Source organism: Elephas maximus, chromosome 2, assembly GCF_024166365.1.
Source record: "Elephas maximus indicus isolate mEleMax1 chromosome 2, mEleMax1 primary haplotype, whole genome shotgun sequence".
Lineage (NCBI taxonomy): Eukaryota > Metazoa > Chordata > Mammalia > Proboscidea > Elephantidae > Elephas > Elephas maximus.
In genome coordinates, this window is record NC_064820.1 from 12,232,376 (window position 1) to 12,376,554 (window position 144,179).

General features: G+C 46.5%; 2 protein-coding genes and 1 pseudogene across 2 annotated transcripts in view; all 3 read left to right on the forward strand.

Annotated features, from left to right (window-relative positions):
- The first annotated feature begins 7,082 nt into the window (after window positions 1–7,082).
- Window positions 7,083–66,808, forward strand: SLC6A3 (solute carrier family 6 member 3). Its single transcript, XM_049861034.1, has 15 exons — window positions 7,083–7,221; window positions 9,015–9,345; window positions 10,959–11,090; window positions 18,813–19,044; window positions 36,289–36,427; window positions 37,839–37,973; window positions 40,289–40,392; window positions 43,955–44,079; window positions 49,561–49,673; window positions 51,084–51,212; window positions 51,847–51,946; window positions 54,947–55,047; window positions 59,580–59,747; window positions 61,682–61,753; window positions 65,366–66,808. The coding sequence occupies exons 2-15, from the start codon at window positions 9,060–9,062 to the stop codon at window positions 65,387–65,389; spliced, it is 1,860 nt and encodes a 619-aa protein (XP_049716991.1). The 5' UTR covers window positions 7,083–7,221; window positions 9,015–9,059; the 3' UTR covers window positions 65,390–66,808.
- Window positions 66,809–133,041: 66,233 nt separating this feature from the next.
- Window positions 133,042–144,179, forward strand: part of CLPTM1L (CLPTM1 like) — a 26,236-nt gene continuing 15,098 nt past the window's right edge. Inside the window, exons 1-8 of the mRNA XM_049861069.1 lie at window positions 133,042–133,272; window positions 134,204–134,304; window positions 136,300–136,489; window positions 137,599–137,744; window positions 139,178–139,256; window positions 141,325–141,442; window positions 141,888–141,982; window positions 143,026–143,110. Coding sequence (XP_049717026.1) covers window positions 133,111–133,272; window positions 134,204–134,304; window positions 136,300–136,489; window positions 137,599–137,744; window positions 139,178–139,256; window positions 141,325–141,442; window positions 141,888–141,982; window positions 143,026–143,110 — 976 coding nt within the window. The 5' untranslated portion in view covers window positions 133,042–133,110. The remainder of the gene's footprint in view (window positions 133,273–134,203; window positions 134,305–136,299; window positions 136,490–137,598; window positions 137,745–139,177; window positions 139,257–141,324; window positions 141,443–141,887; window positions 141,983–143,025; window positions 143,111–144,179) is intronic.
- On the forward strand, window positions 139,996–140,114 carry LOC126070727 (uncharacterized; annotated as a pseudogene).

Below are 144,179 nucleotides of genomic sequence, written 5' to 3' on the forward strand. Positions count from 1 at the left end.
TGCATGCTGAACAGGTTTCAGTGGCGCTTCCAGACTAAGACAGACTAGGAAGAAAGGCCTGGCAGTCTACTTCTGAAAACTAGCCAATAGAAACCATATGGATCACAACAGCCCAAAATGCAACCGACCGTGAGGATGGCACAGAACCAGGCAGTGTTTTGTTCCTTGTATGTGCGGTCACCAAGGTTGGGAACCGACTCGATGGTAGCTAACAACAACTCTTAAATTAGGATCTGCTTGCTCCCCTCTCTCTATGCAACCCTAACCCTGAGGTGGCTTTCCGGAGCTCAGACAGAATTCTGTGTTTATCCAACTACTGTGTCAGCCTGGAAGGAATCCTGCAACCACAGCCCTTACCCCCAGTGCACTGTCTCTGCCCTCCACAGATTGGGCAGCAGGAAGAAGCATCCGTACGGCCTTCCACATCAGGGATGGGGCGTGCTGCTGCCATAGGGCGCCAGCAGCATCCAGCGCTGAGGGCCTTCCAGAGGGCATCAACCCGCAGGGCAGGTTGGTTGCTTGGGAGGCAGGAATCAGCAGCCGGGCCGCTGGCTTTCCCTTGGGCTGTGCAGCTTTGGCTGGTCCACAGCAGGCCGGGGGGATGGCACTGGCTGTCAGCAGGAAGTGATGTATGCTCCGTGGCTCCACCAAGGTCCCCAAGTCTGTGAGCCAACAGTAGCAGCCCTAGCAGCAAACATGATGAAGTTAACTTGGCATTTAGGGCAAAGTTCCAAGCATGCAAAGGTCAGCTGTTTAATCAGATTTAATCAGCTCCTAACGGCACTGGCGCTACCTGTGCGAGTCCAGAGAGCATTCCCTCTGCCAGGAAGAAGGAAGCATGCAGGAGCTGAGGCTCTTTGCTTTCTCCGTCATCTGAGAGCCCAGCCAAGGGCCCAGCTTCCCCGTGGCGATTCTGCCCTGAAAATCTCTCCAAAGTTCCTTTCTCCTCATCCACCAAGGTGGGGGTGGAGACTGGCAGGATGCTCCTGGGAGCTAGAATACTCTCTTTTTTGACCTGCATGTGCTGGTTACATGAGGGTGATCGCTTTGTGGTGATTCTTTCGCCTGCGCACTAATGATTTGTGTACCGCTGAGTGTGTGTGTGATGCTTCAGTAAAAGAGCTTGTCCCCTTCCACCGTGTGTGTGTGTTTTTTAGTCACTGCTCATTCCTTCCTTATACTCTGTTAGGCTCCTGTCACTGTTCTGCAGCCCTACAAGATTTCCATCTTTTCCCAGATGTTTTTTGCTCATTGTGCTGCTGTCAAGTCGATTCTGACTCATAGCAACTCTAGAGTACAGAGTAGAACTGCCCTATAGGTTTCCAAGGAGCAGCTGGTGGATTCGAACTGCTGACCTTTTGGTTAGCAGCCATAGCTCTTAACCACTGTGCCCCAGGGCTCCTTATGTATATATGGAGCCTTCTGGCACCATGCTTAAGCACTTGGCTGGTAACCAAAGGGTCAGTGGTTTGAACTCACCAGCCTATCCTCAGAAGACCTGCTCCCATAAAGATTACAGCCTTGGAAACCCTGTGGTACAGTTCTACTCCACCCCATAGGGTCCCTATAAGTCAGAATCGACTTGACGGTGACAAGGGTATATGTAGCTCCACCACCTGTTCGTCAGTTTGTTGTGCTGTGGTGGCTTACATGTTGCTATAGTGCTGGAAGCTATGCCACTAGTACTTAAGTACCAGCAGGGTCACCCATGGTGAACAGGTTTCAGCAGAGCTTCCAGAATAAGACAAACTAGGAAGAAAGGCCTGGCAACCTACTTCCAGAAATCAGTTGATGAAAACCTTATGGATCACAACAGAAGATTGTCCAACATATTGCTGGAAGATGTGCCCCCTAGGCTGGAAGCCACTCAAAATACACAGTGGCCACAACAATGGACCCAACAAGCCAACAATTGTGAAGATGGTACAGGACCATGCACTATTTCATTCATTGTACATGGGGTCACCATGAGTTGGAGCCAACGGGACAGCAACTAACAACAACTATAGGTGCTGTCAATCTGTTCCCACTCATAGCGACCCTGTGGACAACAGAGCGAAACACTGCCTGATCCTGCACCATCTTCACAATCATTGCTATGTCACTGTCGCAGCCACTGTGTCAATTCATCTCGTTGGGATCTTCCTCTTTTTTGCTGAGCCTCTATTTTATCAAGCATGATGTCCTTCTTCAGGGACTGGTCCCTCCCGATAACATGTCCAAAGTACGGGGGACGAAGTCTCACCATCCTCTCTTCAGTTAGTCAAAATCTTCCATTTCTTTGTCTTTGGCATTAGTGGTTGGTGTGTAAATTTGAATAACAGTGATATTAACTGGTCTTTCTTGTAGGTGTATGGATATTACCCTATCACTGACAGCATTGTACTTTAGGATAGATCTTGAAATATTTACATATATATGTGTGTACATGTATATACCTGAACTCATCCTTCCAGCCTGCACTCATTTATTTAAATGGCCCCTCCCCTTACTTACTTGTGGAATCCTTTCATTGGATAGTCATTGGTTTTCCCGAGTCTGTTAATAAGGGCTGCATCATCTAGTTACATTTTTTTTTTTTTTTTTTTTAAATCTGCTTTGTTGAGACATGTTTGGAAAAAAAGGCCTTGTGTGATGGTGCTTGGCACATCAGATCCTAGGGGGCTCCCTGAGGTCCCCAACACCTTCCTGGTCACCATTCCTCTCCCCTGATCCTAATGAAGCTTAGAAGAACTGTTCCTGAGAGCTTTCTCAGTGGTTTCTCAGACTTCGCTTTGTACCAGTCCAGTCCTCAGGAGCGGTGGGGATGGGCAGAATGAGGAGATTAGCCTCTAGGTCCGAGCCGGAGGGGCCCCACGGTGGAGGAAATGGGAATGTGGGGAGCCAGGGCTCTGAGGTCCTGTGTACCAAGGGGAGGGAACACTGCTGAGCAGGGGCATGTGTGGCCAAGACAGGCGTAGTGAGCCTAGGACTCGGGTGGGCACCCCATTACAGGCATATCTCAGAGAGATCGTGGATTTGGTTCCAGACCAGTGCAATAAAGTGAATATCGCAATAAAGCAAGTCATACAATTTTTTTTTTTTTTGGTTTCTCAGGGTATTTAAAAGTTTGGTTTATACTACAGTCTATTAAGTGTGCAATAGTATCGTGTCTAAAAAACAACACACATACCTTAATTAAAAAACACTTTCTTGCTAAAAAATACTAACCATCATCTGAGCCTTCAGCAAGTCATAATCTTTTCGCTGGTGGAGGATCTTGCCTCCATGTTGATGGCTGCTGACTGATCAGGGTGCTGGTTGCTGAAGGTTGGGGTGGCTATGACAATTTCTTAAAATTAGACAACAACGTTTGCTGCATCAATTGACTCTTCGTTTCATGAAAGATTTCTCTGTAGCATGTGATGCTGTTCGATAGCATTTTACCCACAGTAGAACTTCTCTCAAAATTGAAGTCAATCCTCTCAAATCCCACCATTGCTTTACAACTAAGTGTATTTAATATTCTAAACCCTTTGTTGTTGTTTCAACGATGTTCACATCATCTTCACCATGAGTAGATTCCATCCCAAGAAGCCATTTTCTTTGCTTATCCATAAGAAGCCCATTGTTGTCGAGTCAATTCCAACTCATAGTGACCCTACAGGACAGAGAAGAACTGCCCCATAGAGTTGCCTGATTGATTCGAACTACTGACCTTTTGGTAGCAGCTGTAGCTCTTAACCACTACACCACTAGGGTTTCCTATCCACAAGAAGGAACTCTTGATCCGTTAAAGTTTTATCATGAGTTTCCAGCAATTCAGTCACACCTTCAGGCTCTACTTCTAATTCCAGTTTTCTTGCTATTTCCACCACATCTGCAGTTATTTCCTTCATGGAAGTCTTGAACCCCTCAAAGCCATCCATGAAGGTTGGAATCAACTTCTTCCAAACTCCTGTTAATGTTCATATTTTGACCTCCTCCCATGAATCACGAATGTTCTTAATGGCATTTAGAGTGGTGTCATGGATTGAATTGTGTCCCCCAAAAATATCTGTCAACTTGGCTAGGTCATGATTCCCAGTACTGTATGATTGTCTACTATTTTGTCATTTGATGAAATTTCCCTAAGTGTTGTAAATCTTACCCTACGATGTAACGGGATGGATTAGTGGCAGTTATATTGATGAGATTAGGTAGTGTCTTAAGGCAATCTCTTTTGAGATATAAAGGAGAGAAGCAAGCAGAGAGACAGGGAAACCTCATACCACCAAGAAAGCAGTGCCAGGAGCAGAGCCACATCCTTTGGACCTGAAGTTCCTGCGCTGAGATGCTCCCAGACCAAGGGAAGACTGATGCATCACAGGGACCTTCCTCTGGAGCCAACAGAGAGAGGAAGCTTTCCCCTGGAGCTGGTGCCCTGAATTTGGACTCGTAGCCTACTAGGCTGTGTCAAAATAAACTTCTCTTTGTTAAAGCCATCCACCTGTAGTATTTCTGTTATAGCAGCACTAGATGACTAAGACAAATGGTGAATCCTTTCCAGAAGGTTTTCAACTTACTTTGCCCAGATCCATCAGAGGAATCACTATCTACAGCAGCAATAGCCTTAGGAAATGTAGTTCCTAAATAATAAGACTTGAAAGTCAAAATTACTGCTTCATCCGTGGGCTGTGGAACGGATGTGTTAGCAGTGATGAAAACAACATTAATCTTCTTACACATCTCCATCAAAGCTCTTGGGTGACCAGGTGCATTTTCAATCAGCATTAATATTTTGAAAGGAATCTTTTTTTTTTTTTTCTGAGCAGTTGATCTCAACAGTGGGCTTAAAATATTCAGTAAGCCATGTTGTAAACAGATGTGCTGTCTTCAAGGTTTTGTTGTTCCATTTATGGAGCACAAGCGGAATAGATTTAGCGTAATTCTTAAGGGCCCTAGGATTTTCAGAACAGTAATCGAGCATTGGCTTCTACATTAGTCCCTAACTAGAGAGTCAGCCTGTCCCTTGAAGCTCTGAAGCCAGGCATGGACTCCTCTGCAGCTCTGGAAGTCCAGGATGGCGTTTCCCTCCAGTATAAGGCTGTTTCGCCCGCCTTGAAGTCTGTGGTTCAGTGTAGCCAGCTCACCGATCATCTCAGCTGGCTCTTCTGAATAACTTGCTGCAGCTCCTACATCAGCATCTGCTGCTTCACTGTGTACTTTCATGTCATAGAGGCAGCTTCTTTCCTTAAACCTCATGAACCAACCTCTGCTAGCCTCAGACTTTTCTTCTGCAGCTACCTCACCTCTCTCAGCCTTCATAGATTGAGGAGAGTTAGGGCCTTGCCCTGGATTAGGCTTTGGTTTAAGGGAATGTTGTGGCTGGTCCCATCTTCTATCCAGACCTAAAACTTTCTCCATATCAGCAATAAGGCTGTTTTGCTTTCTTATCATTCGTGTGTCCACTGGAGTGGCACTTTTAATTTCCTTCAAGAACTTTTCCTTTGCTTTCCCGAAATGCTTAACTGGTGCAAGAGGCCTAGCTTTTGGCCTGTCTCAACTTTCAACATCCCTTCCTCACCAAGCATAATCATTTCTAGCTTTTGGTTTTAAGTGGTAGACATGCAATTCTTCCCTTCACTTGCACACTTAGAGGCCACTGTAGGGTTATTAATTGGCCTAATTTCAATATTGTCATGTCTCAGGGAGTAGGGAGGCCCGAGGAGAGGGGGAGAGGTGGGGAAAAGCCAATCAGTGGAGTAGTCAGAAACACACAACACTTATCCATTAAGTTTGCTGTCTTATATGGGTGCAGTTTGTGGTACCCCAAAACAATGACAATAGTAACATCAAAGATGACTGATCAAAGATCACCGTAACAGATATAATAATAATGAAATTTTTGAAATACTTCACAAACTACCAAAACGTGACACAGAGATGTGAAGTGAGCACACGCTGTTGCAAAATGGCACTGATAGACTTGCTTAACACAAGGTTGCCACAAACCTTCAATTTGTAAAAAGCACATTATCTTCAAAGTGCAATGAAACGAGGTATGCCTGTATAGTGTGCCCAGCAAAGAGACGATCTGGAGCAAGGCTGATGCAGGGGTTTGGGTTATCCTGGACAGGATGTGCACAGCCAGGTCGGGGCTGCTCACCAACGTGCCTTCTCTGCACCTGGGCTCCTGGACCTCCCTTAATGGACCCAGGGCTCCAGTCCCCCAAGTAAAAAAAAAATAAAAAATCCCAAGTACTGAGTGTCAAATCTTGCCTGGGAACATTTTTGAGAAGGAGACTTTGGGTCCACGTAGATCAGAGCCACGGATCGACCGCCTGCGGCTTTCAGAGCACACCAGGCCCGCGCATCTGGGAAAATCGTTTTCCAATGCGTGATAACTGGAGCCACTTGCTTCCAATCGATGAGCGCTGGATGCTGGCAAAGGGCAGGTCAGCACCACTCAGCGGAGACTTCAGCTCCCTTGCCCCGACGACGCCGCCGAGGAACCGGACTCCGAGCAAGGCCCGCGCTGGGGGCCACAGAAGGATTCGCGACTGGGTAGCTCAAGCCTGGGCGGCTCCAGGGCGGGCAAGGGGACAACTGGCCATCTGGGCGCGCAGCCCGAGGAGGGAAGGAGGAGACCCCGGCTAAGGTGCTGACGAGCTCAGCTCCGGTCCGGCCTGGGGAAGCGAGGTGGATACCCTCCGCGGACCAGGGAGCCCCGCCCCGCGGTCGCCCACTGCTCGGTGCTGGGACTCCGCGAGAGGGGTCGGGAGAGGTGGCCGCGGAGGTCTCCGGGGTCTGGGGGAGTGTTCGGTGAGATCTGGGGCTCCGCGCACCCTCCCGCCAGCTCCTTCCCCGCAGGTGCCTGCTCCTCCGGCGTCGCTGAGGCCAAGTGGCGGTCTCCAGGAGCCCCAAGAGCAGCAAGAGGCCACCGGGCAGCTGCGGGAGGTGTGGCCGGGGTGGGAGTTGACCCAGGCTGTTCCCGCTGGGAACCCGGCCGAGCTCGGCCCCGCAACACCCCGGCCCGAGGTGACGCGCACGACCTCGGGCCGAGAGCCGCGGCACCGCCTCCTGGGGCGCGGGGGGCGCGGGGCGGGGCGGGCAGAGGCGAGGCTGGCAGGCGGGGCGCCCAGCGCCACATAAGAGCCGGCCGCGGTGCCCAGCGCTGAACCAGAGCCGAGCCTGCGTGGACGCTGCGGCCGGGACCTGCGCACAGTCAGGCGGGCCGACGAGGAGCCGTCGGGCGGGCAGGTAAGGACCGGGCCGAGGGCGCGCCGGGCGCCCTCAGTGCGATGGCGACCTGGAGACGGTCGGTGGCCCCGGGGTGGCCCCGGCCCCCCCCTCCCCCGCGAAGCGCCTGGCCCGGGCGCCGCGGGCAGGGCGGAAGCACTGGGATCTCTGTGCGCTTCCCTCGCGCCAGTCCTGTGGCGGAAACTCGGGGCGCGCGGGTGTTTGTGGCTGCGGCTTCGTATCCCTATTCCCCCTTTACCGAAATAGACAACGTGAAGGTGAGCTGATCTGGGTCCTTTCTTCTAAACACATAACGCGGCCCCTGAGATCCGATCCGGGAGCATTGGAAGGAGGTGTTTTTGTCTTTGATTTTCAAGACCTCAAGCGGAGAGTTGCAGGGCTGTGCGGGTCGCTGGTGCAGGGAAGGACGGGGGCGAATGACCATTTCTCAGCAAGCGGCTTCTTGTCTTGGGGGCCGTGAGGAAAGACGCTTTATAAGAGACCCACCTTTTGCTTCCTATACCCCAAACATCGTCTCTGAGGCCGAGGGCTCAGGAGTGGGCTCTGGTTTTCTCTAACTGTTGAGCGTGGGGTGGGGTTCTGAGACGTGGGGAGGGGGTCCAGGATCTGATCACCTGGGTCTTGCACTCTGAATAGCTTCCCACTCTGTCCCAAGGTAAAACCCATTGCGGTCCACGCCCCAAAGCCTAGGCACCCTCCTCCACGCGTTTTTTCCAAGTCTGAGGAATGGACTGTTAGGTTTGTCACTGGGAAGTGAAGAGGCCACTGAAGACTGGAGAATAAAATAACTTAGGTCGTGAGTGTTTGCACAGACTTGGATGCAGAGAAAAATGGTGGCACTCCAGCTTCTGCGATGCTGTTCTCTGCCTACATATGCGGGCACTGGACAGTGTGGGTGTGTGCAACTGAAACACTGCTGTTGGATCCAAATACTGTCTCCCCCACCCCAAGAAAAACCCTCTCTGAAGTTGCTCTCGGGCTGTGAGGGGCCACCTCGCCCTTGGCTGTGGCAGTGTATGTGTAAATTCCCCTAGTCCTCTTTGCTTCATTACTCAAAACTTTTATGAAAGCAGTTTGAAAAGGACTTCCCTGGTAAAGTGGATAAGTAGACCAGTTTGTCCCGTTTCTCATGTAAAATTTAATGTGCTCTGTTCATCTCTGCAACTTTCTTGGGCGGAATCCATGAAGTCTCCCAGGGCCACAGGTGAACGTGGATGGTACAGGCATTCCTTAAACTGTTCTCATAGTTATTTTTTAAACGTCAATTACTGTGGCTGCTTTCCATGATACACAGTTTACTCTTAATTTTATTACTGAATGTAAAGAATACATATGCAGACTGTTTTTAAGATTTGCTCTTGAATGGTATTTGAAGATTGTAAAATCACTTCCTGGAAATGTGCGGGAGCCCGAGGTGGGGGTAACATCTTCATGTTATTATTGGACTGCATAATTAGAGATTACATAAACATGGCACTTTGATAAGGAAGAAGAGAGGTGCATGGGGAAAGAGGGAGCAAAGCCAAGCTGTCCTGAGCTCCCTACCGGCTTTCCCTCCCCTAACCCCACCAACAGAACCTCCTTACCTCGGCTCCCTAGGCCTTCTCTTTGATCCAGCCTCTGACCATTCTGAACCTGGGCTGTGCTTAGGTTCTGGGAACACACCTGTTCCACCCCTAAGACGATGAACGGCAATGCATACGATCTCTCCTCTTGAAAGGAGGCACATACATAGTCTTGATCTGTTGAATAATTGCATTCCTGTGTGTGTTCATTTTTTATGTGGGCTGAAGACCAAGAGGGAAGAATCGTAGAATTTCCAGATTCCAAGTCTGCCCATGAGTAAAACCAAATGCTCAATTGGACTGATGTCTTCCATGGTGGCTCCAGCTAAGGAGCCCAATGCCATGGGCCCGAAGGAGATGGAGCTTATTCTGGTCAAGGAGCAAAATGGAGTGCAGCTCACAAACTCCACCCTCATCAACCCAGCCCAAACCCCTGTAGAGCCCCAAGAGCGGGAGACCTGGGGCAAGAAAATCGACTTTCTCCTCTCTGTGATTGGCTTCGCAGTGGACTTGGCCAACGTCTGGCGGTTTCCCTACCTTTGCTACAAAAATGGTGGTGGTAAGTCCCATCTCAGCCCTGCCGTATGCTGCTGCTATACTGGAGGGCCCAAGGGGCAGCTAGAGGCAGTATGGGTAAGCACTGATAAGAAAATAGTGTCCTCTTGGGCGGTGATGAGTACTGGCTTAGTATCCCAGATGGATTTTGCAAAATTATAGAATACGAGCTCAAAGCAATCTGGCTCCATCTCTGAGTTTTGCATTTGAGGAACTCAAGGCCAGGAAAGAAGGAACTTGGAGGAAGTAGCTAGAGGCACCTGGGCCCTGCTTCCTAGGTCCAGCAGTTGTTTTCACTTTGGGAAGAGAATTCTCAAAGGCCCAAAGATTGGTATTGTTGGTTGCATACATGTATTTGCAAAGCATTTGGAGGCCCTTGAACTTGGATCAGGAGGTAGAAGTGTTTTCTCTCCCACTCTCTAACCCAGTCATCATCTGGGCTTTGGGTAGACAGAGAGAGGAAGACAATGAGGAAGAAGCAAGCAAAGAGACTGGGTAGAAGACAAAGGGTGAGGGGTTCAAAGCAACAGGAGATGCCCCTGGAAATGTGCCCATTTCCACTCCTTTCCCCCATCATTTCCTGAACTCAACTAGCCACACAATCATGTCTGTTTCTGGACTTGAATCAGAAAATTAAAATAACGGCAGGGCCACCCAAAACCTTCAAGCTGAGAAGCCAATTAAATTGGTGGTCATTTCCACAAGTCTTTATTGGCCCTTCCGCACCTCCACAATGTACTGACTACTTTGTGCTATGCAATGAGGGGTTTCAGAAGAGTTTCCTGGAGAAGGCTTCACAGCACGCCTATGAGTAAGTGGGCATTATTACGCTCACCTTAAAGACCAAAAGACCGAGGCATAAGCAGGTACAGTAAGTTGCTCAGACAGAGCTGTAGGCTCTCCAAGCCTTCCCCTCCCACCCTTGGAGGAAAGCCATAGCGGAGGCCTCCCTGACTCAGGATGGCTTAGATAAGAGCAACTGGGGTTCAGAAGGCTGAGCCCGTGGGACGCTGGGCTTTGTGCCCAGGTCTGGGCATGCAGGCATATGAGGAACTGGACACTACCTGGGAGAGGCTAACAGCCTCTGGGGCAGGCCCTGCCAGATAGAACCGCAGTTTTAAGCCCTGATAGTGGCAGGGAAGCCAGGCATAGGGTGATGGAGCTCACTGAGGATTAGGGCAAGAGCTGGGATCCCAGAGGATTTATGACTCAGGAAGTCAATAGGATTAAGACGGAGAGATGAGAGACATTTCCCCGGAGGAGTTACTGGGCAGAGGAGAAGGAGAGCCCCAGGAGAAGACCTGAGAAGTGGATGGGACTTCATCTGCTTCACTAAAGGGCTCTGGGTTGGGGACAACTAAGAGTTTCAGCAGGGCATATGGGGCAACGATGACAGTGAGGGACAGGCTGGGAGGTGAGATGCTTACCCATCCCAACCTGGGACTTCTGGTTGGAGAGTGGCTCTCCAGGGAGCCTCCTACCTGAAACAGAGACAGGAGCCTCAGGTGAAAGCAGGTGCACCCAAGTCTCAAGTGGCCCAATGCTGAGCCATGGCTCTGATGATGATAAGTGGCCCTTTGTGCAGGCCCCGCTCAGTGTGCTGTCTTGTCCCCACAGGTGCCTTCCTGGTCCCCTACCTGTTCTTCATGGTCATTGCTGGGATGCCACTCTTTTACATGGAGCTGGCCCTCGGGCAGTTCAACAGGGAAGGGGCTGCCGGAGTCTGGAAAATCTGCCCGATTTTGAAAGGTACTTGCAGGAACGCCTCCTTCCTCACTCGTGTCGTGCATAGACATACGGGAATGTACCATTTTAGTTTTAGTTCTACTTTAAAAATCTGTAATGACCAAGTCTTCAAGGGTGTGTTCCTTTAGCCCCAGGTAAAGTGGCCGTGAATTCATTAGCAGTGTTATCTTGTCAAGGTGTTTGAATAGTGCATGAGATAAAACATCTAGCCAGCAAGCCAGCCAGCCAGCCATGCATCCATCCATCCATGCATCCATCCATGCATCCATGCATCCATCCATCCATCCATCCATCCATCCATCCATCCATCCATCCATCCATCCATCCATCCATCCATCCATCCATCCATCCATCCATCCATCCATCCATCCATCCATCCATCCATCCATCCATCCATCCATCATCTATCTATCATCTATCTTCTATTAATCATCTAACTATCCATTCATCCATTATCATCTATCTTCTATCTATCTACCTATCTATCTGTCTACCTCCCTACTTATTCATTGAACTCTGAAGACTTCCAGAGCAACCCCACAGTACAGTGAAATGAAAATACCTCCTGTTGAGCCTAGGAAACTTGCTCAGCAGCCCACCCTTTCCAGGTGTCCCCTTACCCATCCTCATGAGCACCCTGTGGTGGAATTCCCTGCTGTCGTTCCCTTTTTAGAGATGCAGGCACCAAGGATTGCAGGTCTTGAGTAACTTGCCCTTGATCAACTGGTCAATGACAGAGTGGGATTTGATCCCAGCCTGTGCAGTGCCCGGGTCCAGCCTGTGGGTCACGCCTGCCCATCGGGGGGACACCTCCTATTAGGAGCAGGTGGTCAGGGAGGACCCAGGAGTGTTTCCTCAGAGACATGAGGGGTGCACCCACTTTAGACAGTTGACGCTCACGAAGAGGATGGCTATAAAAGAACCGCTGGGGGATTTTCTCTGAAGTTCTTGAAAAGCTGATCTTTTGGAAGACCACAGAAGCCCAGTAGGTATCCCAGGAAGCACTTTGAATGGCTCAGTGGGTTTATAATCAGAGTCCAGTCTTAGCAGTGAAAATAAAGGGGCTTTCACAGCTGCTGAGATCTCTGCAAGGAGAAAATAGCACTGTTGCAGCTGTGGAAACACTGAGACTGGCCAGGCGTGAGGCTTTTCCAGGGCATTTAGTTATTATTCATCCTTAATGGCCGACCTGGGGACTCTTACCACTTTAGCAGATTTTTCTTAGACTAAATTATTCATGGACCCACCCTAAAACAAACTACATAAAGGGATACCTCCCCCTCCCCCTCCATCTTTAGCATGAAAGAGAGCAGACAACTCTTAAACAAATTCCAGGCACTGGGTGCCCCTTTGCAGGATTTGAATGTAGAAGGCAAAGCTTAAAAGAAAAACAAAACCAGTTGCAGTTGCGTCAACACCAGCTCATGGCGACCCCATCTGTGTCAGAGTAGAAAGGTACTCACTCCATAGGGTTTTCAGAGGCTGATTTTTTTCAAAGTAGACTAACAGGACTTTCTTTTGAGATGCCTCTGGGTGAACTCAAACTGCTAACCTTTTGGTTAACCATTTGCACTACCCAGGGAATCCAAAGCTTTAAAGAACTTCCTGAAACCCGTTTCTGTCCTCAGTTTCAGCTCCCTCCACAAACAAATATAATCACTAAGGAAAAACACCAGGCTTCTCTTTAGAGACAGATGAGGGTGTCAAATTGGACATTTATTTGTGTATTTACTGGCCCAGTATTGACGTGGTCAAGGTCAGTGAACCAGAAGTGACAACTCAAGATACAAATGAGTTAGTAGCATCCTCTTTTTTCCCAGGCTCTGTCTCCTAGCACTGGCCCCATATAGGGACGAAGATGTCCATTCTGAGTCTGTGATCATGAGCTGTGAAGAGCGTAGGCATATTCATGTAATGCCTTTGTGTTCATATAGCACCTGCCTGTTCAGGTGCTTTAAAGAGCAGAGATTAGGCTTGCATATCTTCAGGTGAACATAGTGGTGGAAAGGTTGTGAGACAACCAGCCCTTCACCATACAATGATTATGGTAAGGCCAAATTTTGCATGGTTGGACTTTCAAGAATCACCCCATTGGGGTCTAGAGTGTCATAAGTGTCTTATATGACACAACCCTGTGCCACCACCCACCACTAGGGAACCTAATGTCGAATCAAATTAAATTCCCTTCCTAAGTGCAGGGCAGGGGCTAGTGACTGTGGGAGCGGGAGAGGACGGTGATTCAGGTGCCAGGAGCTGTGGGCCAGCCGATGAAAGCTATTTTCCATGAGCATGTCACACCACAAAGAGAGTGCTTTCTCTAACAAAGCTCCAAAGGGAACTTTAATATTGCAGTTTATAAAATGTCAATAAGCGATTTACAAGAATTTGAAAGAACTAAATCCTAAGTAACTTAACTTGGGTTGATACAGAAAATAATAATTAAATCGGCATGACTATCACCACCCCTGGAGCCCTGGTGACATAGTGATTAAGAGTTATGGCTGCTAACCAAAAGGTCAGCAGTTCAAATCTGCTAGCCACTCCCTTGGAAACTCTGTGGGCAGCTCTACTGTGTCCTACAGGGTCACTATGAGTTGGAATTGACTCAATGGCAGTAAGTTTGGTTTGGTTTTCGTCATCACCCCATTATAGAGACTCTAAGAAAGCAGAGGTGGGCATTTCCTCAGGTTCCTGGTAATATGGGGTCAGAACCATCGCTAATTTAATATTACTCCATGTCGCAGCCCTGTATTCACACTCTTTGATCGTGTGTTGGCTTCTGTTTGGGTCTGAAAACTAGCATCTATCTCCAGGGCTGTGCCAGCATTGGACTGTGGGCAGAGGAGACCCTAGTGAGCCTTCCTGGGATCTGGGATCGAGTCCTGGTACCAGGTCCATTCACACCCATCTCATCGCAGGTTATTAAGGAGAAACGCAAACCCCCAGAGGTGACCTATTCAGCTTTGGTATCTTTTTGTAATCAGTATGGTGCTATGTTCATTGAAGAGAGAAATGAATCAGTGCCAGAAAACTAGACTTTTTTAAAGAGGAGACACCTTGAATATTTCAATATCAATAAAACTGCAATTTCTAACAGGTAATTTTCTATTTGTTTAGGTTATAGTTTATCCATAGGATGGCAATTTGATAGGAGATTGTGATTGCTCCATAAGTTAAACCAAACCAAACGCGTTGCTGTCAAGTCGATTCTGACTCGCAGCAGCCCATGCGTATCAGAATAGAAATGGGCCTCATACATAGGGTTTTCTTGGCTGTCATCTTCATGGAAGCAGACCGCCAGGCCCTTCTTCCATGGTGCCATTGAGTGGGTTTAAACCACTAACCTTTAAGTTAGTAGTCAAGTGCAAAGCATTTGTGCCACCCAGCTGTTGTTGCTAGGTGCCATCGAGTCGGTTCCAACTCATAACAACCCTATGTACGACAGAGCAAAATGCTGCCTGGTCCTGTGCCATCCTCACAATCATTGCTATGGTTGAGGCCATTGTTGCAGCCATTGTGTCAATCCATCTCATTGAGGGTCTTTCTCTTTTTCACTGACCGTCTACTTTGACAAGTATGACGCCCTTCTTGAAGGACCGGTCCCTCCTGATAACATGTCCAAAGTATGTGAGATGAAGTCTCGCCATCTTTGCTTCTAAAGAGCATTATAGCTATACTTCCTCCAACACAGATTTGTTCGTTCTTCTGGAAGTCCATAGTATATTCCATATTCTTCACCAACACCATAATTCAAAGGTGTCAATTCTTCTTCCATCTTCCTTATTCATTGTCCAGCTTAAGTTAGATGAGGTCAAAGCCAGGCTTCCCTGGGTACCCTAATGCATGCATCATCTCTTTTCTTGTTTGTCTGTTTTTTTCCCCCCCACTTTAGTTAATATAATTGTGCATATGTCCATGTCTCATTAAGAAGGAGTACCACATGGCTAAATGAAGACATCAGTTAAAATGCTCAGAATAATTATTATGGAGTTAAAGCTCACATGCCCTTTCTGGGTGACCTGTGTGGCATGCGTCTGTGAGGGCTTCTTCCTTCCCTGCGAGGATTCTCCAGAAACAGGGAGCCCATTTGCCGCTCCTCTCTGTGGGCCCAGGACACACTCCTAACTCTCAGCCTAAGAAAGCCAGATAGTCAAGCCAATGGTAGCTGTGGCAGTGGTGGTGAGGCGCTACTTCGAAGAGGCCATAACTCATTCCAGATCACCAGGTACAATCTTCTCCGAAAACCCTCAGGGTGAATCACAGGGGCTAAGGTATTCTCTAAATGGCCTTCGTGAAGTACCACGGTGTTTCTATCACTCAGTTCCTGAGAAAACATTCTCTCACCAACACATGTGCACACACACTCACAGAGAGTAAGCAGTGATACTAAAGGTACCCAGACTGACAGAGGAGAAATTCTCTCCTCCCTTTCTTCCCGTGATTCATGCAAGGAGTGGAAGGGCTGCCCCACCAGTGGGCGTGATTCAGCAATTCACCATCAATTTGTTTCACCAGCTGGTATTCTTGGAATTTCATCTGTGACACTGTCTCTGGAAGCCAGCTTCCGTGGATGCCCCAGAGCAAGTACTGCCGTCTGTGGATGGTGGAGAGGAGCTGAGTACCCATTTTTAGCAGGATACTGCTTTTTAGGTTGTCTGTCAATGACAAAATTCATTTTATGTATGTTATGGGTTTTATGGGAACACCACCATATGAAGAATGGTAATTTATAATATTTTGTATCCAATATTTCAGTGTGATTTATCAAACTTTCCTCTTTTTAAAAAGAATTTAAGATAAATTAAAATAAAACAAAATACTAGGTTAATATAAAAAATCATTAATAAGAAAATAAAAATTCAGGAAAATTGACATGAGCAGTGCTTGAGATTGCTGAGTGTCAGACAAAGAGAATCATGTCAAATTTTCATTAGAGAATATTAGAAAGGAGTGAGCCTACACTCTCCTGGGGGGAGGAAGCTCCCATGGCCTAAACGATAAGAGATATACATCAGAGGCGTTCTGTTTCAAAGACGTAGTGAGTCATGAACAATGGTCTCAAGAACATCGTTATAGCAAACAAAATGGCGGGTTTTGTATGTCTGGGAAATTGAGGAGCAACTTGCTGAAGGCAAGGTCACTGAGGGGCTACATTTCAGTGATCCAGGCCCCTGGTTTCCCAGAAGGACAGAACTCAGAGTGAACTGAACAAAGAGTTGAACTTGCAACCTCCCTCCTAGGGACCTGTTTCTATCACCCGGGCACCCAAGGCCACTGAGAGTGCCCAGAATGGAGACACCGCTGAGCTGGGTTCTGATTGAGGCACGCCCGTTTACTCTGGAGGCCTGACCAGCCAGTGGAGCCTTTGTCGCTTTGTCTTTAAGGGTCAGAGCCTGGGCCTGCCCAGACAGAGGGCTGTCCACACTGTGTGGGTTCTGGATAGACCAAAGGCAAAGTCAGCTCTTCCTTCAGAAACTGGATTTGGATCTATTCTAGCATTTCTCAAGGATTTTTTTGCATTCTCAAAGGTTAGGGCTGAGGCCTATACAAAGTTTTAACCTTGAAAAATTTTCAAATTAGGCATCCACACCACCCCACTACCAGGGAAAACCTTCTGAGGCACACGATGGTTCATGCGATTTGAACAAAGTCCAACATGGCTGTCTAGGCAAATTCACTCCTAAGGCACTTAGTGAGCACACTTGTAACATAGAATCGTTTAATATTGACTTCGCTGGAGAAGGCCTTCAAAGGAAACCATTTTGGTGTTAATCACCACTGTTGCTGAACATGTTTTCCAAGCAGGATTACATTGTTGTTGTTAGTTGCCATAGAATCGGCTCTGACTTGTGGTTACCTTGCGTACAGCAGAATGAAACGTTGCCCAGTCTTGCATCATCTTCATGATCGTTGGTATGTTTGAGTCCATTGTTGTGGCCATTGTGTCAATGCATCTCATTGAGGGTTTCCCTCATTTTTGCTAACCTTCTACTTTACCAACCATGATGGTCAGGATTACATACCCCATTTCAGTCAAGTCGATTCCAACTCATAGCAACCGTATAGGACAGAGTAGAGCTGCCCCCGTAGGATTTCCAAGGCTGTAATCTTCACAAAACCAGACTAGCACGTCTTTCTCCTGTAGAGTGGCTAGTAGGTTTGAACTTCTGACCTTTTGGTTAGCAGCTGAGCACTTTAACCTCTGTGCCACCAATGTTCCTTTAGGATTACATACCAGGGCCTATTTTCTTTGAGGCCATTCCTGATCCTGGGTCTGTTACTACATAAACCAGCCAAACCAAACCTGTTGCCATCAAGTCAATTGCAACTCATAGTGACCCTATAGGACAGAGTAGAACTCTCCCAGAGGGTTTCCAAGGAGTAGCTGGTGGATTTGAACTCTTGACATTTTGGTTAGCAGCCTGAGCTCTTAACCACTGCACCACTGGGGCTGCCTGTTAAAAAGTAACCAAAAAAAAAAAAAACCAAACCCACTGCCATCGAGTCAATTCCGACTCATAGCGACCCTATAGGACAGAGTAGAACTGCACCATAGAGGTCCCAAGGAGCACCTGGCGGATTCACACTGCCGACCTTTTGGTTAGCAGCTGTATCACTTAACCACTACACCACCAGGGTTTCCTGTTAATACATAGACACAAGTAAATTGTAGCTCTCTTTTTGCTTCCAGGGTAGGAAGGGACCCTTAATGAGGTACCCTGAGTATGTAAGCAGCTTCTCTTGAGGGTTAAGACCATAAAAATCAAGCCCAAGCAGTTCCCTGCCAAAGTCATCTTGAATGCATGTTCCAACCCCAGCCCCAGCAGGCAAGACAGGACCTGGAACTAACTAGTTTAATAAAGAAAATTGAAGTTATAGCCCTTTACAAATGGTTTTAACATAACTGAAGAAGGAATGTTGAAATGAAAAGAGCTCTGCATGCAACTTAGTAATGTGAGCCACAACACCAAGAACATGGCTGGGCATGTCCATCATTTTGTAGGAGGAGCTCCTTGACCAATGGAAGGATGAGCTTCTCACTGCCAGACCCACCTGCCCGACCCACCTGCCCACCATAGTTGGGATGACACAGCTCCAAAGACTGCTCACCTCTGGGTTCTGCTCCAGCCACCAAGAGGCCCTCAAATGGCTGGTCCCACCTTTCAGATGTTGTGATACTGAAAGGGGGCACCCTGCAAGGCCCTGCGTGGCCCCAGGACACCTGGATGGTTATGCCTGGCCCTGGGTGATCCTGGGTGACCCTAGATGACCCTGGTTGACCCTAGTGGATCCTGAGTGGTTGTGGATGGCAATGGTTGGCCATGGATGACCCTTAGTTACCCTGCATGGCTGTGGGTGAGCCCTAGTATACCTGGGTTGCCCTGGATGATCTTGGGAGCCCCTGCCTGACCCTGGGATAACTTTGAGGGCCCCTGAGTAATCCTGGATGTATGGGTGGCCTCGAATGTTCCTGGGTGGGCTTGCATGTCCCTGGGTGGCCTTGGATGGCCATGGACGTGTTTGAAAGTTAGGCAGCCCTTTCTCTGTGGTCATAGCATGAAGTGTGTTATCAGCCTTGTTTGCTAGTCTTCTTCCTCTTTGTTTAAAAATATTGCATGGAACTAAAGATGTCAATGAACTCCCAGCACAGGATGGAGATGTTTCCTGTGAGAGAAGGCAAGAAGGAGAGTTTTGCTGATAGTGGCTGTCCCCTCTCTGCCATAGGTGTGGGCTTCACAGTCATCCTCATTTCGCTCTACGTCGGCTTCTTCTACAATGTCATCATTGCCTGGGCCTTGCACTACTTCTTCTCCTCCTTCACCATGGAGCTGCCGTGGATTCACTGCAACAACACCTGGAACAGCCCCAACTGCTCAGACGCCCACTCTGGCAACTCTAGCGATGTCTCGAGCTTCAACGACACCTTCAGGACCACGCCAGCTGCAGAGTACTTTGAGTGAGTGGAGGCTCCTCCAGGCTGCTGAAAAATCACTTGTCAAGTCTACTTCTAGAATGAGGAGGGATAGCAGCAAAGCTAGGCACTCAGTGGTGGCCTTGGGAGTCAGTCACCCCCACCCCTGTGCCTCCGAGGTATGGAGAGGACCAGCCCCTGCCCGTTATCCTCCTGTCTTCCTTGCATTCTGTTCCTCTGTGGTTCTTGTGAGAATATTTCTGAATCAGGCTCCAGTAGCTCAGCAAAGCTCTTGCACCGAGTGAGTACTCAGCAGGGATGGAAAACTGAGCAGGTCCCATCACTGCCCTGTTCTGCTCCCAGGCAGCAGTTTGGGGTAGAAGGAGAGCTGGTGAGGGGGTCTACAGACCCTACTCGGAAGGAAGGCGAGCCCTGTGTCTGGGCCCCTCAGGGCTGCAGCACCCTGTTCAGGGAGCCCTTGGCTGGATTCTCTTCCCCTCTCTACCCTGCCCTTCCTTTGCTCCTGGGCTAAGGATGAGTGGTCTCGTCCAGGCCCTGCTCTCTCTCCAGAAAAGACACCTTTCCACATCACTAAACAGACCTGGTCTACAAGAACTCATTGAGCATTCACTTTCTATTAGGTTTTCTTTTCTACAAACACAACTTTAGTTCTTTTACTGGATCCCTCCTCAGTCCCCAGCACCCTTCTTCTCCCACTCTGGCACATTTCTACTTCCAGCTGGGCCTTCTGGGCTTTCTCTCAGTCTCCTCCTCCCAAGGAACCAGGCTTGGCCCCAGCTCTCCATGCCATGTGACCCCAACCACCCTGCATGCTGTCCCCCCTCCTGGAATCTACTTTTCTTGGGCACTTCTTCAGCTCCTGCCCTGCCCTCCTCTCTCACCAGTGGCCTGACTAGGAAGGGCTGTCACTGTTCCCACATGGGTCCACTGTTCCCACTGATCCTACCTCTGCTTGGAGCCCAGACACGTGTGCAGTGGACAGACTTCTTACCTGGTTAGAAACCCATTTGACTCCTTAACTCCAACTTGCTTCTCAACTCAGGGTAAAATTTAAGTTCGGAATTGCTTTGGGGAAAGGGATGGCCTGGATCAGAGTTTGGCTGGCCTCTGAGGAGCAGCCTGGACCTGCCACCAGTGCCTGCTTACCTGCACACCCTAGGCCGCTGACCTGGTCACTAGCACCTCATGCTGGACCTCCCATCCTGACTGAAGGGCTTCTGTTAAAGCGCTCCAGAGATGAGGAAAGGGCAACACCTGTCAAGTCCAGAAATACTCAATAGCTGTGAGGCTACTTTTTCTTTGTTTTTTGTCTGAAATCTTACTTGCCTATTTAGATACACCCAAAACCACGAGACATACCTTATTAGTGCTTCCATGAAAAAATTAGTCTCCTTACGACTTAGCAAAAGGAACTTCTACCAACAAAAATGAAATTTGGGTTTCGATAGCAATTAGGTATGTTTGCAAAACATGCTTTGAGTTAGAAAACCAAGAGCTTAAAACAAATAAATTAGATGTCTCGCTGTTGAAGTTGGTAAATGTGCTCATGGGAGGAGCCCAGGCTCGGGAAGGTAAGTGGAAAAGCCCACCCTGCCTTGGCTGGGATGGATGAAGGGTCACCCCAAGGGTACTGTGGTCTTGGTATGCTAAGGAAGCATTAGGGAGAATATCCTCCCAGACAGATGGTTCTCATCATAACGTTGTTCACTGAAGGCCTTTTCCCATGAAGATGGGACTATTGCCCACTGTTGGGGGTCACCTGGAGATGAGAGAGCCATCTCACCTGTGCGGAAGAGGGAACTCATGACCAATTGCATAAGGAAAGCCAGGTAGATGCCTCCAGAAAGGAGATGTAGAGTGTTTCTAGAATCTGCAGATCTTTAGAATCTGAAGTTGCCTTAAGTTTCAGATACTCAGAATGGAAAGCGTTTGTTTTAGAATCCCTAATCCTGTGTGGGAAATATGCCTCCAGGATTGACTAGTGTGGGAATTGACAGTAGGCTGTCAGGAAAGGTGGATTGAGGCAGCTTTTGACACATCTGAAAGGACCATCATAAGGACTGTGTATTCTTAAAGCATTAGAAGGTTAATGGATGCATTTGGGTGAGGGTTGTGTGTGATGGCACATCTTTATTATTTTAGAAAACAGCCTTTCTGGTGGTTTGAGGTTTGAACTGGAGTGAAGAATGTCTGGGGTCGGGGGCAGGGAGACAAGTTCCATGATGGGAAAGACAGGAGGGCCCCCAGCTAAGAAACTGCAGGAGGAGGGGCTCACAGGACTTAGTGACCAGATGGGCTGAGGGGACAGACAAGAGGAGAACACCAGGGGGAGTGAGATTGCAAGCTCACTGGGCACCAAGGATAGCAACAGCTGTCATCTAAAGGGAGCTCTCAGGAGGAGGGTGGCTGGGTCCACAGAATGGGATGGGCGGGGAGAGTAGAGTCCATTTGGGATTTGTCCCCTGTGATTTTTTCTGAAAACCTGGGTGAGCATATCCCATGAGAACACGGGAATAAAGGCAAGGCTATCTGAATGTTTGGATAGGACAAACATTAAGCATGACAAACAATGAAGAAATAATCATATTGCCCAGATTAAAAAAAAAGTTACCTCATTTGTCAAATTAGATTTTAGCAGTCTCAGGGGAGGAAAGTGAGGTCTGTTGGTGGTGCAAACAGTTTGTGTTAAGCTGCTAACTGAAGGGTTGACAGTTCAAGCCCACTCAACAGTACTGTGGAAGAAAGGGCTGGCAGTCTGCTTTCATAAAGATTACAGACAAGAAAACCCTAGGAGCAGTTCTACTCTGTCACAGGGGGTTGCTATGGGTCGAAAACGACTCAACGGAACCAGACAACAACGAGAGAGAAAAACAACACCTTCGTTGTCCTGTGCCTGCTCACTACTACATTTCGCGGGTCTAATTCTACTCATTAATGGAAATGAGGCCTGAGCTATGTATTTGTCAGCCCTCAGGGGTTAGCATGTGGTCAACGAGGAGTGGCCTGAAGGAGAGAAGGAGGGATGGGGACCCTCCATATAATAAAGTGGAGATGGTAGAGATCATTGAGGATGCAAAGGTTATGAGTTTCATAGTAATTGACAGGACTTTGTCAAGTTGTTATTGTTGTTGTTAGTTGCCATCAGCTTCAACTCATGGTGACCTTATATGTAACAGAACAAAAATGTTTCCTGGTTCTGAGCCATCTTCTTGATCATTGGTGTGTTTGAATCCATTGTGGGGCTATTGTGTCAATCCATCTCATTGGCTAATAAAGATTGTGATGAGACAGTTCACATTTGAGCTGAATTTAGTTTGTTGTTGTTATTAGGTCTTGTTAGGAGTCAATTCTGATTCATAGTGACCCTATGTATGACAGAACGAAACATGGTCCAGTCCTGCACCATCCTCACAATCGTTGTTATACTTGAGCCCATTGTTGCAGCCACTGTGTCAGTTCATCTCATTGAGGATCTTCCTCTTTTTTGCTGACCCTCTACTTTACCAAGCATGAAGTCCTTCTCCAGGGACTGGTCCCTCCTGATAGCATGTCCAAAGTATGTGAGATGAACTCTTGCTTCTAATGAGCATTCTGGTTGTACTTCTTCAAAGACAGATTTGTTCGTTCTTCTGGCAGTCCATGGTATATTCAGTATCTCTTTGCCAATACCATAATTCAAAGACATCAATTCTTCTTTGGTCATCCTTATTCATTGTCCAGCTTTCACGTGCATATAAGACACTTGCAAATACCTTGGCTTAGGTCAAGGACGTTTTAGTTCTTATTACAAAAACGAAATGGTAGCCAAGTTTTTTAACTAGTGTATCTTTTACAATTTAAAAATGGGTTTCAATGAAATTCAGTGCATTTGAGAAGGGTACAGAGACTTTGGAAGGTGCCGAGTGATGCCACTTTGGAATCCCCCATCTTGTTTGTGAGGTGTCAAAAGAGTTGATTCACCTAAGGGATTTTCAGTTAAGAAAATTAGAGTGTGGGGTGGGGGAACACAATTAGTCTAATGATTTATAATTAAGAATGCTAGAAGGAAAGAATATATGCTATTAAAAAAAAAAAAGATCGGGCTAGTCAAGTCTACTTGGTAATCTTCAGTCTGGAAAGAGAAAGACTGAAACAGACAGATGCCCCAATCCTTTAAGTTGGGAAGGCCCTGTTAGCCTAGCTGGTGCCACACTAGACCGGTCAGTAGCTAGAGGACAAAGGTGGTAAGTTTTAAGAAGGTTTAAGATAAATTCATAGATTATTAATGGCACAGTGAATTATTAAACTGTACCAAGGCACATGTTGCTCCATGCCAACACTTTGAAGGTTATTTTCCTAAAGGTGGTAATAGGTTTCCCTGAAACAGGCCTTTGTGACTCTATCAGAGGGGAGGACCAGCCCAGCCACGCCTTCAAATCTGCAGGGAGTTTTCTGAAACTTAAGAATGCTGCATAAAGCAGATCATTGTAAGAGGATCACATGTTCCTGCATGAACATGTAGTTAGAGACCTCATTACCCACCATAAAATGTCATAAAGGCCAAGATAACTATCGTCACTAAAATCATAAAGTTATAAATCCCATAAAGTGGCCTATACAATCACATCATTGATCGTACAAGGGATCCCAATTCCCTACACCAAGTATAGAGTAAAATTATGCCACCTCATAAATCTGACAACTAAAATGTTAGCTGAATAGGTCTTAACATATCTCCATACGTGCATTTTCATGACAGGTCATCAGAGATTAACGGTCAGGTCTTGGCGAGATAACCAATTACTGGTAACACTGGAACTGCGCTCGGGTCTCTGACTCTCACCTCTATTGCTTGCTCTGGACTCTCATTCCCAACAGATGGCCGAGTTGTCTGGGTTTCAGGCTGGGCTCCGCCCCATAGTAAGCCCCGTATTGGGTCAGTGTTGGCAAATGGAAAGGGTCCTGCAGAGACTGACTTACACCCCAGCTCCCAGGTGCCCCAGCTAGCCTTCCTTCCCTGTGGTGTCCTTCTTTAGCAGAGGGCCACTGAAGGAAAGGTGTTCTTTCACCATACCTATTCAACCTGTGTGCTGAGCAAATAATCCAAGAAGCTGGACTATACAAAGAAGAACTGGGCATCAGGATTGGTGGAAGTCTCATTAAATAACCTGCATTATGCAGATGACACAGCCTTGATTGCTGAAAGTGAAGAAGACTTGAAGCACTTACTGATGAGTATCAAAGACCACAGCCTTCAATATGGATTACGCTTCAAAATAAAACAAAAATCCTCACAACTGGACCAACAAGTAACATCATGATAAAAGGGGTAAAGATTGAAGTTGTCAAGGATTTCATTTTACTTGGATCCACAATCAGCACCAGTCAAGAAATCAAACGACACATTGCATTTGGCAAATCTGCTGCAAGAGATCTCCTTAAAAGTGTTAAAAAGCAAAGATGTCACCTGAGAACTAAGGTGTGCCTGACCCAAGCCATGGTGTTTTCAATCGCCTCGTATGCGTGCGAAAGCTGGACAATGAGTAAGGAAGACTGAAGAAGAATTGATGCCATTGAATGGTGGTGTTGGCAAAGAATATTGAATATACCATGGACTGCCAGAAGAATGAGCAAACCTGACTTGGAAGAAATGGAACCAGAGTGCTTCCTGGAAGCAAGGATGGCGAGACTGCATCTCGCATACTTTGGACATGCAGTCAAGAGGAATCAGTCCCTGAAGAAGGACATGATGCTTGGTAAAGTAGAGGGTCAGCAAAAAAGAGGAAGATCCTTAATAAGGTGGATTGACGCAGTGGCTGCAACAACGGCTCAAGCATAACAACAATTGTGAGACGGTGCAGGATCGGGCAGTGTTTCGTTCTGTTGTGCGTAGGGTCGCTATGAGTCAGAGCTGACTCAATGGCACCTAACAACAACCTTCAACTGACATTATACCACTTCGTGTATAAGGTAAGAACTTTACAATACAGGCAGTGCCCAAATTACAGACAAGTTTTCTTCCTAAGTCTGTCTTTAAGTCAAATTTGTACTTGAGTTGGAACAGGTAGGTACGGTTCATATCTAACATCAGTGACATGTTTGTCTTAGTATGTAATATACCTTTCTATGTATAAAAAACATTAAAGAAACACTTCCAGATACACTAAAACATCCTTAACATAATAATACAGTAATAATAATGTTTTGATGCATGTCACAATGTATGCCCATTTGTTATCATGAACCACTGTACGTACCTTGAATTTTTAATATAACAGGGCTTACAGGGGTTGGTTCATAACTACGGGTTGTATATAAGTTGGACATTCGTAACCCAGGGACCGCCTGTAATCTTCTCCCATTTTTTTCCATCATGCTCTTTAAACAATTGATGTCACAGATCTCGTCTCTGTATGTTATAAACTCTACATACATTGTTATTATTTTTGCTTTAAACAGTCAATTACACATAAATTTGAAACTGAGAAAAGTGATTTTATATTTACTTACATATTCACCATTTCTAGTGTGCTTCTGCCCTTTAGGTAGACTCAAGTTTCCATTCCTTTTTAACGTTTCTTTTAGTGTAAAGAACCAAAAAACGTTGCCATCCTGTCAATTCTGACTCATGGCAAGCCTGCATATGTCAGAGTAAAGCTGTGCACCATAGGGTTTTCAAGGATGTGACCTATTGGAAGCAGATCACCAGGCCTTGCTTCCAAGGTGCCTCTGGGTGATTTTGGACTGCTGACCTTTCAGTTAGTAGTTGAGCACTGAACTGTTTGTGCCACCTCTTGTAGTGCAAGCCTACTGAATTCTAAAGCTGAATTTTCTTCCCTTTTTTTTTTTTTTCCTGAGAAGTCTTTATTTTACCTTCATTTTTGAAAGGTTTTTTGCTCGTATAGACTCCTAGGTTGTCATTTAATGTTTTGTTACTACTTTGAAGATGTTATTCTCTTACCTTCTGGCTTGCCTAGTTTCTGGTGAGAAGGCTATAGGAAATTAACCTTGTTGCTGTCTGTGTAATAAGCCTTTTCCACTCTCTGACTGCTTTTAAGATTTTTCTCTTTATCAGTGATTTTCAGAAATTTGATTATGGTGAGTCTTGGTGTGGCTTTCTTTGTGCTTATCCTCTTTGGGATTTGTTGATATTCTTGGATCTATGGGTTTATAGTCTCTAACATATATGGACAATTCCAACATATATGAAAAAATCCATAAATGGATTATTTACCCAAGTGTTTTTTGTGTCTCCCTCTTGCCTCTCTTTCTGAGACTCCAATTACACATATGTTAGACAAAATGTTGATGTTGCCCCAACAAAGTCTCAGTGGTGTATAAATGGGAATTGATTCTTATTGGTTGATGGCATCGTTTAGGTCCTCTGTATCTTTACTGAATTTCTGTTTACTTGTTCTATCAATTAGTAAGAGAGAGGTGCAAAATCTTCAACTATAATGATGGACTTATATATTTCTTAGAATTTCAGAATTCTATCCATTTTTGCTTCATGTATTTTCAAACTCACAGGTCCATGAATTCCAACAAATCCCAAACAGGGTAAATACAAAGAACACCACACTAAGACACAACATAATATGTTGATATTGACAAGTCTAAGTCATTGAGGCTCTTTTTTTTTTTTTTTTCAATCTTTGTCTTTTTTATGTTTCATTTTGGATAGTTTCCATTGCTGTGTTTTTAATTCATGAATCCTTAATTCCTCTGTGTCTAATCTACTACTAATCCCAAGCTTTGAATTTTTCATCTCAGGCATTGTACTTTTTGTCTCCAAAAGCTCCATTTGGTTCTTTTTCTACCTTCTACTTCTCTCCTTCTATTCATGTTTTCCTTTAAATACTTGAAAATAATTATAATAGCTGTTTTAACATGTCTGTCTGTTAATTCTGAATCTGGTTCTATTGGCTAATTTTTCTCCTTGTTATAAGATCTCATTTTCTTGCTTCTTGTCATGTCTAGTCATTTTTTTGTTAGATGTTGGACTTTGTGAATTTTACATAGTTGGGTGTTTAAATTCCATTGTCTTCCTTTAAAAAGTGTTAGACTTGTCCTGGTGGGAAGTTAAGTTACTTGTGGTTCAATTTCATCCTTTTAAAGCTTATTTTTAAGGTTCATTAAAGTCCTTCTAGTGTGGCCTTTACTTCAAGAATAGGTTATTGCCTCTGTTAAAGTGTGGCCCTTCTAGAGTCAGAACTCCCCAAGTGGTCAACAAGTACTCTTCTCAGCTGGTGGGAACACAAATGACTCACAGCCCTGTGTGAGCTCAGGGAACCATTCAGCTCACAGTTCCCTGGCCACTATATTGCCTGGCCTTATGATGTTTCACTTTATGACTGAGGTCTTAACCAATAACTAGTTGCTTTTGGGTTTATTCCAACTCATGGAGACCCCATGTGTGTCAGAGTAGAACTGTGTTCCATAGAGTTTTCAATGGCCAATTTTTTGGAAGTGAATCACCAGACCTTTCTACCAAGGTGCCTCTGGGTGGACTTGAACCACCAACCTTTTGGTTAGCAGCCAATCATGTTTACGGTTTGCACTATCCAGGACTCCTGATTGAGATCTTAAACCAAAAAAATTAAACCCATTGGCACTGAGTCAATTCCAACTCATAGCAACCCTATAGGATAGAGTAGAACCGCCCCATAGGGTTTCCAAGGAGCATCTGGTGGATTCAAACTGCCAACCTTTTGGTTAACAGCTGTAGCTCTTAACCACTATGCCACCAGGTTTTCCAGCTGAGATCTTAGTATTCAGCAAAGACTCAATGTGTCCTTGTACAGATGTATAGAAGGGAGATCCTTTTCAACATGTTGTTGCTGTTGTTACTTGCCATTGAGTTGGCACCGACTCACGGTGACCTTATATGCAACATAACAAAATGTTGCCCGGTCCTATATTATCTTCCTGATCATTGGTATACTTGAGTTCATTGTTGCAGCTATGTGTCAGTACATCTCACTGAGGGTTTTCCTCATTTTCACTGACCCTCTACCAAACATGACGTCCTTCTCTAGTGATTGATCTTTCCTGATGATGTATCCAAATTAAGCAAGTTGAAGTCTCACTATCCTCACTACTAAGGAACATTCGGGTTATCCAAACCAAAAAACCAAACTCATTGCCATCCAGCTGATTCTGACTCAAACCAACCCTATAGGACAGAGTATAACTGCCCCACAGGGTTTCCACGGAGTGGCTGGTAGATTCAAACCAATGACCTTTTGGTTAGCAGCTGAGCTCTAAACCACTGTGCCATAACTCCTATTCTGGTTATGTTGTTAGGTGTCAAGTCAGTCCTGACTCATAATGACCCTATACACAACAGAACGAAACACTGCCTGGTTCTGTGCCATCCTCACGATTGTTGTTATGCTTGAGTTCATTGTTGCAGCCACTGTGTCAATCCATCTCATTGAGGGTCTTCTGCTTTTTTACAGATGCTCTACTTTACCAAGCATGATGTCCTTCTCCAGAGACTGGTCCCTACTGATAACGCGTCCAAAGTACATGAGATGAAGTCTTGCCATTCTTGCTTCTAACGAACATTCTGGTTGTACATCTTCCAAGACGGATTTATTCGTTCTTCTGGCAGTCCGTGATATATTCGATATTCTTTGCCAACACCCTAATTCAAAGGCATCAATTCTTCTTTGGTTTTCCCTATTCATTGTCCAGCTTTCATATGAGTTTGAGATGATTGAAAATGCCATGGCTTGGGTCAGGTACATCTTAGTCCTCAAAGTGACATCTTTGCTTTTTAACACTTTATAGAGATTTTTTTGCAGCAGATTTGCCCAATGCAATGTGTTGTTTGATTTCTTGCAATAAGTGCTTCAAGCCCTCTTCTGGCTATAGTTCATCTAAAACCCTTTCGAGCATATCCCCCTCCTTTCCAGAGCTGCTCTTCTCTGAAACTTCCAGCACCTTATCCCCCCTGAACTCTGACTACTATTTCCTTAACTTAGCAAGACCACCATGCTATGCTTAGGAATCACCCCCTACCCTGCAGTGTGGAATGTGCCTCCAGGCAGAAAGCTGGGGCATCATTGGGCTCACCCCATTCTTATACTTAGATGTCAGCCCTGCATTGCCTCCAGCCGAGTGCCTAAAAACACTCATTTTGTGTACTTTGTCCAGTTTTCTGGTTGTTTGAGATACATTGTCTTAGGTTGGGTTCTCTAGAGAAGCAAAATCAGTGAAGCATATAATTATATATACAGAGATATTTCTATCAAGGAGATGGCTCACATGGTTATAGAGGCTGGAATGTCCCAAGTCCGTGGGTCAGGACAGAGGCTTCTCCTGATTCAGGGACTGGCAAGTCCCAGATCGGCGGGGAAGACCTCAGGTAAGCTGCTGGCTCATGTCCCAAGAACCAGAGGTCAGACAAACAGGAGCCAGCTGCAGGATTCAGTGCGAACAAAAAGCCCATGAACCTTGCCAGAATGCCCACTTGTATTTGATACAGGCCACACACCCAAGGAAACTCCGTTTCAACTGATTGGCTACTCACAGCAAATCTCATCATGGAAGTCATCACAACACCCTGTAACTGCCAATCCACTGAGAATCATAGCCAAGCCAAGCTGACACACAACCTTGAACATCACATCTTCTATTCCTATTTTGCTGACAGTTTTTATCAGGAATGGGCACTGGACTTTATCAAATGCCTTTTCTGTGTCAATTGAGATGATCACGTGATTCTTTTGTTTTATTTATATGGTGAATTATGCTGATTGATTTTCTAATGTGGAACCATCATTGCATACCTGGTATGAATCTCACTTGGTCATGGTATATTATTTTTTTGATATGATACTGAATTCTATTGGCTAGAATTTTGTTAAGAATTTTTGCATCTATGTTCATGAGAGATATTAATTTGTGATTTTCTTTTTTTGTGGTGTCTTTGCCTGGCTTTGGTATCCGGGTTATGATGGTTTCATAGAATGAATTCAGGAATATTCCTTCCTTTTCTATGCTCTGAAAGTTTGAGTAGTACATTGTGAGCTGTTTCTGAATTTTTGGTAGAATTCTTCAGTAAAACCATCCAGGCCAGGGCTTTTTTTGTTGTTGTTGTTGGTTTTGTTTGTTTTTTTTAACCTCTTCAATCTCTTCTCTTGTTATGGGTCTGTTCAGATTTTCTATCTCAGTTTGTGTTAGTTTAGGTAGGTAGTGTGTTTCTAGAAATTTGTCCATTTCTTCTAGGGTCTCAAATTTGTTGGAGTAAAGTTTTTCATAATATTCTGATCCTTTCTATTTTGGCTATGTCTGTTGTAATGTCCCCCATTTCATTTCTGTTTGGGTTATTTACATCCTTTCCTGTTTTTCTTTTGTCAATTTTGTTAACAGTTTGTCGATTTTGTTGCTTTTCAAAGAACCAACTTCGGGTCTTGTTGATTCTTCCTATTCTTTTTCTGTTCATTTATTTCTGTTCTAATCTTTATTATTTCCTTTTTCTGGTGGCTGTGGGCTTCTTTTGCTATTTTCTCTCAATTTTTTCTCTCTAGTTTTTTCTAGTTGTAAGGCTAATGTTTTGATTTTGGCCCACTCTTTTTTGACGTATGCGATTATTGCTATAAATTGATCTCTGAGCACTGCCTTTGCTGTGTCCCAAAAGTTTTGATATGATGTGTTTTCATTCTCATTTGATTCTAGGAATTTTTTTTATTCCTCCTTTGATTTCTTCTGTTACCTAGTTGTTTTTAAGCAAAGTGTTGTTCAGTTTCCATGTATTTGATTTTTTTATCTTTGCTCTTCCTGTTATTGGTTTCTACTTTTATGGCATACTGTTGCTATGAATTGGAATCAACTTGATGGCAACAGGCTTGGTTTGGTTTTTATGGCATTGTGATCAGAGAATACTTTGTATTATTCCAATGTTTTGGATTTTATTCAGGGTTGCTTTGTGGCCTAAAATGTGGTCTATTCTGGAGAATGTTCCATGTGCATTGGAAAAGAATGTAAAGTTTTCTGCTGTTGGGTAGAGTGTTCTATATATGTCTGTGAGGCCCAGTTAGTTGATTTTGGCATTTCGATCTTCTGTATCTCTGTTGACTTCCTTTCTAGATGTTCCGTCCTTTACTGAGAGTGAAGTGTTAAAGTCTCCTACTATTATTGTGGAACTGTCTATTTCTCTTTTCAGTGCTGTTAGAGTTTGTTTTATATATTTTGGGGCCCTGTCATTGAGTGTGTAGATGTTAATTAAGGTTATGTCTTCTTGGTGTATTGTCCCTTTAATCATTATATAATGCCCTTCCTTGCCTTTTATTGTTTTTGCCATAAAGTCAATTTTTTCTGAGATTAGTATTGCCACTCCTGCTCTTTTATGGTTACTGCTTGCTTGATATATTTTTTTCCATCCTTTGATTTTGATAAATTTATGTCTTTGTATCTAAGATATGTCTCTTGTAGACAGCATATTGATGGGTCTTTTTTTTTTTTTTTAATGCATTCTGCCATTCTCTGTCTCTTTACAGGCACATTTAAACCATTTACATTCAGTGTGATTATTGATAGGTATGAACTTATTGCTGTCATATTGTTGCGTGTGTGTGTGTGCATGCGTGTGTGTGTGTGTATGTGTGTGTGTGGTCCTGATGTTTTCTTTGTTCCTCGTACTGTCCTGTGCTGAGTTCTTTTTGTTTGTGGATTTTCTTTTCTTTCATTATTGTAGATTTCGTATCTACTGAATTGTTAGATTTTTCTTCTTCTTTTTTTTCTCAAGAGTAGGCTTGTTAACTTTCTTTGTAGTTACCTTGAAATTTATCCTTATCTTCCTAAGTTTGAACCAGTCTTTTATTATTTGATATCACCTTGACTTCCTGTACATTTGAAAGTTCTATACCAACTCTGTTTATTCCCCATTTTATTGTTTTAACGTTGTTGTTATTTACAGATTAACATCTCTGTTTCCCTGCTTTAAGTCTTTTAGCTTTGTTTCATTACTGAGAATTCTTTATCTAGGTTGTTGTCTGGCTGATGTTGTCCTGTGTCTTAGACTCCAGTTGTTGTCTGATCTTGTTGGTTCTCTAACTGGAGGACTCCCTTTAATATTTCTTGTAAGTTTGGTTTGGTTTTTGTGAATTCTCTTAATTTCTGTTTGTCTGAAAATGCCCTAACTATGCCATAGCATTTGAGACAGAATTTTGCAGGATATATTATTCTTGATTGGCAGTTTTTTCTTTCAAGGTTTATATATATATATATATATATATATATATATATATATATATATATATATATATATATATCATCCCACTGCCTTCTTGCCTGCATAGTTTCTGCCAAGTAGTCAGAGTATAGTCTTACTGCTTCCTCTTTGTAAGTGACTTTATGTTTTTCTCAAGCTGCTCTCAAGATTCTTCCTTTGTCTTTGGTTTTGTCAAGTATGATTACGATGTGTCTTGGTGACTTTCTTTTAGGGTCTATCCTATATGTGTAGTTCATTGAGTTTCTTGGATGGTCAGCTTTTCATCTTTCATGGTATTTGGGAAGCTTTCTGCCATCAAATCTTCAACAATCTTCACTGTGTTTTCCATTTTTTCCTCTTGTCCTAAAACTCGGATCACATGCAGATTTTTGCTCTAGATTGTGCCCATATAATTCTTATATTTTATGAATTCCTTCCTCTGATTTTTTCTTCAAAGTGCCATCCATGGATTTGTCTTCAGTCTTACTGATTCTGTCTTCCATTGTTTCAAATTTGTTCCTAACACTTTCTATTGAGTTGTCCGTTTCTAAGATTTTGTTGTTTATCTTTTGGATTTCTAATTGCTGTTTTTGTATGATTTCTAATTATTTATTTTGACATTTTATTCTTGTATTATTTTCCTGAGCTTTTCTATCACTTTTCCTTGATTTCGGCTATTTTTCACTGGCTTCATCTGTGTTTTCCTTGATCTCTTTCCTTATCTCTTAGAGAGTCCTAAATATCAGTCTTTTGAATTCCATATCAGGTAGTTTCACTCCTTTTCTTCTACTGAAAGGTCATCTGACTATTTTGGTCATTTGTAGGAGACATCTTGTCCTGCTTTTTTATATGTTTTGATATTGTCTGCTCTCTCTGAGACATTACGGTATTATTTTCTTTATTTATTGATTGTACGTTCGTTTTTTTCATCCTACTTTTCTGTTTTGTTTTGTTTTGATATGCCAGGGCAGGGAAACCAGGCATGTTTTGCTGCATGCTCATCTGTGGGCATGATAGTTGCCACCTTGTCTGGGGAGGCAGGGCAGCAACAGGCAGAGTGAGCCCACTTTGCTGTACACTGGTTTGGTGAGGTGGCTGAGGGTAGACTGGGAAGGGACTGTCTCCTGATTTTAGTCCAGTGGTATGGGAGCTTTTCCAGTCTCTTGCCAGATAGGCAGGGGTTTTGGATGGAGAGTGGTGTGCGCTTGCTTCCCACCATTCAACAGATGGTCAAGTGGCAGGAGTGAGACAGTGCGGGCCTGGTGTGGTTGCTAGCCTGTGCACCAGGGGTGTTCTAGCTGTGATATCACATCGGGGGCTGGCAGGAAGGGGGTTGGTGTGTGGGGCTAGGTGGGAGGGGGAGAAAGAAAAAAGAAAGATTTTTAGAAAGTAGCCAGTGGGTGGGAGCTGGACAGAACTGTGGGCAGGAGGGAAAGGGGGGTCGGTGGCACATGAGGCTAGGTGGGAGGTAAAAACAAAAGAAAGAAAATTTAAAAAAGAAAAGAAAAAAATCAGTGGTGGCACAGTGGGGGTGGGGTGGATCCAGGACAACGGTGAGCTAGTGGCTCTCTAGCAGCAGCAGTGTGGCAGAGTTTGTTGGTGGTGGGGGAGGTGGCATACAGGGCTGAGTCCAAGGAAGAAGGAAAAGACAGAGAGAGAAAAGAAAAAAAAATGGCAGTGCAGTGGAGGCCAGTGAATAGGGGTGGGTTGGACTTGAGGGCCAGTTGGAAGGGAGAGGATGTGATGTATAGAGCTAGGTAGAAGGGAGAAAGAAGAGAGAGAAACGAAAGCAAAAAAAAAAAAAAAAATGGCAATGCAGCGGGAGCCAGTGTGTAGGGGCAGGGCAGACCCAGGGCAGCCGTGGGCTGGTGGCTGTCTAGCTGAGATGGTGAGCCATGGCGCACTAGGATAGGTAGAGGTGGCATAAGGGGCTAGGTGAGGAAAAGAAAGAAAAGAAAACAGAGAAAAGAAGAAAAAAAAGACAATGTGGCAGGAACCGGCAGTTGGGGGTGGGCCAGACCTGGGGAAGCCATGTACCAGTGGCTTTCTAGCTGAGCAATGTGGCACAGCCCATCAAGAAGGGGCAAAGGCACCTCATGGGGCTAAGTGAGAGGAAGAAAGAAAACAAAGAAAGACAGAGGGAAAAAATGGCGCTGAGGGTGCTGGCCGGTGGTGGTGGTATGAACCAGGGGTTATTGTGAGCTGATGTCTCACTGAGCAGCATGGCATGGCCTGTCAGGAAAAGGCAGAGGCAGTGCACAGGGCTAAATGGGAGAGAGAAAGAAAAAGATGAAAGAGAAAGGGAAAAAAGAAAAAAATTAAATAAATAACATGGCGCTGAGGGAGTTTGGTCAGTGGGAGAGGGGCAGGCCCAGGGTGGCAACAAGTTGGTGCCTCTCCAGCTGAGAACACAGCACTGCCTATTGGTAAGGGGCAGAGGCAGCACAAGCGGCTAGGAGAGAGGGAGAAAGAAAGGGAAAGAGAAAAAAAATGGTGACGTGGCAGGAGCCAGCAGACGGGGGTGGGGAGACCCAGGGAGCCCATGTGCCAGTGCCTCTCTAGCCAAGTGGTATGGCACAGCCCATTGAAAAAGGGGAGAGGTGGCACACAGGGCTAGATGGGAGGGAGAAAGAAAAGGAAGGAAGGCAAAGTGAGAGAAAAAAATGTGGTGCTGAAGGAACTGGCTGGTGGGAGTGGGGCAGAGCCAGGGTAATAGCAAGCTGGTGTCTCTCTTACCGGGGGACACAGTGCAGCTTGTAGGGAAAGGGTGGAGGCAGCACACAAAGCTAGGTGGGAGGGAGAAAGAAAAGGAAGGGTGAGAAAGAGAGAAGGAAAAAATGGTGCTGAGGGAGCCAGCTAGTGGGAGTGGGGCAGACTAGGCATGGTGATGAACCGGTGCCTCTCCAGCTGAGTGGCATGGCATGGCCTGTCAGTAATGGGCAGAGGTGGCTCAGGGAGCTAGGTGGGAGGGAAAAAGAAAAGGAAGAAAGGGAAAGAAAAAAAAATGGCTCAGTTGGAGCCAGCCCCTGGAGGCAGTGTGGACCCAGGGCAGGCAGCGAGCCTGTATCTCTCTGGCTGAGCAACTATGGTCCATTGGAAAACAACAGAGGCAGCATACAAGGCAGAAGGGTGAGGGGTGGGAAAACGTGTTTCCCAGGTTTCCAGATGCTCTGTCTCCTGTTGGGAGCTCTGTGAAGTTGCCTTTCTGTCCAGGATCATTGCTGGCTGTTCTCCAAGGTGGTGAATCTGTGCCATGTTAGGTGGCAGGTGACCTTTACTCTATAGCTCTCCTCATTCTTTGGTTTTCGTAAGTTTCTTCTTCCATTCAGTCCTTGATCTAGTTCTTTATCCCTTCATGCTTATGGTTCCAGGATTAACATTTGTATGTGTTTTACTTAGTTTTTAGGGTCTTTGCTGCAGAAGGGCAGCATGGTGTTCTTTCTATAGAGCCATGTTGGCTCCGCCTCTTCATGTGTAGTTCTTGATTAAACTTGGAGCAATGTCATGCAAGAGCCTGTTACCTGAGGTGCCTCTTCAAGCAGCAGTAGCGGTGTGAGCTGTGCTATGAACCATGACCCTCAAAAAGCAGGCAGTTGCCTGTGTGTCCTGCGTGATTGCTCAGAATCCACTCAGCCCTTACCCCTACAAAGGGAACCTGGACCTTCCCAAGGGCAGCAGCAGGCACACCCACATCATTGAGCATATTCCCTCTGGTTTCTATGGCACCTTTCCTTCAAAAACCTCAGGTATCTGTTCCGTTCCCCAGCCCCAAAGAGCAGGGGTACCTTAAGGTGAGAGACAAAGGCCTGGGCTTCCTTGCAGAGCCTCCCAGCATGCGTATGGCCCATCTTCTCTGCCCACCTCTAGGGCAGCAAAAGCTTGGGGCTGGTGGACCAGACCTTTCGGATGGGTGACTCTGGTTTGGTCAGGATGAGTACTTTCTGCCATGCTGATTTGAGGGAGGGGAGTCTCTTTAGGTAAGTTCAACTACTCAGTCCCAGTCCTAGGTGGGAAGATGACTCCCCTCTAGAACCTTGGTGATACCCTGGCCCTCTGCATTCTCTCTCCAGGCGTGGTGTGTTGCATCTCCACCAGAGCCGTGGCATTGGTGACCTGGGCGCTCCCCGGTGGCAGCTCACATCCTGCCTAGTGCTGGTCATCGTGTTGCTCTACTTCAGCTTGTGGAAGGGAGTAAAAACTTCTGGGAAGGTGAGATGACTAGGCCTTTGCTTTTGGGGAATGGTTATATGGCCTGTGGTTGGGTTGGGGCGTAGAAACATAGGCTTTGACTGGGTTGGGGAATGGACATGTGGGCTGTGTTTGGGTTGAGGAGTTGACATGTGGGCCGTGGTTGGGTTGGGGAGTGGACACATAGGCTGCATTTGTGTAGAAGAGTAGACACTTGGGCCGTGGCTGTATAAGGGAGTAGACACATAGGCTGTATTTGTGTGGAGGAGTAGACACGTGGGCCATGGTTGGGTAAGGGGATGGACACATGTGCCATGATTGGATCAGGGAGTGGAAACATAGGCTATGACTGAGTTGGGGAGTAGACAGATGGGCCATAGTTGGGTTGGAGAGTGGACATGTGGGCCATGGTTAGGTAGAGGAGTGAACATGTGGGCTCTGATTGGGTTGACAAGTGAACACACGGGCAATGGGTAGGTTGGGCAGTGGACATATGGGCCATGGGTCATTTGGGGAGTGGACATGTGGTATTTTGTTGGATTGGGGAGTGTACTTGGACACCTGGACCTTAGTTGGGTTGGGAAGTAGACACTTGGGCTGTGGTTGGGTTAGGAAGTGGACTCATGAGCTGTGGTTGGATTGGGAGTGGACTCATGGATCCTGGTTGAGCTGAGGAGTGGACATGTGAGCTGGGCCTAGGTCAGGGGCTGAACACATCGTCCATGGTTTGGTCTGGGAGTGGACATATGGAGCATGCTGGGGTTAGGAAGTGAACTTGGACACATGGAACTTGGTTAGTTTGTTTAGTGGACACATGGGCCATGGTTGCAGAGGCCTCAAAGAGAAAAGTGCCTACAGCAGAGTGCTTTCAGGACTAAGACAAGCACAACATGACTTACTTCTCACTGCTGATATTATATTTGTTATATCTGGGCACTGAAAGCAATTTTGACCAAAATGTGTCCATCACTTGTGATAATACTCATAGCAAAGGGCCAACACTTGGGAACTTTTCCATAATGGTGGGCTCCTCTTTTCCTCCTCCCCTTGCACCCCAGAATCCACCTTTTTATGCCCAATTAAGATGCACCATCACACAATCAATGAGAATGTCACTCAGGAATTCAGCCACTGCCACCTAGTGGGACAGACCAAATGCAGAAGAGCAATGTTCCTTTCTTGCCCAGTGGTTCTTCCCTTTGTTAATCTCTGGGAAAACTGTTTGAGATAGAAGGCACCACAAGGAGCACTTGCTAAGCTGACCTCCTGTGAAATGTTGTTTGGAGGTTGGGCTCCCTAATCAAAGGCCACCTCTCTCTTTAGTTATAAAGCATCCTGGTGACCCTTGTGTGCACTTCCTACCAGCACCCTCTGCAGCTGAGGCCCCGCTGCTTGTGGTTGGTGAGCCTGGTGACGTTGTCCTCTCCCCCAGGTTGTATGGATCACAGCCACCATGCCATACATGGTCCTCACTGCCCTGCTTCTGCGTGGGGTCACCCTTCCTGGAGCCATCGACGGCATCCGAGCATACCTGAGTGTTGACTTCTACCGGCTCTGTGAAGCATCCGTGAGTATGCTCCCTGCTCATCCCGTGCAGCCCAGGCAGATGCAGTGTGATGGGGCAGGGCTCCTACGTGCCAGGGGCAGGAGAGTCCCAAAGAAGCAGCCCTGCAGGAATTCCTGACTCGCCTATCAATTCAGCAAGTGCAGGTTGACCTGTGCGTTGAGCTGTGCAGGAGGGAACCTGCACACCTGACCCTGGTTAGGAAGTAGACGGGCGTGGTCAGCAGGAAGCCTGAGTGAATGGAGAATAAAGAATCAAGGGAGCAGGGTCACCTACTCCCCTGTCTCCAGCAAGAGAAGGCTGCTGTCAATCACAGCCATCTGAATTTTACCTTGACCTGCTTCCCACCAACCCACCCAGCTTCCTTGAGGAATGCTCTTGGGTTTTCTCTGATTAGTACTGATGGAGCTGTCCAGCCTGCACTAGGGAGCATTTGCTACTCACCTGGATAGTACCTATGAGCTTCGGTTGTCATGTTCATCATCAGAACAAGGCTAAGATGTATCAGAGTTGCACAAACCAGGGTCCCCTCTGCAGGAAACCTAAAGGCTCAATGTGAAACACTCTTAATGCCCATGACACAGTAAGTGGAAAAAAAAAAAAATAGAGTGATTTAAATCAGATTATAACAAAAACTAAGTCTAAAGTTGAACTATAGTTTTCTTCAGAAATGTAGAAATAATTCTGGGTTAAAATATTTGGGGAAAACCTCATGGAGGAGAGAAGGCTTGGCTGGCTTTGGGAACTGGGGAGTGAATTCAGCAGAGTGCCCAGGGGACCTCTACAGAGCCACAGCAGGAGAAGCCACGGAAGCCAGCAGACCACCAGTGCTCTGGAGAGGCCAGAAAGGAGACCGGGGGATGTGCTTGCAGGGGACGTGATTGTGGGTACGTCACAGGCCCAGATGGGCCGTTTACAGAGATCAAAGGAGAACAATAACATGAGGATAAACAAGAGACCAATGCTTCAGGAGGAATAAGAACAGGCAGCTCTCAAGATGAGGCAAAACAGACACTGTCCATGTGAAAATCTGCTCACCTAAGAAGCAGAGAAGAGCAAAATGAAAGGAGGAGCCACCTTGAAATCTGAGACTGGCAGAAAAATAGAAGAGAAGTTGTCAAAAATTAGATAGATGATGGTGAAGATAGATAAATAGGTAGGTGGGTGCATAGGTGGATAGGTGGGCAGATAGACAGACAGATAGATGGGTGTAGATAGATGATTGTCATAGGTAGGTGGGTAGATAAGGACCCCTGCCAGCACAATGGTTAAGTGCTTGGCTGCTAACAAAAAGGTTGGTGGTTCAGACCACCCAGTGCCTCTGTGGAAGAAAGACTTGGTGATTTGCTCCCACGAAGATTACAGCCTAGAAAACCCCATGAGGCAGTTATACTCTGTTATGAGTCAAAAATCAACTCGAAGGCCCCTAACAACAACACAACAGGTAGGTAGGTAGATAGATGATGGATGGATGGGTGGGTGGGTGGATGGATGGATGGATGGGTGGATGGATGGATTCAAAGTGGTCGGGATGCCATGTGTACTAAGCTCAGCAAGTATGACCTCCATGTCATGGCTATGTTTCTATGTATTGTGCTGTCTATTGTTTTAAATGCTGTGGGAAAATACAAGCCAGACATTAGTGAGCATATGTCTAGTCAACGTCTCACCATTAAACAGCATTTTAGTGAATTAACACTGTTGCAAGGGTTAGAGCCATATTAGCTCTTCAGCTGATGTGTGGAATAACTATTGGTATGCCAAGGGAAAATTGCAACTAACATGCAAAGAAAGCCACCTCTTTTCACGAAGCTTCTTCAGTCTAGTGGCACAGGAAATGGCCACTCCCTGAGATCACCTGCCACCAACCACGCTGTGAATGCCATTTGCTTGTTGGTGATATTGAGTTTAAACTCGTGCCATTTTCATAAAAACAGATCCCATGGAGACACAGTTGTGGTCCATAGAGCCCAGGGCATCTTCACTGCAAACAGCAATCCCAGGAGTGGGGATGTGGACGTGCAGGCAGCATTGATGGGCACAATTACCTGTGCACACTCTGGCTTTCACCTTTGGGTTGAATGTGTTTCCCTCAATTATCTTTAATTGCCTCCCTCTCTCCTTGTCTTTCTCTCCCCCTCCCTGTCTCTCTGTCCTCCCCTCCATCTCTCTCCTTCCCTCCCTCCCTCTCTCCTTGCTATCTCTTTCCTTCCTTGTCTTCTTCCCCCCCTCCATCCCTCCTTCTCTGCCTCTCTGTCTCCCCTGCCTCCCCCCCCCCCGCCCATGTCTCTCTCTCTCTCTCTCTGGCTCTGCTGCAGGTTTGGATAGATGCTGCCACCCAGATATGCTTCTCTCTGGGCGTTGGGTTTGGGGTGCTGATTGCCTTCTCCAGTTACAATAAATTCACCAACAACTGCTATAGGTAAGCCCTGCATCCCCACCACAGCCTGGGAGCCTCTGTACGATTGAGGGAGTTCTCGCTGATGGGGGGCCCTGGGCTCCCAGGTTCTGCATGATCAAGGGATGATGTTCGGGGAAGTTCATTGACATTTGGAAATAATGTGCCCTTGGATGAAGAAAGGAGGAAATAAACAATGCTTATAAAGCCACTAAGCCAAAATGCCTTTTTAGATGGAAATTAAATTGTGGAAGCTACAGGAGAAATTCTGATCCTCACTTTAAGGAAGGTATTGAAACGTGAAGATGTTTACTGCCTTCTATGAGGAGTCTTCCTAGATTTGATGCGCAACCAAGGACTACTCCTAAAGAGCATAGCCACCAGCCCACTCTGTAGGAGTGTCCCATCTCTCCCCTCCACCTCTGTCCCCCACCAGACCCCACCTAGCCTCTCTCCTACCTGAGCTCAGGGTCAGGCTTCACCCCAAAGATTTCCCCCGCAGAGAACCGGCCAGCTTGAAGAGCAGTCTTCTACCCTCTGCCTGTGTAGACCAGCTCCCAAGGACTGTGCAGAGGAGCCCAGGTGGCCCCTGGGCCCCAGGGGCCCCCAGCTCAGGGATGGGAGCCTCAGCATGAGAGGGGGGCCCTCAGTCGGTGACCACCCACAGCCACATGCTGGACCCCAGATCTTTCTAAAAATAGAAACAGAATTTAATCTGGGGACCTGCTTTCTTTGACATTTAAGAGCTTGTTTGCTTTCTTTTATATCATGTGGGAAAAATGCAGTAAAAATACACAGGTTGTGTGCTCTGCAAAATGGTTGGACAGGCTGCTCCTGGGAGGCCCATAGAGGGTTCTTGCTGGAAGGCAAGTCCCCAGACAGCCACACCAGCCCCCACTGTGCTCACCTGGGGCAGGCACTCTGAGAAGGACACGAACCATGCAGCCATGTGGTGCTCCAGCAGGAGGCCCTGGTCTGTGGCTGAATCCCGCCCTCTCTGCCCTCCCCTTACTTTCCTCCAGCCCCCTGATTTCTCACCATTTAGAGTGGGGTCCCCAAACCAGCAGCACCCTCCTCCCTGCTCCTAGGAATTGCAGAGACTAGGAACCCAGTGCACTGGCCCAGTTAGAATCTGCATTTTAACAAGGTCCCCACAGCTGAAGGAGCCCTGCCTAGAAGCTCCCCTTCACCATGGAGTGTAGGTGGGCTGTGGAGTGTGGGTGGGCTGTGAAGGGTGGGTGGGCCATGGAGCATGGGTAGGTGGGCCATGGAGTGTGGGTGGGTGGGCTGTGAAGGGTGGGTGGGTGGGCTGTGAAAGGAGGATGGGTGGGCTGTGAAGTGTGGGTGGGCTGTGGAGTGTGGGTGGGCCTGTGGAGCAGGGATGGAGCCCTTATTGTGTGTGGGGGGAACCGTGGTAGGGCTGGCAGCTTGCCTGTGGTAGTCTCCTCTGCCCACCCTGGGCCCCATGGGGCTGCTGGGGACTGTACCAGCTTCAGCACTGAGAGTCATGCCTCTCAGGAGCCCCCCACTCCCAGGCAAACCAGGGCAGTTGTTCACCCTCAGAATCCTTGGTGCCAGGGCTGGAGGTTCATGGCTGATGGTCAGGGAGCAATGCCTAGGAGCTGCAGCAGCTCTGCCAGGAGGCCAAGGTGGGAGGGGCCTTTCTGCTGTGAGGGAAATGTGTCCCACACAGCAGTAAGGACAGGCCCTGCAGTGAGGACAGGCTGTGCAGTGGGGATAGGCTAAACAGAGAAGATAGACCCTGCAGTGAGGACAGGCAGTGCAGTGAGGACAGGCTGAGCAGAGGGGACAGGCTGTGCAGAGGAGAAAGACACTGCAGTGAGGACAGGCAGTGCAGTAAGGACAGGCTGTGTAGAGGGGACAGTCTGAGCAGAGAGGAGAGGCTGTGCAGAGGGGACAGGCTGTGTAGAGGGGACAGGCTGTGCAGAGGGGACAGACTGTGCAGAGGGGACAGGCTGTGTAGAGGGGACAGACTGCAGAGGGGACAGGCTGTGCAGAGGGGACAGGCTGTGCAGAGGGGACAGTCTGAGCAGAGGGGACAGGCTGTGCAGAGGGGACAGGCTGTGCAGTGAGGACAGGCTGTGCAGAGGGGACAGTCTGAGCAGAGGGGACAGGCTGTGCAGAGGGGACAGGCTGTGCAGTGAGGACAGGCTGTGCAGAGGGGACAGTCTGAGCAGAGGGGACAGGCTGTGCAGAGGGGACAGGCTGTGCAGTGAGGACAGGCTGTGCAGAGGGGACAGGCTGTGCAGAGGAGACAGGCTGTGCAGAGGGCACAGGCTATGCAGTGAGGACAGGCTGTGCAGTGAGAACAGGCTGAACAAAGGGGACAGGCTGTGCAGTGAGGACAGGCTGTGCAGTGAGGACTGGCTGTGCAGAGGGGACAGGCTGTGCAGTGAGGATAGGCTGTGCAGCAAGGACAGGCTGTGCAGTGAGGACAGGCTGAACAAAGGGGACAGGCTGTGCAGTGGGGACAGGTTGTGCAGTGGGGACAGGCTGTGCAGTGAGGACAGGCTGAACAAAGGGGACAGGCTTTGCAGAGGGGACAGGCTGTGCAGAGGGCACAGGCTGTGCAGTGAGGACAGGCTGTGTAGTGAGGACCGGCTGTGCAGTGAGGACAGGCCCTGCAGTGAGGACAGGCTGTGCAGTGAGGACAGGCTGAGCAGTGCGGACAGTCCCTGCAGAGAGGACAGGCTGTGTAGTGAGGACAGGCTGAGCAGAGGGGACAGGCTGTGCAGTGAGGACAGGCCCTGCAGAGAGGACAGGCTGTGTAGTGAGGACAGGCTGAGCAGAGGGGACAGGCTGTGCAGTGAGGACAGGCCCTGCAGAGAGGACAGGCTGTGCAGTGAGGACAGGCCCTGCAGAGAGGACAGGCTGTGCAGTGAGGACAGTCCCTGCAGAGAGGACAGGCTGTGTAGTGAGGACAGGCTGAGCAGAGGGGACAGGCTGTGCAGTGAGGACAGGCCCTGCAGAGAGGACAGGCTGTGCAGTGAGGACAGGCCCTGCAGAGAGGACAGGCTGTGTAGTGAGGACAGGCTGAGCAGAGGGGACAGACTGTGCAGTGAGGACAGGCCCTGCAGAGGGGACAGGCTGTGCAGTGAGGACAGTCCCTGCAGAGAGGACAGGCTGTGTAGTGAGGACAGGCTGAGCAGAGGGGACAGGCTGTGCAGTGAGGACAGGCCCTGCAGAGAGGACAGGCTGTGCAGTGAGGACAGGCCCTGCAGAGAGGACAGGCTGTGTAGTGAGGACAGGCTGAGCAGAGGGGACAGACTGTGCAGTGAGGACAGGCCCTGCAGTGAGGACAGGCTGTGCAGTGAGGACAGGCCCTGCAGTGAGGACAGGCTGAGCAGTGAGGACAGGCTGTGCAGAGGGGACAGGCTCTGCCCCTGCAGAAAAGGCCTTAAGACGCGGCTCCCTAAATTGCAGGGCTGTTCGTGCTCCTCCTGGTAACCCGGCCCCGCAGCCCCGTCACCCGCACCAGACACAGCAGATTAAGAATAATGACTTAGAAATTGCGGCTGTTCCCTAGGCCCGTCCTCTGCCCAGGATGGCTTGTTTTGTTTTTCAGAGACGCAATCATCACCACGTCCATCAACTCCCTGACAAGCTTCTTCTCAGGCTTCGTCATCTTCTCCTTCCTGGGGTACATGGCCCAGAAGCACAGTGTGCCCATTGGGGATGTGGCCAAGGATGGTGAGTGCCTGTGCTGTCATTTCACCCTGCTCTGTGTGGCCCTGGCCATGGTGCTCTCAGTGAAGTGTCTTCACTTCAAAATGGGAGGGAAATGCGGACGGAGTTAAGAACCAAAAAACTAAAGCAGTTGCCGTTGAGTTGATTTGGACTCATGGCAACTCCATGTGTGTCAGAGAGCTGTGCTCCACAGGGTTTTCAGTGGCTGATTTCTCACAAGGAGAGCCCGAGGCCTTTCTCCCAAGGCTCTCTTCTGAGTAGACTCTAACTCCCAACGTTTCTGTTAGCATCCTAGTGCGTTAACCTTTCGCATCACCCAGGGGCTGCAAAAGGAGTTAAGTAGTGCTCGTAAGACAGAGTGGGTGGTGCAAACAGTTAAGCACAAGGCTGCTAACCGAAAGGTTGGGGGTTCGAGAACACCCAGAGACAATTAGGGAAGAAAGACCAGGCAATCTGCTTCCAAAAACTCAGCCATTGAAAACCCTATGGAGCTCAGTTCTGCTCTGACACGCATCGGGTCTTCACAAGTTGGAATCAACTCATTGGCAACTTTTAAAAAAAAATAAGACACAGTTATTTGATCTACTGCAACCATAGCATGTGTTGGAGGTGCAGCAAACTGATGGTCTGAAGGACAGAATGTTAGAAACAACCGAGTTCGCCTTCCCCAACCTTCTCCAGGCCCCTGCCCCTGCTCCTTTTCATTCGGGTGTGTTGGGTCCACGCAGCCAATGGACATGGAGTACATTGAGGCCAAATGTGCTGGATGGCACTATCACATAGCACCAGGACACTTGTCCCCCAGCCACGCCCTCCTTTCAGAAGCCACGTTGGCCTACAGGACGAGGGTCTGTTTCTTCAGGTGCTATTGTTCTGATCTTTGGAGTGGATGCTGCCACTCTGGCTCTTTTTTATGCCATGGTGGTGGGGGGGCAGCGGACATGCGGCTCCGGGTGGCAGATGGCAGAACTGACCCATTTAAGCAATATATGACTGCAGGCTCAGAAAGCAAGAGGTCTGGACTTCACCATGTTTTACCAAAAAGAAGTTGGGTTGCATTGGTAAGGAACAATTAACCTGCTCCAAAGCTTGATTCTGGAGACCAGGACATACTTAGATGGGACCTGGATACTAAGTAGAGAAACCTGAGAAGTCTCTGGCACACAGAGGCAATGGAGACCCCAACCTACCCACCAGCGTGTGCTGCGGGTGTGTCTGCACACGGGGAAGCCGGTGGCCCCAGAAGCAGAGAGGGGAAGAGGACATGGGCAGGTGCAGGTAACACAGGTAGGAGGCATCAGCCCCAGGAGAAAGTGTTCCAGGCAGGAGTGAGCCAGGAAGCTGGGCACAGATGCAGGGGTAGGCCAAGGGAGGTGATCAGACCTCCTGGACATTGGAGGCATCTGCTTGGTTCTAGCACATGGGATGGAAGGTCATGGCATAGGCAGGCTTAAGTTGTGTCCAGAGTTTCTGAAGCTTGCTGGGCGTCCTGGCCGCCTGCAGCACCCCTCACCTGCCTTCTGGATTGTTCTGACAGTGAGCAATACAGAGACTGGAGACTGTCCCCAGGGCTCAGGGGTGGGCTGTCTGCCCAGATACGAAAGCCTTGGCTTCCTCTGGGCACTGTTCTCCTGCTGGGCTGGAGATAATCGCTGCTCTCAAGCCCAGCAAGGCCCCATCCAGGGCAGAGTGTTACTACTGCCTGGTCTCTTCCCGGGTCTTCTCTGTGCTCACGGATCCAGCTGCAGATCCAGGGAGTAAGACCCGGAGAGCAGTGGGTAACATCACCTGTCCCCTGAGCACTGAGCTGGGGGGTTGCCTTCATTATACATTTGATTCTTAGAGATACCCTGAGATGAGCCAGAGAAAGCCGAGGTCTGGTGCTAAAGTTCAGGTGTTGTGTTTCCCAAGTCCATATCCTTTCTCCTTGGAAAAAAAAAAATCCAATAAAGGCAGGAGAAAGGAAGCATAATGCCAATAAATACCGAGCAGTGAAATTTACTCACGGTTGCATTTATGCATTTTCTCGTTCTTTTTGCCCTTTATTATGATAACCAGTAATAGCTTGCAGAATCCCGATTAGCCCGACAGTAAAGCTTAATGTCTTCTATGCATTTCTGTGACAAGCAAAGTAAATGTCATTTATAGCTCTAATTCTCAAGAAAACGGCGAAATGTTAACGTAGTATAGAAATGAAAGGTGAGGATGTTGACAGTATGCTCAGCTAAGCTCACGACTATCTTCCCAGGTCCATGGCTTATGGCATTTAGACTTTAGAGCATCTGCCCCCACCCCCACGTTGGATCACGGGCTTGGGAATCTGGCGGAGAATGCCAGCCCACCTCTGCTGCTTGGCTGATAACTGTTGTTAGCTGCTGCCATGTCGAGCCCCAACTCATGGCGACCCCAGGCACAATGGAACACTGACTGTTGTGATCCATAGGATTCTCGTTGGCAGATTTTCGCAAGTAGATTGCCAGGCCTTTCTTCCTAGTCTGTCTTAGTCTGGAAGCTCTGCCAAAACCTGTTCAGCATCCCAGCAACGCACAAGTCTCCACTGACAGACGGGTGGTGCTGCACTTGAGATGCATTGGTGGGTCTCAAACCCGGGTCTCCAGCATGGAAGGTGAGAATTCTGCCTCTGAACCAACACTGCCCCCCTGGCTGACAATGGGACCCTGTGAAAGGGCCCTGGGAGTGGCTCCTGGCTCTGGTTCTTGATCAGTGCTTTAAGGCGATCAGTAACTGCCCCGTTCTTTTGGGGTGCTGCCAGACGTGTGTCCTGGTGCAGATTACATTACTTCTCTGTGAAGGAAGATTTAGGAGCCCATGCTACTGAGTTACGTAAGCCTGTCTTTCCAAATGAATCATGCAAATGGTTGAAATTTTTTTTACTTTGGGATCATTTGAGTCCAGAGTTCATTGATTCTTGGTTGAGTCTGCAGGGCACCACTCCCACCTCCTCCCACACTCACGCCCTTACCTGCTCGAGCGGCTCCCCACGGGCACCACTTGGTAGAGACTCTTTGGCCTTCACCAGTGCTGCCCCTCAGCCTGGGCACCCTCTGCGTGTTGGAATAACCGCTTAGCTGATTTAGCTTGTATTATGTCAGCCTCCACTTAGGCCCTTCTGGCTTCAGATCCTATATCAGTCAGGGTGGGAGGGTTAGGCTGCAGCGATGAACAGTCCCCAAACCTGAGAAATATAAAGTGTACTTCTTTATAACCCAATTTTGTGCGTGTGTGGTTCCTATGCACTCCACCCACACGTATTAAAGCTCTGCCAAAGCATGAAGGGGGCAGGGGTGGTTCGGTGGTGTTTCTCACCCTCCAGGTGGAAGACCTGGGTCTGATTCCCGGCCAGTGAGCCTCACCTGTCGGTGTCAGCGGAGGCTTGGGTGTTGCTTTCATGATCAGCAGGTTTCAGTGGAGCTTACAGACTAAGACTGACTAAGAAGAAAGGCCTGGCAATCTGCTTCCAAAAACCAGTTAGGGAAAACCCTGTGGATCACAGGGGTCCGATCCACAACTGATCATGGGGACGGCATAGACCAGCAGTGTTTTGTTCCGCTGTGTATGGGGTTTGCCACGAGCTGGGGGCTGACTTGACGCTAGCTGACAGTAACAACAAAAAACACATAAAAGACTTGAATCAAAGGGGGAACAAGTCATGATAGCAGAAGACTTGACTTGCTGAGGTAAACATTGAAATTTAAGTGTAAGTTCATTATTATTATAAACTATATCCCGTTAAAATTTTGCAGGGATATTTATTAACCAAACGCAACTATTTTGAAAACATAATGGTCCACCAAAGTTTATTTCCACCCTTGGCAGCAAGCCCGCTGAGAATGGGTGGGGTGTTCTCTTTGATGGAGCCCCTCTTGGTGTGGGCTTCCAGGAAGACCCCCGCAGCAGGGGCAGTGATCTGAGTGAGTCACACACATACCTGTAGGGCAAGTTGATGCCCCTCATGTCCGCGTGGATTGGCCAGAGGGAGTCCACGGCCATACGTAAACTCAAAGCAGGTGGAGAAGCCCAGTTATCTCCTGTGCCTGAAGGGTGGAGGTCAGGACTGGCTGAAGAACCACAGACACCTGCTCCGAGCCCCGCTGGGGCAGGTGCTGGCTGCCCCACTCCCGGTGCATGCTCTGCTTCCTGCCTTGAGTTAGAAAGGCTGGCTCACCTTTGATCTCTCCCCCTAGACTCCACAGCCCTTCCCCTACACCACTGCTGGCCCAGGCCTTCCCCCCGACCCCCGCTGCCCCAGGCTTTTCCCCCCACCCCCACTGGCCTAGCCCTTTCCCCCCACTCCTGGTGGCCCAGGCCTTCCCCCCAACCCCCACCAGCCTGAAGGCCCACTTGTCCCTCCACCAGGAATTCTGCTCTTAGGAATTTATCAGAGGTGACCAGAGGAGTGTGCTCACGTGTGAACAGATGTGTACACGGCCTTTAAGATAAACACGCTGGAAAACATTTAGTTATTCTTGTTGTTGGGTGCTGTCAAGTCTGTTTCAACTCATAGTGACCCCATGTACAGAGTAGAACTGCCCCATAGGGTTTCCTAGGCTGTAAGCTTTACAGGAGCACATCACCAAATCTTTGTCCCGTGGATCCACTGGGTGGGTTTGAACTGCCAACCTTTTGGTTAGCAGCCAAACACTTAACCGTTGCACAACATAAACCCAAAACCCATTGCCATCGAGTCCATTCCGACTCCTAGCAACCCTATAGGACAGAGTAGAACTGCCCTACGGGGTTTCCAAGAAGCACCTGGTGGATTCGAACTGCCAACCTTTTGGTTAGCAACCGTGGCTTTTAAACTATGCCACCAGGGTTTCCCTGCACCACATAGCACCTCTGTGTTCATTATGTGTTTTAAAAAAATTAATGCCTAATATAATTCACTGGCACCAAAAATATTTATGGTATCGCTTTGCTAAGTGCAAGATGAAGACCATCAAATTGTGTGTGTGTATGTGTGTGTGTGTATGTGTGTTTAGAGATGGAATAGGGACAGAGAGAGAGAGACAGAGCTATCATGTGCACAGGGAAATGAACCAAAAAAATGTCAGCAAACCGTAACAGATAAGCAGGGGCAAAACCACCCTGGAAGGCCCCCTGCCTTCTTTTTTCCACTTCCTTCTTTTGATTTTGCTCCCCCCTTTTTCTCTCCCAGCAGCCCCATAGCCCATCACAGACCAGAGTAGTTCAGAGGAACGAGGTTGCCGGGGCTGGTGGTGACAGTTGGGAGTCCTTCGAGTGGTCCTCGGTTTCTCTTTTCTACAGCCCTGGGCCAAGTGTCTGCCAAATTTATTGGGGGAACTGGGGGCACTCTCCTGGAGAAAAGGAGAGACAGAGACAGGAAAGATGCTGGACCAGTCCCACGGGAGGCATTTGGAAGGGGTGCTGCTGGCCTTTGAGGCGGGGTCCAGTCAGTGGGAGGGGAGCAGCTGGGGCAGCGGAGTGGCATTGTGATTCCAGGGCCCGGACTGATCTTCATCATCTACCCTGAAGCCATTGCCACGCTGCCCCTGTCCTCCGCCTGGGCCGTGGTGTTCTTCATCATGCTGCTCACCTTGGGCATCGACAGCGCCGTGAGTACATGCCTGCGGGCCCCCCAAGTCCACTCCTCGGGGGACACTGCCCTTGAGAGACCAGACGTGCCCACTGATACTCCTTGAATGTCCCCGGGGTTACTCAACACTGCCATCATGAAGCCCACCCTTCCTGTTGGCCCAGAGCCCCTGGTGGGACTGTGCAAGACCCATGGATATTCCAGAAACCTGTTTCCTGGGGCTGGGAAGACTGGTACAACTGACCCTTCCCTTCCATCTTCCCACTCTTGGGCATCAAAGTGTCCTCTGTGCTGAGCCACCTGCAAATTCTAAACACACACCGAAGGGCGCAGCAGCAAGGCTCCAAACAGAATAATGGGGTGGTGGGGCTACAGAGTGGAAAAAGCAAGCCCCTTTGAGCCCCTTAGCTTCCTTTCCCATGAGGAACAGGTGTGTCCTGGGGGCAGGGCTACAGAAAGCCCTCAGCTGAGCACTGACCACTGGGTGCTTTGTGTATACCCCTGGGTTTACCCTGCAGTCCGGAGGCAGCAGGCTAGCCCTTGCTCAGCCCCGGGCCTCCAGGAGTTTCAGTTTCTCTGCTCCTTCTTGTATCACTGTCCAGGGACCAACAGCTAAGACCACTGTGTTGCACACTGTTGGCTGTGGGCTTCTTGTTCACCCACCCCAGGGTGTTTGCTGACCCTGATGGGCTCCAGGCTCACTTCCTAGAAAGACAGCAAATCATGATTCCATTTCCCTGTGAATGTTGGGGGATTCCCACGTGTTTGCTGGGAAACCTTCCCTGGGTTGTTGCCTTTTATCTTCAGCTTCCAGCCACAATCTGGCTTGGCCCCTGGCCCGTGGGGTAGACCACAGGCCTCTGGGGTTCCCTGGACAGCATGTCTGGTGAGATGAGCCCGCCACCTGGAAGAGGTGAATTCCATGAACAGCACTTACTGGAGAAAGCAGCTTGTTTGACACAGCAGTGCAGAGAGGCCATTTCTCAAGTGTCGGGGCTCCTAGGGTGATATTACGTTATGATAATATTTGGGAGTCAATAAGGCTTGTCAGGGAGAACACAGCCAATGACCAGGCCAGGTTCGCCCTAGGAAGCAAAATAAAGCGGTTTGTGGGAGAGACATTTTGCTTAGAAAAACCCGGCAGCGCTGAGCCTCTGTGACCTGCTCACCCTTCCGTGGGCCACAGTGGTGGTAGATCTTATTATTTCAGCCATGAGACCTTCTGCCAGACCAGTTATTTCAAAGTAAATCACCATCAACAGCAGGGCATCCACCCAGGGTCCTCTCTCTCCCACAGCCACATCACGAGTCCTGCACTTCCCCGATTCCGTGCCCATTCCCAGACCTAAGTCCGTGGGATGACTGGGCCTGGGGCACAGTGCAATGCCACCCCACCCTGGCGCACTCTGTGCTCTGTATGTCACTGCAGATGGGCGGCATGGAGTCGGTCATCACCGGACTCACCGATGAGTTCCAGCTGCTGCATAGGCACCGTGAGCTCTTCACCCTCTTCATCGTCCTGGCTACCTTCCTCCTCTCCCTCTTCTGCGTCACCAACGTATGTAAAATTGCCAACTGTCTTGGGTGCGTGGGGAGCTTTGTGAAGGTAAAATCTTCATCAGCACTCAGCACTAGTTGATGCTATTGGGTATGGTTGATACTGTCAGGTCCAAAAAAACCACAGCATTTCTACAAAGCTGCCTCTCCTAAAAAAGCCAGTGAATTTTAAGAATATGTAGGGTAACGGTAAGAATGTCTACATCTTGGTCTCTGAGTTTCTTTAGCACCTGGACAGCTCCCTCAGAAAGGCACTTGGCTGAAGTGGCCTCCCTGATGGGTTTGTGGAGCTGGAGGGCAAAGGAAGGGTGGCCATAGGGGCTGGGGTGGCCGGGGTCAACTTCCCTCCCAAGGGAGGCACTGTTAAGTGTGGCGTTTGTTTGGTCCCATCTCTAACCACACTGGAGACTCAAGGAAAGGATCAGAGAGGTGGTTTTTTTTTTTTCTTTCATTTTTGCGTAGTGGAGATGTCCATAAGAACCTGCAAGAGTGCTGTTAGTGACATAAATAAACATAAAATAGAGTCCCTCTGTAAGGCAAATCCAAGCCCTAGTTTACCTCGTAGGAAAAGCCTTCTCATGGTGGGGATGCTGCCAGGTGGGCACCAAGTTCAGGAGGCTCTCTCTTTCTTCCAGGGAGGCATCTACGTCTTCACACTGCTGGATCACTTCGCAGCTGGCACATCCATCCTCTTTGGGGTGCTCATCGAAGCCATCGGGGTGGCCTGGTTCTATGGTAAGGACAGAGCCTGGGCCCGGGGGCTGGAGTGCATACACGGGGGAAGACCCAGTGCTCTGCTGTGTTGGTAGCCAACTGAGCCTGCATCCCCTTGCTTTGTCACCATGTTACATTCTTTCTGGTTTGAAAACAAAAGTTTATGTTGTGGCTGCTCCAGCATCACAAAGGAGGGGAGGATTGGCAGTTATCTGGCTCCGCTGGATCAATGAAGACAGTTAGCCTGGACAGCAGCCAAAAACCCATCCTGTAGTCGTAGTCGCTCAATGTGGTTAATTGATGGTGTGATGTCAATATCCTAATTAATTCTTGAGAAAGTGTGGTTAGTTGGGACATTGGGACCCTTAGAACTGGTGGTAGAGGTAGAGGGGCGTCTTAGTCTCTTACACAGATACATCAGCAGGTGGCTTGAAAGAGCAGGGATTTATTGTCTCACAGTTTTGGAGGCCAGAAGTCCAAATTAGGATGCTGGGTCTAGGGGAGGGTCCTTCCTTGTCAGTAGCCATGGTAGTTCCTTGGCACTCCTTGATGTTCCTCGGAGTCTGTCCTCCCCATGTGTGTCTTTGCATCTACTTTGTTCTTTTTGTAAGACACCTCTCAGAACCGATTTGGTTTAGGACCCACCCTACTCTGGTGTGACCTCATTAACATAACAAAAGAAAACCCCTCTTTCCAAACAGGGTCACATTCACAGACACGGGGGTTAGGACTTCCACATAACCTTTGGGGGGCACATATCAATCCATAACAAGGAGTTTCCACATTTGGACAACCAGGAGTCCCTGCTGACGAGGGCTAAGATGGTGTTAGGCGCTTCCCTATTAGAGAAGCAGCTGAGACTGGCCCCTATGGGTGAGCACCATGAATAAACGCTGCCTGCTTTAATGGAGCGACAGGTGTTCCCAAAGTTGTGGCTTCTCGTGCTACTGCTCATGGGCTTTCATTGCTGAGAGGACTCCAAACCCCTCCAAGCCCTGCCCCTCATTCATTCATCATGACTGTATGCCCTCAGAGGTCAGGGACCAATCAGCTGTCAGAGCTCCCCCTGCTGGCGCACTGCCGCTTCTGGGCTGCCCAGCCCTGGGGATGCTGACCACCGTCTCCTGGGGCGGCTGAGGGTAGTTCAACCAGCAACAGAACGCCTACATTGGATGCAGGTTAGTCCTCTCTCAGCCAGTTGTCCTGACCTGGGCAAGTGGTCACACCTCACTTTCTCTCTGTTTTCTGTAGAATGGGTGTATGCTGCCAACTCAGTCTTCCTTGCCAGGTCTGTGTAAAGTGTGTGTTTCTCTATAAATGCATATGCATCGTGTCTGGTCAAGAGCTAACAGCCTTGGTGCTGCAGGACCCCAAAATTCAGGAGACTCCCAGAGTCACTTACATACAAGGGTCACATTCCCCGCCTCAGAGCTTTGGAAATTATAACCTAAAAACACCACTGTGGCTTTGCAAGGCTTAACCTGACACGTAGGTCATATTCCAAGGAAATGGGAAAAGGGAAAAAGCAAACTCTTTCATTGGTACCTGGGATTAGTGCTTTGTCAACTTAAATTGTAATCTTACCACCCCACTGCCTCCCAAAAAGAACTCACAAAGAAAGAAAAAGCTCCTCAAACACATCTCCCTGCCACGAGTTCTGTGCTTTGCAAGGCTGGAGAGAAGCAGCCCTGCCCGTCAGCCACGTAATATCACATCTGCATTTCTGCCAGAGCCTCAGAGGACAGAAATCTATTTTATGTCTCCAAACCACGATTTGTAACCCTCCAACCTAAATGAAGGAGTCCTGGGTGGCACCAACGGTTAAACACTAGGCTGCTAACTGAAAGGTCGGTGGTTCGAGTCCACTCAGGGGCACGTTGGAAGAAAGTCCTGGCAACCTACTTCCAAAAATTCAGCCCTTAAAAACTCTTTTGGCGCACAGTTCTACTCTGACACGCGTGGGTTCAAAACAAGTTGGGGTCGACTCAATGGCAATTGGTTTGGTTTGGGGTTTAAACCTAAATGAAACAAAATCTGTGTTTCTAGTAAGATTGCGTCAGAATACACCAGGATTTCAGTGCACCTGAGAGTCCCTTTGGGTCTTAGCGCTCTTGACCCCAGTACCACTGCTGCCTCCAGGGAGATGGAGTCCAGAGGGGAGCAAGGCAGCTCCCGTGGATACTGCCCTCTTTTCTGGCCTTTGGGATCGCTCCTTCTCCGTTCCTTTGTCTCTGATGCATCTCTCTGCTTCTGCCTCAAGTTCTTACAGTAGAGATTGGGGTGTGAAGAGGGAATTCTGAATGAAGACTTCTTTCTGATGTGTCCCCCACGTGTGACACCCCAAAGACTTACCAAAAGACACGCAGACCAGCACAGGTGTCCCCATTCAGAGGGCGTGCCCAGATTTCAGGCAGGAGAAACCACTTCTAGCATCTCTTGTCAGCACTATAGGGTCGCTATGAGTCGGAATCGACTCGATGGCAATGGGTTTTAAGGGAGTTAGAAGATACCACTGGGAGAAACATGCATCTTCCTAAGGTGAACCACTGGTAGAAGAAATACCAATTCATTACTTTCCTAGAAATGGCCTTTCTTAACAAATAAGGATCATGGAGGGGAGCTGGGACACAGGAGGGATGTGGAGGTGACAAAGGGTGAAGGGGGGCAAAGGGTATTGCTGGTGCCCCACCACCTGGTGGCAGTTCGGCTGTGGCTCTCAGACAGGCAGGCCCCCCTTGGTGGCCATTGGAGATGAGGAGGGCATGCCACCAGCACAGCCTCAGGCCTGGGCCTACCCACAGAGGACTCCTGTGGGGCCCCTCGGGCAGCTCTAGGCCACTGTGTGAGCTGGAGTGGAGTCTGGCCCCTCTGGAGAAGGCTGGGAGGCAGCTTGCAGCCCGAGCTTGGAGTCCTTAGGGGTGGGACCTCAGGGGGCAGCGAGGACCCCAGCAGGTGCCGGAGCTGCAGGGAGGTGGCGTGGCCATCCTCACTGTGCTGTGTCTGCTGCTGATTTCTCCCCAGGCGTCGGGCAGTTCAGCGATGACATCAAGCAGATGATCGGACGGCGGCCCGGCCTGTACTGGCGTCTGTGCTGGAAGTTCGTCAGCCCCTGCTTCCTCCTGGTAAGGGATGGAGGGTGGCCACATGGCCCTTCTCCTCTGCCTTCTGCCCCCTCTCTGGCATCTGCCCTGTGGCCCAGCTGCAGCTGCACTTGAGTTTTCAGGTGATGACGTGAATGTGCCCGAGGTGCAGGGGGGGCGCTAGACCCTGCTTGGAGATAAGGGGCACTAGACTGGAATTGGTGAGAGTCTTGGACTCAGCCTAGGATGGTGTGCCTGGTCCCTGAAATCATCTTTGGTCTCCTCTGAAGGTGTTTCTCCACCTTTTCTCTCTATTACCCGTTGCCATGGAGTCGACTCCGACTCATGGTGACCCCCTGTGTGTCAGAGAAGAGCTATGATCCACGGGATTCTCAGTGGATAATTTTTGGGGAGTAGATCACTAGGACATTCTGCCAAGGCACTTCTAGGTGGACTCAAACCACCAACCTTTCGGTTAGCAGCCAAGTGTGTTAACCGTTTGCACCAGAGAATAACTTCCATTCAAGTCTCAAAGGGCCCTACAACCCGATTTCAGTTTCGCTGCACCCACTGTGTTGAGGAAGTCGCCCAAGACGAGTGGTCCCATCAACCTACCTCTGCCTTTAGAATCGAGATGGAAAAAAAATTTTTTTTTTTTTTTTTTAAGATGGAAACCCTGGAGGCATAGTAGTTAAGAGTTCGGCTACTAACCAAAAGGTCAGCAGTTGGAATCCACCAAGTGCTCCTTGGAAGCCCTATGGGGCAGTTCTACTCTGTCCTACAGGGTCTCTATGAGTCGGAATTGACGTGGTGGCAGTCGGTTTTAAGGAAGGGCAGCAAGTACTCGAAGCCCAAGGACAGAATTGTGGCTTAGACTCTGTCACAGCTCACTGCCCTTAGGTGTCCTTCCTCAGACAGTGACGCCTCTGTTGTTGTTGTGCCATCAAGTCAATTCTGACTCCTAGAAACCCTACAGGACAGAGTAGAACTGCCCCATAGGGTTTCCTAGGCTGTAATCTTTACGGAACAGATCGCCAGGGCTTTTCTCTCATGGAGCCACTGAGTGGGTTCAAACCACTAATCTTTTGGTTAGCAGCTGAGCGTTTTAACCACTGTGCAACCAGGACTCCCAGTCATTGCTAACACATTCAATAGTTACCTGTCTTTTATTGCTTGGGCTGGGGACTGGCAAACTACCCCCCACAGGCAAAACCTGCTGACAGTTTGTTTTTGTAAATAAAGTTTTATTGGGACACAGCCATGCCCGTTCATTTACATATTATCTGTGGCTGCTTCCTGACTACAACAACAGAGTCAAGTAGTTGAGAGTGAGACTCAATGACTCACAAAGCTGAAATTGCTCAGCCCAGTCCAGGCAGGTAACCTTAGACAGGTAACCTCCAGGTGTGAGCAGAAAGCCCCATGAGCTAGTTACAAAGAAAAGCATCTCCCTGACCCCTGGCTCTTTTCCCGCCCTGGCCAGCCTAGTGGTCAGGAGGTGCATGCCTGGAACTGGGGGGGTAGCTCGGGCCAGACCCCCATCATAGACCAACTGAAGGGCTAGTCCCAGGGACCAGCAGGGGTTCCACATCTGGGAAGACCCCCCCCCATCTACACATGGTGGCTGGAATAACCCAGTAGGTGTATGTGGAAGGATTCCGAACACCTGAGTTCACAGTGGAGTCCCTGGGTAGTGCAGACGGTTAACATGCTTGGCTGCTAACCAGAAGGTTGGTGGTTTGAGTCCACCTGGAGGCACCTTGGAAGAAAGGACGGGCAATCTGCTTCCAAAAAATGAGCCATCAGAAACTGTATGGGGCACATTTCTACTCTGACACACATGGGGTCGCCATGAGTCAGATCGACTTGATGGCCACTGGCTTGTTTTTATTTTTGAGTTCATGGCAGGTGCCTGGGATGTAGGAAAGAAGTGAGAGATGGCGCTTCTGTCCTGGAGGAGCTTGAAACGACATTAGAGAACCTACCTGGCATCTTGGTAGAGAGTAACAACAGCCTCATTCTGCACTCAATAAGAATTGCAAGTCCAGTCAACTGTGCTTCTGAGATGGGTACTCAGCACAGCCCCACTTGAAGGCTCTTGCACTTGATGGTATAACCCTTAAATAGAACACAGATTACCCTGGTGGTCAGCAAGAAAAGCTGGGGGAAGCCCTCCTAGGAAACCCACCACAGTGTTTACCTCTTCGTTTTCCCATTCGGTGTAGCATATCCTTGCTCAATTATTCAACCTTGATTTTCATGTGGGCCGTCGTGCATCAGGGAGTCTGCTCCCCTATTGGTGCACACCCCCCTTCTTAACACTCAAGGAACTGACCTTTGACCTTAGGAGATAAAGCTCCACCAATGATCAGACTAAATCTTTTGAACTTTATACAGAAAACATGCTTTCTAAGCTTTTAGGCAAAACTCACCAACTATACTAAACAATCCGCCCTAATGGTGCGGTGGTTAAGAGCTTGGCTGCTAACCAAAAGGTCAGTGGTTCAAATCCACCAACAGCTCCTTGGAAACCCTATGGGGCCGTTCTACTCTGTTGTATAGGGTCACTAGGAATCAGAATCGACAGCAACAGGTATGGTTATATACAACAACACTTTATTTTGCCAACTAGACAGAAACTTGGTAGTCTTGTTGCTTTATATCATTGTATGTTTAATTTAGAATCTGCTTCCCAGCAAGTCATAATGATTTTGACAGAAAAAACAATTTCCGTATCATCATATGTTGTTAAGTTATTGTATAGTCACCTGTTCTTTAACACATGTTAACATCTGTCTTGGAAGAAGTACAACCAGAGTGCTCCTTAGACACGAGGATGGCGAGACTTCATCTCACTCATTTTGAACCTGTTGTCAGGAGGGACCAGTCCCTGGAGAAAGACATCATGCTTGGTCAAGTAGAGAGTCAGCTTAAAAGAGGAAGACCCTCAATGAGATGGATTGGCACAGTGGCTGCAACAGTGGGCTCAAGCATAGCAACAATTGTGAGGATGGCACAGGACGGGGCAGTGTTTCCTTATGCTGTACATAGGATCTCTATGAGTTGGAACTGACTCGACGGCACCTAACGACGACAATCACAACAACATCTGGTTGTATGAAGAATGGTACAGGATTCTACTTTTATACGATTTCATTAGCAGGCGCATAATACAACCTTTCCAAGAAAGAAATAATACTGATCCAAAGTCAACTTACATGTTAGCACGTGGCCCTTGTTGTAGGCACTGTTCTTCCTAAGAAATGTGGTGGCTAATAAGAAGTGATACAAAATAAGAAAACATATCGTAGCAATACCAACATGTCATTCATCCCAAACTTATATATCTAGGAAAATGTAGCTCTCTGAAGTAGAGACGAAACTACCTGAGCGGCCAAGACTGAAGTTCCCAGTCTGCGGCCCTCACAGGCGTGCGCTTCACTCAGAATAATAGCCCACAGGCCCTTGCTCTGGTTACATTTTGTCACAGTATTAACCACTTCTGCTACTTGGTGCCAAACCTAGAGTTGACTTGAAGCAACAGAGTAAGAGGTTGTCCAGACTGGTGCAAGATACGTGTGTCCAAATAGCCTTTCTCAGCTTGAGTGTTTGAACACTAGCTTTTGTGAAATTGAGAATTGACAATGAGTAAGAATTTGCATTTTAAGCTACATCGTAAATCGTATCTGATAGAACTGCCTGCGTTTCCTTGGGAAGGACCCATCCCTTTCAGGTACACAGCACACACTTAGGTATACAATACATGTTTGTTGAATGAATGAGCTGCCTCAAGAGAACCCTCCGGAGAATGGGAACTGGTCCCAGCCCCAAGCCCACTTTTGCGGCAGTTTGCAGCAGTTTACCATCACGGTGGTGGTTCCAAGATAAGATCTGTGAGTTTATCAGGCTTGTTTCCAGAATAAGTAGAGAGTCTTCTGAACCCCCGCTGCCCCAAGGTGGTCTCACATGGAGTTACAATTGTGTGTTCAAACTGGGGGTCATGAAATCAGTGTGCTGAGGTTTTAGAATGGAATGGAATAGGGCAGGATAAATCATGCCTCAGGAAGACAGTGTTTCTGGGAATACTTATTTCACATAAAGATAGAAGGAGGTTGGAGTGTGGTTCTCTATAGAAAAGGTACTTCTTATTGGGGGCCATGCCCAAGCATTCACAAGCCTCCTAACAGCAGTGCCTCGGGTGCAGTCCCATTGGCTGAGGTGGTTACAGGGGTAACTTCTAGATAAGTGCGTATGCTTGAGCTTGCCTGCACCACAGGTCTTACGGAGGACATTTAGGAGAATTATCAGTCATCAAACATGACCTGAAAGGACCTGCATGCCATAATGAGTACTGTCCCAGCACAACCACTCCAGGCTTTCAGGCCAGCTGCTCCCCCCTCCACACAAGCGGAACAGGACCGTCGCTGGCATTTGCCTCATGTTGGCAGGGCCTGGCTCTCAGAGGTGTGGCTGAGTGACCCTCTACCATGAAATCTTGCTTGATTTTCCACCTTCCTCCTAGAGGCCTGCCAGCCAAGAGGTGAGGCATTGACATCTGTGTCCCTTGGTTTCAGTTTGTGGTTGTGGTGAGCATCGTGACCTTCAGGCCTCCACACTATGGAGCCTACATCTTCCCTGACTGGGCCAATGTGCTGGGCTGGGTCATCGCCACATCCTCCATGTCCATGGTGCCTATCTACGCCACCTACAAGTTCTACAGCTTGCCCGGGTCCTTCCGAGAGGTGGGTATTGGAATGGAGGCTCCTCCACTCTGGCCTTTTTCCCAGTTGTGAGGTCACTCAGCAAGGTCCAGGTGGGCCTGCACATCTCTGGTTTCTGCTCCTGCTCTGACCAGGGGGAGGAAGGCTGGATATGTGGCCTTGGTGGAGAGACGAGACAGAGGCTGACTGGTGTGTGCTGGTGAGAAGGACCTCAAACTGCGTGCATGCATGTGTGTCCGTGTGTGTGTGTGTGTGTGCTTGTGTTTCTGTGTGTCCATGTATCTGTGGGTGTCTGTGTGTGTGTGTGTGTGTGTGTCTGTGCTTTTGTCTGTGTGCACGTTCATGTCTATGTCCATGTGTCTGTGTTTATGCTTGCGTGTCCATGTGCTCTGTGCATGTCAGTATGTGTGTCTGTGTATCCGGGTCTATATCCATGTGTCTGTGTCCACATGTCTATGCCTGTGTGTGTGTCTGTGCATGTACCTGTGTATGTCTGTGTGTGTGTCTGTGTCTATGCTTGTGTGTCTGTGTGTTCTGTGCTTGTGTCTACGTGTGTCTATGTGTGTCTGCCCATGCTTATGTGTGTGTTCGTGTCTGTGTGTGTGAATGTATGTGTTTCTGCTTGTGTGCACAAGTGTGTGCTAATGAAGGGGAAAAGGACAGCCTGTCTGATGGTGGAGGTGAAATCAGACCACCATTCACACCCGTGGGCCACCAGAGGAAGCCAGGGACTGTCCCCCCTCCCCTTCCCTTGAACCATGAGGGCACCCTGGGGCCTCAGAGCACAGCACTTCCCTTTTCTCTGCCTCAGTTTTGTCACCTATAAAGGAGGGGGCAGTGAAACAGTGCAAAGGTCCCACCTTTGACCATGGCTGTACTGTGATCTCCTGGAAGATGAAAGGAAGCCTGGCTCTCCTTGCAGGGACCCTGCCCATGCAAGGGCCTACAGTTAGGGACTCATGGGAACAGCTCTGTGCTCTCATTCCACAGTCTTTCTTGGAAAGAAAGCCTTGTGACTCCACCCCACCTGGATCCAAGGATCCACCTCAGGGCTAAATGGTGACCCTGGTCTCAGACACAGTGGCGGGTGTCCCACACCTGAGTGACTGGCCCCCTCCATCTTGAGTCCAATGAGACCAGGCCTGCAGTGGACCACATGGCCTCCCACTGTGGGCCGCCCCTCCTCAGCCCCTACTCCCTGACTGTCGCTGATCCTTGAGGACCTTCCACAGGGGACCAAGAGCAGCCAGGCAGTGCCTGGGGGAGCTGACCCTCTGGGTCTCTAGGTCTGACTCGGGAGGAAGGGGTCTGGTTAGCTTGGGAGCCTGGAGGAAGAAGGCCGCAGCCCAGCTGCTTGAAGAGCTGATGTCCTAGCTTCTTGAACAGCCCAGATCTGACAATGGAGAAACTCAGATCTCAGTAGCTGACACAGAGAACCACAGAGACCATCAAGGATGGGGCAGCAGCTACAAATCCCTGGGAGCCCAGGACACCTGGCAGGTGCGAAGGAAGCTGACCCTCAGAGGGTCCAAGAGAAGGGCCCCTGGGAGTGAGAAAGGCTGAGATGCCTGCCTGCTTTTGGAGGCCGTAAGGATGAACACCACCTCTGGCTCTTCAACCAGGCTGCACAGTCGGCCATGGATTAATGTGGCACAAAGCAAGCACCTCCTTGCATATGTGAGTTCTGAGTGTACACACCTGGGCTTGGAGGTGCTGGGGATGTGGGCTTGTGGGTCACAAGAACCCACCACACACTGATTTAGCACGGAATCTGCCTCCAAGGTGGTTCCTGTTTCAAGTTGAGGCTTGATCAGTGGATCTTCTGCCTTGTTCTGGAGATTAAGGAGACCAGAGGGGACCATCAACTCAGGAAACTGACCATGTGACAGATGGAAGGGAGCCTGTCTCCCTTGGTGAGGATGTGCTGGGACTGATGGTCTTGTGTTTTCTTGCAGAAACTGGCTTACGCCATCACACCCGAGAAGGAGCATGAGCTGATAGTCAGAGGGGAAGTCCGCCAGTTCACGGTAAGTGCCACCAGTGCTCTTGGGCCCCTCCAGCAGAGGATCCAGAATGACCTGCCCTTTTGTTCAGCACTGGACTTCAAGCTTTAAGAGAAAGTTCTCTGTCCAAATGAGCACTCCCCTACCCCAACCCACCTCTGCCTAAAACCGTGCCGTTACATGGTCTTTGAGTCGCTGTGCCCCTGGCCCTGGAGGACTAAGAGAAGGACATCCAGTAGTCCCAGTGGATGTTGGTGTCCTAAAAATCCAGCCGCTCGCTCTAAGTAAGGAAGTTTCATCGAGCTGTGAAAGAGATGTGCTAAAAGAGAGGCATCAAGAGCACCCACCCAGGTCCAATTCCCGCAAACCAGCTGTGTGACTGTGGCCAAGTTACTGAGCCTCTCTGTGCTTCAGGGACCTCTTTTGTGTACAGACACTAACATAGAGTTAAAATGTGCCAAATGTTTACTCTGGGCTCTCAAAACTGTTGTTAGTCACTGTTGAGTCCATTCCAACTCATGGCAATCCCGTGTGTACAGAGTAGAACTCTTCCATAGGGTTTTCATGGATGTGACCTTTCAGAAGCAGATCACCAGGCTTTTCTTCCAAAGCACCTCTGGGTGGGTTCAAATTGCCAACCTTTTAGTTAGCGGTCAAGTGCTTAACCATTTGTACCATTCAGGAACTCATTTGAAACCATGAGCTATTATTTTTCTGTCCCTGCTCTATGGTAGACAGGAGCAGTAAGGCAAGGGTTGAGAAGCTGCAATTTTTTATGAGACTCAACCATTTCTGATCCCCTCCCCACACTTGCATTTCATTTCTTTGTTCTTCCTTCCCAGTCCAGGTTCTGGTTGCAAATTGGTCTGATCCCATAGCCCCAGCTTCCCTCTTTCCTCACTCCCTTGGACCCCTTTTTCTCTGCCTTCAAATTTACTCACCTGATCTAAACACAAGAAAAACATCCAGGCCTGGGCACCTTGGTTCTTGACCTTCTCTACTTGGGTGTCCTCTGCCTTCCCCACTAGCCTCCTGCCCAGTCAGAGCCTCTCTCTTCAGAGTGTTCCTCACACAGGGTTTAACTCTTTGCATGGTATTTTATGGTCTTTTCAAATAACGAAGTTGACTTTACTGGAGATACTCTACTGTAGCTTTGCTGTCTACCCCATTAATTTCAACTCTTGTGTTTATTATTTCTTCCTTCCACTCTCTTTGGAAACCCTGGTGGTATAGTTGTTAACTGCTAACCAAAAGGTCAGCAGTTCAGATTCACCAGGTGCTCCTTGGAAACTCTATGGGGCAGTTCTATTCTGTCCTATAGAGTTGTTATGAGCTGGAATCGACTTGATGACAATGGTTTGTTTGTTTTTTTTCCTACTTTCTTTGGGCTTACTCAGCTATATTTTTCTAACTCCTTAATTTGGGCCTTTAATCATTAGTTTTCAACATTCTTTTCTGATAGAACCATTTTAAGGCTATGAATCTGCCTCAAAATACCCCATTGGCTGCATTTCACAATTTTTAACATATTTTGTTTATTATTTAGTTCTAAGTATATTTTAATTTCCACTAAGATTTTTTTTCAACCTGTAAGTTGTTTAGAAGTCTTTTTTTTTAATTCTCAAATATATGGAGATGTTTTATCTTTTTATTAATTTCTAAATAAATTGCATTGTGCTCAGGCGTGGTAATACCTAGTCTTTGAAAGGATTGAGACTTCTCTGTGCCCTAGTACTTGATCTCCAGGGTTCTGTCTCTGGAAAGCTCTCTCCTGTCTTGCACTTGCTTCTACACATTCTGTCCTCTTGGTCATCACAGACTCTCAGCTCCAACTCCTCAGGGGGTCTTTTGGTCTCCTCCTGGGTTTCCCCTCCCTTCTGCTACATCTGGAAATTCCTTCAGGACAGTGAGCTGAGGCATTGGAAGGCTCACTGTGATTGCTTCCTGTTTCTTAGGGATCACTGTCTTTTGTGTCTGATGCCCAGGGTCTGGAAAACCACTGCTACATATATTTTGCTCATTGTTTAAGGTGGGAGGGTAAATTTTGTCCATTCAACTTCATTTTGGCCAGAAGTAGTATCTTTGTATATAGCTATGGTTCATTCATTTTGACTATGGCATAATATTCCATTATGTAGATATACCTCAATTTAGTTATCAATTTTCCATCTCACATCTCCCTTTATTGTATTCTAGTTCAGAGTTATATTTCATTTCCAGAAGTCACATTTGGTCTGTTTGTTTCTTGTGAAATGTTTGTGGTGGTAATTGTGTACAAAATTTTAAAAAACATTTCATACATAGCTGCCCTATAGTCTGTATTTGATGAGTCTAACATCCCTCATTTTGGGGATCTCAGTCTGAGGTTTCTGGTTTGTGCTAACTCACACTCATAATAGGTTGCTGTCTTGTGCTTCTGGTCTTCTTTATTGTTTGTGAACTTATAACTTGATTTAATCTGTGAGGATTCTAAAAGACATCCCCCCTCCCCCCCCCCCGCAGCACGTCTTCCTACTCTGCCACCTTCTACTTTTGCCAGTAGCCAGGACAGAGGCACGCTTCACTTTCAGGGTTGGGCCTCAGAGCTGGAGTCCCAGGCACAGCTCCCCACCCTCACTTCTGGTCTGAAGTGGAGTCATCACCAGAGCTGCTTCTCTAGGAGTCTGGCTGCAGGTCCCCTCCTGATTGCATCCCTGGTCAGGGTGGCTCCTAGCCACACTGGGACCCATCACTGAGTCCCATACTATACCTGGGCTCTGCTACACTGGCCTTACCTTCTGGCCCCTCCAGGCTCCCCATCACACCTGGACTTTGCTACACTGACCTTACCTGCTGATTCCTCCAGGCACCCTAGAGCTCCCCTGGAACCTAACGAGGCTGCTGAGGTAGCACCCTCCAGAGTTCTCCCAATGGAACAACAGAAGATCCCTGACATGTCATCTGCAGCTGCTTAGCATCTTCCACCCAAAATGTGGCTGTATCAAAAGCAAACTCTGCATGCTCTTGTGGAAATGTTTACACCATGGCTCTTGCAGTTATGCATAATGACTTATGCTCAGAATTGGGCTGAACTAACAGCTGCATAATCACAGATGATGACATTCTATGGAAAGTCTAAATAGCAGTCCCCGTCTATCTCTTCGATTCCTGAGCGGTAATGAGGCGGAGAATGAGCAGGGGGATTGTCTGAGGCCTGCTCTCACACCTGTTCTGGGGTCACGGAAAGCAAGACAGAAAAGCACAATGTCCTCTTTTTCTGGACGGGGGACCAGGGACCCCAAGAAAGTGGAAGGAGAGGGCATCACTAAGTCACACAGCAAGTGGGTGGGTACCCAGTTGTCTGTCCAGCCCAGCAGCTGTCCTCAAGACCCCAAAGGCCTCTGGTCCATGGGAAGCTGTACTCTGACTTTTCTTTATCAAGTAATAACTTATTTACATATATTTTAAAAAGTTGTTGGGTCTTGGCATCGTTGGTCCCGATGGGCATCCCCCAGGGACTAGCCACAATCAGGTCCATGGCCATCTGCCTGGCCAAGGTGTCTGGACCAGAGAGGGGTGCAGATTGTCAGCCTAGGGGCCCCCTTTATCCAAGGAACTCCTCCCTTCACTCCTGAATAACCCCTGTTTTAATTCCAGCTCCGCCACTGGCTGATGGTGTAGAGTGGACAGAGAAAGGAGAGCCCACGAGGAGCTCATCTCCAACTACGAGTGAGATGCCAGTAGAGAAGGCACGGGGAAGTTTCAAGAGAGAGGAAGAATACTTTTACCATTTAATGCTACATTTCTGGGGGGAAAAAGGCTTTTACCTTGAATGTTTACACACTGTGCCAAGGGAGACATTACTCACTGTGTTTGTCGTGTGTTGGTAGAGTAACTTAGCATAGATCTGGGTGGTGAGATTCAGGCCCCAGCCCCAGACCCCATAGGGTAGAAAACATCTAACTCCATGTTGTATTCATGTAAAACTGGTTCCCTCCCCAACTGTCCCTGACTTCCAGTGACTGTCCAATTGTCATTTGTGTGCTTTGAGGAGAAGAAATATGGTCACTACAGACACACTGTGCTAAAAATTTAGGGCTTACGTGAGCTTCCTCGGCCATATTTGTTCGTATTAAAAAGCCAAGTGTCATATTGCATCTGGTTGTGCAGAACGTGGAGCTGGAGAGACTGCTCACAATTGCAAAGCCCTTTCCAAATACCTAGTCCCAGCAAAGGTCACAATGTGAGCGTCATGTTTCTATATCACACATGGTGTCTATTGGAGGTGGCGGGCTCCCAGGATGTGTGATTGGGGGGTTTCATTTGTTTTCTGGGGAAAATAAGACTCCAGGGAGTCAGTTTGGGCTACCACCCCACTGTGTGCTGTGGGCCCAGTCAGCTCAGTGCTGGTCCCACAGGCAGGCATGCCGTCCCCATCCCTGTGGACACCTGGAGTGTCCTGAGCCCCCAGAGGCAGACATGTTTAGGGACCCCATCCTGCAGGGCCTTGCACCACAGGAAGAAGACCACCCCAGAGTAGTATTTCTCTTCTACATACATCAATAACAATACTTTTTTATGTTAGGGAATGGGCTTCCAAAATTATATTTGCCTGTGAATCAAAGTTCAGACTCAGAATGTAAGGTTGGTTTCTGAAAATGCATTTGCTGATGTTCTGGATTTTACTTATAAGCGTGTTGGCAAGGACTGCTTTTCCACAGCACACTCAGCATCAGCCCAAAGGGAAAAGTGTATGTCATCACTGAAATGCAAGCCTGGGGCTTCTGAGCCCTGCTGTGGGCCACCGCCACAGAGCAGGTGAGCCCGGTCGAGGAAATACACCGAGTCTTAGGCGCAGTTGCAGCCGCGTAGAGCCACGTGCTCTGCGCCTGCAGGCCCCTTGTCTCACCGCAGTGAAGGTGGATTTGCTGCTCAGTGGGACGCACGAGTTGATTTGCAGTCATGGCTGAGAGGCACCAGTGTGTGTGTACTGCTTTCAGAGCTGCGCCTGTGCACTGCACGTAGAAATCCAAGCACCATCACTGTGTGTCCATGTCTCCAGAGTCAGTATCTTGTGTGAATCAGCAGAAACAATTAAAAAAAAAAATGTTGTAAAAATGACCTGACACAGTGCCTCTGTGTGCATGGCCCTGTCATTTTACCTGGGCTCTGGGCCACTTGCTGTCTCATTTCCTAGTGCTGCCGTGACACGAGTACCACAAGTGGAGGGCTTTAAAGAGCAAACCTATTTTCTCACAGTTCTAGAAACTAGAAGTCTGAATTAGGGACTGTTTATCCTCCCTGTGTGTCTGTCCCTGTGTCTAATCTGCTTTTTATATAACTCAGACGTGATTAGGTTTAGAATCCACCTTATACTCGTATAACCTCAACTGATGGGTGGAAGGTGATTACATTATATCAGATTACTTTATGAAAGATGATCACATTACCTTACCTTACATATAAAGATGATTACATTATGTTACATTAGATGTAAGTTAATTGCAGACTACATTACATTACGGAAGGTTATATTATGGAAGCGAGGTTGGCCAGGCTTTGTCTCACATACTTTGGACATGTTATCAGGAGGGATGAATCCCTGGAGAAGGACATCATGCTTGGTAAAGTATAAGGTCCCTCAACAAGATGGACTGACACAGTGGCTACAACAATGGGCTCAAAAATAGCAACAATTGTGAGGATGGCACAGGACTGGACAGTGTTTGTTCTATTGTACATGGGGTCCCTATGAGTCAGAACAAACTCGATGGCACCAAACAATAATAATGGCATGGAAGGCAACCTGCTCTACCCAAGGTCAATTGATTTAATCGCATGTAACTACTCCGTGACAACAACTAATGTTTGGCTAAGCCACTGGGAACCATAGCCCATCCAAGTCGACACATGAAATTAGCCCTTACACGTGCCTACACCGAGGGTCAGCTGCCTCGTGACTCACAGCTGTCCTTCCTGTCTGCGCTCATGCCCAGCTGAGTCATTGGTCCTCATTAACACCAACACCACCCCAGCTGAGCTCTCCATCCTCGCCTCTCCCAAACCCCAAGAGTGAGTGCATCCCAGGGCTATCATACAGGTCTCCTCAGCTAACACTTGACCTCACCCCAGGCCCACCTTCCTGCAAGTATCCCCCTCAGACTCAGTGGCACCTGCCTATGCCCTCCTGGTCAGGCCGAACTCTAGTGCCATCCTGGATGCCTGTGTTTCCTGAGTCCCTCACCAGCCTGGGTCCTCTCCACGTGCCCTGACTCCAGCAATACCACCTGACCACCGCCACTGCCCAACCCCAGAGTCTGTTCCTGGAACATGCCACAGAGCCCCTAAGTGGCTCCTGCTCTAGCCCTTGGTCCCTGAGGGTTGCTTGTCCATGCTGTGGCCAAAGGGATCCTTGTGGACATCAGTTGGTCAGGTCACAACCCAGAGGATGCCCCCTGGTATATCCCCCCAAAAAACCCAAACTCATTGTCATCGAGTCGATTTTGACTCAGAGCAACCCTATAGGGCAGAGTAGAACTGCCCCATAGGGTTTCTACAGAGTGCCTGGTAGATTCAAACTGCCAGCCTTTTGGTTAGCAGCCATAGCACTTAACCATTACACCACCAGGATTTCTGGTATACCCCCAGGCTTGGAATAAATGCTAATACCTATACGTGACTGTGCCACTGGACAGTGGGTCCCTCCACCAGGCTCTGCCTCAGCCCCACTCCCTGGCAGTGGGATTCCACACTGAACATGCATCCCAGGGCACCCCACATGCTAAGCATTCATCCCAGGATGCCCCACTTGCTGAGCACGTGTCCCAGCGTACCGCATGTGCTGGGCACATATCTCACGGCACCCCATGTCAGGGCTTCCTGCCTCCTGACCCCACGTCTCCCAAAGATACTCACCCTACTTCCTCCAAGCCTCAACAGGGGACACCTTGTCTCGGCACCTTTCCTGACCCCAGACCCACAACAGTGAGCAGGGATCTGACTGAGCCCACTTCCTAACATCCCCAGGGCTTGGGCCCCCGGCAGCTCCTAGGCGCCTTTCCTGCTGCCCCTGGAGCTGGCTGCACAGCAACTCACCTGGGCAGCCGCTGGCCACAGAGGTCTCCTCCGCCTGTAGCCCCAGCAGTCCGCAGCAGGGAGGACAGGAAGGCCAGCAGCCAAGAGACAACAGTGCTTTGCCTAGGGAATCACAGTCCCAAGAATACCCGCCACACCGTCCCCTTACATGAAAGTGGGTGAGAAAGTCATAGAGACAGGCTGGACACTGGACTGGGAAAGAACTAGCTAAAACCACAAGGGCCCCTCGTCTTGGTCCCCCAGCAAACAAAAGGCAGACCAATCCCTGAACATCAAAAGGGACAAGCAGAGAATGGGAGCAAAGGCCCAACCATGGCATGGGCTCTAAACTCTGAGAAGTGAGAGGTGGAGCCTGCACCCAGAAGGACACAGAAGTCACAGGCCATGTGCCAGCCTCAGACCCCCAGCCCCCAGGGCGAAGGCGGCTATTGCATATCCCCACAGGGTGCCAGATCCCACTTGTGCTGGCTGCTCACCAGTTCTAGAGACAACCAAAAATAGGAAGAGGGTGCAAAACAGCATTGCCCCCAGCTGTGGGTCCAAGGTAGACACGGGACCCTTGGTCCTGGCAACACACCAGGAGGAGTCAGCAAGGGAGTGGGTGGGAATGGGGGGAGCAGAACGGGAGACAGGTAGGAAGCCAAGTAAGGATGCAAAGTCCTATCCTGAGCCTGAGCCTGAGCCAGCTAGAAGCCCCAGGGTGGAGCTTAAACCCCAGAGTTTGTCCCAGCTCAAGACAAAGAGCAGAGCTCCACCTGTGTTGCCAGTCCAGATGGATACCACACACTCCCAGGAATGTCCAGCACTGCCCAGGTGTGCAAAGCAGCTCAGTCGTCCACCGACCAAAAAATCCACTGCTGTCGAGTCGATTCTACTCATAGCAACCTTGTAGGACAGAGTAGAACTGCCCCAGAGGGTTTCCAAGGCTGTAAATCTTTACAGAAGCAGACTGCCACACCTTTCTCCCATGGAGCGGCTGGTGGGTTGCAACCACTGACTTTTCAGTTAGCAGCCAAGCGCTTCAGCCACTGTGTCACCAGGGCTCCTCAATCAACCACAGATGGCTCCAAAGAAAGTCCCAGGTATGGGCACTAGAAACTGGGGTGGGGGGGGGAGGTGGGAGGAGTGGCCGGCAGGTGCAAAACAGTGAAGAGATTCTGAGGGCAGCTGGGCAGAGAGCACAGTGTCCACTAGAGCCTCGGGCTTGTCGCCGCCTCCACAACCTGGCCATGGCCATGCCCACGTCCCTCCCCCGTCCTCTGCCATGTGCTGCTTCCCTGTGGCTGTTCTGTGGTCTCCTTCTGGGAAACTGCACACCATTTCCACTCTGTCCCTGTGCCCACCCACCTTCCACCCTCTCACCCTCTCTGCCGCAGCCCTGGGGAACCTGACAGGGGCAGGGCCATGCTCATATAAGGCCTTTCAGACTGACAGTGCCAGGGCTCTGCTGTTCAGGCAGTTTAACCTGAGATATCTGTAAATTCCCAAATGCAGCAATCCTACCACTAAATGTATGTCCAACAGAAATGTGTGCATGTGTGTACTGACACACGTATTTGCCAGAGTGTTCATAGCAACACGATTCCTAAAAGCCCAAGCTGGAAACCACAGTCTTGTTCATCAACTTTACCGTAAATCCATTTCAGCACAAGAGGAGGAAGATCCTTTTAGCACATGGCATTGGGGTGGTGAGCTTCCCTCGGATGTTAGAGAGAGCTGGTCGACCTTACATGGGCATTCAGGTTCCTCGGACCGCACTCTGAGCTACAGCCAACGTGCACACCTGTCAGGATTTTGCGCCCTCCTTCCTACTGCTTCTACGGCACCTACTGCTTCTTTCGCTCTGTCTAGGGCTCTCTTCCCTCTCTGCCCAGACCCTTCTTTCCTCCCTTATCTGATGATTCCTAACCTCCTCCCAGCTGCCCTTGAACATCGCTTTGGAAGAATTTCCTTACTCCCAACTTCTAAATTCTGAGCCCTGGTCAGTGCTCCTTGAACCCTCCATTCTCCCCCCAGCACGTGTCTTGTGGAAGGGACATTGCTCATTATCTCCTCTCCCAGTCTGGCTGGGAGCAGGGACTGGGTTGGTCTCATTCACTTCAGCCAGTGTCTTGAATAGACAATGGTAGACAGTGGCACTTAATACATATTTACAAATGGATGAATGAATGCATGGGTAGAGGGATGGATGGATGGATGGATGGATGGATGGATGGATGGATGGATGGATGGATGGATGGATGGATGGATGGATGGATGGATGGATGGATGGATGGATGGATGGATGGATGGATGGATGGGTGGGTGGGTGGGTGGGTGGGTGGGTGGGTGGGTGGAGTGAGGGAGGGAGGGAGGGAGGGAGGGAGGGAGGGAGGGAGGGAGGGAGGGAGGGAGGGAGGGATGGATGGATGGATGGATGGATGGATGGATGGATGGATGGATGGATGGATGGATGGATGGATGGATGGATGGATGGATGGGTGGGTGGGTGGTTAAGTGGATGGATGGATGATAGAGGGATAGTTGGGTGGTGGGGTGGGTGGGTGGATGAATGGATGGGTGGACAGATAGAGGAAAGAAGAAAATAATGGAGAGAGAGGGAAGGATGAAGGGATGGGAGGATGGAGAGAAGAAAGGATGGATGGATGGATGGGTGGATGGATGGATGGGTTGGTGAACAGATAGAGGGAGGAAGAAAGAATGGAAAGAGAGAGGGAAGAATGAAGGGACAGACAGGTGGGTGGATGGATGGTTTGAAAGGCCTGTGCTACATCTCGGTCTGTCCTTCTGGTCCAATCTCAAAATACCCTCTGGAGCTAGACACGTGAAGGCTGCACTTGCTCTCCAATATAAATGAAACATGTTTATTTCAAAACACCTGGAAAAGTGTTTTCTTTTCTGTCTAAGCCTGGTGCAGAAACAAATTCAGTCTGTGGGGAGAGCTGGCCTGGTGCCCTGCACTCTGTGGGTGGAGGGTCTCCGTCCCTCCCACCACGCTGCACTTTGCCCCGGGGTTTAGCGCTCTCAGCCGAGTGACCTTTAGACACGCAGTCTGGGTGTTAAAAACCCGAGAGCCGGGTGATATTTCCTTTGAGAGAAGCCATTTTAATAATGGTTTGGCAACAGTGAAATAGGTGGCTTAAAGGGTAAATGGATTCCTGTGTGTTCAGCTTTTCTTATTTTTACTCTGGAATCCTCCTTTAATCTCTGTACACTCACCTGGCCAGCCCAAAGGTCATGACCTTCACCTGCCTCCTGATTACTGACAAGAGAAAAAAGGAGAGAGAGAGTTAATCAGCAAGTTCTTGGAGCAATGGCCAACCCCAGGTGACCTGAGTGCCCACAACCTCCTCCCCAACAACCAGCCAGTGTTCCCAGCCAGAGCCTGCAGACACAGGCAACACCAAGGACACCAGGATCCTCAGATCCCCAGGGGGAAAGGAGCTAAGGAACCCTGCCTGCGCCTTTCTTCAGATCAGCATGGCACAAGCAAACCCAATATTGCATGTCCTTAACTTGGGCTGCACAGAGGACCAAGAAAAAGTCAATGGTCATGCTGGCTCTTCCCCCCTTCTCCACCCCCGCCACCCCATTATTGAATGGGTCTGGGTGAGGCCAGACTTGGCTATCTTTTCAATGCCTCCCAGGGGATTCCAGTGCAGCCAAGGACGAGACCCCTGCACCGAGGGTCAGGACTGGCAGTTTTTAATGATATTAAATAGAACGGGAAATGTCAGCAGACGTCAGTTCAGTGGATCTGGCTCGAATGTGCTTTTAATTTAACAAAGTGGAAAATATCAGAGGACAGCCTGCCCGACAGAGAAGAGCAAGGTCTGTTTTGTAAAACCCATGCTTCAGTGTATGTGTGAATGTGAGAGAGACAGAGGCAGGCAAACAGACAGAGGGAACTGGGTAACGACGGGTTATGTGGATCAAGGTCAAGGATGGCTTGCCCTTGGCAAGGTGACCAGCCATCCTGGCTTGCCCAGGGCTGAGGGGTGTCCTGGGATGCAGGACTTTTCCTGGCTAACCCTGCTCTGCCCACCTCCTTCAGCTCTCACTGGGGTCTCTGGTCCCTGGAGTAGCCCCCACCCTGTGAATCCCAGACAGTGTGATCTCTGGCCCCTCACTCCTGGCAGCATCTTGGAAAGTTGAGGTCCTATTCCTTCCCAACCCTTGTGGCTGATTCCCAGCTGTGACATGCCCCTGTGGTGCCCCAGGAGGCTGACCATCCAGCCAGGACAGTGCTGTGTGCCCCTCCTGAACCTGGGCTGGCCTCTCCCCACGTGAGGGCATGGCTGAGGGTCCTAAGAAGGGGCAGCCTTCCGTATCCTGGCTGCCTCAGGGAGCCCACTGTCCTTCAACAGGCTGAAGTCGGACCCCATGCTGTTTCTGCCCAAATCAGCAGCTTAATGGGTATCCCTCTCCAATGCTCCTTGTGGCGCCGGGCTGTCTGTCCTGACCATTCAGCGCCTTCCTCATGGGGCTCCTGTGTGGGGCTCCTGTCGGGCTGTTAAAAGAGTGGCTGAGGCCATCACTGACTCCACCAGCCACGTTTGTTTGTTTGGGGGTGGTGGCAGGGCAATGAGGCCAGGTGGTATGAAGAGGCTCCTGTTCAGACGGGAGGGATTTCAACCCTTTAAAAATGGACAGGAAAGAAACTGCACAGAAGAAGGAGAAGGTGGCAGAAAGCTGAGGTCCCTGCGCAGGTGGAAGGGGTGGGGCCCAGGTTTGAAGGAGGGAGCCCCAGGGCAGCTAAACAGAGGAGTTGTCACATGGGTAGCAGGGCGGCAGAGATGGGAATTTGAGGGGAGCAGGGAGCACTTAAACAATGCTTCTGGGAGCTAGAGGGAGTTGTTAGCTGCCATCAAGTCAGCCCCAACTCATAGCGACCCCATGCACAATGGACCAAAACACTGCCTGATCCTGCACCATCCCCATAATTGGTCGCAGATCAGACTGTGGTGATCCACGGGATTTTTGTTGGCTAATTTTCAGAAGTAGATCTCCAGGCCTTTCTTCTTAGTCTGGAAGCTCTGCTGAAACCTGTTCAGCATCATAGCAACATGCAGGCCTCCACTGACGGAGGGGTGGTGGCTGCGTGTGAGGTGCATCGGCCAGGAGTCGAACCTGGAAGGCGAGAATTCTGCCACTGAACCACCACTGCCCCCATCAGAGACACCAGTAGCTGTTTGTACATAAAACAGAAGAGCAACAGTGTTGCCCTGTGGACTGAGCTTGGGAAACGCTGGGATGCTAAGTCACCCCCTTTCCCTATGCAGGATGCCCCATGGTGTGAATGTGCTAAGGTGTATCCATCTCCCTAGCGGGAGACCATGGGCCACAACCAGGGAGTAACATAAACGAGTGCAGACCACGCAGGTATGGCCAGGTAACAGAAACCACTGGAGACCATGCAGGTGTGGACCAGTAACAGAAACCACTGCAGACCACACAGGTGTGGACAGGTAAACCAGTGCAGACCACACAGGTGTGGACAGGTAACAGAAACCCGTGCAGGCCTTGCAGGTGTGGACAGGTAGACCAGTGCAAACCACACAGGTGTGAACAGGTAGACTACTGCAGACTACAGAGGTAAGGACAGGTAACAAACCAGTGCAGACCTCACAGGTGTGGACAGGTAAACCAGTGCAGACTGTGAAGGTATGAACAGGTAATCCAGTGGACTGGCACAGGTGGGGCCCAGCAGCGGAGCTGCTAGTTTAAACAACTGTTAAATCACGTGGGATGCAAGCCTAGCATTGGACAGATAAATAAAATTGTTTATTTTTTGAGAAGCCAAAAAGTAGACTTATATCTTTAGATGAAATATTCCAATGTTTAGGTATCGGCATGGTATCCCTCAGGATTCTTGGTGGCAACAGCAGCAGCCGACTCTCCCTGGTTAAAGCAGAGGAGGTCATGGCTGGAAGGTCCCAAGGGACGCTCGCAGGAGGTACCAGGGCCGGCTCGGAGGCTGCGCAGGAGCGTAGGCACCAGCTTGGCCAAGGCAGCGTGTGCCCTGCTGGTCCTGCACGCCAACCACAGCAGAAGCGGCTGGCAGCCTTGTCAGGACTGCTTCTGCCCTGGTCCCCAGGCATCCTTCCCCAGCAGCCACCACCACTGAGACCCGTCCTGCACTGAGGGTTGGTGGGCCCTCAGCAACGTGTTACCACCCTCACTGCAGGGGAGGCCATGTGTCATCATTGCTGCCAGCAGTGGCGCTGCCCCCTAGCCAGCCTGGACAGTAAACACAGGCAAGTGTTAGAAGGACTCGAATGTCCACACAGCAGCCACTCCGTGATGTCTTTTGTGCAGCCAGAGGCAGCGCTATCCAAACAAACTTACTGGCCACAGCTCCGGTCCTGGGCAGGGCTCTGCAGGACACACTTTGGGAAGTGCTGACCAGGGACAAACAGAGGCTAGCTGGGCGCTGGTGCTGAGGGTTGGGGTCGGGGGGGTCACAACGGGTGGGTTCGTAGACCCAGCAGTCACGGCTTCACTTTCTAGTATCTTCAAGGTAAAGGGCCACCCTGGAAACACAGAGCTGTTTGTTGCATAGGTTTTGAATCTGAGACCCAGAGGAATTGGCAAGAAGAACGTGATCGATATCGTGACTCTCAGATGCTCAGACCATCTCCAAGCCACAAAATGCCCACTCAACATCCAACTAAAGCAATGCACATTCGTCTCCTTTTCCCTACCTCATCTCCCTACCGTCTTAACACAAAACCCAGCTGCCATCGAGTTGGCGCTGACTCAGGGCAAACCCATTGTGTCAGAATATAACTGTGCTCCATAGGGTTTTCAATGGCTGATTTTTTGGAAGTAGAATGCCAGGCCTTTCTTTTGAGGCACCTCTGGGTGGGCTCGAACAACCAACCTTTTGGTTAGCAGGCAAGCACAAGAACCATTTCATCACCTAGGGACTCCTTTATTGTCTTGGAGGGTTTAAATTAGTAAAGGAGGAGCCTCATGATACTAGAATATTCCGCCTCTTGGGATAGGAGGGGTACTCCGGGGGGGCTGCTTCTTCGAGAAGACCAGCCCACAGACGTCCTCTGAGTACTGGGGACGATAAAACACCAGCGGTTCCCTACGGGCTAGAAAACAGAGTACATGAAAAGAAAATAGCTCACACCCTGTTTGCTTAAAAAAGTCGTTCTTCCAAATTGAATGCAAAATTTTCGTTTATATAACTGAACTTTAGAAACCAAGCCAGTATTGGAGGTATTTGTCTAGAATTTAAATAATTTTGCTTCTCCTTATAACTTTCTTCCGGGAGCTAAGCTGTTCTTTCCTTAAAGCTATTTGTCATCTAGTCGAAGGGTTCCATCAGACGGCATTTTATTTGATTAGGATTTGCGTGGTATACGTAGTCACACTGTGTCAAGGAGACAAAAACACCCCCTGTAAATTGTGCTCTAGCAACTGCTGGGGTGTCGGCCGCCCATTCCAGTTCCACAAATCCTGTGTTTGAACTGCTGACCTTTTGGTTGGCAGCCGAGCACTTAACCACTGTGCCACCCCAGCTCCTTTTTAGAAGGAAAAGGAGGAAAATTACCTGTTGACCCATTAACTAAGGACAGCAAGTGACATGTTCGCCCTTCACATACATCCCGAGCCGTTGCTAGTGAAGGCTTCGAGGCTTCTAACTGCCCTGCACCTCATTTTACCCATCTGTAAATGGGGGAGACATGTAATCCTGCCCACATTTTAAGGCTGTTGAAAGGAGTAAATGAATTAAAATAGGTGAAGTGCGTGGTAGTGCGCCTGGCTGTGGGTGAGGCCTGGATTAATGTACCTATCGATAGACCACTTGGTCATAAGCATGGTGCTATGGTGCCCATGGCAGGCACAAAGCTTCCTCTGCACACACTTTGGACTTCTTTAGGGTCCTTTCATTGGGAGACATTTTCTGCAGCGTGATGCTGAGCCCTGGGCAAGTGCAGGTGAGAGGAGTCTGGAAGCCTGTGGACCCACAATGCCCTGTGGAAGGTCAGCAAATGCTCTCCCCTCCGGCCTCCCATGTCCCTGCCCTGTATTAGACAAGTACAGCAAGGAATCTCCCCAGAACCCAATGCTAATTTTGGAGCATGTGCTCCCAAGGGAAATGTTGGGTGGCCCTCATGCTCACCCTAGGTTCCAGGAACCCTCCGGAGCCCCTCGGTATTCCCAGTCCCATCCCAGGACTTGAGCGAGGTGGCTTCATCTTCCGCCCCAGAGCTCCAGCTGAACCTTCACTGTCCCTTGGCCAAGGAAATGGGCAAGGTTCATCCCATCTGGATTGGAGCGCCCCCAAAGCTGTACATCACAATGTATTTTTGCTCTATCATCCACTTGGTCTTTCCTTTCTTCCCCCCCTCCTTTTGTCCATGCATTTGTTTCCTCTCTGCCTCCCTCCCTCCTTTCCTTCCCCCTCCCTGCCTCCTTCCCTCTGTCCTTGCCTCCTTCTCTCCCTCCCTCCTTCCCTTTCTTCCTCCCCCTCTGCTTCCCTTCGCTCCTCTCTCCCTCCCCCTTCCTCCCTCTTCTGTCCCTCCCTCTCTCCCTCTCTTCCTTCCTTCCTATTTTGCTTTTTAGTGAACTCAAGTGCTCAGATTAGGTGGAACAAATCCCTTGCTTCATGACAGCAACATGATCACTGCAGACATATTCATAGGGAGCCCTTGGGGAACCCACACCCCCTCAGAGCACTAGCACATTGACTCACCTGTGCCCTTCCCCACCTGCATCCTCTCTCTTGCAGGTATCACTCATGCAGACACCTTACATATATTGGTAAGAAGTCCCTCCACAGATATACACCAGCCCAAAGTGTACGTTTTCATTGCTTTCATCGATGTTGAGTCTACACAAAGTCTCTGGGGCCTGCTTTTCCCACCCAGCAGGAGACACAGGACTCCTCTGTGCTATGGGTTTGGCTGTGGACTGCTCATCGTCTCTGCTGTGTCACATTCCATTGTGCGACTTCTCCACTTCTGTATTTACCCAGGTTCCTGGGATTTGATTTGTTTTTTTAACTTAACTTTTTAATCTTCCTGCTATTTATTTTGGCTTAAGGTACTACAGTAGGTTGAGTAGTGTCCCCCCAAAATTCATGTCTACCTGGAACCTCAAAATGAGATCTTATTTGGAAAAAGAATCTTTGGAGATGTAGTTAAGGATTCTGACATGAGGAGATCATCCTGGATTTAGGATGGACCCTAAACCCAGTGGCTGGTATCTTTAGTAGAGAGGACACAGAAGACGGCCATGTGAAGACGGAGCCAGAGATGGAGTAATGCTGCCACAAGCCAAGGAATGCCTGGGGCCACCAGGAGCCAGAAGAGACGAAGAAGGATGCTTTCCCAGAGCCTCCAGAGGGATTGTCTCTTCTAACACCTTGATTTCAAACTTCTAGCCTCCAGAACTTTGAGAAAATAAATTTCTGTTTCTTTAAGCCAGCCAAACCAAAAAACCAAGCCCATTGCCAGATAGGCTATAACTGCCCCATAGGGTTTCCAAGGACTAGCTAGAGGATTCAAACTGCCACCCTTTTGCTTACCACCCTAGCTCTTAATCACCGCACCACCAGGACTCTTGCTGTTGTTATGTGCTGTTGTGTTGGTTCCAACCCATACTGACCCTAGGTACTACAAAATGAAACACTGCCTGGTCCTGCACCATGCTCTCAATCGTTAATATGCTTGAGCCCATTGTTGCAGCCACTGTGTCAATCCATCTCATTGAGGGTCTTTCCTTTTTTGCTGACCCTCTACTTGACCAAGCATGATGTTCTTCTCCAGGGACTGATTCCTCCTGATAACATGTCCAAAGTATGTTAGATGTAGTCTTGCCAGCCTTGCTTCTAAGGAGCATTCTGATTGTACTTCTTCCGAGACAGATTTGGTTGTTCTCTCAACACCACAGTTCAAAGGCATCAATTCTTCTTCTGTCTCCTTGTACATTGTCCAGCTTTTGCATGCATATGATGCAATTGAAAGTACCATGGCTTGGGTCAGGCGCACCTTAGTCTTCAAGGTGACATCTTTGCTTTCCAACACCTTAAAGAGGTCCTTTGCAGCAGATTTACCCAATGCAATGCGTCTTTTGATTTCTTGACTGCTGCTTCCATGGGTGTTGATTGTGGATCCAAGTAAATGAAATCCTTGACAATTTCAATCTTTTCTGCGTTTTCATGGTGTTGCTTATTGGTCCAGTTGTGAGGAGTTTTGTTTTCTTTATGTTGAGGTGTAATCCATACTGAAGGCTGTGGTCTTTGATCTTCATCATTAAGTGCTTCAAGTCCTCTTCACTTTCAGCAAGCAAGGTTGTGTCATCTGCATATTGCAGGCTGTTAATGGGTCTTCCTCCAATCTTGATGCCCCGTTCTTCTTCATACAATCCAGCTTGTTGTATTATTTGCTCAGCATACAGATTGAATAAGTATGGTGATTGAGTCCTGCCCCATTAACGTAACTGCCACTAATCCCTGATGCACATCTTCCCTGACTTTAAACCATGCAGCATCCCCTTGTTCTGTTCGAACAACTGCTTCTTGATCTATGTAAAGGTTCCTCACAAGCACAATTAAATGTTCTGGAATTCCCATCCTTCCCAATGTTATCCATAATTTGTTATGATTCCCGTAGTCGAATGCCTTTTCATAGTCAAAAAAACACAGGTAAACATCCTTCTGGTATTCTCTGTTTTCAGCTGGGATCCATCTGGCATCAGCAATGATATCCCTGGTTCCACGTCCTCTTCTGAATCTGGCCTGAATTTCTGGCAGTTCCCTGACGATACACTGCTGCAGCCATTTTGAATGATCTTCAGCAAAATTTTACTTGCATGTGATATTAATGATATTGTTTGATAATTTCCACCTTCAGTTGGATCACCTTTCTTAAGATCCACATAAATATGGATTTCTTCCAGTCAGTTGGCCAGGTAGCTGTCTTCCAAATTTCTTGGCGTAGATGAGGGAGCACTTCCAGCACTGCGTCCATTTGTTAAACATCTCAATCAATATCCCGTCAATTCCTGGAGCCTTGTTTTTTTTTTTTTTTTTTTTTCCAATGCCTTCAGTGCAGCTTGGACTTCTTCCTTCAGTATCATCAGCTCCTGATCATAGGCTACCTCTCGAAGTGGTTAAACGTCAACCAATTCCCTTTAGTATAATGACTCTGTGTATTCCTTCCAGGGCTCTAGGAAACTAATAAAGGTGTGAACTGTTTTTGTTTGTTTGTATGTTTTCCCCAAAGAGCGAATTATCCTGGAAACAGCTATTGAATAGTTTGCCTTTCAAGCTTGACTTGTGTATCTCCTTTAACATATATTAAATTCTTAAATATACTAGGGTTTGTGTCTGTGCTATTTATTTCACATAACTGATGTACCTACTCCTGGGTTCATAACTATCCTTATGCAACTACAACTTTAGATACATTTGATTATCTTGAACGGCTAAGGCAGTGGTGTGCTGGTAAATATTTAACAACTGGCTCTCTAAAAAAAGTGTGTGTGTGTACATAAGTTTATTATTTACAATGTAACAACTACACACATGACATATGTCTGAGTTATCTAGTGCTACTATAACAGAAATACCACAAGTGCACAGCTTTAACAAAAAAAAAATTATTCTCTCACAGACTAGGAGGCTAGAAGTCCTAATTCAGGGTGTCAGCTCCAGGGAAAGGCTTTCCCGAGGGGGCAGAGCCAAGATGGCGGAATAGACAGATGCATCCGGTGAGCCCTCTTTACAAAAAAGACCTGAAAAAACAAGTGGAAGGAGTATATTTGTGACAAGCTGGGATCTCTGAGCATCAAAGGCAAGCTTAGAAAACGAACTGAGGGGCAGGGGGAGGAAGAGACCATTCAGAAGTGGAGAGGAGTTACCGGACCTGAATCGTGGGGAGCCCTCAGGCACCATTCTCGGAGCGGCGGCGGCGGGCTGGTCCTAGCATTCGGCCACAGTTTCCTCAGGGAGAAGCAGCAGCCACACAGCCCACTCACACCTCCGGAACCTGAGGAGAAGGGCGCTCTCAGCAAAAGCTAAGTACTTGCGTATATTTTGCAGCACCCCACCCCCCTCAACCCAGCTTCAGAGGCTGAGTCCCTGGGCCTGAGATAGACCCTGGTGAACACCTGGAGCCATCCTCCCAGCCTTGGGGAAGGAAAAAATTTGCAATTGGGGGGAAAAGATAATTTGCTAGCTCCATTAACTGGGGGAGCTCAGGACAGAAGCAGCTCCTGTGCAGGCATAAACTGTCCATGGTCCTTGAGTACATTTCCCTTCTGCATGGACCTGTATGGGCCTATTTCGGGAGAATAGGTCCTTGTTGGCAAACTCCAACCATTTCAGCAGTGAGGTGGAGAGGTGGGTGTTTGACATTTGACATTGCTTTGCCTATTATTAAACAAGGTCCTCACCTACCCACAACAGGTACCTAAGGACTAGTTGCTCCACTTGGGTCACCCAACCACCTGCGACAGGGGTCCAGGGATAACTGGTACCTCCCAGTCCTTACAATAAAAACTTTGGGTGCCCATGGTCCCTCTGCAGAGCCCACTCACCAGCACGCTCTAGGGAACAGAGATGCGTTTTCCTCAGAGATACTTGGGGGTCGGTTCTCAGCCCCCTGCCTTGTTCAGAGCATGACCCCCTGCTGCAATCAGATACCGGTATATATGCCAATCACCCCTGCCCCTCTAAGACTGTAGGACAGAGCCCGTACCACACACTTGATATCACCTATCTGGAAACCTGAGCTGAATTCATACAAGAAAACTGAATGGACTCCTAGACTGATACACCTGATAACAGCTCTAGCCAGGTGGGGACAGGACACCAGAGCTCCAAAGGCAAAAATAATCAAGCTAGCTCACTCAAGCAACCCATAGGGATATACCAAAACAAAACAAAGCAAGCAGCTATGACACAGTCACCAAGCATAAACTAATACAATAACTTATAGATGGCTTGGAGACAACAGTCAATATCAAGTCATATAAAGAAACAGACCATGATCACCTCAACAGGCTCTCAAAACAAAGAATCCAGAGATCTTCTAGATGAAAGTGCATTTCTGGAATTACCAGATGCAGAATACAAAAGTTTAATATAAGGAACCCTTCAAGACATCAGGAAGGAAATGAGACAATATGCAGAACAAGCCAAGGAACACACAGATAAAGCAACTGAAGAAATTAGAAAGATTATTCAGGAACATAATGAAAAGTTTAATAAGCTGGAAAAATCCATAGATAGACAGCAATCAGAAATTCAGAAGATTAACAATAAAATTACAGAATTAGACAACTCGATAGAAAGTCAGAGGAGCAGAATTGAGCAAGTAGAAGCTAGAATTTCTGAACTTAAAGATAAATCACTTGGCACTAATATATTTGAAGAAAAATCAGATAAAAGAATTTTAAAAAATGAAGAAACCTTAAGAATCATGTGGGACTCTATCAAGAGAAATAACCTATTAGTGATTGGAGTACCAGAAGAGGGAGAGATAACAGAAAATACAGAGAAATTGTTGATGATTTGTTGGCAGAAAACTTCCCTGATACGGTGAAAGATGAGGAGATATCTATCCAAGATGCTCATCGAACTCCACATAAGGTAGATGTTAAAAGAAAGCCACCGAGACATATTATAATCAAACTTGCCAAAACCAAAGATAAAGAGAGAATTATAAGAGCAGCGAGGGATAAACAAAAAGTCACCTACAAAGTAGAGCCAATAAGAATAACCTCGGAATGCTCGGCAGAAACCATGTAGGCAAGAAGGCAATGGAATGACATATTTAAAAAACTAAAGGAAAAAAATTGCCTGCCGAGAATCATATATCCAGCAAAACTGTCTCTTAAATATGAAGGTGAAATTAAGACATTTCCAGATAAACACAAGTTGAGGGAATTCATAAAAACCAAACCAAAACTACAAGAAATACTACAGGGAGTTCTTTGGTTAGAAAATCAATAATATCAGGTATCGACCCAAGACTAGAACACTGGGCAGAGCAATCGGAAGTCAACCCAGACAGGGAAATCCAAAAAAAAAAAAAACCAACAAAGCAAGATTATAAAAAAAAAAAAAGCCCAAAAAAGGGCAACATTAAAATAATAAAGAGGGACTAAGAAATGTAACCATACACCTTCCATATGGAGAGGAAGATACAGTGATACAAAGAGATAAAAGTTAGTTTTAAATTTAGAAAAATAGGGATAAATAATAAGGTAACCACAAAGGAGACAAACTATCCTACTCATCAAAATAAAAAACAAGGGAAAAATAGACTCACCAGAAACAAAATCAACAACAACAAATATGAGGAAAGGACAATATATAAAGAAAATCTACTCACCACATAATATCAAGTGGGAAAAAGAAACTGTCAACACACAAAAAAAGACATCACAATGATAGCACTAAATTCATACCTATCCATAATTACCCTGAACGTAAATGGACTAAATGCACCAATAGAGAGACAGAGAGTGGCAGAATGGATTCAAAAACAAGATCTGTCTATATGCTGCCTACAAGAGAAACACCTTAGACTTAGAGACACAAACAAACTAAAACTCAAAGGACGGAAAAAAATATACCAAGAAAACAACAATCAAAAAAGAGCAGGAGTGGCAATATTAATCTCTGACAAAATAGACTTTAAAGTTAAATCCATCAAAAGGATAAGGAAGGACACTATATAATGATTAAAGGGACAATACACCAAGAAGATATAACCATATTAAATATTTATGCACCCAGTGACAGGGCTGCAAGATACGTAAAACCAACTCTATCAGCATTGAAAAGTGAGATAGACAGCTCCACAATAATAGTAGGAGACTTCAACACACCACTTTCGGTGAAGGACAGGACATCCAGAAAGAAGCTCAATAAAGACACAGAAGATCTAAATGCCACAATCAACCAACTTGACCTCGTAGACATACACAGAACATGCCACCCAACAGCAACCATGTATGCTTTCTTTTCTAGTGCACATGGAACATTCTCTAGAATAGACCACATATTAAGTCATAAAGCAAGCCTTAGCAGAACCCAAAACAGTGAAATATTACAAAGCATCTTCTCTTACCCTAAGGCCATAAAACTGGAAATCAATAACAGGAAAAGCAGGGAAAAGAAATCAAACACTTGGAAACTGAGCAATACCCTGCTCAAAAAAGACTGGATTATAGAAGACATTACGGGTGGAATAAAGAATTCAGAGAATCCAATGAGAATCAAAACACTTCGTATCAGAACCTTTGGGACACAGCAAAAGCGGTGCTCAGAGGCCAATTTATATCAATAAACACACACATCCAAAAAGAAGAAAGGGCCAAAATCAAAGAATTATCCCTTCAACTTGAACAAATAGAAAGAGAGCAACAAAAGAAACCCTCAGGCACCAGAAGACAACAAATAATAAAAATTAGAGCTGAACTAAATGAAATAGAAAACAGAAAAACAATTGAAAGAATTAACAAGACCAAAAGCTGTTTTTTTAAAAAAACTCAAAAAAATTGATAAACCACTGGCCAAACTCACAAAGAAAAACAGGACAGCAAGCAAATAACCCGAATAAGAAATGAGAGGGGCGATATTACAACAGACTCAACTGAAATTAAAAGAATCATATCAGATTAAAAAACTATACTCAAACACATTTGAAAACCTAGAAGAAATGGATGAATTCCTAGAAACACACTACCTACTAAACTAACACAAACAGAGGTAGAACTAAATAGACCCATAACAAAAGAAGAGATTGAAAAGGTAATGAAAAAACTCCCAACAAAAAAAGGCCCAGTGCATACAGCTTCACTGCAGAGTTCTACCAAACTTTCAGAGAAGAGTTAACACCACTTCTACTAAAGGTATTTCAGAGCATAGAAAAGGACGGAATACTACCTAACTCTTTCTATGAAGCCACCATATCCCTGATACCAAAACCAGGTAAAGACACCACAAGAAAAGAAAATTATAGACCTATATCCCTTATGAATGTAGATGCAAAAATCCTCAAAAAATTCTAGCCAATAGAATTCAACAACTTTTCAAAAAAATAATTCACCATGACCAAGTGGGATTCGTACCAGGTATGCAGGGATGGTTCAACATCAGAAAAACAATTAATGTAATCCACTACATAAATAAAAGACAAGAATCACACGATTTTATCTATTGATGCAGAAAAGGCATTGGACAAAGCTCAACACTCATTCATGATAAGAGCTCTCAGCAAAATAGGAATAGAAGGAAAATTCCTCAACATAATCAAGGGCATTTACACAAAGCCAACCGCCAACATCACCCTAAATGGAGAGAGTTTGAAAGCATTCCGTTTGAGATCGGGAACCAGACAAAGATGCCCTTTATCACCGCTCTTATTCAACATTGTGTTGGAGGTCCTAGCCAGAGCAATTAGGCTAGATAAAGAAATAAAGGGCATACAGATTGGCAAGGAAGAAGTAAAAGTATTTCTATTTGCAGTTGACATGATCTTATACACAGAAAACCCTAAGGAATCCTCCAGAAACTAATAGAAGAGTTCAGCAGAGTATCAGGATACAAGATAAACATACAAATTCAGTTGAATTCCTCTACACCAACAAAAAGAACATTGAAGAGGAAATCACCAAATCAACGCCATTGACAGTAGCCCCCAAGAAGATAAAATACTTAGGAATAAATCTCACCAGAGATGTAAAAGACTTATACAAAGAAAACTACAGTACACTTCTGCAAGAAGCCAAAAGAGACTTACATAAGTGGAAGAACATACCTTGCTCATGGATAGGAAGACTTAACATTATAAAAATGTCTATTCTACCAAAAGCGATCTATACATTTAATGCAATTCCGATCCAAATCCCAACGACATTCTTTAATGAGAATGGAGAAACAAATCACGAACTTCATATGGAAGGGAAAGAGGCCCAGGATAAATAAAGCATTACTGAAAAAGAAGAACAAAGTGGGAGGCCTTACTTTACCTGATTTTAGTACCTATTACACCACCGCAGTAGTCAAAACAGCCTGGTACTGATACAACAACAGACACATGGAACAATGGAACAGAATTGACATACACAGAGCACTGAAGGAGAAAAACTGCCAGCCAAGGATCATATAAACAGCAAAACTCTCTCTGAAATATGAAGGGGAAATTAAGATATTTACAGATAAACACAAGCTTAGAGAAGTTGCAAAAACCAAACCAAAGCTACAAGAAATACTAAAGGAAATTGGTCAGAAAACCAATAATATCAGATACCAGCACAACACAAGGTCACAGAACAGAACATCCTGATATCAACTCAAATAGGGAAATCACAAAAACTAAGATTAATTAAAAAAAAAATGCTCAAAACAGGGAATCATTGAAGTCAATATGTAAAAGATCACAATAATCAAAAAGAGGGACTAAATACAGGTGGCATAGAACTGCCATATGGAGAGGGATACAAGGCGATATAGGACAATACAAGTTAGGTTTTTACTTAGAAAAATAGGGGTAAATATTAAGGTAACCACAAAGAGGTATAACAACTCCATAACTCAAAATAAGAACCAAGAAAAACGTAACGACTCAGCAAGCATAAAGTCAAATACTATGAAAATGAGGAACACACAATTTACGAAGAAAAACGTCTCAGCACAAAAAAGTAAGTGGAAAATTGAAATTGTCTACAACACACATAAAAAGGAATCAAAATGACAACACTAAGCACATACAAAAAAATATCTTCTACAACACGTCTAATAGAACAATACTTTCTTGTACTAGTTCAGCCTCTCTCATCTTATACAAATTGTAACCATGGTCCCTATAGGTTATTCTTCTTTCTTTTCTTCCTGTTTCACCTAAGCTTCTAACCTGGCTGCCTCTGCTTCCTCACTCTCTATATCTTCCTCAATGTGGTGTGATCAAGTGCAGATACCATCCTAACTAAGGTCATCAGCGATATCCATCCATGTTTCCAGACCAGTGGATACTTTTCGTCCCACTTCTTGCAACAATTTGCAGTATGCGAACTATTAATCACTCCCTTTTTAAAACCTGCCCTCATTTGACTACTATGGTAACCTTCTGTCCTTGTTTGTTCTCTTGCCTCATTCTCTGACTCTTCTTCCTCATCTGGAACCTTTGATGTTGATTCTCAAGGTTCTAATCTTGACTTGTATTCTGTCCTATAACTTATCTATAATTACGCTGAATGTAAATGGACTAAATGCACTAATAAAGAGACAGAGAATCTCAGTCTGGATAAAGAAACACGATCTGTCTATATGCTGCCTACAAGAGACACACCTTAGACTTAGAGACACAAACAAACTAAAACTCAAAGGATGGAAAAAAATATATCAAGCAAACAATAAGCAAAAAAGAGCAGGAGTAGCAATATTAATTTCTGACAAAATAGACTTTAAACTTAAATCCACCACAAAGGATAAAGAAGGACACTACATAATGATAAAAGGGACAATTGACCAGGAAGATATAACCATATTAAATATTTATGCACCCAATGACAGGGCTGCAAGACACATAAATCAAATTTTAACAGAACTGAAAAGTGAGATAGACACCTCCACAATTATAGTAGGAGACTTCAACACACCACTTTCAGAGAAGGACAGGACATCCAGTAAGAAGCTCAATAGAGACACGGAAGACCTACTTACAACAATCAACCAACTTGACCTCATTGACTTATACAGAACTCTCCACCCAACTGCTGCAAAATATACTTTTTTTTCTAGCGCACATGGAACATTCTCTAGAATAGACCACATATTAGGTCATAAAACAAACCTTTGCAGAGTCCAAAACATCGAAATATTACAAAGCATCTTCTCAGACCACAAGGCAATGAAACTAGAAATCAATAACAGAAAAACTAGGGAAAAGAAATCAAATACTTGGAAAATGAACAATACCCTCCTGAAAAAAGACTGGGTTATAGAAGACATCAAGGAGGGAATAAGGAAATTCATAGAAAGCAACGAGAATGAAAATACTTCCTATCAAAACCTCTGGGACACAGCAAAAGCAGTGCTCAGAGGCCAATTTATATCGATAAATGCACACATACAAAAAGAAGAAAGAGCCAAAATCAGAGAACTGTCCCGACAACTTGAACAAATAGAAAGTGAGCAACAAAAGAATCCGTCAGGCACCAGAAGAAAACAAATAATAAAAATTAGAGCTGAACTAAATGAATTAGAGAACAGAAAAACAATTGAAAGAATTAACAAAGCCAAAAGCTGGTTCTTCGAAAAAATTAACAAAATTGATAAACCATTGGCCAGACCGACTAAAGAAATACAGGAAAGGAAACAAATAACCCAAATAAGAAACGAGATGGGCCACATCACAACAGACCCAACTGAAATCAAAGGAATCATATCAGATTATTACGAAAAATTGTACTCTAACAAATTTGCAAACTTGGAAGAAATGCATGAATTCCTAGAAAAACACTACCTACCTAAACTAACACATCAGAAGTAGAACAACTAAATAGACCCATAACAAAAAAAGTGATTGAAACGGTAATCAAAAAACTCCCAACAAAAAAAAGCCCTGGCCTGGATGGCTTTACTGCAGAGTTCTACCAAACTTTCAGAGAAGAGTTAACACCACTACTACTAAAGGTATTTCAAAGCATAGAAAATGATGGAATACTACCTAACTCATTCTATGAAGCCACCGTTTCCCTGATACCAAAACCAAGTAAAGACATCACAAAAAAAGAAAATTATAGACCTATATCCCTCATGAACATAGATGCAAAAATCCTCAACAAAATTCTAGCCAATAGAATTCAACAACATATCAAAAAATTAATCCTCCATGACCAAGTGGGATTTATACCAGGCATGCAAGGCTGGTTTAATATTAGAAAAACCATTAATGTAATCTACCATATAAATAAAACAAAAGACAAAAACCACATGATCTTATCAATTGATGCAGAAAAGGCATTTGACAAAGTGCAACACCCATTTATGATAAAAACTCTTACCAAAATAGGAATTGAAGGAAAATTCCTCAACATAATAAAGGGCATCTATACAAAGCCAACAGCCAACGTCACTCTAAATGGAGAGAGCCTGAAAGCATTTCCCTTAAGAAAGGGAACCAGACAAGGATGCCCTTTATCACTGCTCTTATTCAACATTGTGCTAGAGGTCCTAGCCAGAGCAATTAGGCTAGACAAAGAAATAAAGGGCATCCGGATTGGCAAGGAGGAAGTAAAATTATCTCTATTTGCAGATGACATGATCTTATACACAGAAAACCCTAAGGAATCCTCCAGAAAACTACTGAAACTAATAGAAGAGTTTGGCAGAGTCTCAGGTTATAAGATAAACATACAAAAATCACTTGGATTCCTCTACATCAACAAAAAGAACATCGAAGAGGAAATAACCAAATCAGTACCATTCACAGTAGCCCCCAAGAAGATAACATACTTAGGAATAAATCTCACCAAAGATGTAAAAGACCTATACAAAGAAAACTACAAAGCTCTACTACAAGAAACTAAAAAGGACCTACTTAAGTGGAAAAACATACCTTGCTCATGGATAGGAATACTTAACATAGTAAAAATGTCTATTCTACCAAAAGCCATCTATACATACAATGCACTTCCGATCCAAATTCCAATGTCATTTTTTAATGTGATGGAGAAACAAATCACCAACTTCATATGGAAGGGAAAGAAGCCTCGGATAAGCAAAGCGTTACTGAAGAAGAAGAAGAAAGTGGGAGGCCTCACTCTACCTGATTTCAGAACCTATTATTCAGCCACAGTAGTCAAACAGCCTGGTACTGGTACAACAACAGGCACATAGACCAATGGAACACAGTTGAGAACCCAGATATAAATCCATCCACATATGAGCAGCTGATATTTGACAAAGGCCCAGTGTCAGTTATTTGGGGAAAAGATAGTCTTTTTAACACATGGTGCTGGCATAACTGGATATCCATTTGCAAAAAAATGAAACAGGACCCATACCTCACACCATGCACAAAAACTAACTCCAAGTGGATCAAAGACCTAAACATAAAGACTAAAACGATAAAGATCATGGAAGAAAAAATAGGGACAACCCTAGGAGCCCTAATACAGGGCATAAACAGAATACAAAACATTACCAAAAATGACAAAGAGAAACCAGATAACTGGGAGCTCCTAAAAATCAAACACCTATGCTCATCTAAAGACTTCACCAAAAGAGTAAAAAGACCACCGACAGACTGGGAAAGAATTTTCAGCTATGACACCTCTGACCAGCGCCTGATCTCTAAAATCTATATGATTCTGTCAAAACTCAACCACAAACAGACAAACAACCCAATCAAGAAGTGGGCAAAGGATATGAACACGCACTTCACTAAAGAAGATATTCAGGCAGCTAACAGATACATGAGAAAATGCTCTTGATCATTAGCCATTAGAGAAATGCAAATTAAAACTACGAAGAGATTCCATCTCACTCCAACAAGGCTGGCATTAATCCAAAAAACACAAAATAATAAATGTTGGAGAGGCTGCGGAGAGATTGGAACTCTTAGACACCGCTGGTGGGAATGTAAAATGGTACAACCACTTTGGAAATCTATCTGGCGTTATCTTAAACAGTTAGAAATAGAACTACCATGCAACCCAGAAATCCCACTCCTCGGAATATACCCTGGAGAAATAAGAGCCTTCACACAAACAGATATATGCACACCCATGTTTATTGCAGCTCTGTTTACAATAGCAAAAAGCTGGAAGCAACCAAGGTGTCCATCAACGGATGAATGGTTAAATAAATTGTGGTATATTCACACACTGGAATACTATGCATCGATAAAGAACAGTGAGGAATCCGTGAAACATTTCATAACATGGAGGAACCTGGAAGGCATTATGCTGAGTGAAATTAGTCAGAGGCAAAATGACAAATATTGTATAAGACCACTATTATAAGATCTTGAGAAATAGTATAAACTGAGAAGAACTCATACTTTTGTGGTTACGAAGGGGGGAGGGAGGGAGGGTGGGAGAGGGTTTTTTACTGATTAGTTAGTAGATGAGAACTGCTTTAGGTGAATGGAAGGATAATACTCAATACATGGAAGGTCAGCTCGACTGGACTGGACCAAAAGCAAAGAAGTTTCCGGGATAAACTGAATGCTTCAAAGGTCAGCGGAGCAAGGGCGGGGGTTTGGGGACTATGGTTTGCGGCGACTTCTAAGTCAATTGGCAAAATAATTCTATTATGAAAACATTCTGCATCCCACTTTGAAATGTGGCATCTGGGGTCTTAAATGCTAATAAGTGGCCATCTAAGAGGCATCAATTGGTCTCAACCCACCAGGATCAAACGAGAATGAAGAACACCAAGGTCACACGATAACTAAGAGCCCAAGAGACAGAAAGGGCCACATGAACCAGAGACCTACATCATCCTGAGACCAGAAGAGCTAGTTGGTGCCCGGCCACAACTGATGACTGCCCTGACAGGGAGCTCAACAGAGAACCCCTGAGGGAGCAGGAGATCAGTGGGATGCAGACCCCAAATTCTCACAAAAAGACCATACTTAATGGTCTGACTAAGACTAGAAGGACCCCGGTGATCATGGTCCCCAAACCTTCTGTTGGCCCAGGAGAGGAACCATTCCTGAAGATAACTCATCAGACATGGAAGGGACTGGACAGTGGGTAGGAGAGAGATGCTGATGAAGAGTGAGCTATTTGTATCAGGTGGACACTTGAGACTGTGTTGGCATCTCCTGTCTGGAAGAAGGATGGGAGGATAGAGAGAGTTGGAAGCTGGCAAAATTGTCACGAGAGACTGGAAGGGCTGACTCATTAGGGGGAGAGCAAGTGGGAGTACGGAGTAAGATGTATATAAACTTATATGTGACAATTTGACTTGATTTGTAAACGTTCACTTGAAGCTCAATAAAAGTTAATATATAAAAAATAAATAAACTTGGAGTACTTGGCAGAAACCATGCAGGCAAGAAGGCAACAGATGACATATATAAAAAACTGAAGGAAAAAAATTGCCTGCCAAGAATCATATATCCAGCAGAACTGTCTCTCAAATACAAAGGTGAAATTAGGACATTTCCAGATAAACAGAAATTTACGGAATTTGTAGAAACCAAACCAAAACTACAAGAAATACTAAAGGGAGTTCTTTGGTTAGAAAATCAATAATATCAGGTATCAACCCAAGGCTAGAACACTGGGCAGAGCAATCAGAAGTCAACCCAGACAGGGAAATCACAAAAATAAATCAAGATTAAAAAAAAAAAAACACTTAAAACAGAGTAACAGCAATGTTAGTGTGTAAAAGTAGACAACATTAAAACAATAAACAGGGCAAGGCTTTCTCTCTGTTGGCTTTGGGGGAAGGTCCTTGTCATCAGTCTTCTCCTGGTCTGGGATCTTCTCAGTGCGATGGCCCCAGGTCCAAAGGAAGAGCTAGTCTCCTGGCTCTTGTTTCTTGGTGGTATAAAGTCCTCCTGTCTCTCTGCTTGCTTCTCTCATTTACATCTCAAAAGAGATCGACTTAAGACACAACCTAACTGTGTAGATTGAGTCCTGTCCCATTAACATAACTGCCACGAATCCCACCTCATTAACATCAGAGAGGTGGGATTTACAACACATAGCAAACTCACGTCAGATGACACAATGGTGAACAATCACATGGTACTGGGAATCATGGACTAGCCAAGCTGACACACATTTTTGGGGGGATACAATTTAATCCATAACAATATTTTATGCTTAATCTGCATCATTATATTTTCTCCACTGCTTTCTTAACTCTAAGTAAACAACAGAATAATAAATAAGCCCATAGCATCTGCCAATTTTTGTGGTGTAAACACTCCCACTGTAGACAATTCCAAGCTGCCATTGTGATGTCACCAGATCAGAGATGGGAAGAGGTGCACAGCAGCACACCAGTCCATAGGTTATTCACCACACAGACCCAGCAGACAAGAGCGTAGATGATACTAAAAAGTAGCAAAATAACTAGGACATGAAGTGTTTTGTGTATTTATTATCTTTATTTGTAATATAAACTAATTGCATGTTTAGAAAATTTAATTTTTAATAATGGCCGTGTTTAATAATCAGCTCTCAAAACTCCTGAAAATGTAATAATCAGCTCTCATGGACTAATATGAGCCAGCTCAAACCAGCTCTATCCAGCATACTGCTGGATTAATCCTACCCCATTATTATTCTTTTTCAGAATGATTTTTCTAATCTAAGTATTTAAATTTCTGCAAAGTTCAGAATTGATTTGCCAAGTTCCAAATTTAGTTACATAGGTATTTTGCATGCAATTGCTTTCCAAATATAAAATAAAGAATTGATATCTTTACAATATTTCATTTCTCTAACCATAACCGGAAAAAAGCCTGATGGTGTCAAGTCGATTCCAACTCACAGCGACCCCATGTGTCACAGAGTAGAACTGCTCCATAGGGTTTTCTTGACTGTAATCTTTATGACAGCAGATTTCTAGGCCTTTTTTCCATGGCACCGCTGGGTAGGCTTGACCCACCAGTGCAAAGCATTTATAATTATCTCCATTTATTCCATTCTTTTAAAGGTACTATCAAAGATCTGGAGACCTGGTTGCACAGTGGTTAAGAGCTTGGCTGCTAAACAAAAGGTCAGTAGTTTGAATCCACCAGCCACTCCTTGGAAACCTACGGGGGCTGTTCTATTTTGTCCTATAGGGTTGCTATGAATTGTAATCGACAGCAATGGGTTTTTTTGTTTGTTTGTTTTTATTAAAGTTTTCCTTTATATAGGTCTCTGCATTTCCTGTTATGAATATGAATGAGTTGGTATTTTACTATTTTTATCAGCTCTTGCCAATATTTTCTTGCCAATATTTTATTTAATAGAATATAATTTTTTAGTTTACTGCAATGAAGTTAGCTCCCTTATGTGGCCTTTTGCCATTGTTCTGTAGGAAAATAAAAAACAGTTTGGGAGATTTTCCTCCTGGTCCCTGAGGAGTTGTTCCAGTTGCCCTTGCTTCAGTTGCCCTAGTTCTTTGGAGAAACTTGTTACTTTTCCCCAGAGAAGAAGTCAGTCCTTGCTGGCAGAAAATGTCAGATATCATGCAAATAGATGGAATCACTGTGGTCCAGTGAAGGGTTTGGTCAGTTATTATGAAAATAATGGCTTGAAAATGTGAATAATATGATTGAGCCACTTGCCTATATAAGAAGCCAACCCCACAGAGATGTTCAGAGGTAAAGAGAGGAGGGAGAAGAAGCAGAGAGGGAAAGAGAGAGCTGAGCACCTTCGGACAGAAGGCTTGACAGTGGAGCTAAAAGTACCATAATGTGAGTCACCGGCTGTAACACTGAGGACTGCCAGAGGCCCAAGACAGAGTCAAGTGGCGTGCGTGGCCAAGAGTGGGTGTGCAAGGGTGAGACAGAGCTGTCCTACACTGAAGAAGGGAGGGATGTACTCTTCACTTTGGAAGAGACTTCTAGACCTTGCCTGTGTGCAGGGCAGATTATCCAATAAGCAAGGTAAGCATGGGCTTATTTGTGCTTATTTATTAATCTATAGTGAACAGTTTCACATGTTTGGTACGTGTAACGCTCTTCACTACAGGTTATTAAGTAAGTACAACTAAGCCTGTGCTTACCTGGTGTTATGGATTAAATTGTGTCCCCCCAAAATATGTGTCAACTTGGCTAGGCCATGATACTCAGTATTGTATGATTGTTCACCATTTTGTCATCTGATGTGAGTTTCCTATATGTTGTAAGTCTACCTCTGTGACATTAATGACACAGGATTAGAAGCAATTATGTTATTGAGGCAGGACTCAAACTACAAGATTAGGTTGTGTCTTAAGTCAATGTCTTTTGAGATATAAAAGAGAAGTGAGCAGAGAGACATGGGGACCTCATACCACCAAGAAAGCAGTGCCAGGAGCAGAGTGTGTCCTTTGGACCCAGGGTTCCTGCATGGAGAAGCTCCTAGACCAGGGAAAGGCTGATGACAAGGACTTTCCTCCGGAGCCAACAGAGAAAGCCTTCTTCCCCTGGAGCTGGTACCCTGAATTCAGATTTCTAGCCTCCTAGACTGTGAGAGAACAAATTTCTCTTTGTGCCTAAGAGTAAAAGCCTAGATTGCCTTGAAGAGACTGTTGGTGGGATTATGGACATCAAAGACAATTCTGGTGAGGACTCAAGAGAAAGTGAGGAGAGCTGTTACACTGGAGATGACCCAGATGGCAAAAGGCAGCAGCAGAGAAACACCAGTAGCAGAACCAGGAGACCAGCAAGAGACAGCAGCACTGGAGCCGACCCACAGGATAAGAGAGATGAGTGCCTTTGTCAGGAGGCTTCCTGGTGGAGTAGGGTGCCTCCAGGCACTTATCAGTAGAGATAAAGAGCTTTGGAACACTTGCCCCAGCAGGGCAGATGTGGATGGTGAGTCCCAAATGGCAGAGGGACCAAGGAACCAAGAATCAGAAGCTGAAGGGACAAGGAACACAGGAAGCAGAGCTACCTCAGTCTTAAAGGGGAGGGCCACGTCCTCTGGGGTCTCAAAGGGTGGAGTCGCCACTCAGATGGACTAGGAGAATGGGTCTCCCCAAATTTGAGGGAGCAGAGTTGCTGTTCCAGTGGGTCTGGAAGGCAGAGCTGAAGCCCAGGAGCAAGGGGCCTCCACTCAGAATCTGGAGAGTGTGGCCAGTACCTAGAGTCTAGAGGGTAGAAAGGGCAGAGCCGTTGTATAAAATGGTCTCAGAGAACAGAGGGTTATTTTCAAGCCTTGAGGGCTAATGTAATGTGTTCTGCTGACTTTCTTGGTGCCTGTTATCTCTTCTTTCCCTCCAATTTCTCCCATTTCTAATGGAAATGTCTAGCTTGTGCCTGTTCCACCATTGTACTTCAGAAGCAGATAACTTGTATTCTAGATTTCACAGATGAAGAGGAAGTTTTGGATTTTGGGCTTGGAGTTGAATTAAGGCTTTGCTGTAATATGATGGGGGTGAATAGGTTTTTAAGGACATGAACTTTGGGGGGCCAAAAGACGGAATGTTATGGATTGAATTGTGTCCTCCGAAAATGTGTGTCAACTTGGCTAGGCCATGATTCCCAGTATTGTGTGGTTGTCCACCATTTTGACATCTGATGTGATTTTCCTATGTGTGGTAAATCCTACCTCTGTAATGTTAATGAGGCAGGATTCCAGGCAGTTATGTTAATGAGGCAGGACTCAATCTGCAAGATTAGGTTGTATCTTAAGTCAATGTCTCCTGAGACATGAAAAAGAGAAGTGAGCAGAGAGATATGGGGGCCTCATACCACCAAGAAAGCAGAACCAGGATCACATCTTTTGGACCCAGAGTCCCTGCACCGAAAAGCTCCTAGTCCAGGGGAGGATTGATGACAAGGACCTTCCTCCAGAGCTGAAAAAGAGAGAAAGGCTTCCCCTGGAGCTGATGCCCTGAATTTGGAATTCCAGCCTCCTAAACTGTGAGAGAATAAACTTCTGTTTCTTAAAGCCATCCACTTGTGGTATTTCTGTTATAGCATCAGTAGATAACTAGGACACCTTGCTTACTGGATACTCCACCCCTGTCAGGGATTGTAAATTTGAAGAGGCTTTGATTGTGCAGGAAGGTGCTGTGGGGTTGGGAGAGAGACAGATGCCAGCCATACCTAGAAGGAGAATCTTTGATGTGGTGAAAAAATGTGAAATTGTTCACCACAGATTAGTAAGTAATAAGCACAAGTAAACCTGTGCTTACCTTACTTGTTGGGTAATCCAGCGCTGCTGTGTGTTTCCTGATGCTGATCCTGAATTTTAACCTGTTACTTCCAAGTTGACCCTGTTCTTGTCACTTCCAACTTGATCCTGATCCCGAGTGGTAGCCTGTTACTTCCCTAATAAACCATGTCACTGTAAGTACAGTTCATGAGTTCTGTGAGATGCGGCAGCAAATTACCAAATCCAACAGAGAGAGAAGGAAAGAGCTGAGGGGAGGGAGAACTGTCGGTGTCAGAGATGACGAGGTGGTACAGCAGGTGGAGAAATTGGAAACCTGAGACATGTTTAACCTCCACCTCAGGAACCAGCTTTGTGCTAATTCTTATTAATGAAATAATACACTTAATACTTAGTAACTGATCATTTCTCATACATAGGAAAGTTGTTTTTTAATCCAGTTTAGTTTTTTTAATGAATTTTTGTCCGGTTTTCTACTTAGAAAGCAAACTTAGGCAAATGGTAAGTTGGCTCTGCTGTTGCTGTTTGCAAGGCATTGTTGCCTGTCCAAGCACTCTAGATTGTTCCTTTGCTCCCTTCTTATTGGAAACTGACTCCCTTATTATTGTAAATATAGTTTTCAGATTCTGACAGGAATTCAGAATGCCTCAGGCCTCGGTAGGGAGCATTTACTTGGGGCTCATGGACCTGTGCACACCTGTGCAAATGCCACTGGGTCGGCATATTGAGATTCAACTGTGCTAACGTGGGGACAGGAAGCATCAAAAGAAGATGGAAGGAATACACAGAGTCATTATACCAAAAAGAATTAGTCAATGTTCAACCATTTCAAGAGGTGGCATACGATCAGGAACCGATGGTACTAAAGGAAGAAGTCCAAGCTGCTCTGAAGGCATTGGCGAAAAACAAGGCTCCAGGAATTGATGGAATATCAATTGAGATGTTTCAACAAACCGATGCAGTGCTGGAGGTGCTCACTCGTCTATGCCAAGAAATATGGAAGACAGCTTCCTGGCCAACTGACTGGAAGAAATCCATATTTATGCCTATTCCCAAGAAAGGTGATCCAACCGAATGTGGAAATTACAGAACAATATCATTAATATCACACGCAAGCAAAATTCTGCTGAAGATCACTCAAAAACGGCTGCAGCAGTATATCGACAGGGAACTGCCAGAAATTCAGGCCGGTTTCAGAAGAGGACATGGAACCAGGGATATCATTGCTGATGTCAGATGGATCCTGGCTGAAAGCAGAGAATACCAGAAGGATGTTTACCTGTGTTTTATTGATTATGCAAAGGCATTCAACTGTGTGGATCATAACAAACTATGGATAACACTGCAAAGAATGGGAATTCCAGAACACTTAATTGTGCTCATGAGGAACCTTTACATAGATCAAGAGGCAGTTGTTCGGACAGAACAAGGGGATACTGGTTGGTTTAAAGTCAGGAAAGGTGTGCATCAGAGTTGTATTCTTTCACCATACCTATTTAATCTGTAAAAAAAAAAAGTATGCTGAACAAATAATACGAGAAGCTGGACTATATGAAGAAGAACGGGGCATCAGGATTGGAGGAAGACTCATTAACAACCTGCATTATGCAGATGACACAACCTTGCTTGCTGAAAGTGAAGAGGACTTGAAGCACTTGCTAATGAAGATCAAAGACCACAGCCTTCAGTATGGATTACACCCCAACATAAAGAAAACAAAAATCCTCACAACTGGACCAATGAGCAACATCATGATAAACTGAGAAAAGATTGAAGTTGTCAAGGATTTCATTTTACTTGGATCCACAATCAACAGCCATGGAAGCAGCAGTCAAGAAATCAAAAGACGCATTGCATTGGGCAAATCTGCTGCAAAGGACCTCTTCAAAGTGTTGAAGAGCAAAGATGTTACCTTGAAGACTAAGGTGCACCTGACCCAAGCCATGGTATTTTCAACTGCATCATATGCATGTGAAAGCTGGACGATGAATAAGGAAGACCGAAGAGAGTTGACGCCCTTGAATTGAGGTGTTGGCAAAGAATATTGAATATACCATGGACTGCCAAAAGAACGAACAAATCTGTCTTGGAAGAAGCACAACCAGAATGCTCCTTAGAAGCAAGGATGGCGAGACTGCGTCTTACATACTTTGGACGTGTCGTCAGAAGGGATCAGTCCCTGGAGAAGGACATCATGGTTGGCAGAGTACAGCATCAGCGGAAAAGAGGAAGACCCTCAACGAGGTGGAGTGACACAGTGGCTGCAACAATGAGCTCAAGCACAACAACGATTGTAAGGATGGTGCAGGACCGGGCAATGTTTCGTTCTGTTGTGCATAGGGTCGCTATGAGTCAGAACCGACTTGACGGCACCTAACAACAACAACATGGGGACAGTGCTGTCTCTCTCCTGCCAGCCCAATGGCAGGAGCACGGAGAGCTGGTGGGGAAGATTTGTGTTGTTGTCATTTGTGCTTCTAAAAGGAATGCAAAAGCAACACGATGACAGTTGAATCAAGAGATAGAAGTGCCTTCAATAGAAATGACGCCTTGGGAAATAAAACCTCTTCTGCCCCTTATTGAAGTCAGCATTGAATTCCAGGGCACATCTGTGGACAGGAGCAAACCCCAGCTGGGAGCCCCCAGGAGCGACAAGTGTCAGCGTAAAATACATCATTGACTTTCAACACTCCTTGGTAAGAGAGGTGAGGCTGAGATTGCCATCTTCTCGTGGCTGCTAGTGAGCTCCGGTTACCTCTGAAGCTCAGTTGAGGAACCAGGTGGAGCTTAGAGCCCCCATGGTCTCCATTGTCAAGGTGTCTTAGTTTCCTAGGGCTGCCATAGTAGAAGTACCACATGTGGGTGGCTTTACAGAACAGACATTGACTTTCTCATAGTTTCGGAGGCTAGAAGTCCAAATCAGGGCATTAGCTCTAGGGCTGGGTCCTTGTCTCTTTCAGCTTCTAGTAGCTTCCAGGAATATCCTGCAATACACAGGACAGCTCCCCGCAACAGAGGCAAGGGAGTGGTTTAAGTGTGTGCATGTGTGTGTGTGTTCACGTGTGTGCACATGCATGTGTGTTATTGCAGTATCCTGCACTTGGTTAAAAGGGTCCTAGTGGCACAGTTGTTAAGCACTTGGCTGTTATCCGTAAAGTCTGCAGTTTGAACCCACTAGCCCATCTGCTGGAGAAAGATGTGGCAGTCTGCTTCCGTAAGTATTGCATCCTTGTAAACCCTATGGGGCAGTTCTACTCTGTCCTACAGGGTCACTCTAACTCGAAATCTCCTGGATGGCAACATGTTTGGTACCTAGTTAGGGCGAAAGTCTCCTGAAACTCCTGCCTAGAGTCCTTTCTACTCTCCACAAGGGACTGGGGAATAGAAGCCAGAGAGACAGAAGTCCACGGAGCTGTCCACAGTGGAAATTTAACCATCATTTAGCATGTGAAATCTGGAGGAAAACCAGAGTCGGCTGAAGGCTAAATCAGCATGATTACGCACCAGGGAGCATAGCAATTAGAGATGGACAGGGCCATGGTGCAACTAAGAGGCTGGATGCAAGAAGGCACACTTAAAACACAAAGAAAAGGCCATACCCTCCTGGCAGCTCATACAGCCTTCTGCTCCCACCCAGGAGCCTCCACCAAGGATGGTGCCACATGCCCCCAAGGCCTGGGTGTTAAGACCACCTTTGCTGAGGCCCCACACGAGCCAGGCAAGCCAGGACTTCTATGAGACCAGGAGCTTGCCCTGGCTCTGGGCTAAATTTTCTTCACTTCCCCTTCCCTCCAGCGTCAAAGAGCAAATCCAACATTCACATCCTCCTGCATGGCACTCCAGGACTTCCATGATAGTGCCCTAGGAGGAGAAACGGGACCACAGTCCTCCACGCAGCGTCGCATGTTTAGGTCTAGAGCGCACACAAGTACTCTCCACCGCCACAGCATGTGAGGATAGGATAAACCACCCCACAGTAGGACTTTTTAAAGGATGTGCCAAAAGATGAAGTAAAGGTCAGTGTCGTACAGACGGTGTTAATGATGATGGCTCTGTGTTGTCGTAATTGATGTAGCACAGCAAGCTTGGGGCCAGGTGCATGTCTCATAGTTGGGATGGAAATCTCTGTGCCAAGTAGGGTTTCAGGGGCTGGTGCCCCACTTTTTCTTGGGTAGAATCACTAAGGAAGCAGCGGATGGGCTTGCCCTGAGCATGGAGTAGGCAGCTGGGCCACATATGTGGTGGATGAAGCCTGTGCTCCACAACAGCTAATAACAAACCTGCAAATGTGGCCCTGTTTGGGGAAAGGGTTTTTCTTTGTTATGTTAATAAGGTCTTACCTGAGCAGGATGGGTTCTAAATCCAATCACTTCTGAGTTATAAAAAGAACAGAATAGACACAGAGAGACATACAGTGGGAAGACAGACGCCAGGTGAGGATTGCTACAAGTCAAGGAACCAAGGAAAGTCTGAGGCTACCCACAAGGAAGGAGTCCACACAGCGGAGACCTTGATTAGGACTTCAGCCTCCAGAACTGTGAGAGAATAACTTTCTGTTCTATAAAGCCACCCACTTGTGGTATTTGGGCTACAGCAGCACTAGGTGACTCAGACACATGGTAACATACTTTAGATCCTTTTCTGTCCCTTTCTCTTTTCACCTGATATCATATCCAGAAATAACTGCATATTAGCACAAAGACAGCTTTTTCATCCACTTTTGCAGCTGCGTTTGGTGAATGTATCTCAGTTTACTCAAGTCTCCTACTCTTTGGTATTTGGGCTGTTTCTAATCTTTTGCTTCTGAAAATACTGCCACAGAAAATCACCTTAAACAGGTGAATGGATACACTTTGTTGTGTATTTTCTGTCTCTAAGATATATTGTCGGGAGCCCTGGTGGCTCAATGGTTAGGTGCTCAGCTGCTAACAGAAAGGTAGGTGGTTCAAACCCACGCAGTGGCTCTGTGGGAGAAAAGACCTGGCTATCTGCTCCCATATGGATTACAGCCTAGGAAGCCCCATGGGGCCGTTCTACTCTGTCCTATAGGGTTGCTATGAGTCTGAATCAGCTTGATGGCACATAACAACAGCAACAACAGGATAGATTGCCCTCAGTGACATTGTTGTGTAATCATCTATGCAACGTGTAGCTCTCACCATCCCCCTTCCCCAGGGACTTTCCCGTTTTCTCACAGGGTGCCACAGGGTATGTCGTCAAGCCTGTGGGTTTCTGCTGATTTGATAGGCGAGAAATGGTACCTCAGGGGGAGTTCCAAGTGCATTTCTCTTACTGCACTTGAGGTTGGGCAGTTTTCATCTAGAAAGGGCCCTTTGCCTTTCTTTCTCCAGCCCTTCATTACCTGTTGCCCATTTTCCCAATAGATAGCTGGTCATTTCATTGTGACATTTAGATCATCATAAATAAGGTAGATTAGCCCTTCATGATACAGTTGCAGACACTTGTCTGATTTTGTGCATGGTACTTTTTTCCTTGCAAAAGCTTTTATTTCATTTTAAGTGATAAAATTTACCAACCTTTTATTTACTGCCTATGAATTGTAAATTATAATTAGAAGGGCTTTTTCCCATTCCTGTGATTTAAAAGAATTTACTCACGTTTCCGTCTAGAGCTCACTTGCTTCAATTTTACCTGTAGAGCCCTGGTCCTTGGGAGTTTATTCTGGTGTAGAGTATGAAGTCAGGATTCAATTTTATCTTTTTCCAAATGGCTATTTAGTTGTCTCAAAAAATTATCAAAAGTCTGTCTTTTCCCACTTATCAAAATTGTGATGTGTATTTAATTCTATGTCTGGACTTTCTATTCTATTGCATTGCCCTGTTTAGAACTAGTGAGTCTCCTGGTGGTGCAGTGGTTAAGCGTTTGGCTGCTAACCAAAAGGTCAGCAGTTCAAATCCATCCAGGCACTCTTTGGAAACCCTGTGGGGGCAGTTCTACTCCATCCTATGGGGTTGTTATGAGTTGGAATCGGCTCGATGGCAATGGGTTGGTTTTGTTTGTTTAGAAATAAAATTTTTAAAGTTTAGACCCATAGATGAGTTTTCAAAAAGTTTTTTGGGAAAAAAAAAAAAGATGAAGAAAGATTTAATCTCTAGCATATTTCTCTTGTCATTCGGTTGGTACAAAGTATCCTGTGAAATGGACTCTGCCATCTGCACCACCTTCTTTCTCTACTGAACAGAAAATGAAGACGCAGACAGAGCCGAATGCACCAGACATAATGAATATGTTCAAAGTCAAGGATGCAATTTAGAAAATGGGAACTCCATTGCTTCCCAAGCCCAACTAGCAAATCTCATCAGTGGTAATCAACAAAGCCCTTATTTTGCATGGGGTCAGCACTAAACAGACTCCCTGAACCTCTTTTAAGTCATTATTTTAGATTTGTCACTTTTGCCAAGTGTCACCCAGGCCACTGCTTCTCTTCTCCAAGGAGATTATCTTTACAGTTAACCTGACTCCATTAAACTTGAATGGATTAGACCTCCAACAAAAGTTCAGGTTCAAGATATGCTTTATTTACCCCTGTTGGCACAGTGGAAACCCTGGTGGCATAGTGGTTAAGTGCTACAGCTGCTGACCAAAGTGTTGGCAGTTCAAATCTGCCAGCTGCTCTTTGGAAACTCTATGGGGCAGTTCTGCTCCATCCTAGAGGGTCACTAGGAGTCAGAATTGACTCAGTGGTAACAAGTTTGGTTTTTGGGTGGCACAGTGGTTAAGGGTTCAGCTGCTAACCAAAAGGTCAGCAGTTTGGATCTACCAGCCGCTCCTTGGAAACCGTATAGGGCAGTTCTACCCTGTCTTATAGGGTCGCTATGTGTCAGAATTGACTCAATGGCAACAGGTTTGGTTTTTGGGTTTTGGTTATTTCAAACCCACCCAGAAATGCCTCAGAAAACAGGCCTGGCAATCTGCTTCCAAAAGATCACAGCCTTGAAAGCCCTGTGGAGCACAGCTCTACTCTGCACACATGGAGTCGCCATGCATTGGAATTGACTCCACAGTAGTTAACAACAACCACAACATTCTAGGGAAGGTAGTAATGCCCTGGTTGGAAGAGAGAAGAATTCTAACAACATTTCCTGACTTTCACTCCAGGCACTTTTCTTCTAACAGCAGTTTCTCCCTCTGGTTTCCCTGAGTTAAATAATGCGGTGAGAAGGAGCCAAGTGCTGCCTTTAGGGCATTCCTTTTGGGGTGTGGTATACAGGCCTGTCAATAGAGTAATACCCTTTTTGTCAGCTGGCAGCCAGATATAAAAATGGTGTAGGGGAGGCATCTGACCTCTAACTTCACAAAGGGGGAGGGAGAACCAAGATCAACAGCCCAAGCCTGACTCCTATGAGGCAGAGGTTAGAGGTGCCTGCTACCTCTGCCATTTTTACCAATTCTGACACCAATCATCCCTGCCATGGCACTTTCTACCTCTCAGCTGAGTTCAATAATTCATTGCAGCGGCCACACAGAAACTCACAGACCATACTCACAATTATCGGGTTTATTAGGGAAGTAACAGGTTACAATTCAGGTTCAGGAATGCTTAGGATACAGTTCTTCTCAGCTGTGCCCGCCTGCCCCCGGCCTCTGCCCTACTCAGGCAAAGTTCTTTTAGCTCCACTGATAAGTGTCCAGGCACCCCACTTGGCCAGTAAGCCTCGGCCTGTAAGCACTCAGCTTGAGCTCCGTGGCTCAGCAAACTTAGCTCCATCAAGTCCCCAGAGGCACCCTACTCCTTCAGCAAGCCCTCTACCCAAAGGCACTCAGCTTTCTTTCTCTGTGGGCTGTGAAGCCCAATGTGCTATCTCCTGCCACCGCTTCTTGCTGTCTTCAGTGCTACAGCTCTTTCTCTCTTCTATTCTCTCTCTGTCTCTCTTTCTCAGCCTCCTGGTTCCAGGAGCTTCTCAGAGCAGGGACCCCAAGTCCAAAGGACATGCTCTGCTCTTGGCTCTTCTTTCTTGGTGATGGTGAGATCCTCTCTTCCCTGCCTCTGGGATGGCTCTTTTTAAGACTAGAAGAATGGCAAACCTACCAATCCCCTTGGTAGGCCACAATTACCTTATTCATATAGTCTCATCCAATCACATGAGTGGGAGTTACAGGACCATATCAAAAAAGTCCACACAAAAACTATCCATTGATTTTTTTTTTTTTTTTACTGGGTAACAGTGATTCTCCATCTCATCAAACTCAATGCTCCCCTCTACCCACTTTTTATAACAAATATCTTCTAATTCCATTTTATTCCCCTGAAATGAAATTCATGGATAATATTACTTACCTTGTTGGAGCCCTGGTGGCACAGTGTTTAAGACCTCAAGCTGCCAACCAAAAGACCAGCAGTTTGATTCCACCAGTCGCTCCTTGGAAACCATATAGGGTAATTCTACTCTGTCCTATAGGGTTGCTATGAGTCAGAATCAACTTGATGGCAATGGGTTTGGTGTGGTTTTTGTTTGTTTATCTGTACACGTACTTGCTAACAAATCAATTTAATGGCCTATCACCAAAGGAGACATAAAAGGCTACAGTGATTAATTTCATTAATACTCAATACACACTTTGATATCCAAATAAACCAATAGACCTATGCTGGAAAACATGATGATGGGACCAGAGTCCTGCGGAACACATAGAATCATCACAGATGATACAGGTGGTACCATCCATGTCACACAGAATCATCGCAGACGATGCAGGTGGTACTGCCCATGTGAGTGGTAAGGCTGTCCGTGACTAGGAAGAAGGACCTACTTCTGAAAAGCTTTAGCCAGTGAAAACCTTATGAATACCAATGGAACATTGTCCGATAGTGCTGGAAGATGAGCCCCCTCAGGCTGGGAGGCACTCAAAAGATGACTGGGGAAGAGCGGCCTCCTCAAAGTAGAGTTGACCTTAATGACATGGATGGAGTCGAGCTTTCGGGACCTTCATTTGCTTATGTGGCATGATTCAAAATGAGAAGAAACAGCTGCAAACATCCATTAAAAATCAGAACCTGGAATGTACGGAGTAGGAATCTAAGAAAACTGGAAATCGTTAAAAATGAAACGGAGTGCATAAACATCGATATCCTAGGCATTAGTAAGCTGAAATGCACTGGTGTTGATCATTTTGAATCAGACAATCGTATAGTCTACTATGCTAGGAATGACAACTTGAAGAAGAATGGCAGTGCATTCATTGTTAAAAGGAACATTTCAAGATCTATTCTGAAGTACAATACTGTCAGTTATAGGATAATATCCATACACTTACAAGCAAGACCAGTTAATATGACAACTATTCAAATTTACCCACCAACCACTAAGGCCAAAGATGAAGAATTTGAAGATTTTTACTAACTTCTGCAGTCTGGAATTGATCAAACGTGCAATCAGGATTCACTGATAATTATGGGTGATTGGAATGTGAAAGTTGGAAGCAAAGAAGGAGGATCGGTAATTAGAAAACACGGCCTTGGTGATAGAAATGATGCCAGAGATCGCCTGATAGAATTTTGCAAGATCAACCACTTCTTCATTGCAAATATCTTTTTTCACCAACATAAATGGCGACTATACACATGGTCCTCACTAGGTGGAATACACTGGAAAAAAATCGACTACATCTGTGGAAAGAGATGATAGAAAAGCTCAATATCATCAGTCAGAACAAGGCCAGGGGCCAACTATGGACCAAAACATAAGTTACTTATATGCAAGTTCAGGTTAAAACCGAAGAATATTAGAACAAGTCCACGAGAACCAAAGTACGAAACCTTGAACATACCCCACCTGAATTTAGAGACCATCTCAAGAATAGGTTTGACCTGTTGAACACTAATGACCAAAGACCAGACCAGTCATGGAATGACGTCAAGGACATCATACATGGAGAAAACAAGAAGTCATTAAAAAGACAAGAGAGAAAAAAAGACCTAAATGGATGTCAGAAGAGACTCTGGAAGTTGTCCTTGAACGTTGAGTAGCTAAAGCAAAAGGAAAAAAGATGAAGTAAAAGAGCTGAACAGACTTCAAAGGGCAGCTGGAGAAGACAAAGTGCTATGATGACATGTGCAAAGACCTAGAGATAGAAAACTAAAAGGGAATAACACATTCAGCATTTCTCAAGCTAAAAGAACCGAAGGAAAAATTTAAGCCTTGAGTTGCAATACTGAAGGATTCTGTGGGGAAAATATTAAACGACACAAGAAGCATCAAAAAAAGATGGAAGGAATACGCAGAGTCACTATACCAAAAAGAATTGGTCAATGTTCGGCCATTTCAAGAGCTAGCATATGATCGGGAACTGATAGTACTGAAGGAAGAAGTCCAAGCTGCACTGAAGCTATTGGCAAAAAACAAGGCTCCGGGATTTGATAGAACATCAACTGAGGTGTTTCAACAAATGGTTGCAGCACTGGAAGTGTTCACTTGTCTATGCCAAGAAATTTGGAAGACAGTTACCTGGCCAACCTACTGGAAGAGATCCATATTTATGCCTATTCCCAAGAAAGGTGATCTAACCAAGTGTGGAAATGATTGAACAATATCATTAATATCACATGCAAGTTAAACTTCGCTGAAGAGCATTCAAAAGTGACTGCAGCAGTATATTGACAGGGAACTTCCAAAAATTCAAGCCAGATTTAGAAGAGGACATGGAACCAAGGATATCATTGCTGGTGTCAGATGGATCCTAGGTGAAAGCAGAGAATACCGAAAAGATATTTATCTGTGTTTTATTGACTATGCTAATGCATACAACTGTGAGGATCATAACTAATTATGGATAACATTGTGGAGAATGAGAACACTGGAACACCATGCTCATGAGGAATCTGTACATGGATCAAGAGGCAGTCATTTGAACAGAACGAGGGGATACAGCCTGGTTTAAAGTCAGGAAAGATGTGTGTCAGGGTTGTATCTTTTCACCATACCTATTCAAACTGTATGCTGAGCAAATAATCCAAGGTGCTGGACTACATGAAAAAGAACCGGGCATCAGGATTGGAGGAAGACTCATTAACAACCTGCGTTATGCAGATGACACAACCTTGCTTGCTGAAAGTGAAGAGGACTTGAAGCACTTACTGATGAAGATCAAAGACCACAGCCTTCAGTACGGATTACACCTCCACATGAAGAAAACAAAAATCCTCACAACTGGACCAATAAGAAAATTATGATAAATGGAGAAAATACTGATGTTGTCAAGGGTTTCATTTTACTTGGATCCACCATCAACATCCATGGAAGTAGCAGTCAAGAAATCAAAAGATGCATTGCATTGGGCAAATCTGCTGCAAAACACCTCTTTTAAGTGTTTAAAAGCAAAGATGTCACCTCGAAGACTAAGGTGCGCCTGACCCAAGCCATGGTATTTTCAATCGTCTCTCGTTTATGCAAAAGCAAGATGATGAATAAGGAAGACCAAGAAGAATTGACAGCTTTGAATTGTGGTGTTGGTGAAGAATATTGAATATACTGTGGACTGCCAAAAGAACGAACAAATCTGTCTTAGAACAAGTACAACCAGCGTGCTCCTTAGAGGCAAGGATGGAGAGACTACGTCTCTCATACTTTGGGCATGTTGTCAGGAGGGATCAGTCCCTGGAGAAGGACATCATGCTTGGTAAAGTAGAGGGTCAAATATGTATCTGAAAATTTCATTAGAATCAGATATACATTTGCAAGACAGTGATATTTTTAAAGAAAATTTTAAAAAGACTTAAAAATTTTTTTTTAAAAATGAATTTAAGATTTAATTTATATTGCTAAACGTGTATCACAAAACACAGCATTTCCCCCACTTAATGTTTTAAATTGTCAGTGTCTCTATTTAGTTTATCAATTTTAATCCTAAAATAATATGTGATAAATATAATTGTAAATTGATTAAATATATTATTTTTTAGATTATATGAATACTAACAACAAAATTGTTTTATAAAATCTTTCTACATTGAATTACAACATTATTGGTAACTTAGCGGAAGCTTTTAAAAATTTTTTCTCCTTTTCCTTTAGTTACTACTTCATTCTCAAAGAAAAATTATCGGTATAGGTTCACAGATACTACTTACCACAATATTGTAGCCAAAACACCTGAAAATTGGATAATATCTGAGACTATAAAAACACCTGCAGTAATGAAAACCACAGTGCCTGCTTGTAGCTCGTGAGGATGAAACCACGTGCTTCAACGCGTCACTGTAGTTGGGTAATAAAGACAACTCTGACCAGAGCGCACTAGAAGGTTGAAAAAGTAAATTAGCATAGAGTTTTACCTTGTGGTATATTGATACACCTAAGCTGGGCTTACAAAAAATGTTTTTGTTGTTACAGCTAACTCCAGGGATATTTTTATTAAAAATAATAAATTTCTGCTGAAACATACACAAAAATTTTATAGACAGTCCCTTTGGTTCCCCGCCTCTGATAGCGTCACTGAGCGCTGTCCGCTCCCCACCCCCAGCAATGCCGCTCCCCACCCCCCTTCCCCTTGGATGGAGATGAGACCCGTAGCACATCAAGAGTTCTCCCGAGAAAACCTCTCCCCAAACCTCCGTCCATCTTGCCACCCAACGCTTACATACCCTTGCTGTGGGTGAGCCCAAAAGCTATGGGACCATGCTGGGCCAAGTGGGGCAGCTCAGTGGAATGATCATGAACACTGACCCCAGCCCCAGATGTCTGGGCGGAAAATCCTCTCTGTGCCTCAGTTTCCTCATCTGTGAAATGGTTGTGATGATATCAGCTACCTCGGGGTGAGCATTGGGTCGAGTTAATATGTGGACTGGTCTAGAACAGTACCAGCCATGTGACATTTATTCTTTTTCAATCATCTGACAAGGCGTCTTGTCAAGTGCCTCTTGCGGGTACTTGTTATTGGAGCAGCTTGTTCTGTGTCTTGGAGGCTCCGAGCCTGCACACATACTTGGTGTCTATGAAGCCCCGAGGGCGCCCCCCAGTGGCGTGGGTCCTCCCTGAGCCGGCGGCTGGGGTTTTCTTACTGCTGTGAAGTCTCCCTGCGCTTGCACTCGGATTTCAATGTGGTGAACCCAGAACTGTCATTACTGCTCAGTCAAGGGGTCAGTTATTCCCACAGCCAGAGCCGAGGGCTGGAACTCAGGGAAAACATCAGTACAGACACGAGGGAGGTTTGATAAAACATCAGCTGTGGCCACATCAAATGATGTCTTCCTGTCAATAAAAAGGCTGTTTCCACAAGCTTGTTCGCTTCCAAAGGCTGTTTAGCTCCTCGTGTGTTTCAGGGAATATAATCTGTTATTTGTTAAAAAAAAGAAAAAGGTTTCCTGAGGTAACTGCCAACCCCCTCCCCCCCCCCCCCCATATTGACACTAAGCCATATTAAAAGCTCTGTGGAAGGCCAGCCTGGCCTTTTGTAAGATAATAGCAGGGCTTGTATGCTAAGGCTGGGACCTGGAATCTCATCGGTTTCCCTCCAGGGAAACTGAGCTGCTGATGATGGCAATGGCCCTTGTGGATTGGCCGCATCCCCGCCGCACTTAATGCTTAAGCAATGGAATCAGAACGGATCCAAATGTGACCTTGGAGAAGCCACAAGTACCCCAGCTGTGAGCACTCACCCCTTCACCTCCCCTGCTGACCCCACCTCCACCCAGCACCATCACCCTATATGGGAGAAGCTAGACTCCCTGTCTCGCTAACTCCAGAAACCTGTTGCCGTTGAGTCAATTCAAACTTATGCAACCCCACGTGTGTCAGAGTAGGACTTTGTTCAGTAAGGCTTTCGATGGCTGACTTTTTAGGAAGTAGATTGCCAGACCCCTCTTCCAAGGCACCTCTGGGTGGACCCAAACCTCCAACTTTTAGGTTAGCAGCAGAACTTGTTAACCATCTGCACCACCCAGGGACTCTTAAAATCAGCCAAGGCTGACACACACTGCTTCTCCCAGCAGGCTCCTTTGTGCAGGCTTCTCCCCATGGGCTCCTCCCTGTTCTCCTCCCAGCAGGCTTCTTCATGCAGGCTCCTCTTCTTCCTTCCTGTGGGCTCCTTCCTGCATGCTCCTCCCAGCAGGCTCCTCCCTGTGGGCTCCTTCCTGCACGCTCCTCCCAGCAGGCTCCTCCCTGTGGGCTCCTCCCAGCAGGCTCCTCCCTGTGGGCTCCTTCCTGCATGCTCCTCCCAGCAGGGTCCTCCCTGTGGGCTCCTTCCTGCACGCTCCTCCCAGCAGGCTCCTCCCTGTGGGCTCCTCCCAGCAGGCTCCTCCCTTCAGGCTCCTCCCTGTGGGCTCCTCCCTGTGGGCTCCTCCCTGCAGGCTCCTCCCTGCGGGCTCCTCCCTGTGCTCCTTCCTGAGGAAATAGAGATCATCTTCTGGGCTGGTGCTGAGCGAATAGTCAGAGAAGCAAAGGACAGTTCCTAACTGAGCAGATGATAGCTGCCCACTTCCTTTGCTTGTCTACAGCACCCTCCCTCTTCTTCCTCTCTGTTCTCTTCTTTCTCTTCCTCTTCATCCCCTCTACTCCTCATCTCCCCTGAAGCTCAAAATAGCAGAGGTTTTCATCTAAATCACAATAAATTTAAAAAAGCAGAGATTATGGTGACACTTTGGGGAGTATTCGCAAAGAAATTGGAGGAGGGTGACCAGTGCTAGGCCTTTCTTTATTCTTTACCTCCAGCCCACCTGGACACCTTGCCAACACCAGTCATACTAACAAATAGCAAAACAATGGCTAATCGTATGGCTCTTCTGTGCAGACACTGTTCAATGGGTTTTTACATCATTATACTCTTCATGAAGACTCTATGAATTGGCACATTTTCCTGATTTGACAGAATGTGATGTTAAGACAGCACATATCTGTATTAGTTTCCTAGGGCTGCCGTAATAAAATATCACGAATTTCATTGCTTATAAGGACAAATCATTATTGTCTCCATTCTGGCAACTAGAAGCCCAAATCCTGGTATCGACCGTGTTGATACCTTCTGAGAGCTCTGAGAGAAATCTGGTCCGAGGCTCTCACCTAGCTTCTGGCCTGTCCTTGGCTTACAGCTGCAGCAACACGTGACATCATTCCTCTGTATCCCTGTCTCTGTGTCACGACTCCTCCTTTACAAAGTTACCAGTCCCATAGAATTGGGATCCACCCTACCCCAGTGTGACCTCATGTTAGACTAACTGACAACCTCTATATCCAAACAAGGTCACTCTCACAAGTACAGGGCTATCTTGGTTATCTAGTGCTGCTATAACAGAAATACCACAAGTGGATGACTTTAACAAACAGAAATTAATTTTCTCACAGTCTAGTAGCCTAAAAGTCCAAGTTCAGGGCATTAGCTCCAGGGGAAGGCTTTCTCTCTCTGTTGGCTCTGGAGGAAGGTCCTTGTCATCAACCTTCTGGTGGATTAGGAGCTTCTTGGTGCAGGAACCCCAAGTCCGAAGGACACACTCTGCTCCTGGCTCTGCTTTCTTGGTGGTATGAGGTCTCCCTATCTCTCTCCTCGATTCTCTCTTTTACATCTCAAAAGAGATTGGCTCCAACCTTGTAGACTGAGTCCTGAGTCATTAACATAGTAAATCCTGGCGGCATAATGGTTAAGAGCTATGGCTGCTAACCAAAAGGTCAGCAGTTCAAATCCACCAGGTGCTCCTTGGAAACCCTGTGGGGCAGTTCTACTCCATCCTCTAGGGACACAGAGTCAGAATCAACTGGAGGGCAGGGGGTTTGGTTTTGGTTTTTGTCATTAACATAACTGCCACCTATCCCACCCCATTAACATCATAGAGGTAGGATTTACAACGTATGGGAAAATCACATCTGATGACACAATGGTGGACAATCATACAATACTGGGAATCATGGCCTACCCAGATTCATACACAAATTTTTGTGGGACACAATTCAATCCATGACAGGGGATTAGGACTTGAACCTATCATTTTGAGGAAACACTGTTCTATCTGTTAACAGTATCTCATCTGGAAACTTAGTACAGCAAGGGGGTCTGACCACTTATTGACTCCTTAGTAACTGCTGCTTCCTTCACTCTTTTGCAACGTTTAGAAACACAGCGTAGGCTCCATTACAAAAACAGAAGTAAGATACAAAGCTGCTAGGCTCTCACTCCTAATTGCCTCTGGTGCCTGTTCTTGTTGTTTTGTGTATTTTTACCTAGGTGGCGCCCAAACTGCATCTTTCATGCAGCTTCCCAAACTTAAATTCACGTTAACCAAAAACAAAATAAAACAAAAACCTGTTGCCCTTGAGCTGATTCCAACTCATAGTGACCCTGCAGGACAGAGTAGAACTGCCTCATAGGGTTTCCAAGGATGAAATTTTTATGGAAGCAGACTGCCACATTTTTCTCCCATGGAGCAGCTGGTGGGTTCGAACTGTTGACCCTCCCGTTAGTGGCCAACCGTTTTAACCACCGCACCACCACATAAAAAAAACCGTTGCTGTCAAGTTGATTCTGACTCATAGCGACCCTATAGAACAGAGTAGGACCGCCCACAGGGTTTCTGAGGAACGGCTGGTGGATTCAAACTGCTGACCTTTTTTGGTTAGTAGCTGAGCTCTTTACCACCGCACCGCCAGGGCTTTTTATGAATTCTGCAGAGCTTGTCTCCAGTGCTGACAACCACAGATGAATCAACTATGGTTGCCATTATCCCTTGAACTCATGAATAACACCAAGTGCAATGCAGTATCCGACACCAAAGTTACCACTTACCTGTTGTCTATTTAGTGTTTCTCCCTCCCCACCCCTCTCTTTCCTCATAACCATCAAAGATTGTTTCTTTATGTGTACAAACCTTTTCATGCATTTTTATAATAGCAGTCTCATACAATGTTTATCCTTTTGTGATTGACTTATTTTGCTCAGCATAATGCCCTCCAGATTCATCCACGTTGTGAGATATTTCACAGACTCATCATTGTTCTTTATCGTTGTGTAGTATTCCATTGAGTATACGTACCAAAGTTTGTTTATCCATTCATCTGTGGATGGCACTTAGATTGTTTTGCTATTGTGAAAAATGCTGCAATGAACGTGGGTGTGTATATGTTTATTTGTGTGATGGCTCTTATTTCTCTTGGATATACTCCTAGGAGTGGGGTTGCTGAATTATATGGTATTTCTATTTCTAGCTTTTTAAGGAAGCACCGTATCATTTTCCGAAGTGGCTGTACCGTTCTACATTCCCACCAGAAGTGCATAAGGGTTCCAATCTCCCCACAGCCTCTCCAAAATTTGTTATTTTCTGGGTTTTTTTTACTCCTTGTTGTTGCTGTTAGGTGCCGTTGAGGCAGTTCCCACTCATAGTGACCTTATGCACAACAGAACAAAACACTGCCTGGTCCTTAGGGGGAAAATATTAAATGATGCAGGAAACATTAAAGGAATACGGAAAGGATAGAGAATCACCACACCAAAAATAATTGGTCGATGTTCAACCATTTCAGGAGGTAGTATATGATGAGGAACCAATGGTACTGAAGGAAGAAGTCCAAGTTTCACTGAAGGCACTGGAGAAAAACAAGGCTCCAGGAACTGACGGAATACCAGTTTAGATGTTTCAACAAAAGGATGCAGCACTGGAAATGCTTACTCATCTATGCCAAGATATTTGGAAGACAGCTACATGGGCAACCAACTGGAAGAGATCCATATTTATGCCTATTTCCAAGAAAGGTGATCCAACTGAACGCGGAAATTATCAAACAATATTATTAATATCACACACACGTAAAATTTTGCTGAAGATCATTCAAAAGTGGCTGTAGCAGTGTATCAACAGGGAACTTCCAGAAATACAAGATGAATTCAGAAGAGGATGTGGAACTGGGGATATCATTGTTGATGTTAAATAGATCCCAGTTGATAGCAGAGAATACCAAAAAGACGTTTACCTGTGTTTTATCGACTATGCAAAGGCATTCGACTGTGTGGATCATAACAAATTATGGAGAACATTGAGAAAAATGGGAATTCCAGAACACCTAATTGTGCTCATGAGGAACTTGCATACAGACCAAGAGGTTGTTCAAATAGAATGAGGGGATAATGTGTGCTTTAAAGTCAGGAATGATGTGTGTCAGGATTGTATCCTTTCACCATACCTATTCAATCTGCATGTTGGGCAAATAATCCAAGGAGCTGGACTATATGAAGAAAAACAGGGCATCAGGTTTGGAGGAAGACTCATTAACAACCTGTGTTATGCAGATGACACAACCTTGCTTATTGAAACTGGAGAGTACTTGAAGCACTTACTCATGAAAATCAAAGATCACAGCCTTCAGTATGGATTACACCTCAACACAAAGAAAACAAAAATCCTCACAACTGGACCAATAAGCAACATCATGATAAATGGAGAAAAGATTGAAGCTGTCAGGGATTTCATTTTACTTGGATCCACAATCAACACCCATGGAAGCAGCAGTCAAGAAATCAAGCAGGCAAATCTGCTGCAAAAGACCTCTTTAAAGTGTTGAAAAGTAAAAGTCACCTTGAAAACTAAGGTGTGCCTGGCCGAAGCCACAGTGTTTTCAATTGCCTCATATGCATGTGAAAGCTAGGCAATGAATAAGGAAGACTGAGGAAGACATACGCATGTGAAAGCTAGACAATAAATAAGGAAGACTGAAGAAGAATCAACACTTTTGAATTGTGGTGTTGGTGAAGAATATTGAATATACCATGGACTGCCAAAAGAATGAACAAATCTGTCTTGGAAGAAGTACAACCAGAATGTTCATTAGAAGCAAGGACAGTGAGACTACATCTCACATACTTTGTATATGTTATCATGAGGGACCAGTCCCTGGAGAAGGACATCATGCTTGGTAAAGTAAGGGATAAGTGAAAAAGAGGAAGACCCACAAGATGGATTGACACAGTGGCTGCAACAATGGACTCAAGTATAACAACTATGGTGAGGATGGCATAGGGTCAGACAGTGTTTCGTTCTGTTGTATGAGTCACTGTGAGTCAGAACTGACTCAACGTACCTAACAACAACAGCTACCTCAAAGTAGTTTTAATTTGAATTTCTCTAGTGACTAGTAATCAAGAGCACTTCCTCATGTGTCTGTTAGCCACCTGAATGTCTTCTTCAGTGAAGTGTCTGTCCATACCCTTTGCTCATTTTTTAACTGGATTATTTGTCTTTTTGTAGTACAGGTGTTGGATTTTCCTATAAATTTTAGAGATAAGACCTTTGTCAAATCTGTCATAGTCAAAAATTTTTTCCCAGTCTGTAGGTTCTCTTTTTGCCCTTTTGTTGAAGTCTTTTGATGAGCGTAAGTATTTAATTCTTACAAGATCCAATTTATCCAGCTTATATTCTGGTGTTTGCTTATTGTTAGCTAAGATTTGTATCCTGTTTGTGCTGTATATTAGGGCCTCTAGCATTGACCCTGTTTTTTCTTCTATGATCTTTATCGTTCTTGGTTTTATATTTAGATCTTTGATCCATTTTTAATTAGTTTTTGTATATGATGTGAAGCATGGATCCTGTTTCATTTTTTTGCAGATGGACACCCAGTTTTGCCAGCACTATTTGTTAAAAAGACTGTCTTTTCCCTATTTAATGGGCTTTGTGCCTTTGTAGAAGATCAGGTGACCAGGGGTGGATGGATTTACATCTTAGTTCTCAATTCTGTTCCATTGGTCAATGTGTCCGCCATTGTATCAAAGGCATTAATTCTTCTTCAGTCTTCCTTATTCATTGTTCAGCTTTCGCATGCATATGAGAAGACTGAAAATACTACAGCTTGGGTCAGGTGCACCTTAGTCCTCAAAGTGACATCTTTGCTTTTTAACACGTTAAAGAGGTCTTTTGCAGCAGATTTGCCCAAGCAATGCGTCACTTGATTTATTGACTTCTGTTTCCATGGATGTTGATTATGGATCCATGTAAAATTAAATCCTTGACAGCTCCAATACTTTCTCCATTTATCATGACGTTGCTTATTGGTCCAGTTGTGAGGATTTTTGTTTTCTTTATGTTTAGGTGTAATTCGTACTGAAGGCCCTGTGTGTCTTTGATATTCTTCAGCAAGTGTTTTAAGTCCTCTTCACTTTCAGCAAAGATTACAGCCTAGGAAATGCTATGGGGCAGTTCTGCTCTGTCATATGGGGTCACTACGAGTCACAATCAACTCAACGGCAACAACAACAGTCTTAAACCCAAACAACCATATTGATAATTACATAAATTTTAAATAATCTAACACCCAATTAAATGTCAGAGACTGTCAGACTGGATAAAAAAGGAAGAATTAACTCTATGATGCCCACAAGAAGCCATTTTTAAATATAAAGATGTAGAGAGGTTAATAATGAAAGGGCAGAAAAAGATATGCCAGGGAAATACCAATCAAGGGAAGGCTAAAGTAGCTATATAACTATCAGACAAAGGAGGCTTCAGAACAAAGATAAAGGATGTTTCATAATGACAAAGGGGTCAGTTCATCAAGAGACATAACAGCCCTAAATGAGTATACACCTAATAACATTTTCAAAACTCACCAACTGAAATTGACAAAGGAGAGAACACAAAGAGCGCTCTCATAAAAATGTGACAAATTGGACTTCAAAATTTTTTAAAACTTTTGTTCGTCAAAAGACACTGTTAAGACTATGAAATGACAAGCAACAAAGTGGAAGAAAATATTCACAATACACACTTCAAACACAGCACTGATATCCAGAATATATAATGAGCTCTCACAACTTAATAATACGAAAGCATACAATCAATAAAAGATGGCAAAAGATTTGAAAAGAAAATAGGACCAACAAGCACTTCAATGTCTTTGTTAGGTGCCGTTGACTTGGTTCCGACTCATCGCGACCCTATGTACAACCCAATTAATCATCACCTGGTCCTGCGCCATTTCACAGTCGTTGCTATGCTTGAGCTCATTGTTGCAGCGGCTGTGTCAATCCATCTCGTTGACAGTCTTCCTCATTTTTGCTGACCTTCTACTTTACCAAGCATGATGCCCTTTTTCAGGAATTGTTCCTTCCTGATAACTTGTCCAAAGTATGTGAGATAGTCTCACCATCTGTGCTTCTAAAAGTGTTCTGGCTGTACTTCTTCCATGACAGGTTTGTTCATTCTTTTGGCAGTCCATAGTATATTCAATATTCCTCGCCAACACCATAATTCAAAGGCATCAATTCTTTTTTGGTCTTCTTTATTTATCGTGGAAACCCTGGTGGTGTAGTGGTTAAGTGCTATGGCTGCTAACCAAAAGGTCAGCAGTTTGAATCTGCCAGGCACTCCTTGGAAACTCAGTGGGGCAGTTCTACTCTGTTCTATAGGGTTGCATTGAGTTGGTTATTCATTGTACAGCTTTCGCATGGCTATAAGACGATTGAAAACACCATGGCTTGGGTCAGGCACACCTTAGTCTTCAAGGTGACATCTTTGCTTTTTAACACTTTAAAGAGGTCTTTTGCAGCAGATTTACCAATGGAATGCGTATTTTGATTTCTTGACTGCCGCTTCCATGGATTTTGATTTTGGATCCAAGTAAAATGAAATCCTGAACAACTTTTCTCCATTTATCATGATGTTCCTTATTGGTCCAGTGGTGAGGATTTTTGTTTTCTTTATGTTGAGGTGTAATCCATGCAGAAGGCTGTGGTCTTTGATCTTCATCAGTAAGTGCTTCAAGCCCTCTTCACTTTCAGTAAGGAAGACTGTGTCATCTGCATAACACAGGTTGTTAATGAGTCTTCCTCCAATCCTGATGCCCCATTCTTCTTGATACAGTCCAGCTTCTCGGATTATTTGCTCAGCACACAGATTGAATAGGTATGGTGAAAGGATACAACCCTGATTTTACACCAATCAGTATCCCCTTGTTCTCTCTGAACAACTGCCTCTTGATCTATGTATAGGCTCCTCATGAGCACAATTAAATGTTCTGGGATTCCCACTCTTCACAATGTTATCCATAACATCTTATGATCCACACAGTCAAATGCCTTTGCATAGTCAATATCATTAGGCAGCAGAAACAGGCTAATTAAAATGAAAATGAGATATCATGATACACCCACTAGCAGAGGTAAAATTTAAAAGACAGAAAATAACAAATGTTGGATTTAGAGCAACCCAAACTCTCAAAAGTTGCTAACAGCAATACAGATTGATATAACTATGTTGTAGAAATTTTTTGGCAGTTTCTTAAGATGTTAAATATACACTTAGCATATGACCCAGCAATTCTACTCCTTAGTATTTACTCAAAAGAAATAAAAATATGTGACCACAAAAGAATTGTACTCAAATACGTTCATGGCAGGTTTATTCAGAGAATCTAAAAACAAGAACATCTCAAACGTCCATAAACAGTTAAATGGTTAGCTGTGAGATTCTACGAATCAATTAAAAGAAACAAACTACTGTTGAATGCAACAACAAAGGTAAGTTTCACAAACACTGTGCTAAGTTAAAAAGCCAGACACAAAAGACTGAATGATTCTATTCATGTAAAGTTCTAGAATAGGCTCAACTAACCCACAGTAACTCTCTCGCTGCAGTGATTAAGCCCTTGGCTGCCAACCAAAAAGTCTGTGGTTCAAACCCACCAGCAACTTCATGGGAGAAAAGACCTAGCAATCTGTGCCTGTAAAGATTACAGTGTAGGAAACCCTATGGGGCAGTTCTACTTTGTGCTGTAGGGTCACTGTGAGTCTGAATCAACTTGACAGCACACATCAACAGTAATCTGCAGTAACAGAAAACAGATGAGTGTAACCTGGGGTTATGGGTGGAGGTAGGCATTGATTACAAAGTGGCATGAAGAAGTTTTTGTTTTAAGTTTTTTTAAAGTGACGGAAATGTTCTACATTTTCATTGTAACAGGGGTTTGACATTTGTTAAAAGTCATCCAAGTGCACACTTAGAATGGATTTTGTTGTATATAAATTATGCCTCAGCAAATTTTATTTAAAAGAAGAAAGCTAACAACCAAATATCATTGTAAATAAATACGGGATACCAAACCACTCAGAGAATCATTATTCTCCTCGTTTTTTGTAAGCATCACACTCAGAGAACCAAGGTTCTATTTCTTCTCTTGAATGCCCAGATTCACAATGTTCATTCAGAGCAGCCCATAGCTTTTCTTCCACAGGGGCCATGGAAACACAAGGTGGTGAGTTCCACAAAGATTGTGCAAACACAAGGTGGTGAGTTCCACAGAGGCCGTGCAAACACAAGATGGTGAGTAGTTCTTTGTCTTGGAGGCCGTTATGGGTTGAATCGTGTGCACTCAAAAGATTTCTTGAAGTCCTACCCTCCAGAACCTGTGAATATGACCTTACTTGGAAACAGGACCTTTGCAGGTGTGATCAAGATGAGGTCATGCCGGATTAGGATGGACCCTGATCCAAAACCTGAAGTACCTATAAGAAGGAAATTTGGAAACAGAGACACATAGGGAGCAAAAGCCATGTGAAGATGGAGGTGGATATTGGAGTTTCGCTGTCACAAGACAAGGAACGCCAAGGATTGCTGACAGGACCAGAAGCTAAGGGAGAGGCACAGTAAAGATTCTCTCTGTAATCTCCCAAGAAGGAACCAACCCTACTGATGCCTTGACTCCAGACTTCTGCCTCCAGAATTATGAGAGAATAAATTTCTGTTGTTTTAAGCCACGTAGTTTGTGATACTTTGTTACAGAAGCCCTAGGAAGAGGCCAAAAATGTAGATACTAAACTTGGGATCCAACAAAGAGTCCTTTTGGCCTGCAGCTTATCACAGATGAAGTACGGAGAAGGAGAAAGGGAGCGGCTGGGGGAGGCACAGGACAAAGTGTCCTGGATTCCCTTGGGCCCTGGACAGCAGTGTCCACCCTTTTCTAGGTCCCTCCCCACCCCCTGCCCCCAGGAAATGATGTCAAGCTCTCAGCTCTGGCATATGGTCTGTGTAGTGCACCATCAAGCATCAGCCAACTAACGTTTCAGGGGCCCTCAATGTCTTTGACAAAATGTCAGTTTGTTGTAGTGTTGTGGCTTGCATGTTGTTATGATGCTGGGAGCCATGCCACTGGTATTTCGAATACCAGCAGGGTCACCCATGGTGGACAGGTTTCAGCAGAGCTTCCAGACTAATACAGACTATGAAGAAAGCCCTGGTAATCTGCTTCTGAAAATTAGCTAATGAAAACTCTGTGGGTCACAACAGAATTTTGTCAGATACAGTGCTTAAAGATGAGCCCCCTAGGTTGGAAGTCACTCAAAATACACAGGGGCCGCAACAATGGACTCGAGCGTACCAGTGATCATGAAGGTGGCACAGTCCTGGGCAACATTTCATTTTGTTGTACAAAGGGTCATTATGAGTTGGAGCCGACTCGAGGGCAACAGATAAGAATCGCATCCTCACTTTGGATGGATAGCTCTCATTTGAGGGACCCTAACCAGATGCATTTTTTTTTTTTTTAACCAGATGCCCTGGAAACCAGGAAATCCTGGTGGCACAGTAGTTAAGAGCTACGGCTGCTAACCAAAAGGTCAGCAGTTCGAATCCACCAGGCACTCCTTGGAAGCCCTACGGGGCAGTTCTACTCTGTCTTATAGGGTCACTATGAGTCAGAATTGACTCGAAGGCAATGGGTAACCAGATGCCCACCTTCAAAAGGTAATTTCCACAAACATCACTTTACAAACCAGCACTAGGTGGATTGCTTAAAAACATAACAGGTGTTAACAGTAATTGTTCATTGGTGGAATAACTTTGGTTGGCTAGAAAACCTCAGGGGAAGCTTGTCCTTCCAAGATGAGGGGCCAGCATCCGGCAGGTCCAGCCATCCAACACCTGGGGAAGCAGCTGGGGTCTGAAATCAAGTAGATTCCAAGTGCTGGCTCCCTGAGGCTGTGTCGCCCAATCAGCTAGAATGTCAGCTGAGTTGCATCTGAGTGCTGCTCCCTCTGCCTCAAGGTGATGCTCTCGTGCCAAGGCATTATAGTTTCTAAATGTACAAGGATCAGGGACACCCGGCTTGGCATGACAGATCTTGTCCCTACTTGCCAATAAACATTTGTACCTGGTGCGGAACTCAAAATGGATTAAACTTCAGTCTGAGACTTGCTTTTTTTGAAATATAACCCCTGGGTGAAGGATTGGAATGGGAGGAGACAGGAGCTCCCACAGCCCATAATTCAGAGCCAGTCAACTGCCCAGTGATGGTCAGAGCCAATTGGCCAGGGCAGGGTACCACCGCCCTAGAACATGACAGAAGATGGACCTGTGCTGCTGAGTCCATAAATCCTGAAGATTCCAGGAAGCATGCAAGAGGGAGAAATCCAATCATGAGATGAGAACAAAGAGAAACAGAAGTTCCAGCAGCTTCCCACACGCAGCACAAGATCCTGGAAGCCCCCAGGGCTGGCTGGCTTGAGGGACTGGGCTCCAGCCCTCAAAGGTCCCGCTGGCTTTCAGACATGTTTGCATGATCCACACTGCCCTTCATGCTCTTCCTTCTCTTTGCCTGTCTTCCTTTTCCCCTTCCTAGCTCCTCGTTCCTTTCCAGGGCTGAATGGACAGGCAGCTGCAACCCATAGGGAGAGGCATGTTTTGTGGTACTTTTCCTACTCCCTAATGTTCTGACCCATGGGATTTGACCACGGAACTGATTCTCCTGGAGTCTGCATTCCCCAGTTATCCTGAGTTACCAGCTGCTATGGATTACATTGTGTCCCCCAGAAAACGTGTGGGAATCCTAACCCATATTTCTGTGGAAGCTCCTTAGAAAGCGAGGATGGCGAGATTTCGTCTCACGTTTTTTTATCAGGAGGGATCAGCTCCTGGAGAAGGATATCATGCTTGGTAGAGGGTCAGCGAAAAAGAGGAAGACCCTCATTGAGATGGATTGACACAGTGCCTGCAACAATGGGCTCAAGCACATCGATTGTAAGGATGGCACAGGACCAGACAGTGCTTCGTTCTATTGTACATAGATAGGGTCACCATGAGTCAGAACCGACTGGATGGTACCTAACAACAATGACATACTTGTGGAAAGGAGCCCTGGTGGCACAATGTTAAGCAATCAGCTGCTAACCAAAAGGGGGGTGAGTCGAAGCGGATTCTTGGGACAAAGACCCAATGATCTACTTCTGCAAAGATTAAAAGAACAAAACAAAAAAAAGATTAGAGCCTAGGAAACCCTATAGAGGCAGTTCTACTCTGTTCTATAGGGTCACTGTGAGTCAAAATTGGCACACAACAACATACCAGTGCAGGTAATCCCATTAGGGAATAGGGTTTTTGTTATGTTAATAAGGTCATATTGGTGTAGGGTGTGTCTTAAACCTAATGACTTTTGAGATAAAAAGGAAGAGATTAGGCACAGAAGCGAGGACAAACAGGAAAGATAGATGCCACACCACATAAATATTGCCAAGGAACTGGGAAACAGAAGCTGAAAACAGACAAAGGCCTTCCCCCAGAGCCAACAGAGAGAGCCTTCCCCTAGAGCTGGTGTCCTGAATTCTGACTTCCCGCCTCCTAACTATGAAAAAATAAATTTCTGTCCACTAAAGCCACCCACTTGTGGTACTTGTGTTACAGCAGCACTAGAAGACTACGCCACCAGCTCCCTGACCATCTTAAGGGGGGCCCGATGGATGAGGGCCACGGGGCCTGGGGGTTCATGCTTGTTTGCTGACACAGAGCTACAGAAACACATTCTGAGTGTCCCACATGCGAAGACACTGCTTTCCCCAAGGGCCTTCAAAGTTTGCAATGGGGAGACCATTGAAAACATTCATATGGTATTCAGTTATTAGTATGGTGCTATTGTTGCTGGGTGCAGAGTAGAGCTGCCCCTTAGGGTTTTCTAGGCTGTCCCCGTACCAGCTGATGAAAGGGGCACCCTGCATCTGTCTCTGCATGACTCTGTGTGACCTGCTGAGGCCGAGCTGCTGCTGGGCCACCCAGCACATGGCTGCATTCGGAAGAAGGATCACTGAAGAGTGTGACTTTTCACAAAAAGCCAGTTGTCATTGAGTAAACGTTGACTCATGGCACCCCCCATGTGTCAGAGTAGAAATACACTCCATGGAGTTTTTGGCGGGTGATTTTTCAGAGGTAGAGATGCCTCTGAGTGGACTTGAACTGCCAACCTCTTGGTTAACAGCGAAGCACATTAACTGTTTGCATCAACCAGGGACTCTGACGCTTCTCAAAAATCCCTTGAAACATCTTCAGAAGTAGTCTCATTTAGTGTACAGCAGAATTCCTTCAAAGTGCCCTCTTCGCCACTCTCAAGACTTCCCCCAACATTGCAGCTGCTTCCTGCTGGAGCTCTGTAAAACCTCTCCTCAAGCTTAGCTACCCTGGTACTGTTTCCTCTCCTCCCACCTCTCTAAACACATTCTCTTCTCACCCAGCTGTGTAATGCAGGTCAGCCTGCCAGCCCAGATGTCATTAGCTCTCCTGTCCAGGGGCCAGGTAGATTGATACATTACGGCCAGGCCAGGTAGCCGTGAGTGCTAGGGATTGTGAACACTGGGTCCTCGTTACCTGCAAGCTCTGCTCTGCTCTTCCATGTGCCTGGTGAGTCGACACTGGCCTCTCTCCAACGGCTCCTGGAGGGACCTGAGGATCAACCCATCTCTGTGGCAGAGAGTAAGAATCTGTCTCTCTAGGCCTGTTGTTAGGTGCCGTTGAGGTGGTGCCAACTCATAGTGACCCTATGTACAATAGAAAGAAATACTGGCCAGTCTGAGCCATCCTTACAATTCCTGCCATGTTGGAGCCTGTTGTTATGGCCACTGTGTCAATCCAGTTCATCAAGGGTCTTCCTCCTTTTTGGTGACCCTCTACCAAACATGATATCCTGCTCCAGGGACTGGTGCCTCCTGATAACATGTCCAAACTATGCAAGAAGTCTTGCCATACTCCCTTCCAAGGAGCACTCTGGCTGTATTTCTTCCAAGACAGGCTTGTTCGTTCTTCTGGCAGTCCCTGGTAAATTCAGTATTCTCCGCCAACACCATAATTCAAAGGCATTAATTCTTCTTTGGTCTTCCTTATTCCATTGTCCAGCTTTCGCATGCACATGAGATGATTGAAAATATCATCGCTTGGGTCAGACACACCTTAGTCCTCAAAGTGACACCTTCGCTTTTCAACACTTTAAAGAGGTCTTTTGCAGCAGATTTGCCAAGGAAATGCATTTTCTAATTTCTTGACTGCTGCTTCCACGGGTGTTGATTGTGAATCCAAGTAAAATGAAATTCTTGACAGCCTCAACATTTTCTCCATTTATCATGATATTGCTTATTGGTCCACTTGTGAGGATTCTCGTTTTCTTTATGTTGAGGTGTAATCTGTACTGAAGGCTGTGATGTTTGATCTTCATCAGTAAGTACTTCAAGTCCTCTTCACTTTCAGCAAGCAAGGTTGTGCCATCTGGATAACACAGGCTGTTAATGAGTCCTCCGCCAATCCTGGTGCCCTGTTCTTCTTCATATAGTCCAGCTTCCCAGATTATTTGCTCAGCATACAGACCAAATAGGTATTGTGAAAGGATACAACCCTGACACACACTTTTCCTGACTTTAAACCAGGCAGTATCCCCTTGTTCTGTTTGAACGATTACCTCTTGGTCTTTGTACAGGTTCCTCATGAGCACAATTAGGTGTTCTGAAATTCCCGTTCTTTGAAATGTTATCCATAATTTGTTATGATCCACACAGTCAAATGTCTTACCATAGTCAATAAGGCAGGTAAACATCTTTGTATCCTTCAGTGTTGCAAAATGACTCTTGAATTTTCTCTTCAGTTCTTTTAGCTTGAGAAATGCTGTCTGTATTCTTCCCTTTTGGTTTTCTAAGTCTAGGTCTTTATACATATCATTACAATTCTTTGTCTTCTTAAGCTGCCCTTTGAAATATTCTGTTCAGCTCTTTTACTTCATTATTCCCTCTGTTCACTTTAGTTATTTGACTTTCAAAAGCAAGTTTCCAAGTTTCTTCTGACATCCATATTGGTCTTTTCTTTTTTTTTTTTTTCCTGCCTTTTTAATGACTTCTTGCTTTCTTCATGTCCTTGACATCATTCCATGACGCATCTGGTCTTCCGTCATTAGTGTTTAAGGAGTCAAATCTATTTTTTGAGATGGCTTCTAAATTCAGGTGGAATATATTCAAGGTCATACTTTGGCTCTCATGGACTTGTTCTAATTTTCTTCAGCTTCAATTTAAACTTGGGGCCTCTTCCACAGTCGGCCCCCGGCCTTGTTCTGACTGATGATATTGAGCTTTTCCAACATTCTTTTCCACAGATGTAGTCAATTTGATTCATGTATATTCCATTTGGCGAGATCCACAGGTTGGAAGTCACTCAAAATGTAACCAAACGAGGGTTCTTGTCCTGTCTTACTAGCCGATTGAAATAAGATGGACACCACACCACCAGTTATAAGGGAAACAGAAAGTGGAAATTTATTGTCTGCGCAGACAAGGAGCAACGCGGGGTCTAGTGACCCTAAGGCCATGTGCTCGCTGTCTGAGGGGGTTGGGGAGATTTTATTTCCAGTGGTGTCTGGGGGTTGGATTTGGTGCCCAGAACTCTCCACCGTTAGCCCTCCCATGTCCACATTTGGGGGTCGGGATGTTGAATCATGTCAGTGATGTTCAGGTCCAAGGACAGACTGAGGACACAGCTCTTCAGGTCCTACGCATGTGCCAAAATCTTGGTTTGCACATGCACAGGATTCTGGCACCAAATTCAAACTGTGGTTATGGTCACAGCATGGTTGGGCCAAACCACAGTTAGAAGCTATGGCTTGGTGGGCTGTGAGCGGGGATGGGGAACCATGGCAGAAGAGGAGGAAGCCTCAGCAGAGACTTCAAAAATATGACTGGGAAAGAGCTGTCTTCTCAAAGTAGAGTCAACCTTAATGATGTGATGGAGTCAAGCTTTCAGAACCTTCGTTTGCTGATGTGGCACAACTCAAAATGAGAAGAAACAGCTGCAAACATCCATTAATAATCAGAACATGGAATGTACAAAGTATGAATCTAGGAAAATTGGAAGTCATGAGAAATGAAATGGAATGCATAAACAGCGATATCCTAGACATTTGTGAGCTGAAATGAACTGGCATTGGCCATTTTGAATTGGACAATCATATGGTCTCCTATGCTGGGAATCACAACTTGAAGAGGAATGGCATTGCATTCATCATCAAAAAGAACATTTCAAGATCTACCCTGAAGTACAATGCTGTCGGTGATACGATAATATACATATGCCTACAAGAAAGATCAGTTGATACGACTGTTATTGAAATTTATGCACCAACCGCTAATGCCAAAGATGAGGAAACTAAAGATTTTTATCAGCTTCTGCAGTCTGAAATTGATTGAACATGCAGTCAAGATGCACTGGTAATTATTGGTCATTGGAAAGTGAAAGTTGGGAACAAAGAAGGATTGGTATTTGGAAAATATGGCCTTGGTGATAGAAACAATGCCAGGGATCACAAGACAGAATTTTGCAAGACCAACGACTTCTTCTTTAGGCCTAGGGGATACATATTTTGCATTTGTAATCACTTATAAGGAGCCCTGGTGGGGCAGCTCTTAAGCATTTGACTGCTAACCAAAAGGTCGGCAGTTCGAATCCACCAGTGGCTCTGAGGGGAAAAGATGTCGCAGCCTGATTCTGTAAAGACAGCAGCTTTGGAAACCATATGGGGGCAGTTCTACTCTGTCCTATAGGGAAGCTATGAGTTAGAATCGACTTGACAGCAGTAGGTTTTTAATCTTTACAGAAGTAGCTCACCATGCCTTTCTCCTGGAGGAGCCGCTGGGTGGGTTCAAACCGCCAACCTTTTGGTTAACAGCCAAGCGCTTAAGCAATGCACCACCGGGGCTCCTTATAAGTGATGACAAATGCAAGATATAGGTCCCCTCTTCCTAGACAGCCAGATTCTTAGTCTCTGCCACAGAGATGGGTTGATCCTTGGATCCCTCCAAGAGCTGTTGGAGAGAGGCCAGTGTCGACTCACACCGGGTACGCACAGAAGCAGGGCAAACCTTGCAGATAACGAGGACCCAGTGTTCCCAGTCCCTGAGCACTCACAGCTACCTGACCTGGCCGTAATGCATCAATCTATCTGGCCCCTGAACAGGAGGGCTAATGGCATCTGGGCTGGTGGGCTGACCTGCATTACACAGCTGGGTGAGAAGAGAATGTGTTCAGAGAGGCGGGAGGGGAGGAAACAGGACCAGGGTAGCTAAGCTTGAGGAGAGGTTTTACAGAGCTCCAGTGGGAAGCAACTGCTATGCTGGGGAAGTCTCGAGAGTGGTGAAGAGGGCACTTTGAAGGAATTCTGCTGGACACTAAATAAGACTACTTTTGAAGGTGTTTCAAGGAATTTTTGAGAGGAGTCAGAGTTCCTGGTTGATGCAAACAGTTAATGTGCTTGGCTGTTAATCAAGAGGTTGGTAGTTCAAGTCCACTCAGAGACACCTAGAAGAAAGACTTAGCAATCTAAACAAACAAAAAACCCCAAACCCATTGCTGTCGAGTCGATTCTGACTCAAATAGACCCTATAGGACAGAGTGTAACTGCCCCAGAGGGTTTGCAAGGAGCAGCTGGTGAATTCGAACTGCCAACCTTTTGGTTAGGAGCTGAGCTCTTAACCACTGTACTACCAGGGCTCCCCTGGCCATCTACTTCTGAAAAACCAGAAATTGAAAACCCTATGGAGTGCAGTTCTACTCTGACACATAGCAGGGTGCCATGAGTTATCATCCATTCAAAGACAATTGGTTTTCTAAGAAGTCATTCTTTTCAGTGATCCTTCTTTCAAATGCTTCCATGTGCTGGGTGGCTCAGCAGCAGCCTGGCCTCAGCAGATCACACAGAGTCATGCAGAGATAAATGCAGGGTGCCCTTTTTGTCAGCTGGCACTTGAACATGGTCCCTCGGTGAGCAGAGGCTGAAGTGCAGGTGAGATATTGCCCAGGCCAGTGCTTTCAGAACTGGGACTCGTTGTAGCAGGCATCTAGCAAGAGGTCTTCTCAGTGAGGTTCTCTTCCTTTCTCTGGGAATTGACCTATCACCGTGGGTGACATTAGGAGAGGACACTGATCCAACCACACGCTCCGAAGCCAGCTCCCCGAACTGGACTGGTACTGGACAGGAAAATGAGGAGTGCCCAGCTGCATGGAAGCCACATTCTCCCGTTCAGGAGAGGTCTGGAGCAGAGAGACAGAGACAGGGAGAGAGAGACGCATAGAGATACAGATGGGGAGAGATACATAGAGACAGAGGAAGAGACGGGGCAGAGAGAAAAAGAGACAAGGACAGAGAGACAGACAGAGACAGATATAGGGAGAGAGATCTAGACAGGGAGAGACAGATACATAGAGATAGAGAGATATAAGAGACATGGAGAGAAAAAGATACACAGAGAGATAGGGAAAGACAGCTACACAGAGAGAGAGATACACAAAGATATGGAGAGAGAGATACACGGAAAGGTAGATACATAAAGTTAGAGAGATATATAGAGATAGAGATCAAGATAGGGAGCGAGACAGACAGATACATAGACAGGAAGAGACACACATACATAGAGAGAGAGCAAGAGATGAATTGATAGACGGGTAGAAGAGGGGGGCTGGTGAGAGTGAGAGAGCTGAAGTCATGCAGTCCTTTCTGAGGCCTGGCTGCATCTCTACCTTTGGGTACCAACCCAACCACCCACCCCCCTCACCCCACCCCCGTATCCTGCTATCTCCTCTTATGCTTAAGTGGCTGGAGTTCTCTGTTTCTGACAAACTCAGGGCCTAATAGCCTTCATTCATACATTCTCCACAGATTGGAACAGCAAGAGCAAAGCTGCGTGGCGTGGAACACCTGGCCCTGCCAAGGCTCTCCAGGTGTGGCTGCAGGTCAGGGCGTGAGTGACTGGGTGGCCAAAGACGACCCTGCAGACATAGGCAGGGCCACCTCCGAAGGGCTTTGTAAGCCTGCTGAGGAGGATGGACTTTTTACTCAGGGAAGGAGCCCAGGTCTGCTAAGCAGGAAGAACAGACTGGAGTGTGAAGGATGCGGACAGACGCAGTTAGATACCATTATAATGGCTCAAGCAAGAGATGACCAGGGCCAAACAAGGTAATGTGTAGGTTCTATGGATGAGGGTAACTAAGCAGATAAGGGTCAAGGAAAAGTGAGGGGGACCCAAAGTTTCTGCCCCAGCTCCTGGGGGTTAGTGACAGAATCGCCCCTGTACTCTGCTTCCAGGTGTCTTGCTCCTGGCAGGGCCCCTTCCCCTGAGGTTTCTGCGACAACAAATCAGACTCTCTGTCCCACCTACTCATGGAGAGCCAGTTCCTCTGTGAGCTCCTCCTTGAGCTCCCCATCCTGAGGCAATTGGGCCCACCTTTGAAAAACCTCAGCAACTTATTGGTGTCTTTAATAACATTTACCATTTCTATAAATGCCTAACAATATTTTTGATTGTGTCACAAAGGGACAAACATTGTATGAGACCACTACTGTAAAAACTCACGAGAAGTTTTATGCACAAAAAGAAACAATCTTTGACGGTTATGAGAGAGGGGAGAGATGGAGATGGAAAAACAGTAAGTAAACAATAGATAAGTGGTAACTTTGGTGAAGGGTAAGAGAGTACACAATACTGGGGAAGCCAGCACAACCTGTACAAGGCAAGGTCATGGTAGCTCCGCAGACACAGCCAAACTCCCTGAGGCACCAAATTGCTAGGCTGGGGGCTGAGGGAACCATGGTCTCAGGGAGCATCTAGCTCAATCAGCATAACATAGCTTATGAAGAAAATGTTCTACATTCTACTTTGGTGAGTAGCGTCTGGGGTCTTAAAAGCCTGTGAGCGGCCATCTAGGATACTCCACTGGTCTTACCCTTTCGGGAGCAAGGAAGAATGAAGAAAACTAAAGATAAAAGGGAAAGATTAGTCCAAAGGACTAATGGACCATAGTTACCATAGCCTCCGCCAGACTGAGTCCAGTACAACTAGATCGTGCCCAGCTACCACCACTGACTGCTCTGACAGGGATCACAATAGAGGTTCCTGAACAGAGCTGAAGAAAAATGTACAACAAAATTCTAACTCAAAAAGAAAGACCAGACTTCCTGGCCTGACAGAGACTGGAGAAACCCTGAGAGTATGGCCCCCAGACACCCTTTCAGCTCAGTAAAGAGGCCACTTCTGAGGTTCACCCTTCAGCCAAAGACTGAACAGGCCCATTGAACAAGACAAGACTAAAGGGGAGCATCATCCCTGGGGCAGGGACTGGAAGGTAGGAGGGAAAAGGAAAGCTGGTAATAAGGAACTCAGGGTTGAGAAGGGAGAGTGTTGATGCGTGGTGGAGTTGTTAACCAATGTTGTACAATAATGTGTGTACTAACTGTTCGATGAGAAACTGGTTTGTTCTATAAACCTTCATCTAAAGTACAATTTAAAAAAGTTAAAAAAATTTTTTTGCATTGTGTGTACGTGTCAGACACACATACACACTCAGAATAAATATGGCAGAATGCCATTACAGAAAGGGAGCCAAAGGCAAGACTACCAGTTGCCCCTGAGACCATTCCAACTCATGGCAACCCCACGTGTGTCAGAGTAGAACTGTGCTGATTTTTTGAAAGTAGAATCATAGGCCTTTCTGCCAACGCACCTCTGGGTGGACTGGAACCTCCAATCTTTGGGTTAACAGCTGAGCTCATTAACAGTTTGCACCACCCAGGGACTTCAACAGCAAGAAAAGCTCTAATTAAGAGTCTTAATAAAATGAAATCTTTTGATAGAAAAAAGGAGCACTAGTGATGCAGTGGTTAAGCGCTTGGCTGCTAACTGAAAAGTCAACAGTTCAAAACCAATAGCCACTCCTCTGGAGAAAGATGTGTCAGTTTGCTTCTTTAAAGATCACAGCCTTGGAAACCCTATGGGGCGGTTATCCTCTGTCCTTTAGTGTTGCTGTGAGTCAGAATTGACTCTGCAGCAGTAGGTTTGTTTTCCTTTTGATGGAAAAAGGGAGCTGTTCTGGTTCTGGTCAGCGTAATGGTATTCAGCTATACACATCCCCTCCCTAATGGAGCCAGCTTTGCTCTTCCCCGAAGCATGCTGGAGATGAATTCAGGATGGACTCGGGCTAAGGTACAAGGCCAGGAGTGGCATGTCAGGGCCAGTGGCCAAGGCCGAAGAATGTCTTAGCAACAAGAAGGAAAACATTTAGGCCTGGATGTGAAGTCCCTGGGAAAACTGATTACCCAGGGATGTGGGAGAAAAACAATGAGCCTTGGTCCCAACCAGGATGGTATATAAGCTTGGGTCCCTTGCTAGGTGGTTGTGGAAAACACTCCAGCCAGCCGCCACTGCAAAGAGCAGCTGCTTGCCCGTGTCAGTCAGTTTCCCTGAACTATGAATCTGGAAAGGACTATGTGTCAGTTCTTCGGATTATCTGCCACGACACACAGCGAGGGTCTTTCCCTTGCTGGGGCTGTCCTCCGACAGAAGCACACACACACACTAAAGAGCTAAACTGTGTGGCTCTCCATTGACAACTGTAACGTGCTGTCCAGTATTGGAAATTGGCTACACTACCACTTCTCACTCCCCGCCTTCCTGGAGGACATGTGGGCAACGGTGGCTTTAACATGAAGCAAACGAGGACTAGTTTCCAAGTCCTCACTAACCCTGGCTCCTCCCAGGGCTCTGAAAGGGGCAACGTTATTCTACTAATTTTGTTTTTCTTTAAAAGTGCCTCCAATGGGGTTTATACAGGGCGGGGAAGAGGGGAAGACATGAAATCATGTCTTTAACATTTGTGAGTTTATTGAGTATTTTTTTCTTTTAACTCTATATTTACACAATTTCAGATTTCCCTTCAACCCCATTCCTCAAATGCTAAACATTTACATTTACTTCTCTCCCTCCCGCTCTAGGTGGGGGTACGGAGAGAGCGGTGAGGACCCAATCATGGAAGGCTGGCGCCTCCGAGACTCGCAGGTCAAAGATTGCGCCCAGGTGACCCCAACCAGCAGCAGCACCTACAACCGGTTCGTGAACGCCGGAAGCGCGGGGCGAGGACAGAAGACGTCACTGCCGGGCGCCGCACCCCTGACGCGGGCGGGTGCGCCGGCGGCCGAGACTACGCTTCCCAGGAGGCAGCGCGGCGGCAGTCACTTCCGGCCGGCTGTGCCGGCCCCGGAAGCGGCCGCGGGGGCGCCGGGCGAATCCGGCGGCGACAGGTCGGAGGTTGGCAGCCAGCCGGGAGCATGCAGTGCGGCCCGCGACCCGCGGCGCGCGGCGCTTTCGTTCCCCCGCGGCGCTGGCGGCGGCGCGCGGCGGCTCTCGCGTGAGCGGCGGCGGCCGGAGCGTCCCCGAGGGCGCCGGGCGGGCGGGGGCCCGCGGCAGCGCGGCGGGCCGGGGTCGGCGCCTCCCTGAGCCGGGCGGGGGGCGGCGGCACCATGTGGAGCGGCCGCAGCTCCTTCACGAGCCTGGTGGTGGGCGTGTTCGTGGTGTATGTGGTGCACACCTGCTGGGTCATGTACGGCATCGTGTACACCCGTCCGTGCGCCGACGACGGCCACTGCATCCAGCCCTACCTGGCGCGGAGGCCCAAGCTGCAGGTGAGCGCCGGGCGGGGCCTCCGAGCCGCCCGCGGTTCCCGGGGACCCTCGGCGCCCTTCGTCGCCTGACGCCCGAGCTTGGTACCCTCGGGCTCTCCTCGGGGCCTCTGTTTCGTGAGCTGTGACCCTTGGCCTGGGCTGGGACTTTCCTCCCCTAAGCCGTGACCCCTGAACTGGGCCGGGGCACCCCTTGCCTCAGCCTGAGCCATGAACCCGGAACTGGGTTAGAGCAAACCCCTACTGAGCCATAAGCCTGGGACTGGGACTCCACTCCCCTGAGCCATGACCTGAGGGCTGGATTAGGGCTCCCATCTCCGGAGCAGGGACCCCAGGACTGGGGTGAGGGCTCTCCTCTGCAGACCTCATTTCTTAAAGGTTGTGTTTGAATCATGACCCGGCACAGGCTCCAGGTGCTACCCTTGTCCTATGCGTCGGAATCGACTCGACGGCACTGGGTTTGGTTTTGGTTCTGGTTCTGGTTCTCGGGAGCAGACACCTTGGGCTGGGCTGGGCTGGGGGACTCTCCTCCTGAGCTGTGACCACCGGGCTAGGCTGGGGCCCTCCTCCCCTTAGCTGTGACTCCATGGCTGGATTAGGGCTCCCTTCAAGAGAGCAGGGACCCCAGGACTGGGGTGAGGGCTCTCCTCTGCAAACCTCATTTCTTAAAAGCTGTGTTTGAATCATGACCCGTCAAGGGCTCCAGGTGCTACCCCTTGTCACCCCGACCAGGAGGCCCCCTAGACAGTTCACCCTGTGCCCCTGTTAGCTACAGACTTCAGCAGATCTAATCATCATCTGCTTTCCCTTTGGGAGTTGAAAGGAAACCATTTCCCATTTACTTGGTGGTCATTTTGTCCTCTGGGGTAGCCCTTTGGTATGTGCCTTCTGCCAGGGGCCTTGCAGAACTGACTCCCTTTACGTCCCTTTGTAGCTGAGTGTGTATACCACCACACGGTCCAACCTCGGTGCTGAGAACAACATCGACCTGGTGTTAAATGTGGAAGACTTCGATGTGGAGTCCAAATTTGAAAGGTATGGTTATGAGTCAAAGTGCCAATGATAGAAGCAGTGTTACTAGTGTTTAGATGAAGAACCCTTGAGAAATGTTGTTTACATGTTCAGGATAAGGGTACTGTTCTCTTGTAAATGGTAGCATATTTTATTTAACTAGAGACCTGTGTGTGATGTGTAAACAATCAAACTTTTGTTTTACTTCCAAGTAGCAGACTATGAATTTGTCATTTAGGAAATGGCTGTAACTAGAATATACTGTTCAAGCTTGAAAAAAGCCTGTTGCCATCCAGTCGATTCCAACTCATACTGACCCTATAAGACAGAGTAGAACTGCCCCATAGGATTTCCAAGGAGCAGCTGGAGGATTTGAACTGCTGAGCTTTTGGTGAGCAGCCGAGCTCTTAACCACTGTGCCACCAGGGCTCCTTTCAGAAGTGGAGGATTTGATCGCAGCGTGACAAACAGCAGCCGGAGAGTTTTAAAAGAGCAGGCATCATGGTGGGGATGACCTGGGAGAGAACAGGTAGCTTCTGGTACTCGTAACAGTGAGGAAGTTGTTCCTCCTTAGTGGATGTAGTTTGCTTAAGTTACCTGTAAGGGAAGAGAGATGGGGGATCGAGGGAAGGATATTGACAGAAAATCATAATCGAGTGAAATGTGACGTTAGAGCAGGTCAGACAATATAGAATACATGTAAGTATGTAGCATAACTTTTTAAAGTAATGTTTAACATGGTCCAACTACAAAGCAGTCAACAAGTAATTAAAAAAATGATTTGCTTTTCAAGATTTTACCTTCTCTATATTATCTGGGAGGTATCAGAAAAGGCAGTAATTACAATATGTGATATTGTGCCTGGAGTAAATGTACTCCATCAGCTGGCCCCTGTTGGGTACCAGAGAGGCAGCACGGGGGTCGGGGGAAGCACACAGGCTTAACACTGACCAGGCCCAGGGGCCAGTTTCTGCTTGGCCATCTTAGCTCTGTGACCTGGAACAAGTAGCTGACCTCTCTGAGCTTCCAGGAAACGGAGGCTGTTTCAGCTTTTTGGTATAGCTGTCCACACTTTTAGAAAATGTTCAGTTTAATTTCACAGACCTGAGCACTGCCTCGTCTATGCCAGGCACTGAACTAGTTACCAAGGAGAGATGAGGTTTTTGTTTCTTCTGGCCGGATCTTGCTGAGACAAGAGGGAAAGAGTAGAAGGAGCGCTCCTGATACCATCTTCCTTCAGTGGTCTCTCTTCACAGTAGCAGGAATGCTACTGTACAGCACAGGCCACAGGTGCCACCGCCACGCTCTACAAACGCTGCGTGTGGAGAGCGAGGAGGGCTGCCCAGATACTCGGGGTAGAGAGACAGCGTTTCTGTTTGATGCTGAGGAGTCATGTATTTCCTTTTGTCTCTCATGATAGCAGCAATTACTTGGAACTTTGGCCTTAACATTTTTTAAAAAGGGAGGAGGAAGACCTGATACAATCATTAATAGGTGGAATGTGTTGCTTTTCTGCGGGGATCTAGCACAGAGCTGGTGCATGGACTGTCCGTTCGTGATCTGAGGCCGGAGGGCAGCACTGGCCTGCCGGGCCTCTGCTCGGTTTGACCCTGTGATGCTCACACAGGCAGGAGTCATCTGAGACCTGGAAGTCTATCTGTTTTTTTTTAACCAGCAAAACACCAAAAACCTACCCTCACTATTTCTGAGCATTTCCACTAGTGTAAAAGCAGGGCCCAGAGGTTGTGGCTTTACTGCACCAGATGTCTGGGTCTGAGCTTTGTCTCTGTGCATCTTCAATTGTGTGACTTAGTGTGCCATAGAAACCACCTGCCCCGTGAACACAATGTTAGTACTTCAGGAAGTCATAGGCAGGTGAGTTTCATTCTTAGTACTTCTGAGCTAAACTTGGTTGGTTTGAAACAGCATTGGGTGTAAACCATTTGCATGGTTTCTGTTGTCTGCTCCGATTAGACTGTAATATGTATGTGGCTGACATTGTAATTCGTGTGGTTTTAGGACAGTTAATGTTTCTGTACCAAAGAAAACAAGGAATAATGGGACACTGTATGCCTACATCTTCCTCCATCATGCTGGGATTCTGCCTTGGCACGATGGGAAGCAGGTGCACCTAGTAAGTCCTCTCACCACCTACATGGTCCCCAAACCCGAAGAGGTCAATCTCCTCACCGGGGAATCTGCTACGCAGGTGAGTGCCTCAGGTAGATTCCTGACCAGAGTGAAGTTTCTTTGCTTGCACTTTAAGTGTACATGTGTGTCTATAAGTGCATCACCCAGTTCCGGGCTGTTGGGACTTTATTGGGAAGTAAAGCATTTGAATGTTATTGGCATAGATGTTTACCTTTCAGTTAACTAGTTTCAGTGTCTTTACAGGTAATTTTTGTGTCAAATTAGTAACTTCAGCAGTGACGTGCAGTTGAGGAAATCAACTAGTGTTCTTTACCACATTCATTTTCACCCCCACAGTCGCTCCCTACCCCAGGGGAGCGCTGTGGGTGCTCGGGGCAGCTCTGTCTGCGCAGGTCACCTACTTCTTCTCGTCAGAGTTGTCACTTAGAGTTGGTGGGCTCACAGTGAGTTATGTAGAGGGCTGGACAGTTCTTGAATGTTTACCCTGAGAATAGAATTTCAAATTATGAAAAAGCTGTATGTACAAAGCAAAACTGGAAATCACGTAAGTGATTTTTATGGGGCCATGGGTCAGAGAAGGGAATTGCGGTGTTCACATCCTGAGAATTATTGTAGCTGAGTTGTACCTACTGAGTTGTCAGTAGGGGATCGTTAAAACGAGACCGTTTCACAGATACCATAACTAGATCTAAAATAAACTAGGGTGTTCTTTTCTGGATTTAATTTTATTGAGAGTCGGTGCCCAGGCATTGACTCATTTCCTTGTAGACAACGTACTTGGTTTAGAAGCAGTCTTCCCGGTGACGTTACAAATCACAATGGTGTTTTAAGTCCAGACTTGTGAAGTCACTAAACGTCACAGAGCTCTCGGGCCCCGTCAGGATTCCTGAGAAGTGGGCCTGCTTCGGGGGAGGATTCGGAAAAGGGACTCTGTGACAGGAACAGCACCACTTCTGTTTCCTGTGCAGAGAAGGAAATGACGGGTGTGTGTGGTAAGAGTCTGGGGGTAACTGGCAGCCACAGGGCTGCCTGTGTCACCCCCCCCCTCCTTTCCCTAGTTAATGCTGGTCAGGGCACTCAGCCTGGTCCAAAGTAAAGGTGCTGACCTGCTGCCCTTTCATACGGTTTCTGTATTGTTCCTAATAAGTCATTCACTTCATATGACAGCAAATCGAAGCTGAAAAGAAGCAGACCAATGCCTTGGATGAGCCCGTTTCTCACTGGCGGCCACGGCTGACGCTGAACGTGATGGTGGATGACTTTGTCTTTGACGGGTCCTCTCTCCCTGCTGATGTGCATCGATACATGAAGATGTAAGTGTCGCCTGTCATGGGCCGTGACCGACCAGCACTGTGGAAACGAGATTCTGGAGAAAGGGTTGGCTGCCAAGCCTCAAGCATCATTGCAATAATTCCCTGAACTGATAGTACAGGGAGGTGACCCCTCCCCTGGATCGGAGCGGGAAGCCAGCTGGAATTACACCTGGCCAAAAGTCAGAGGTGGTTGGGTCACATCTGTATCAGTCATTTGGAACTGTGGTTCAGGTTCTAAGGCAGAGGGCCGAAGGCGGGTGCACAGAGTGCTCACAGCTCTTTTCCCCCCTGCCTCTGTTTGAAACCTCTTCTTGGCAGGTGACCTAGTAAAGATTGCCACCAAAGAATTGGGAGGGGAAAGAGAATGAAATTTGAAACTGATAAACTTTACCCTTTGCTCTTGGTAAAAGTTTCCATGGCGGTGAAAATGGAAAGTACTGAGTAGATCATAGTTTTGCAAACTTGAATCACTTCAGACCCCACTTGTGCAAACAGTTCTGTGTATGAGCGTGATGTTTTCTTTTTGAACTTGACTCATTTAAATGTACTTAAAAGTTTATCTTTAGATCATGACTTTAGTATCACTTGTCATTGTTTAAAATAACTATTAAGATTAAAACGTTAGACCAGCTTAAACTACCCTTTGTTTTCCATACTTGTGGGGTAGCCTTAGGCTGAATTATATTCGTGGGTCTCTCCTGATGATCTGCCTAAAGTAAGTGAGCCGGAGACTCGCCATCCTTGCGTTTAAGGAACGTTCTGTTTATATTTCTTCTGAGACTGATTTGTTTGTTCTTCTGGCAGTACAAGTTTATTCAATGTCCTTGCCAGCACTACAGCTCAAATGCGTCAGTTCTTTTTCTGTCTTCCTTTTTCATTGTCCAGCTTTTGCATGCCTATGAGATGACTGAAAAGACCATGGCTTGAGTCAGGCACACTTTAGTCCTCAAGGTGACATCTTTGACTTTGAACACTTTAAAGAGGTCTTTTGCAGCAGATTTACCCAACACAATATGTCATTTGATTTCTTGACTGCTATTTCCACAGGTGATCATTCCATATTGGTACACAAATAGGTTCCTTGTTTATTTTTATGTTTGTTTTTAACAGCCTTAATGATTTTCCATTGTAAAACTGTCTCACAGTTGATTTACCCTCTCACCTCCTCGTGGCCATTTAGGTTATTCCTGTATCTTTTGCTGCAGCTGTTCTAGCGAACAAGGGATGTTTCTGACCAGGGTGTGTTATTAGATTCTCCTTCCTCAGTATGGAAAGGTTATGACTGGGATGATTGTGACTGAGAGGCAATTCAAGATAATGATGGGGGCGGGGGGGGCGGGGCGGATTTCTCCTAGGTGAAGCCATCCCCTTGGGGACATTTGTTCATCCAAGGTAACAGTATTCATATTGACTTAAATTGTTTAATACCATAGGATCCAGGTAGGAAAGACTGTCCACTACCTCCCCATCCTGTTCATCGATCAGCTGAGCAACCGAGTGAAGGATTTGATGGTAAGTGAGTCTCCCATTTTAGGTCATTTTAAAATACTGTGGTCTGCAGTGTATCAGTGATAATATTGACTTGGGTGTGTGGCCTTTGCCTTTGTCCTGGCATGAATGATTCGTATGATTGTTTCTAAAATTTAGTACATGTCTTTTCCATAGGGTGGAACGTGCTGCTTTTAGAATGTGAGAGGGCTGTGCTGGGTGGGCTATTGGAGGACCTCGTTGTGGTCTAGCTTGACCAGCCACTAACCCCCTCCCCCGTCAGCCTCAGCATCCTCGGGGATAAAATGTACCCGAAAAATACTTTATTGTTTGGGCAGCTGGACACGGAGATCTCACGGAAGGGGCAGTGTACTGTTAGAAACAGCTTATGAATATTTATCTGATTTAATCTTCCATCCCTGGACAAAAGGCACAGATTAATTCAGCAATATCTTGAGCAAGTGTCTGCTTCCCCCCAGGGGCCAGAATAGAGTCACTGGCCCTGCCCGAAGCATGCAGAGTGCAGCGCTGGAGCCTGGCAGGCCCGTGACTCCTGAGTGTGGCCCCTGGGCGTGGCCGGGATGTGCTGGGGATGGAGGGCACCATTCCTGGCTCACAGCTGCAGCCCTGCTATAGGCTCTGCTGTTCTTGTTTCTGCAGTGGTGCAACAGCCCCAGCTCTCCCCAGGGTTGTTGGAGGGTAAATGAAATGAGTAGTAACGATAATACTGGTTAACATATAGTAATCACTTATACGTGTACTAGTCTGTGGCCACACCACTGTGAATGCACCAGATCACATCTGATCTTGGAAGCTAAGCAGGGTCGGGTGTGGTTAATACTTGGCTTGGAGACCACCTCAGAATACCAGGTGCTGTAGGCTTTTTGCAAACCCTGCTGGCATAGTTGTTAAGAGCTACGGCCGCCAACCAAGAGGTTGGCACTTTGAATCCACCAGCCGCTCCTTGGAAACCCTGTGGGCAGTTCTGCTCTGTCCTATGGGTTCACTATGAGTCCAAATCAACTCAATAGCAGTGGGTTTTTTTGTTTTTTCCTATACTAAGTACCTTACAAACATTTTTTGAAAGTCCTGCTACCGGTCCTGTGGTGTCATGGTGTCATTATTGCCCTTTTTTGACAAGTGTGATTGTTCAGGTTTTGTTGTTGATGGTAGCTGCCTTCAAGTCTGCCCCGACTCACGGTGACCCCCGTGCACAGTAGAACAAAATAGGCCTGGTCCTGTGGGATGCCCATGATCAGTTGTGGATTGGACCGTTGTGATCCATAGGGTTTTCACTGGCTGATTTTTGGAGGCCTCCAGGCCTTTCTTCCTAATCTTTCTTAGTCTAGAAATGCCACTGAAACCTGTTCAGCATCGTAACAACATACAAGCCTCTTCTGACAGACGTTGCCGTGCATGAGGTGCGGAGGCCCAGAGTCGAGCCTGGGTCTCCCTTGTAGAGAGCAAGAATTGTTCTCCTCAGCCACCACTACCCCCGTTCAGGTTGTAGCTCTTTCAGGAAAGGTGCAGCCTCTCCTGTGAGCTCGAGCTCAGCTCCTGCCCTGCAGCTCGGCACATTGCACACAGCAGGTTCTTAGCAAATGCCGGCTGATGAGCACATCTCCTGGCCATGCAGGGCTCGCCGTTGGTGCCAGGAGTGACACCAGGAAGAACTGGCAGAGGAATGATGAGCTCAAAGGGGGCTATGGGCCTGAAGAGACGCGTAGGGTTCAGGGAAGTGGGGAGGAGGAGGGAGAGTGTTTCCTTTAGGAGAAAAGCTATGAGTGTTTATGGAGGTGACTGACATCTGCCCCTCTGAGGTGACACTGAGTGCCTGGGGGTGGGAAGGAAATGCCCTCTGAGGTCTGACTGTGAAGGGCCTGGAACGTAAACGTGACCCATGAGCAGACTTTCTGTGAGCCAGGCAGAGCCGTGGTGAAGCCCCTGAGGTGGTGACCGCCGTCTGTCAAATTCTCAGGGTGAGGGCTGTTGAGGGTGACCGCAGGGGACACGTGCTGTCCCCCGAGAGGCTTCAGTGGTGGTTTTAGGACTGGCAGTTGCATTTCCTGATGTTTGTTTTTCTTCACTTGAGGTTATAAACCGCTCGACCACGGAGCTGCCGCTCACGGTGTCCTACGACAAGATCTCACTGGGCAAGCTGCGCTTCTGGATCCACATGCAGGACGCTGTCTACTCCCTGCAGCAGTTTGGTGCGTCCACCGCGTGCCTGGCACGGCCTCCCAGCCTGAGTCGGCTGCTTCAGGGTCGGCTTTAGGGGGAACCTTTGTTTAAACCGGACACTGACAGATGAAAGCTGTCCTTTAGTTTCATTTTATTTACTGAGAATTCATCCAGACCCGACCTGTATTTACTTCTCCACACACTGGAGTGGCCTGTGTATGTCAGTGCAGCGTCCTCCACTTGATTCTAATCAAAGAGACCAGTAGGATCTGGCTTCCGTTTTCCTCTTTGAACATATGCTTGGCGATTATCTGAAATTTGTTTTTATTCGGAACGTAATAGTTGGAATGCCACGGTCTTGGTCGAATGGACTTTTGACCAGATTTAAATAATTTTTACATGCTAACGTGTTTTTGTGGTAATAGGTAAAATTGCCTGTTTCACACTACAGTGTGTTTTCTTTTCCCTTTGCAGGGTTTTCAGAGAAAGATGCTGATGAAGTGAAAGGAATTTTTGTAGACACCAACTTGTATTTCCTAGCTTTGACCTTCTTTGTTGCAGCATTTCACGTGAGTGGGTCACGGCCTGTTGTCGGGGAACAGTAGTTGCAGGCCTGGGGAGCATCCTGGGCTCCCAGCTCTCCTCAGCTGAGGTCAGCTTACTTGGGGCGGTTAGTGTGGTGCCGCTCGGCCATGTGGTTTCTTGGTGTCCCTTCTAGCTCTTCAGTAGCCAGTGGCCCTGAAACTGTGGCCTTCCTCCTGTGCTTTCTCCTAACCCAGACCAGGGAGGCGTGACAGTGTGGACCCAGGAACACTGTGCCACAACCTGCATGCCTTGTGCTTTGTCTGCTCGTTGGGAAGATGTGTGGAACTAGTATTAAAGCCAGTGCTGAGTGCCTTTGCATGTGGCCACCAGTCACAGTGCTACTGTTGTGTGCCGTTGAGTTAGTTCTCACTAAGCGACCCTATAGACAGAACAGAACTGCCCGGATAGGGTTTCCTGTAAAGGCTCTGATCTTTACAGGAGCAGATTGCTTGGTCTTTTTTCTTATGATGAGACTGGTGGGTTTGAACTGCTGACGTTTCAGTTAGCAGCCAAGCACGTAACCACTGCGCTTCCAGGGCTCCTTACCAAGCTACAGCTTTCCAGAACTGTCCTGGGAAGTTAAACGATGTTTTTTATTAAAAGGCCAGTGTCGATGAGAACTAGCTCATGCATTTGTTAAGGTAGTGAGGGTGAAGCTGTCCATGCTGAGGAAGCAGTGGCCCCAGGGAGCAGGTCTTTGTGCTTCAGCAGAAGCCGAGCACCCAGCCATTTGATCTCCCAGAGCAGTGCAAGCTTGAGGGGAATTCACAGTGGGAAAAGAAGGCATCCAGCGTTCCTGTGGGCGTTTTCCCTACGTGCTGAGTCAAAAGTGCTTATTTTAAAAAGTGCCCCTGCTAAAATACACCTCTGAACACCATCATTCTGATGTGGGCAGAAAAGCCCAGCTGAAGGGTCTGGCAGGTTCTGGGATGTCCTTGGGATTTGGGTTCAGGCTACATTTCATTTGGGGAACACAGGCGAGAGAACCAACCCGAGACGTAAACTGCGGCCTGTTTGTTATTTCCAGCTCCTCTTTGATTTCCTGGCATTTAAAAACGACATCAGTTTCTGGAAGAAAAAGAAGAGCATGATTGGAATGTCCACCAAAGCAGGTAGGTACTGTTGGCTGTTACTATTAGTGCCAAACTCGGGAGATTTTTAGTTGTACAGGGTAGCCAGCCTGTGTATTGGGTCACAGGAAAGCTTAGGAGGAAGTCGAGGAACCCTGAGGTGGGTGCCAGGAAGCTGTCCTCCAAATGCTCTTTGATCCTTTGCATCAACAGCACCTACTGGGAGGGCCTCCTGGTGGAGGGAGGCTCCGTCGCTGGAGACAGGTGGCCTGAGGTGGAATTCCAACCCCACTGACCTTGTGTCCTGGACATTTATTTAGGATTCTAAAACTATCTCCATGAAATGGAAGTGATAATTTTTTGTCATAGTACATTTTAAAGAATCAAAGGAAATAACATAAAAGGCATCATGTGTGTATGTTACTGCATGCGTCGTGGCATTCTTCCAGAAACACCTGGGTGTCCACGGGGCCACTGTCCTAGGCACCAGGGCCGCAGCAGCCAACCCTCAGAGCCTAGGCCACATCTGCATGGTGGGGGAGGCAGATCAGACAACACCAGGCAGTACCTGTTGTGTGTGGGAAGGTGAAGCTGAGCAAAGTCTACCAAAGAGTGAATGGCACCCCTTTAGGGCGGTCAGGAAGGCGTCTCCAGAGAAAGGGATATGGGGGTCACATCGAGACCTGGGGACCCATGTTCCCGGCAAAGGGAGACTGGCCACGGGGGCCAGACCATTCTGCATCCGTGAAAGGAGTCGTGAGTCCCTCCACCCCCTGCCGAGGCTCCCTGGGACTTGGCTGCACGTGTCCTGTGGTGCTCCGTGTTCCCGCTCAGTGAGCACACTGCGTGCGCTGCTCAGGTCTTGTACGGAGTGCAGCTACAGCAGCAGCGATGGCGGCAGAGAGGCACGAATACGCTAGAGGGTGGGTTTTTAAATTACACCATTTTTGAAAGAAATAGACATTTACCGTAGAAGTGGTGTGAGTGCAGAAAGATTACAGGGAAAACAAAAATCATTCTAACCCCATAGTCAAGAATGATTTTTCTCGGTGTTTTTTCTTATGCGCATTTATCTGTGTACAAATATTTACAAAGATAAGTTACACACGTG

Excerpts from the sequence above, each read along its gene's own strand:
- SLC6A3 (XM_049861034.1), top strand. The coding sequence starts at position 9,060 with ATGAGTAAAACCAAATGCTCAATTGGACTGATGTCTTCCATGGTGGCT. Across the intron at positions 19,045-36,288 it reads CCAGCTGCAGAGTACTTTGA|GCGTGGTGTGTTGCATCTCC; the intron begins GTGAGTGGAGGC and ends TTCTCTCTCCAG. Across the intron at positions 59,748-61,681 it reads TGCCCGGGTCCTTCCGAGAG|AAACTGGCTTACGCCATCAC; the intron begins GTGGGTATTGGA and ends GTTTTCTTGCAG.